Here is a 125,000-nt window from a genome sequence, read left to right on the forward strand (position 1 = left end):
ATAAAGGAATCTTAAAGGCAGCGTAGGGACAGACATTGTTTCTTGTTCTGTGGAAATATTTTTATGGAATGCAAACTTACCATGCATCCATTTTCAGGACAGCGTGTCCTCAAGGTCACGGGTGAGCTGGAGTCTATCCCAGCTGACTTTGGGAAAGAGGTGGGCTACGCCCAGCCAATCAACCGCAGGGCACACCAGACAAACAGCCTTTCGCATTCACATCGACGCCGGGGTGGACAATTTAGAGACCATGAATGTTTTTTGGAATGCGGGAGGAAGTTGGAGTATCCAGAGAAAACCCACGTAAACACAGAGAGAACATGCGGACTACACGTTGGAGAGCCTGGGCCAAGACTCGAACCCAGAGCCTCTTGATTGGGAGGGAGACATACGAACTAACCACACAGTGATGTTCACGAAATTTTACCTTTCATATGAAAACAATTCTGCCATTTTCCCCTCTGCAGTCAACCTCAAGTAAAGAGGCAAAAGGTTGCCCCCCATTGCAGTATCGATAATGTTCTGACCTCAGGTAAAATGAGGGAGGTGCAGATTGGCTGCTGAGAGGGAGAATGGCAGCACTCCAACACTGCTCCGTCCTTATCCCGGGAAAGGGAAACCCATTCTTGAATCACTCCTGTCTCTCTGGCAGACTTGCGGAAAGGCAAGCAAACATGAATGAACTTGTTCTTTTTTATTTTTCTCACTCGTGCCAGGTGACCTCAGTTTTTATTTGACTGAAACTCTGAAAAAAATCAATTGATGGCAAAATAAGGTACCCTTGTTAATTTTCTTTCTGTGAAATATTTAATTTACAAAGGAACAGAATACATGGCTAGATAGGGAAAATACCATTTTCCAGAGCCAATTGTCTCTCTCAAGTCAATATGAAAATTAGCCATGCAAATTAAGGCTGTTGAATCAGAAAACGCAAGTCTCAAGCTTCATGGCACAAAGTCATTGAATATTTGCATGCTTTGGGAATGTAACTGTTGGATAGTATAAATTAGTCGTACAAAACGATTTACTTTATATTGTCGGTTCGAACACAGACCACTGTGAGATATATAACAGGGAACATACCAGCAGCTTGATTGAAAGAACACTAATAATCCAAAAACACATTTGGGGTTCAAATATCTTGATATTTTTAACATCGCATTATTTCCATCCCAGAGGCCTTTGGTCCAGTCACATACACATGAGGGGAAGATCACACAGCAGCAGTTAGGCAGACCTCTGCTGTACTGGCTGTTGTCAGGTGACTCTCTTTTCAGTATGAGCAGCGACAGATCCCAGCGGGGAGTGTGGCTGATTGCTAACCCCGCACACAACAATGGTGCCTGTGAACCCACTGCTTTACGGCTGCCCTGGCTTTGGTGCAACATCTAATTGGCCAAGATGAACTGTTGCTGTGGCAGCTTGGAACTCAGCACCACTGTAAAGCAGTACACACAGTCACTGTTTGCCTTTAATTAGGATCCCTCTGCCTATTGTTAGTGTATGCGTGTGCACATATGCACCGCATTAATGTAAACATCTTATTTAAATGATAACCGTATCTGTGTATTTGCTTGCACGCATCTTACCACGTTATGTATGCGTGTCAAACAGTAAAACCATTAAACTACGTCAACTTTATTGCTCATAAGGCAATGATTGAGTCGATGGTCGAATTCAGATGGAGAGGTTTTCATTGCAAGGTGCTTTATGTTGACACTGTAGTTGACGGTATCCATGACTGGCTTGGACAATGACAATGGTCACGGTCAAGTGGAAGAAGGCGTGAAGGGTGCCGCAGCGGTTTGTTTTCACAGACTCTTCACTTCTCAGCATTTGGTGATGGGTCTGGAGCCTGCTGTCACCATGGAGGAGCTGCATGTGAGTGGTGCTTTGTTTAACTTCCCCTCAGTGTTGAGGGAAAAAAAACAGCAGAGCCTCATAATGGGCCTGGAAACAGGATTCACAAGGGAGACAACCATTTTCCGCATTGCTATGGCAATCTGCGGGCTCTAAGTTTGGAGAGGTACGGCATATAGCAAAATAGTGGAACATCTGAGATCTAAAAACATTCATTCTGACACACGACTAATTGCTGAGTTATTTCAGATTTCCAAATCATAGTTTTCCATGGGAAATATTGTCGATACAAACATTTGTTTGCTATCACGCATGTACAGATGGCTGAACAGCTGTTAATATAAACATACATCAAAGACATCAAAACATACATCCAAGACATTAAAACACAAGACTGTTTTGACTTTGAAAACTGATGAATGTGTTGCAATGCATGTCTCAAACTACATTTTTATTACTCAGATGTATTAAAAGCGCAGTGAACTGAACAGTAACTTAAATTAATACAACACTTATGGTTAAAATGGAGTCTTACTTCCATTTTGAATATGTATTCTACTCTACTTCCCACCCCTTGTTAAGGTTGGTACCTCTTTGCAATAAGGTTGTGGTTATCAAACTTTTTACACCAAATAGGCTACCACCTAAGAAAAAAAACGATTGTCGATACAAACATTTTTATATATATATAATTATCATTTAGCTCTCCAAGCATCGGCACCATGACCAACATTAAAATACAATTGCATGGTAGGCCAAAGTGCTCCAAAAAAATAAGCCATATTTTATTCTTATACCGCATATTTAATATTACTGAGACACTGCAATGTTATGCAGTTTGAACATTAACACACACCTCGAGGATAATCCTTTACCCAAATAACGATTCAGTTCAAATGTAGTGCACGTGACATTTGGATAAAAATACAATTGTACCCCAAAAAATATTTCAAAACGTTCTTAAAAGACAATGTAATGAACCTGAAAGTTAAATACAACTGAAAAGTACTTAGGCAGTGATTCTTTCTTGTGCAACTAGAGACATCTTGCATACCGCTAGAGGGAGCTTGAGTACCACTAGTGGTACCTGTACAACACTTTGAGAACCACTGCAATAAGGGTTACATAGAAACAGGGGTGTAAATAACAGTTTGGGTGTGGTTCTCAAATGAGAAACAGAGATTGCTGTTTGGTACTCATTTTTTTTCCCCCCGACCCACCGACCTCAAAGCAGCGACATTTCTTCAGTGTTGCCATCTTAAAGATATTGTTGCTATTTTTGACGAATATTCTGGCCGCAGACCCCCCCCCCCCCCCGATTATGCCCAACCACAAAATAAAACAATTGCTCCAATACCAGCTGTGGTCCTTAGAAACAATCTTGGGTCCACTGCGACTAGCTTTTATTTTTAAGTTGGCTCTCGGAAGCAATGAATTTTCAGTCAGTACTCAAATGTACCTGCATATTGTTTTGTACCATTGTAAAAAGCCTCAAAAAGCAAAGGAAAAGAACATTTAAAAACGAGTGCTCTTTGCTCAACTAACTGAGTTTTTGTGTGGTACAGCAATATGCTTTCTTCTTGTGTGGCATCACAGACGGGGGTTGAAACTCTAGAGTTTGGGGGGATTTAAGATTGCATTGGAAAAAAAAAATGTTTGTTTACAAATGAGTTTCAGGACATTCTACTCAGATTTTGGCTATATTATGAAATAAACTCAAATTAGGTTATAAAAGCACTATGACACATAAAAAATACACAGCTCAAATAATAGAACTATGACTTTACACCCACCACCCCCACCCAAAAAAAAGCGCCACAAGCGCATGCCAATACATATAGCCAGTCAGAAATGATGGGCAATTTTAGAAGATGTGCTACTTTGTTTATTTGCATAAAATTGAAGAAACACCGCAGCGTATCATGTGTCTCAGCGCGCGTTGAACTCACCAGTGCACACTGACTGATTATGGCAAATTACAATCTGTATGAGTTGCAGAGAATCCACTCTCCATGCAATATGCAGCCCTGAAGCAGGGGAAGAGAAATTGTTGCGCCAAGTACCATAAAAACAGATTGTGAATTAGCTGCACGGGACGCCCCCTAAACCCCCTGTTTTATTCATGAGCATGAAGGCTATCAAAGCCCAAGAAACCCCCGTGGTCTTGCCCGCTACATTGCATCAAGGTTGCATGCCGCATCAGTGGAAGGTTGCAGGTTTTTTGCCCATGCCAGATTAACTGCTGCTGTCATTTGCTGACAGTATACAAACATTGTGACAGCTCGGCCCAGCAGCCATTTTTCAAACTTGTAATGTTTTTTTTTTTTTTTTTTTTTTTGATGGATTCCTTTCTAAAATGTTACATTTTTTGAAAGGGTCAGGGTTGTTTGAGGGATGAGGAAAAAGTTTTGTTGTAGGAAGGTGGTAATTGCACATCAGTTGGGGAAATGCATTATTATTGATAATGCATTGGAAACTGAAAGTGTGTTCTTAAAGAAGAGTTGTACACTGCAGTATCGTCATCAATGGCATTGGAAAGTCTGGGGAAATTGTGGTAGCCACAGGGGGTGCATTGGGTTGCAGCCAAGTGAGAGGAAGGTGAAGAGGCCAAATTCAAATTTGCCATAATTGCATAGGAGTATGATTGAAAAGATGCACTTTGGAGTCACTAATGTCTTACAATACAATACAATACAATACAGTGCAAGTGAAGTCTCGTTATATTCTAGCTGTTTGTACACATGTACAATTTTATAATTGCACTAATTTGGAAGGAGGTAACAAATATTACAGTGCTGAGTTCGTATTAGAATTTACAAGGAAATCCTAGGGAAAGGTAAACATTAAATGCATTACATGAGGATCAAAGCACCTACCCAACAAATCGTGATGATTTGAAAAGCAAATGCAACATTCTTTCATATATAATTAGGATATTGCATAAGTTGCAAGAAGCTGTATAAAAGACACTGATTAATGGGACATCTAAAAATAATTGGGACTCACAAATTGTAATACAGGCTGCATAGCAGGCATGGTTGGCACAGGCAACTGTATTGTTTGTCCTTTTCTCACATGAAAGCTAATCGGTGTTTGTAAAACCAGAGCCACGCGTCTTCTTGTGTGGTTGCCAGAATATCCTAATTGCCGGCTCAGATTTGAGCAACTTAGTATCTTGTCATTACTGAAACACAGGAGTTCTAATGAGTGCAATTGTTATCTGAAAGATGGCCCTTTTTTCACTACTGCGAATGCACATTAGATCCAGACAGCTCATTTCCATTCCCCCTGTCATCTCTCTAGAAATGACGTGCAGTGCTTGAAACTGTTTATTTCCAAATTCAGACCTCCTCCGCGGCAGCCATCGGCTTCAATTACCAGTTTTTTTTTCCTGAGCGAAGCCATCAGGCAGCCTGACACTGAGGTCCAACCTAATTCCCACCTTCTCCAAAGTCAAGAGCATAATGTGCAGATAAAAAAGGTGGAAAATAGCTTCCCGCTCATTAGCATGCAGTGCCTGCGTGTTCATTTGCTTGCTGCGAATGAAAGTTCTGACACTCAGCGCCTTGTGCAATGCGAGAACAGTCCTCTTCAGACTGCCTCGTGTCCTTACTGCTGCGGAAAGGTCACCGGCAGAGGTGTGCGCTCACCAACTTGGCTCACTGCTCTTCTCTGTCCCACCTGGGAGAAGGGTTAGTTGAGGGTATTGATTCAGGGAGAACCTCATTACCTGCTGAATCAACATAGTATTGCCATGTTTCACCCAGCCGAATTGTTTACAAGTGTCTTTAGCACGGGCAAAAGCCTGCCCTCATGGACCGTGGCTGCATTCACGAGAGCCTGACCTGGGTGATTATATGTTATCCGATACGCCGCTTGCTGGCTTGGCCCAATGAGCAGGGCCAGTGGCCTGCATTGGCCTGGGCCCATTACAATCTCTCTCTCTTTTCCCTCGCCCTCGATCACTTCGTCTCCCTGCCCGTGCTCCCTATGAATGTCTCCATTAGCCTGCCGATGTGTAAATTGTTTTCACCTGCACTGCAGGCAGATGGGGAGCAGTGTCTCTGTCGTGATTTCCTATGCATGAGCTGTCTAATCAGTCCAAGAGTAACATGATTCCCTTGCTCCTTGCTGGAAAAAAAAAAAAAAAAAGGTGAGCTTGTGCGAGCATGCACACATACATAACCTCATCACTCACATTCTGCAATCAATATGCATGATGCGCTGTGGGGATATTGGTGCGGCGGTGGTGGTGACAGGGTTCATTATATGAGTTCGCCTTACAACACTGTGATGGCTTAATACAGAGGAGAGAGCCCGGACCTGAGCTGATCCTTGCCTCTACTGTTTCCATTTTCATTTCAAATTGAAGGATAATTTGACCTGGAAGACTAAACCCACAAGCGCAATGACATCCAGCAGCAGTGTCAACCGAGTGTGACCCTCGGAAGAGACGGGAGAGGATTCCCCTCACGTAAACAAACAAACAAAGCATCCCCTGATGCCTTAATATGGATGTGATGTGCACTATAGGCCTTTCTTTGAGGATGGGGTCAAATGGGCCATCTAGACCCTCTGGGTGCAGGGAAAGGTGCTCATATAATGAGGTGTTTATCCTTGGCTGCATGTACTCGACAAAATCAGAGCTATGGCGCACTTTTTCAAGAAGTGCTGTCTCCACGTGCTGTGTTTAAATGTCTTGTTTGCTTAAACAGACATATCAAAATCGTTTTTTTTTTTTTCTTTTTTACAGTATCACCCATACATTACAATTCAATACATCTTTCATCATTCTATTCCTGCTGTGGGACTTTTTAGCCATCCTGTAATGGTTCGGCAGTCAGCTGAGTTGTTGTTGTGGGCGTGTCTTTCGGCGCCGCACCTGTTCTGCATCGCCAATCAAGGTCTTGAGGAGACCTGTTGTCAGATTGTTTTCCCTTGTTCGCTCTTGTTGTTCTAAGTGAATTTTTTTTTTTTGACTAAGATAGCTTTTGCTTCTTTTTCCAAATTTAGTGATTTTTTTTTTTTTTTTTTTTTGTACGCCGTGCTTAGTTGTTTTCTTTTCAATTGGAGTTTTCCTGATCCCCCGGTGGCAGGTAATTTTGCCTTATTCATTCCCTTGCCTTGTTTTGCAAGCGTTTTCTGTTATCCCATTTTTCGTAGCATGTTGCCAGCGACTTTTGTTGTACTTTGGACAGTAGTCAAAATTTTTTAATAAATTTTTTTGACAACTTCTCTCTGTATATGTTTGTGGGATTCACCCTTTCCCGATTCCAACGGAACCTTAGCACATCCAAAAGAACATTTGTGAGGTCAAAGTAAGATACGGCCTGATTTTCAATAGCTGTTCTAGATAAAGGCAAATATATTTGATTGGGTTGAAAGTAGGACAAGGAATGTGCATATTAACAAATGGTTAAGAATTCTGGCAATTGGGTGGAATTCCCTTTTGATTACCGGTAATTAGATGATGAAATGGCAGTGGTGTGTAGTCAGGGCCTGTAAGACCGCTTCTGGTTTAAAACTATCAGAAGCACTAAACTACATTTACAAGTTGAATGAAATTTATCAATTCATTTCAACAGTCTGTTATCCTCATTCATAGCCATTCTCTTGGCTGCCCAGCTTCTAGCATTCAGCATTCTAGGCCTCTGAGCAGGCTTTGGCAATGTGCATGTCTTTGACTGGTTGAGCTGAATAGTTTTGCGACACACGCACTGTGACAGAGGAGGTTCAATGTCGGACATTATTTAAAAAACTATAGATTGTGAGGGTGGGTTGGTTGCTGGATTGAATTTCAACCCAGAAAAGGATTTGTTCAGCATTTCCAGCGCAGCACACATACTCACTGGAGCTATTTACATGAAGGAGCACAGAAAGGAGATGGATTTTATCGATAATCAGCATCTTGGAGTATAAAACATATAAAAACAGAATACAATGATTTGCAAATCATGTTCAACCTGTATTTAATTGAATACACTACAAAGACAAAGTATTTAATGTTCAAACTGATCAACGCAACGTGTTTTTAGAAAATAATCATTAATTTGGAATTTTATGGCTGCAACATGTTCCAAAAAAGCTGGGACAGTGTCATGTTTACCCTTCTAACATCACCTTTTCTTTTAACAACATTCAATAAACATTTGAGAACTGAGGACACTAATTGTTGAAGATTTGTTGGTTGAATTATTTCCCATTCTTGCTTTACAGCTTCAGCTGTTCAACATTGCTGGGCTCTTCATTGTCATATCTTACACTTCGTAATGTGACACATTTTCAATGGGACACAGGTCTGGACTGCAGGCAGGCCAGTCTAGGCCTGCACTCTTTTATTACGAAGCCACTCTGTCTTAACGCGTGCAGAATGTGATTTGGCATTGTCTTGCTGAAATAAGCAGGGGCATCCATGAAAAAGACGTTGCTTGGATGGCAGCACATGGTTTTCCAAAACCTGTATGTAATTTTCAGTATTAATGGTGCCATCACAGATTTATAAGTTACCCATGCCATTGGCACTAACACCGCCCCATACATCACAGATCCTGGCTATTGATCTTTGTGTCCATAACAGTCCAGCTGGTTCTTTTCATCTTTGGCCCGGAGGACACAACGTCCACAATTTCCAAAAACAAATTGAATTGTGACCACAGAGCACATTTTCACTTTTCATCTGTCCATCTTAGATGAGCTAATAAATGCTGTCATTTCCAAAAACAGAATATTGTGCTGGATTTTTTAATGTAAGTTTTACAGTATCGTGAGCTTTTTATATCGCCAACCTCCCCACATTATCGTGATGATTATCGTTCATGTTGTGATATTATTGTATCGTGACATTTGGATATTGTGACATCCCTTGTATCCAACCAACTCAACTCTACTCTACTCGACAAAAGCCCAATCTCCACCAACAAATCTCCCCGGCTCTACTCTATTCACTCCTGTGTGGCGAAATAGCCCAGTTCAAAAAAGTGACATCAATATTTTGGAGGCCAATGATTGGTCCGAGGCAATCGTCATCAATGTGCAGCTACGCAAACCACCACCCTGGGAAAATAGCCTCTATTAACGATGAACAGAGGAAAAAGAATGCTGCTTCCAAGCAGATAAATACTTGGACAGGAAATCAATAAAACTTATATATATATATATATATATATATATATATATATATACATACATACATACATACATACATACACACACACATACCTGACAAGTTGTACGGTTTCGGCGTAATTTGTACAGGTGCACCTGAAACACCTTTTAAAACATGTACGCTGTAAATTGCGAATCTGTACGACCAATGTCAATTTTTTTTCTGTGTTATCCGTTTTTGTTGCCTAACTGTAGTTGGGAGACACAGGGGGGAGCTTTCTCCAAACGGTGCAGCTGTTGCACGTCGTTGAAAAGGGGGAGCCCAGTAGCCCAACAACACACGTCAGATGGTGGCATTGACTAATTTTCTACCTCCCAATCATTTACATTGCATGTGCTTATATGTGGAATACCAGGAGCACTATGAGTAGAAAAAACATTATGATAAGCAGTGATATCGTAGTAAAACAAATACTTTTTTACTTGCGAAAAGAAAGAAAAAAGGACAACAAAAAAAAAAATTAGCCCTGGCACATATTGGAATTGGACTCTTGAATGCCCATGAGACCTTTTGAGAATAGTATCTGTATAGTAATCTTTTGAATCACTGTCTTTTCTTATGGATTTTTGTATGTATTTTGTGTTGAAAGAGTATATTTTCTTAAAGTTTTGTAAAAATCGCAAGGGTCTTTCGCGCTCTTCCTCATGCATGCACACAACAAACCCACACGTCAAGCGCAAGCTGTCACAAATATACGCAACATCAGTTTAATTTTTTTTTAAGCTGATTTCTGATCACAATGCGATCATGTGACATCAGTCATTCGAAAATAATGTGTAAGATTATATACAGATATGTACGGGCAAATTACAACTAAGATTCAGTACACCCCGGGGTTGACAGGTATGTAACTCTAATTAAATTGATAACCAGCCCTATTGTCTTCTTCTTAGCCAACAACCTAAAAAAAAAAAAACACTAATGAAACTACATCAGCTTCAACCCATTTAAATGTGAGCTTTCTTTTCCATGAAATTATGAAGGGGATTTGTTGCAGCTTTTCATCCACTTGATAGCACTTAACTAATTGCTTTCCTCTCATAGCCCAAAACGTCATTAAACATAGACACACGAATAAACTACAGTATATGGACAACGGACACTCATCAGTCACAAAAATAAAACACTATTGCATTAACTAGCCCTTTCCAAACTTGACCAAGCCTGTTTTTGAACAGATACCACTAATAGCATTTACTGTTTTAATCATTTTAATGTTTTTTTTTTTTGGGGGGGGGGGGGGGGAGGGAGAAATCGTACATGTGCCAACTACAAGTGCCTACTTTGTGAAGTAATTAAAATATGAAGTAAAAATCTCTTACTAATGCATCAAACTTGACTGTTCATTCTTTAATGTAGAATGCTTGCTGATAGAAATATACAATATGAACAGAAAGTCAAGCTGAAAGGGAACCCTGGCAAAAGGAATGCTCAAACCACTTCAAAATAAGTGTTATCAAATCACGTAAAATTGTACAGTTGATACAAATCCAGCATTTGCAATGTCTGAACGCAGACATGCTAGTGGTGAAGGCACCGCAATGAAAATGAGACATGGAAGAACAGCCATGCTGAAACCACAGAGATGTGAGCTAACTATTTCTTGCACAAGGGAGGCAGAGGAAGTGAGGGTTTGAAAATGAGACTTTCGCATTTTTGTAAGCTGTTTATCAAATTATTAATTGCACAGATGTTTCTCACTAGCTAGGGGCTGAACGCGGGCTCTGCCAGCCAAGCGAGAAAAGGTCTGGAGGATTCACTAGAGATGTGCACTGAATATCAATTTAATTTACTAGCTGTTAATTCTTATTCAAATTGCGACCTCTGTTAGGGCATATTGATGACCATACACATGCAACATTTGTCCTATGAGAAGATGGTGAGAAAATGTGTATCCAAAACTAAAAATAAGTGGTCCAATGTTGTTACAGATGATCATTATAAAAATAAACAAGAAACTATTACAACTAAAATGCATATGCGGGAGTGTGTGTACACATTAAAACACTATGTATTATATATTGAAATAGTTTTCACATCTTAGTGTAGTTGTGTTATTGGAGGGAAAACGAATTTGTTGCTTAATGGATATTTTCTATTTCTTAAAAAAAATCACCTTGCATTGGAGACTGAGACAGACATCAGTGCAAGGTGTTAATATGTCTGACAAAATAATAGGCACCTGTTCTAAATATTGTATGTAAATTAAATCATTAACAGTGCTAATAAATTATCATTTTAGTCATTGATAAAATGATTACTTCTGACCCTGACTGGTTTAATTTAGCCCATTTTATTAATACAATTTAATTTAGTCATAATTTCTAGTATCTACTTGGTACTAATGGATTTGTGCTGTGCTGCAAATAAAAACAAGACAACAATAATGAGGAGGTCTGAGCCTCACCAATGCATCCTGAGGGAGTTTCTGCCTGAAAGAAGGAAACAGCCTGTTAACGTGAACGTGGCATAGGAAGTATTTTATGGGTATATACAGTATACACTCAACAAAAACACAAACGCAGCACTTTTGTTTTTGCCCTCATTTTTTTATGAGATGAACTCAAAGGTCTTAAACTTTTTCCACATACACAATATCACCATTTCTCTCAAATATTGTTCACAAACCAGTCTGAATCTGTGACAGTGAGCAATTCTCCTTTGCTGCGATAATACATCCCAACTCTCAGATGTGCCATGTCAAAAGAATAAATAAATAAATTGGATAATTTGGATGTGGCCTTCTTTTGCTTCTTCATTGCATTGCATTGCAGAGGTATTGATCAGGACTCGGCTTCGGCACATATCGAGTGCCTCGGACTCAGGTGCAAAAAAAATCTGATCTGGACTTCCCAGCTATATACAGCACCAATACAAGCAATAACTGACTATGATTCGACCATCAGGCACAATGCAAGGCAAGATTCGAGTTAAAGTAAGCCATTTTACACAAAAAAGAAAAAAAAAATCATGGTGGTGAAATATGGGCAGACATCATTGTTTCAGTTTCATGCTGTTTCTACAAAAATGCAACCTGAAAAACAGGTCGATAAATCCCAGCTACATAATAGGGGCTACTGTGCGATTCTGAATGGTGTAAAATGGTTCTAAACATGTTTTACATTTTTAATTTAACATACACAGATGTTAATGAAATATAGGGCTACACATTGATTGAATGTATAATAAACTGACATACATAGAGAAAATGCTGCCTATAGTCTACTAATGGTCAAATGAACATCCAGCAAAAGTGGAGTTGTTAAACACCACTGAGCTCAGCTGGAACAGTAATGCTGCAAGACCAATTTTCTTCGTGGCCTCCAAAGCCTTCCACCTCTTAACAGCAACAAATAAAAAGCCCTGCAACAATATCAATTATACATGCAGGAGCTAAACAAGGGGTTTCATTTCACAACAAATAGCCTCTAAGGGGGACACTGAATCTGGCAGATTAGCATTAGAAAAGGACAACAAAACTCCCCAATTCAACAGCTAAAGAGCAATTTGTCTGAACCAAAATTGGTGAATTTGCTTGATTAGGGTTTGCACTTGGAAGAGCTGTCAGATTCTGAATCCTGGGAAAGAATGAGAAAATGACACACAGCTGCGTTTAAAATGCAACATTGGGACAGCTGTCAATGGTGAACTTTGATAATGTAAAATGAGATGACCTGATGATTCTGCAACCATGCAAGCTAATAGTCCATCTGTATCTGACAGAAAGTGGCGCTTATCAAATGAGTTGTGTACCTTGATGGTTGGTATTTAGACCAATCAGTCTGCTGAAGGAAGTTTATGTAATGTTGCACTTCACAACATAGCATTGAAATTTAGGAATTATGACAAAGGAAAAAGCAAGGATTCCTTTTACACAGTATATGCACGTGTTCTCCCCCAGTGCTCATGTAAAAACGTGTATATTCGTGATTTTCTGTGATGCTGCAAAAAAGTCAGATTTCCCTCCATTTTCTTTCAAAATACTTTCAAAAGTAAACCTGGTTAAGTTATTGAAACTGTGGACAGGGCACATCCGGCCGTTCACAGTGTCTGACCGCCACTCACAGTGTTAATGAAGTCAAAATAAAATATAAACGATGAGCACTTTTATTTTGAAAGCTGTGCTTTTATTTTGACGAGCATGTGTGTGCACTGTCAGTAATATTATAGTTTGCACTTATTTATCTTGGTGTGCAACAAGTGTGTCTGTATTGAATCGTTGAATGTGGTGGTCCATGGCAAAAGTGTTTTAACAGCCCCAGCCCACTGTGGCAGGGCTACCAAAAATTTGCCACTGCACTGTATCCCACTAGAATAGATCCAAACCTCCACTTAGCAGCAACAGAATCCCATCTCCACATTCAGAAGATCAGAACCAAAACAAGAGCAATCTGTAGTAAACTGACCATATCAAAACTGTGTTCACAAATCGGACCATGACACTCTGAGTGACTCAGCAGAAAATTAAGAAAATAATTTTTATTTCTGACTAACTAAAACATCTTTATTTGTTCCACGGTGTAGGTAATGACGAGAACTTCTGCTACTATATTTACTATATTTATTATTGTTTTTATTTATTTGAATCTTTACATTCTAGAAAGGTTTAGTAATAATAGTAGTGGTAGTCATCATCACTATACAGTATACTGTATAAACTTTTCGACAGCTACACTTCTAGCGCTGACCCAACCAAGCCCCCCCCCCCCAATTAAATACAAAATAATTTGTATTTTTAAAATAGCATTGCGGGCCAAGTTATTTTGAATAAAAAAAGATGACGGGACTGCTGTATGTTAAAACGGTGTGGATTACCTGACAGTAGAAAATTATGCAAATGATCTTTGAAAAACTCACACATTACCGCCTTTACTTTACTGACCCTGCTGTAGGGCAGGACACCGATTTAGAGGGTATAGGCATATAAACTGCCATGGGTGATATTAAGGTATACTGTATTTCCAAATGCCAAAATATGCAAATGCCGGCCAAAATAAATTTTAGTCGAAAATGTATTTATTTACTTTTTTTTTCATTCAAAATTTAAGATTTGATCCCACAGTGGGGAAATTTTCAAAAATTAATTGTGCACTAGAGTATGTGGCAGTGTTGTGTTGTGCTTATTGGTATAGTACATTGAAAAGGACTGTTCTTTTTTGTTAACCATAGTTGCCACACACATACATTATTCATTCCGCGCCTCCGGCTAGCCTCACGTGATCTGCATGTTATGGCGAAGGGCTTCTGGGAAGTGGTGCTCATGGCAACCATTGTAAATATTAGCGCCTCTCCCGCTCGTTGCGGCTCTGCCTCAGTGGCAAAGCAGTTGTAAATGGCCACCATGGCTCGCGTGGAGGATACATATTTAGAGAGGACAATGTCCATTCAACACAGCATCCATCAACGGTAAGGAAGCGTTCGCTTTTTACGACATCGCCGGTTTGCCTTCCACAAACCATCTATCTAGCTAACTAGCTAGCTAGCTATCTAGCTAGCTGCTAACATAGTTCCGGGCATTCACAAACTGTCGTGAAATTATCATATTTGTGCTTTTGAGTATTTACAGAATTGTTATCTCACGTAACGCTTTACATAGCAGAGGTGGTTAGGCGGCTTTATGTTGAGTATATTTATGTGTAATATTTCGCAAAGACTTCTGTCAGTTCAGATGGTACCAGTTCCGCCTTTAACGCCTGTGCGCGTACGTGCTTGTTTGCACGCGCGCGTGCACTTGTGTGTGTGTGTGTTTGCAGAGAGAAACAGAGGCTGCAGTTGGAAAAGGAGCTGTTTGGTTGCGCCAGACCTCATAAGCGAACGATGTAAGCAAAAATGTGGTTTGAAATCATATGATATTGAAATATACAATATTGATTTTCAACAATATTTCTAAACAGTGGAATCATATTTCACAATATTTCTATGTGTGAAAATGTATATTCATCCGCATTACACTGTAGTTAGTGCATTTACTGTTAAGAATAAACTGTTATCATAGTTAAGTGATTTCCATGAATGATAAGTCACAACTATAAAGGTTGGTTGAAAATAACATTTGAATTTAGAACATCTTGTGCTTAACCTTTTTTATTTTTATTATAAGCCTTGCTCTTATTTTTTACAAGAATCCTTGATAATAATTTCTTTGGAATAACAGCTCACCCGTGCCTTCAGCTCTCAGATAAAAGGTTCCAAGCTGCACGGTTATCTCAAGCAAATCTGTGTCAGGGAGGCACAAGCGAAAATGAGAAACCTTGAGCTTTTGAGAGATGTGGAGTGCCTTCAAATTAGCATGCAACAATACAATCCTAACCTTTTCGCTTTGCATCAACAAAAGGTAATCACACACACACAGCCACCCACACACGTAACACACTATTTTTTGTCAATATGGACTAAAAAAGTTGATCTTGCTTTAGAGTATGCTGTTTTTTAGTTTTACTTTTTTAAATAAATATTCTTCAACATTTGCTGTTTTCAATTATTTACATTAAGGCATGTGTGCTTTCAAATAATGCTTATCATCATGAATATAGAACAACTCCTACTTGATTACTTGCATTTCTAAAGGTGCCATTTTTTTCTCTTGCCGTATTATCAACATAAAAGCAATTTCACACACAATAGCCTTCATGTCATTTTAACAGGGAGTTGTAATATTTGCCATTATTTGCAACAGCAGTGTGATGGTAAACACTCAAAATGTGCAATTTATCACAACAAGCAAATGAACGAGCGGGTGGAAACAATGAGCCAGTCAGATTATCGCTTAAAACTCAACAACAGTGCTTGACAATTTAATATCAAATTAACAAAATTGGCTAATTATGACTCACAGAGTTAATTGGCCAATGTAGAGACTGTGAAGTGCTCCAGAGGTTTAGTCCTTCTCTCCCCTCAAGCAGTTGGTTTATTTCCTCTTGATGTTTTATAAGCACCACATTGGTTATTCGGTATGCACTTTGTTGTATTTTAGCACATTCTTTCCTCAAATACAACTTTTATTGTTTGACTGAAATCCACTTAAATCTGACAATCAGAGATGTTATTTTGAAGTTGGTCCTATCTGTCTGTAAGTCTGTCTAAATCTCCCTTACAGGAAGAATTTTCAGATAAAATTTGCAGATTTATGGAAGAAATGAAGACAACAGGGAATTCAAAGGTATAATTAATTTTGCAGCGTATTATTCTTACTAATTTCATGAATCATAAAATATCATCATAAAGAAAGAACATAACATGCCACTTTGCCACTCAGATATTGTTCTTTATGCACAAATATTCCGTTCTAATGTTTCCAAGGTCCTCTAATTCTCCCTTCTATCCAGCCGTTTTGTGTGTGTGGGTGTGTGTGTGTGTGTGTGTGTGTGTGTGTGTGTGTGTGTGTGTGTGTTTAGGTTTATAACGTTACACTATTTAAGGCAGGGTAAATCTGCCATATTTAAACTGTGTGTATGTCGTATCACAGGTACCTAATCCTAGCCATTGCATCTGTACAAGCAGTGTAGTTCAAGCCCATAGCTGCTTTCTCCTTTCACTTAAAGCAGTTAAAGCTCTTTTAGATGAAATGTCTAAGTCATCTCATAATAAGTTGGAGCATGCTGTCTAGAGCAGTCACTTGTAACTGTGTACCCCACCCCCCTCCACTCCTCCCTCAGTCTGTCGATATTGTAATGAGCAAAATGGTACCATTCCTCCATTATGCATACAAGCCATTGGCTGGCAGTGTGCATGTCCCTCAGGCTGCAGCATTCATTAAGGGAAGCTTACCGGGCTGAAAGCTGGAGACAGATGATAACGGGATATGATTTTCATATTTAATACTTTCCTTGGAAGAGCACACGCGTGCTGCAGATTGATAGAAGAATCAATTGCTACTTTAGTGAGTCACTTTCTACTTTGCCCCGCAGCTACCGATGGAATCACTCAGCCAAGAAATTAACTTTCCCTCTTTTTTTATACTTACTTTGTGGATCTGCTGGGTGGGCTGCATGGTTTACAGTGAATGTTATTAAGCAGCTAACTGTTTGGTATTTAAGACGCTTATCAGAAAAGAAACAGAAGCTATGTTTTTTTGTTATTGTATTTGGAGGGAGGGTTTTGCCCCCCCCCCTCTTTAGTGACATTGACATGAATCAAAACTTGTGTAAAGGATTTCTTATACGATTAAAAGTTAAAACATTGATCCTGAGACATTCTTTTGAGAAATGTAGTCGAGAGAATTCTGACCTTGGCCCAAACACGCTACACTCGTTCAAATTATAAAGTGGATATTTAGCCTACTTGAGATGAAAAACTCTGGAAATAGACTTCATTAACATGAGTTGAAAGTGAAGTTATTTTGCAACTGTTCTGTGTTTTTGCTTGAAAAATATACATTTAATACGAGAAGCGTGGGTTAATACTATTTATACGTTCATATTTGCAGCTGAAACCTGTACAAGGCGATTGCAAGGATAGCTCCCTCTGTCACGTAGCAGAGGATTTTACAAATGCACCTGCGGTCATCTCAATTGGCCGCCAAACCTCCAGAGGGGCCTACCATGAAACTGGGATCACAAGTGTACTCTCACACCAAGCATTGGACTGTTCGCCCAATCGTAGCATGTACTCCTGCAAACGACGACCAAGTGGCCCTTTGAAGGACTTCACAGTTGTCAGAGAGGACACCGCCGCCAACCGTGCACAGTTATCAGATGACATTTCAGCTCCAGACATTTCTCCCGCCGGCCGTAGTTTGACTGACAAACACGGGAAAAGGGTGCCGGCGCTCCACTTTGCTCCAACTTTACCCGCGCCTTTTGCAAATGATGATGAAGAACCTGAACCTCAGGTGACATTGAAGAGTCCCAAGAGGAATCCATCTTTAGGCAGCAGCAATAACCCAATAGGGCTGCAGAATCCCTCTGCTGAACACGTTAAATCCACAGAGATTGCTCCTCAGACACCCTTAATGGAAAATACAGGGGGAGGTTTTAGCCATTTGATGCCTGAAACATCATCTGCAAGAAAATCTGAAGATATCTCAGGTTTGAAAATGTGCTTTTCCTTTGTCATATGTACTTTGGGGTATTTCCTGCTCCAGCTTGCATTTATTTTTGTGTTGTGAAGATTTGAACTAGAACTTGTTGTAACTTTTCTCTTTGCTTCCTTTCAGACAGAGCTGGAAGTTTCAACTCTTGCTCTGATGTGCAGTTCTCGGAGAGCAGCGTGAGTGACCTGACCATTTCACTGACGCAATCAGAGGAGTCAGAGGATGATGAGCCTGAGGCTGAAGCAACTGCAAGGAATATTGGCTCTGGTGAAAGTCTGCACAGTCCCGTCTCAACCCTCAAGGACACACCTCGCTTGTATGTAACATTTGGTCTTGCGGCGCTTTAAAAAATTAAACAAATATTTTGATTGTACTTATTCTGGCAGAGTTCAGTACATTGTTATTTACAGTTCAGCAGCTAAAAAACAAAGGGGCTGGGATATTGTTCTCCATGCATATTACAGTGGGCTGTTGATGATAGGAGCACGCCATTTCATCCAAGGCTGTCAAAGAGGATTGTGGGAGTCATGGTAGATAGGCAGCCATGCAGTGTGTAGCTCAGCAACGGTGGTGGCAGTGACGCATCTTACAGAGAGAGCTCAGGACCTGCCGCCAACCATATTGGCGTAATCCATGATAATGCCCTAACAGAGCAATTTTCTGCTTGAGAGACCTCAGGAACTCCCCAGTGGAGGAGGAAATTTGTGGCACCACAGAGTGTTCTGGAGGGTTGGTGTGTGGCCAGCACTTACAGCCACAAATCCTTAGTGTGATGATGGCCTCTAGTTGAAGGATCATTTTGGATGGGTTTAAAACCACGTAGTCCAGTGTGAATAAAGCCACATTTCCACCAACCGGTACGGTTCACTTTAACTCACCAATGTACGGTTTGGAAGAATAAACCTTCTAACTTGCACTCGGACAGATAGCGATAGCAGTAGCAGTGACCTAAATAGTGTGACATCATTCCAGTACAAAACTGTATAAACCCCGCAAATTAATTCTATGAGAAAAACAGGTTTGTTTTTCACATGAAGACAAACTTGACTTAAAAAAAAGAGTGCTTTGTATTCTTCCAATTCATGTACAATCCATTGTCACATGGAAGTGGCTATTCGTTAGCAACCAATCGTCACTCTGCAGTGTCTAGCCCCTGCCTTTAGGTGCATGCAATTGGTACCCGAAAGACACAATCCAGAGCAGTTAGTACCACCACTCCTTCACTCAATAAAAATTGAATACAAACGTGAGCCCAAGCATGATGCTTACCAAGCCGATGTTCGCTTCCAAAGCATGAACATTTTTCTCATGATTACAGAAAATGTATTTATACGGTGCACCTTGCGCCCTTCAAAAAGTAAGATGAAACCAAAAAGTTTTTCTTACCCTTACCCACATCCCTAACCCTTTTCATGCTGCCAGGGAGCTTTGTTGTGTTTCTTCCCCTCCTTAGTTGTGTGTCTTTACTATTCCTACAATGTTTGCAAGAATGCACAGTTATTTTCCTTTTGGAAAGTGTAGAATATTATTTGTGCCCGGTGGTTTCTGTGTAGTCTGCTGTACTGTTTATAGCACAACCTCAATAGGCGCCACGGTCGCCTGTGCAGGGGCGACAACGGTGGGGGCAGCAGCTTTCATTGTTAACACTGAGGGCTTGTGTGTATGAGGAGAAAACCGGAGGCTTTGATGTAAAGCTCGGAGAGCATCCAGTCTCCATCCTCTCCCTCTTTTCTTTCTTGTTCTCCGAGGTTAGAGTTTATATCGCTCCCTCCATTCAACCGGCAGTCAGGGAAAAACAAGCCAGGGCAATTCATTACATTATCCCATTATATTTTTTCCCCTGTATGGTCAGGGTGAGTGAGGGTGTATGCCTGAAATATCCTCCAGGTTTCTTCAAGGAACATAATGGTCAATCTGTTCATCTACTTTCTGCCCATGAACTGCACAATGATTTTGCTCCACTGCTGAAAGCATGCGAAACAATTTTTTTTCTGGTGTCCGCATATTTTATTTGAAACTGTTGAATCGTTTAGTTTCTGAGTTTTACACAGCCCTAGAAAATGCATTCTGACATCATGGTGGAACTATTACTTGTGGTGTATTTTTATACGCTGCCAGATTCCTCCCTGACACCAATCACTCTAGTGGTTAGGCCTATCTCACTTCAAAATGTGCACTGTACACTGTAGAGCAATATTGTAACAGGGAACCTGACCCCTTCCTCCAAGCTAACAATATGCTGCTGATAATGTCACGGCGGTAGTAAACAGCAGCATGAAAGCAAGGTTGAAGACCTTGACATTAAAGTTGTTAACAATACAATAAGAGCGAGAGGTTTGCAGGGAAAAAAAAATCATTCACTTTCAAACTCTCTGAAGGACTTGTTCTGAAGAACACCAACAAAGTGGAGTAGAGATAGATGACTATTTTAAGGCTCATGCTGATGATAAGCTCAACAGGATTGATAACACAGGCAGATCGCGCACAAGAGAATGTCATATACAGTATATAATTGAAGATGCCAAATTAATCAGAATGTTACGGGACGCAACCTGCAAAAAGTAGGGCACATTTATTTGCTGACCCGCTAACCCAGTGCACATTACAGATTGTCATAAATTCTTTTTGGCCCATTTTATGCTGGGGGCCCCGAGTTTCTCTCAGCTTGGGGTTCCTGGGAGAATTCAATGAGGGCCACCCAGAGCTCAATTCTCAAAAAAGAAATGGATTCCCAATATCCACATGCATTACACATCCATTTCTCAATTTGCAGTTTGACACAAAACCAGATTAAGTGTAAAATCTCTCACACCACTCCCCCCACAAAAAAAAATAAAAACTGCACCAAGATTTGCCACTACCAAACTTTCACTTGTCATAATCCCACATTTGTGTGATATAATGATATATATATATATATATATATATCTATATATATATATATAGATATATATATATATGTATAGATATATATATATAGATATATATATACATATAGATATATATATTGTTATATATTGATATATATATATATATATTGATATATATATATATATATATATATATTGATATATATATGATATAACAGGTCTATCATATGATACAATGGTATATCACATGTAATGGCATTTTTATTTGAGTTTATGGACAATTCGTACTTCCATTAATCAGCATCAAAATATATGAATATGCTTGCACCAGATTTAGCAGAAAGATAATTTCCATCTTTAGTCCATCTATCATTACATTTCCCTCATCGCTACTGAGGGAATGCTGTAATTTCCCCCCCCTCTGCTAAGTAATATGCTCGCGTCGATCAGGATTTCTGTTTTCATTCGCTTCATTTACAGCTCAGCATAGAGAGCCAACATGGCCTCCATCTATACGTGTATGATAGTATAGAGTAGTATCCACCCTCATGGCGATAGTCGCCTCATCTCTTAGCTACGTACGTACTTCTCTTACATGTTGCCCCAAAAGGTCAGACTGAGCCATCACAGCCAGGCATTCAGAACAAGCTGAAAATCTTGTGTTCCTAAAATTCACCTCGGAAACAGATCATTTATTAGTGATTTTACTGGAAAAATGGTACGCATAGTTGAATGCTATTTGAAGGACTGTATTGTGTTTTTTTATTTTTTTTAAGACTTGTGATTTTCTGCCTTCCTTTTAAAAGTGATTATTGTACCTGATAATTTTAGTGGTAATCATTTCAGTGGAGTGTGCACGTTCTCCCCGTGCCTGCGGGGCTTTTCTCCGGGTGCTCCGGTTTCCTCCCACATTCCAAAAACATGCATGGTAGGTTGATTGGACACTCTAAATTGCTTCTAGATATGATTGTGAGTGTGAATGTTTGTTTGTCTCTGTGTGCCCTGTGATTGGCTGGCAACCAATTCGAAGTGTCCCCCGCCTACTGCCCGTTGCCAGCTGGGATAGGCTCCAACACTCACGCGACCCTTGTGAGGATAAGCGGTATAGACGATGGATGGATGGATGATATTGCCATTAATCTCATGTAATTTTAAGGAAAATTAATATATTGGGATATATATCGTTATCTGCATATAAAATACAATACCTACATTGTTTTTTACAGACTCTCTCTTGAAGGACTCTTTAAACTTCTAGACTCCATTGAAAGACGACTCCGTGGTGAACAGACAAGAGTGTATGGGACTTTTTCAATTGATGAAAAACAACTAATTCGAATTATCAGGTAAATGTCTTTTATGTAAATCTAATGTTATATTACAGTATTTGCAAATATTGAGAAAAACATTATTTTGCTGGTCAAGAGTGATTATGATGAAGTGCCATCACCAACATCCTTGCGTCTTTATCTCTGCGGTACATAACAGTCTTAAAGAGGAAATCAACCCAAACATATTTTTTTCTAGAATATGTTCCCAGCAAGCCCACTAGTTGACATTCTGATTAATATTGCGTTTGTGGAATATTAGTGAAGCGACAGAAGTGACAAAATGACCGCCCCCTGAGATGGCTAAAAGGGGTGGATTTTACTGCTTAACTCATATTCCAGTCAGTCTGTCAGAAGTCCGTTGGTCTGTTAGTCCGTCAGTCTGACCGGTCCGTCAGTCTGATGGAATACCCGCCTCTGCAAATGTCACACACTGCGCATGTTTTTCGGTATCGACAAGAGAGTTTGCAGTTGACTTTAGTATGTTCGCCTGACTATGGTGCAGGCAGCATCTGTTCACTTCCTCTCAAAGACAGTTTAAATGTAAGAGTGAACGGTCTTTATATCTGCTCTGCGACTGACTGGCGACCAGTCCAGGATTTGTCTCCTGCGGCACATGAGGTTTGTTGGGGAGAAGAGAGTTATGCAGGGTCCGACATTTAAGACTTTTTGGGTGGTGGCCCTTTCAGAAGCGGTACTGGTCCTTTATATTCATAATATAATGCTTTTAGTGAATATTTAGCATCTTTACACGATACAGTTGCATACATGCCTTTGACTGTGTACTAACCTCACTAATATGAAGGCATTGCATTTACACATATTAACATTATGTTTCAAAGGATAACTCAATGACAAAAGTATTAAAATATTGACTTTGCACTGACATTCCAACATTGCACAAGCACAACTTCGATTTAAAAAAAAACAACATTTTGATTGCTTAATAAAGCGTCACAATTGCTAACATGTCTGTCGCTCTCAACTCTTAGCTGTTCAGTGAGGTGGCTTTACATCAGGCAAGGCAGACTTAGGCTATTTTAGAAGTATCTTTTGACCTACCCTGAGTGTTTGCACATCGTTTGACTCTCCTTGTTGATCCGAACAGTTTATGTTGTGCTGCAGCGTGGAGGGACAGCACTGCGCACAGACAGACGTGCCTCTGTGCATCTGTGTGTGACTCCTCCTGCCGCTCTGACCGCTGCCCGCCCCAAAAACAAAACGTCTAATATAAAATTAACTATTCCTTTTCCATTTGACAAAATGTTTCTAGTGTGGGATTATTTGGTCACTTTGTGATCTTAAAATGTCAGAAAATGAAGAAAAACAACCTTTTGCCTCAATCCACCATCAGCTGAAAACCATCTGATCAGCCCCAATTTCTGATCATGTGATCAGATTCAGACATCCCTAGTTACAACACTCAGAACTTTATTGATTTCTGAATAAATTATATATTAATACACTTTTATTTTCTTGATAGCAAACATTTAATAACATTTTATTGTTGAAAGATCCAAGCCTACATACATGTGCACAAGCAAAAAAAGGATAAAAGATAAAACTTTGACAAAATGGCACTTTGGGCATCAAGTGAGATGGACAAGAACGGGTGGATGTTGCTGCTTAATTCATATTCCATAAACACAATATTATTATAATGCAATTTTTAAACTTAGTAGGGGCACATAGACTGTAAAGAAAACTTTTAACTTGACTTCTCCTTTAATGCATTGTTCTGGAGATAAATGATGTAACTTGGACATGGGTTGAAAAAAAAGGCAGCGATAAATTCCTTGGATGTACTAGGGTGGTTGAAAGTGATAGAAATGTATTAGCCCAAAGTAAAATACTATATTGCCAGACATGCTTCACTTGTATCATGTCTCATCCTCCTCCTTATAATAAGCTTGGGTTTTCCGTATATCAAACAAATATATATCGTCAACCTACACCTTCCAACAACCAGCTGCAATTAGGAATAAGAATAAGAAGGCCTTTATTGATCCTACAGTGGGGAGATTTTCATCGTTACAGCAGCAAAGATATAGGTCACACAGAGACGGCGGCATAATGTAACCGTTAATGTATAATATTAACAGCAAATATTCAGAATCAAAAACCAATGTAAATATACGCATTAACCCTGTGTATATACACACCAACATACGTCTACATATAAAGTATGAAGAAACACTTATTTAGCCTGTACAGAGGAAACAATTGTTTAAGTGACAGTGCTGCTGTGAAATATAAGGAACATCATTGGATAAGGCGGCACGGTGGTCGACTGGTTAGCACGTCCGCCTCACAGTTCAGAGGTCGTGGGTTCGATCCCGGCTCCGGCCTCCCTGTGTGGAGTTTGCATGTTCTCCCTGTGCCTGCGTGGGTTTTCTCCGGGCACTCCGGTTTCCTCCCACATTCCAAAAACATGCATGGTAAGTTGATTGGATACTCTAAATTGCCCCTAGGTGTGATTGTGAGTGCGGATGTTTGTCTCTGTGTGCCCTGCGATTGGCTGGCAACCAGTTCAGGGTGTCCCCCGCCTACTGCCCAAAGACAGCTGGGATAGGCTCCAGCACGCCCCGCGACCCTTGTGAGGAGAAGCGGTACAGATAATGGATGGATGGATCATTGGATAAGAGTAAAAATACAGTAGTGGGGAATGTTGAGTATTGCACAATATAAGGTCAGGTGTAGGACTACACAATTGCACTAATGTCTGCCAGATTATAGAAACTACCCAATGTTCTTGTTAAACAGTCCGACAGCAGCAGGCAAGAAGGAGCGGCGGAATCTCTCCTTTGCACAGCAAGGGTGTAACAGTCTGTCACTGAAGGAGCTGTGGAGTGCTGTTAGAGTGCCCTGGAGGGGGTGGGCCGGGTTGTCCAGCATTGGTGACAGTTTAGCCATCATCCTTCTGTCCCTCACTGAGTCCACCGAGTCCAGGTTAGCAGCCCAGGACAGAGCCGGCCCTCTTGACCAGTTTGTCCAGCCTCTTCTTGTCCTGGGCCGAGACACCACCTGCCCAGGAGACCACTCCCTGGAAAATGACCGATGCAACCACCGAGTCATAAAAGTTCCTGAGGAGTGTCCCCTGAACCCCAAAGGACCTCAGTCTCCTGAGTAGGAAGAGTCTGCTCTGACCCTTCCTATAGAGAGCATCTGTGTTGTCGCTCCAGTCCAGTTTATTGTTCAGATGAACACCCAGGTACTTGTAAGTTGAAACTCTCTCAACATCTGTTCCACGGATATTCACCGGTGCAGGTGCAGAGTGTTAGCGCCTACAGAAATCCACCACCATCTCTTTGGATTTACCCGCATTGATCAGGAGGCGGTTCTGCTGGCAGTAGTCCACAAAACCCTGCGCAAGTTCTCTGTACTACCGATCGTCTCCGTCTGCAATGAGGCCGACAATCGCAGATTCGTCAGAGAACTTCTTACGGTTGACAGGTAGGGGTGTTGTAGTTGAAGTGTAGAGGGTAAACAGGAAGGGATCCAAGACAGTTCCCTGCGGCGCCCCCGTGCTGCAGAGGAGCACGTCAGACACACAGTACTGTGTCCTCACATACTGTGGCCGGTTTGTGAGGTAGTCCTGGATCCACATAGTGAGGTGGTGGGCCACTCCCGCCCACTCCAGCTTGTTTCCCAATAGGGTGGGCTGGATGGTGTTGAAAGCACTGGAGAAATCAAAGAACATGATCCTCACAGTGCTCCCCGCCTTCTCCAGGTGGGAGAGTGAAGTTTGGAGGGGGTAGATGATGGCATCATCCACGCTGATGCCAGGCTGGTATGCGAACTGGAGTGGGTCGATGGAGGAGCTCACCAGGGGCCGCAGGTGGACGAGGACCATTCTCTCCAGGGTCTTCATCAGGTGAGACGTCAGTGCCACTGGTCTGAAGCTGTTGAGCTCCTTCGGGTGGGGGGTCTTTGGCACCTGGACCAGGCAGGATGTTTTCCACAGCCAGGGGACTCTGCCCAGCTTCAGGCTCAGGTTGAACATGTGCTGGACAATTCCACACAGCTGGTCTGCGCAGGATTTGAGGAGCTGGGGGCTGATTCCATCTGGACCCGCTGCCTTCCTCGCCTTCAAATTCTTCAGCTGGTTCTTCACCTGAGATGTTGTGAAGGCCAAGGCTGGGCAGGAGGGAGTGGTGGCTGTCTGGTGTAGCTGGGAGCTGGAGACTGGGGGGAAAAGAGGGGAGGGGGTGACGCACACAGCAGGGGGAGTAGGTGGGGGCTGCCGCAGGAGAGACTGAGCAGGGGCAGGCATTTGATCGAACCTATTGAAAAAGAGGTTCAGCTCATTTGCCCACTGCAGGTCCCCCCCAGCCCGGGTCTTGGGTTGGCCGTGGCCTGAGATGGTCTTCAGGCCCCTCCAGACTCCCCTGGCATTATTCAGCTGCAGCTGCTCCTCCATTTTCTTCCTGTAGGACCTTTTCCCCTTTCTGATCCTCCTCCTCAGTTGGAACTGCACAATCTTCCGCTCCTCCTTGTTCCCCGACGCAAAAGCCCTCTTCTTCTCCTTCAGGAGATCTTTAATGTCAGGTGTGATCCAGGGTTTGTTGCTGGAGAAACATCTTACTGTCCTAGTGGGTATGGTGTTCTCCATGCAGAAATTTATATAGTCTGTAACAGTGTCCGTTAGACTATTAATGTCTTCCCCATGAGCGTCATGAGCGCTCGGACAAGCCTATGCCGTGCCACCGTCTTTACTGTTCTGCCCTGCGCCCTTCCCCACTGTGTGCGCCATGAAAACCAAGCGTATGTTTGAACACACCGATGACTTGCTTATTAGGGGTGTGAAAGATCGACAGATTATGCCTTTGATAGTTTTTATATTTATTCATTTTCCACAGATATAATTGTGGGGCATATCAAAGTCATGTGTTAACGCCAGTACAGATGATTACTTCTCCCCCTTTGTGCTGATATCCACATTTCCAGTCATCAAGTGGACATCTTATGTTACAGCCTTCAGTCATGCCTCACTGTAATATGTGTGAAAACCTGCATGGATGTTTACGATGCATAGTGTGACGTGTGTGTGTGAGGTGTTAGCAGGTGTCGGATTTACTCCATGTACACCTGACCCACGGTCCCCGGCAATGGTTGTCTGCTCTCTATTGGACAGCCTTTGTGACAGTGAAGCAGACTTGAATGATGAGGACCTTGAAGCATGCGGCGCAGTGGTGCTTCATGAGCTCCAGAGGTTGTCATTGAGTACACAGAAGGGCTGCCTGCTACCACAGGAGCTAGTGAGTGCACATCAGTCCAGCACTGAGCATATGACAGTCAGGTAAGGGTCCTGCATCCACGGCAAATATTTTTTCCAATGTTCACTGGATTTATATTTTGTATTGTAGATTTATCACAACCGCAATATGTTTAGTTTAGGACAGGACAGGAAGGTTAAAAGACAGGAAAGAATATTATATGTTATGATTAAACTTAATTTTAGAGTGTTTTAAAATACATATCTTAATTTTATTCTCAAAGTAGAAAACAATACAGTTGAGGCGATGAAATTTTTTTTTTTTTTTTTTTTTTATAAGACTATGGGGGAGGAGATACACAATTTCAGCAGACACAGCCATTCAATATAGTCTACCTCCACAAATGTAAAGGTCATTTTTGGTGACACTTCCCGCATTAACACAGCACGGGTGAATGTCATGAGTAAATTAAAATGTCCTATCTACGACTTGCAGTCCTTTGGATAATGAGTAGTTATACACTGAGCCAAATCCATGCTCTGCTTCTCTACCCTATTGATTTTGCTTAGACCTTTCCTGCTATATTTCCAATGTAAAGAAAGCCATCTATCGTTGTCCTCTACAGTTGAAGATGGCTTTTAGATTTTTTTATTTATTTTTTATTATACTAATATAATTTCCTATTCAAACCATGGACCTTACTGTCATGTGTGGTGGGTCATCATTTACCAGAAATAGTTAAAGATTTGTACATTTAAAGTGTTTAAATGGAATATAACTTGAAAAATATGATAGCACTTATTTATATCTGTCAAATGTCTGACCAACCCCCCACACTCACCACAGCCTCGCTCCTGATGCTGCTCGGCTGTGGGATCGCTGGTTCAAGCACGCCCTTCTGCTCAAGGAGAGCCGTGTCCTTAGCACTGAGCGCTTGGTCGAGCTGTTCACGCCATTGCTGATAGAGCGTCATGCAGCATACCACCACCAGGTAGCGTTGGAGTCACATACAGTGCACTCAATTGGGATGTGACACTCTTCAGTTGTGTGTGTTTTTGTGTGCATGCATATGGGTGTGGGTGTGCTTTTTCTCTTTTTGTGCCTGTGTTGACCAAACCCTGACAAACAACTTTTGCTCTGAGGAGGTTTTTACTTGTGAGGACATTTTGGCCGGTCCTGACTAAGAAAATACTCAAGATGAGCCCGATTAGGCTGGTGGAATGTCCTCCTTGATTGCCAGTGCCAGTGTGGACACTTTTGTGCACTGCTGGTGAAATTTGATGAATGCAATCCAATTTTCTGATTGGCTAAAAGTCAGGGAAATTTTCTGATTGGCAGTTTCAGTCATATGAATGAATAGCGATGGACTTGAATAGGAATGAACGAAATGAGACAGTCAGTAGGTATGAATGCTATAGGTGAAATCTACAAAGTGAATTATTTTAAAGCCGTATGAACATCTTTGTAAACTTTTACATACCGTATAATGCACAATTGTTGTTGTTGTTTTTTAATACAATCAACATTTTTTATTTCTTTACATTTTGTATCACTGCAAATTTTACTTTATTCTCCAGGAGCAAAGCTGAATTGATTTAAAAAACAAAAACAAAAAAACCCCAAAAAAGTAATTGTAAAGTAATTTTGATAACATTTATTGTAGAGAGTTGGGGGGATAATGGGCATATCAATTTGTAGATTCAAAAGAGATGTTCCAGGTGCAGTTAATTATTTACAGATTGCACTAAAATGGATTGATGATATCACAAATGAAAGCCAATGTTATTTTCCTGAGCAAAACAAGACATTGTTAGAAAAAAAACCAAAAAAAAAACGAGTCCCTTCAAGTTTAGCTTAATGCCTATAATGTCAAGACAAGAGTGGATGTGGAAGACAAATTTAAGAGTTTATTCAGGACTGTCACCATATGAATCTGTTGTTTTACTGTATTATAAAATATTGAGCCAGGGCAATTTGGGCCATTTTATCTTGGCAGCCTTTACACATACAGTATTTGATGGGGATAGATCCAAATAAATACTAAGAGTTTTCATTATTTCCAGCTCTATTATTTCATTTGTTATTTATTTTTTTTTAATCGGGGTGTTCCTATGATCTTCTTTTGTTTCGCCACATAAGCAAAAATAATAAGATATTTGTCATTAATAACTTAATTTTCATAAATGTACTGTTATTCAATATACTTGGGGGATAAAACTGCCCTAAAGCACCAGTAGATGCAGGACTTCAGACTGCCCCTAAATCAGGGGTGTCAAACAAATTTTTGTCGCAGGCCTCATCAAATATCACTACCGTAGTTTCCGGGCTACAAGTGATTATATAAACCTCTTTAAAAAAAAAAAAAAAAACTGAAATAAGCCGCACCTTTATATAAGCCGACCTATGCATGTTGAAAACGTTTATATTTACTGCATTTACAGAACGATTATGAACTGTATATGTACATGTATGTACCTGAGCAGATTCTTTCCTAACAGTGCCTTTTAACACTGCAGCAACGTTGCTGATTAAAACAGAAGAGAACCAAGAGAAAATAAATAGTACTTATCTTCATTTCACTGCCGACTGCCGCTCCAGATTGTCAGCTAATGTCCACCAGACTCCACCATCTATTGTTCTACTACATTCTACATATGCACCTTTCTTGTTTTATAATAATAAAGTCACCCAATCTAACACACGACATGCTAAATCAACAATAGCATTTCACATCGAAACAACAGAACAGACGTAACATCAGCAAATCGCATTCATGTGCACTTCACGGACCTCTAGAAAAACATAAAATCAAAGCATTACAGCCCCTAATGCAGGGGTGTCAAAGTCAAATGGACGAAGGGCCAGATACAAAATTTGGCGACAAGACGAGGGCTGAACTGATAGAATGTTCATTGAAATTTTTAAAAATGTCCAGATTGGATCGGGTCCTTCACGCCTGCTGATGATGTCACGCTTTATATATCTGTAATATATTTCTTTGCGTGTATTTTTGTCACCCCCCTGGCTGTTGTGTTTTTATCTTCGGAGTTACTAAATAAAAAAATAAAATAAAGTACATTACTGCTACTTCCCGCGACCCTTGTGAGGATAAGCGGTATGGATAATGAATGAATGCTACTTTTGCGAGGCAGCTCGTACGTCACTTCTGTTTGCGTTTCTCCTGCCAAACTGGAAACAATTTTCTGGTTGACTCGGGCTGCAAGATTGTATGAACTGTATATAATGTGAAGTAAAACGGAGAAGATCATATGATTGGTATGATGTCTCCAGCTGATCCTATTTTAGAGTGGCAAGGTATGAATGTGGGTCAGAAAACACAGGCCCGTATTCCACTTGACACGTCTATTTATTGTGGTCTGCAACAACACAGACAAAGAATAACCTAGCAACATCATCCAATGCATATTCATTTGTTAACAATATGCTTAAACATTACAATTCATTGTATTAAGAAATTAATCAGCCAAACAATACATAAAATACACATTCACACGTTTCATCACTAGAATAGTTAGCATATGAGCCAAAATAACTAACCAGTGTTCATCAACGTGACATCACTCACAAGAACATATCCAGGCTATTATGTACAGCAGTTACCTGACACGAACTTAAATTATTAAACTCACCTTTTAACATTTACACACAACAACAAACGTGGTGAAACACGGGAAATCTGCAACTACTGAGTTTGCTGGCACGAACAAACTACGAGCTGAGTCGAAGGAGGAAAGAGAAAAAAAAGTCACTCACTATCAACACTTAGCGCTCGAATAGCGTTCAATGCCTGCTCACAGTGTGGGACATCTCAGCACGATGTCGAAACTCAATGAATTTATCAAATGCCAACAATTACTAATAATAAAACAACGTGAGATTTCTAACATGAAGTATTTCTAATAAAGTGTGTTTTACCCCAAATAACTTTTCACCACAGTCTGATTCTGAAAGCCACGAAAAGTGACGTGAAGTCTTCAGTCAGCATGTAGAACAGCCATGGGGTGGCAAACATTGATGCAAAGAAATATATTACAGAAATAGTGTAACGAATTGGATTATCTGTGTTGTGGTCTAATTTGTGTCTTGCCACGTTGTTTTGTTTCAGAGGTTAATGAATGCATCGCGCGGCTTGCTGGATGGGAGGGCATGCGAGTGAGAGTAGCGGAGGACGAACAGGAGAGCTGTTGCTCTTTTTTGACTGAACGGTTGTCGTACTGTATTGGCGTCGGCTGCGGCCCTTACTAGCCGGTTGGACTAATAAAAACATGATAATTAAACTACGTCTGATGACGTGTTCTTTGAAGTCGCTACAATATATTTTAAAGCGTGACGTCTTCAGCAGGTGCGAAGGACCCGATCAGATCTGCTACCCACACCGGCTTGTTGCGGGCCGGATCTAATAAAAAAGCAATATCATCCCACGGGCCGTAGAAAACCTTCTCGCGGGCCGGATGTGGCCCGCGGGCCTTGACTTAGACATATGTGGCCTAATGCAATAACCTACTGCATGGCGCCCTCTCTTGTTGAACTCCTCCACCTGCAGTCACATCCAGTCAATGGGAAATGTATTGTATTGAATTGTACTGTCATTATGGTTAGAGCGCCCCGAGCGGTGGAAGAAAAATCCACAGAATAGCCGCACCGGACTATAAGCCGCAGGGCTCAAAATCTAGGAAAAAAGTTGCGGTTTACAGTCCGGAAAATACGGTATTTACTTTGCAAGTCAATTTGTGATTCATTCGTGATTTATTGATTAATTAATTAATCAATTAATTTATGAACATTACCGATATGTTTTCTCTCCTGTTTTAAGTTCTGAGTTGTAATAATATGTTTCACAACTAGATGGCAGGGGTCACATTGTTGCACTCCTAGCACGCAATCTCTATTCAAGAAGGAGGCTTTGACTAGGAAGATCACTTTGATGTATCATGGTAAAATACTATGTAATGTTTGCTTTAACCAAGTCTAACTGCACAAGTTCGGGGATTTTATTGTGTTAGAAACTAGGGTTGTAACGATATCCATACATAACGATGCGATATTATGACAATATGAACCACACGGTACGATAATTATCACAATATTGTGAGGAGGTTGTCAATATAAATAAGATCACGATACTGTATAAAAATCCACAATGTTGTAAAAAACAAAAACAAAAAAAACAACTCATGATAGTGGAAACAAAGCACTATATTGTGTTTTTATTCACACTAAAAACAGTTGAGCCAAAAATAACCCAAATTGGTTTATTTTCAACCCAGCCGCAGTGTTATTATAGCACCATCCCAACAGTAGTTAATTTGACCCAGAAGAATGGGTTCGGTTGATTTTAACCCAACAGGTGAGTTAAATATTTTACCCAAATGTTTGATCAAATCAACTCCATTGCTGGGTTGTTTCAACTAAATGTGCTTCTCATATATTATCCCCAAATGCTGGGTCAAATGAACTACAATGCTGGATTGTTTTAAGTGTATAGGACACAAAAAAGGTTACCGTAATTTTATTTTTAAAGCGTACAAGTACAAATAGTAAGATTCCAATGATTACTTTGGTAAAAACACAATTAAATTGCCTCGAAAAAGATGCAGAAAACTAATTATTTGTGTGAGCTGGGTCGGCCCTCTGCCCGGCCCAGCTAGTTTGACCCAGTGCGTGCCCAACGGCCACACAGTATCGTCTTCAGACTCTGAAGATGGCAATGACAACCTGTCGGTAAGTATTGATCACTCAGTTTTTATTGTTAAAAGAGTCTCACAGCACAAAAAGCCAAGGACATAGTAGTGTTTAATGCAGAAAACACATGCAAAACATGCCTCGTAATTTGTAATTTTTACATGTACTCATCGTCAAGTCTCATGCAGGCTGTCATCATTGCATGTTCGTCTCCATATCCGACTCTTCGGCCACTACTGAAAATAGTGGAAATATGAAAATACGAAAAATATTTATCATGCCAAGTATATTGTTTGAGATGATGGTAACTTATATAACATGTAAACATGTAATTGAATTATTAAAATAATCAAATGATAACATTGATAAATGTGTCTCTGAATAAAAACAATTCTTAATTATTGTTGACTGTATATACGTTGAGAAAAGAACATGATGTAGTGTTACCCTTACTATGTCCTTTTGATCGAATCAACACTGCCACTGTTCTTGAGTCTTAACACAAAGCATCTTGTCGCTTTATAATAGAAAAAACAACATCTCAAAAACCAAAGATGTTGAAATGCAGAAATAGTTGAAGATAAAGTTCAGGCCCATATATAGGTGCCTTCTGCAATTTCATTCTTAAATCATTCACTGCCAGACATTTTCATTTTCATTTTTTACCTTATTATTTATTGTACCTCATACTTTTTCACATAGTGGAAATTCTTAAACTTACGCAGCAATGGACATCCAACTTGCGTTTTTTTGCTGTTGCTGGTGGCTATTTACTGCGCGATCGTGTCCGGAGACATGACTCGGAGCCACGGCTCCGTTGTTTACAGCTGGGATCAGCTGTTAGCACTCCCGCGCCGGCTCCCGGAGCGAGACCCGATATCGCCCGTGAGCTGAGGGGGAAGAGACGGGGATCTCGTGCGGGGGTTAAACGCCGGGCAAGGGGGAGACGATTCCACCCAGTCCTCCCGTCTGTTATCATGGGGAATGTTAGATCTCTCCCCAATAAGATGGACGTGCTAACAGCGCTAACCCGGCATGAGAGGGATTTCCAGGAGGATAGCCTGATGCTATTCACGTAGTCGTGGCTAACAGCGCTAACGCCGGACGCGGTCTCAGAATTGAACGGCTTCCAAATCCTATGTGCGGACAGGACGCTGGAGAGTGGGAAGAGGAAAGGAGGAGGGCTGGCTGTGTTTGTGAACGATAGATGGTGTAATCCTGGGCACATCATGATTACGGAGCAGCTCTGCAGTAAGCACATTGAGCTGTTAGCTGTTGGCATGAGACCGTACTACATCCCACGTGAGTTTAGTCATGTGATCGCGGTGACCGTGTACGTCGCCCCCCGCGGCCAACAGTGTTACAGCCTGTGATGTCATGACTGCAGCTGTGAGCAGGCTACAAACACAACACCCAAACGCCCTGCTCCTCATCTCTGGTGACTTCATCCATGCCTCTTCTTCCTCCTCTCTGCCTTCATTCACACAGTATGTCACCTGCCACACCAGAGACAATAAAATACTGGACCTCTTCTATGCCAACACCAAGGAGGCGTACACATCACTGCCCCTCGCCCTGCTGGGCAAAGCTGATCACAATGTGGTGGCTTTCCAGCCTGTGTACAAACCCCTGGTCCGCAGGTAGCCAGCTGTGAACCGCAAGGTTCATAGATGGTCTGGAGAAGCCGAGGAGGCCTTAAAGGACTATTTCAGCACAACTGTGTGGGAAGTATTCAGCGATGCCCATGGGGAAGACATTAATAGTCTAACGGACACTGTTACAGACTATATACATTTCTGCATGGAGAACACCATACCCACTAGGACAGTAAGATGTTTCTCCAACAACAAACCCTGGATCACACCAGACATTAAAGCCCTCCTGAAGGAGAGGAAGAGGGCTTTTGCATCAGGTAACAAGGAGGAGCGTAAGATTGTGCAGCGCCAACTGAGGAGGAGGATCAGAGAAGGGAAAAGGTCCTACAAGAAGAGGATGGAAGAGCAGCTGCAGCTGAATAATGCCAGGAGAGTCTGTAGGGGCCTGAAGACCATCTCAAGCCATGGACAACCCAAGACCCTAGGCTGGGGGGGACCTGCAGTGGGTGAATGAGCTGAATCTCTTTTTCAATAGGTTCGATCAGATGCCTGCCCCCGCTCAGTCTCTCCTGCTGCAGCCCCCACCTACTCCCCCTGCTGTGTGCGTCACCCCCTCCCCTCTTTTCCCCACAGTCTCCAGCTCCCAGCTACACCAGACAGCCACCACTCCCTCCTGCCCAGCCTTGGCCTTCACAACATCTCAGGTTAAGAACCAGCTGAAGAAGATGAAGGCGAGGAAGGCAGTGGGTCCAGATGGCATCAGCTCCCAGCTCCTCAAATCCTGCGCAGACCAGCTGTGTGGAATTGTCCAGCACATGTTCAACCTGAGCCTGAAGATGGGCAGAGTCCCCCAACTGTGGAAAACATCCTGCCTGGTCCCGGTGCCAAAGACCCCCCCACCCGAAAGAGCTCAACAGCTTCAGACCAGTGGCACTGAAGTCTCACCTGATGAAGACCCTGGAGAGACTGGTCCTCGTCCACCTGCGTCCCCTAGTGAGCTCCTCAATGGACCCACTACAGTTTGCATACCAGCCTGGTGTCAGCGTGGATGATGCCATCATCTACCTCCTCCAAACTTCACTCTTCACATCAATCAATCAATCAATCACATTTTATTTATATAGCACTTTTCATACATAAAAATGCAACTCAAAGTGCTTTAAAACATTCAAAGCAAAACATAGAATTATCTTCAATCAAAAGAAAAGATAAATTATTTAAAAGTTGTTGAAAGCCAAACTAAAAAGGTGTGTCTTGAGCTTCCTCTTAAAAATATCAACAGTCTCTGCAGACCTGACATCCTCTGGCAGGCTATTCCAAAGGTGAGGACCAAAATGGCTGAATGCAGCCTCGCCATGCATTTTGGTCCTCACCCTTGGAATAAATAAAAGGCCGGCGCCAGAGGACCTCAGGATCCGCGAGGGCTGGTATGATAAAAGCAAATCAGATAAATAAGATGGCCCAAGACCATTAACACATTTATAAACTAATAAAAGTACTTTAAAATCCATCCTGAAACACACAGGGAGCCAATGCAGCAATTTCAAAACTGGCGTAATGTGCTCCCGCCCTCTGGTTCTCGTCAGCACCCGAGCGGCTGAATTCTGCAGTAGTTGCAGTGGTGAAATGCTCTTTTTCGGGAGGCCAGAGAGCAGGGCATTACAGTAATCTAAACGACAGGAAATAAAGGCATGCATCAGCACTTCCGTGTTAGCCTGAGAGAGAAACGGGCGGACTCTGGCGATATTCTTAAGGTGATAAAAACCAATCTTGGTTACATTTTTAATATGAGGAATAAAACTGAGCTCAGAGTCAAAAATGACGCCAAGGTTCTTCACACAGTGTGAGGGATTAAAAATGTGTAGTTTTGGTAAAAGCTTCTCTCTCTGACCTTCGGGACCGATAACTAAAACCTCAGTCTTCCACCTGGAGAAGGCGGGGAGCACTGTGAGGATCATGTTCTTTGATTTCCCCAGTGCTGTCAAAACCGTCCAGCCCACCCTATTGGGAGACAAGCCGGAGCGGGCGGGAGTGGCCCACCACCTCACCACATGGATCCAGGACTACCTCACAAACCGGCCACAGTATGTGAGGGCACAGGACTGTATGTCTGATGTGCTCCTCTGCAGCACGGGGGCGCTGCAGGGAACTGTCTTGGCTCCCTTCCTGTTTACCCTCTACACTTCAGACTTCAACTACAACACCCCTACCTGTCAACCAGAAGAAGTTCTCTGACGACTCTGCGATTGTCGGCCTCATCGCAGACGGAGACGATCGGGAGTACAGAGACCTTGAGCAGGGATTTGTGGACTGGTGCCAGCAGAACCGCCTCCTGATCAATGCGGGGAAATCCAAAGAGATGGTGGGGGATTTCTGTAGGCGCCAACACTCTGCACCTGCACCAGTGAATATTCGGGGAACAGATGTTGAGAGAGTCTCAACTTACAAGTACCTTGGTGTTCATCTGAACAATAAACTGGACTGGATCGACAACACAGACGCTCTCTATAGGAAGGGTCAGAGCAGACTCTTCCTACTCAGGAGACTGAGGTCCTTTAGGGTTCAGGGGACACTCCTTAGGAACTTTTATGACTCTGTGGTTGCATCGGTCATTTTCCAGGGAGTGGTCTCCTGGGCAGGCGGTGTCTCGGCCCAGGACAAGAAGAGGCTGCACAACCTGGTCAAGAGGGCCGGCGCTGTCCTGGGCTGCTAACCTGGACTCGGTGGACTCAGTGAGGGACAGAAGGATGATGGCTAAACTGTCATCAATGCTGGACAACCCGGCCCACCCCCTCCAGGGCACTCTAACAGCACTCTATAGCTCCTTCAGCGACAGACTGTTATACCCTCACTGTGCAAAGGAGAGATTCCGCCGCTCCTTCTTGCCTGCTGCTGTCAGACTGTTTAACAAGAACATTGTGTAGTCTCTACAAACTGGTGGACATTAGTGCAATTGTGCAGTCCTGCACCTGAGCTTATATCGTGCAATACTCAACTTTGCCCACTACTGTTAGTCTAGTTTTATTTTTATCCAATGTTGTTCCTTATATTTCACTGCAGCACTGTCACTTACATACTTACTAGTATTTTTCCTCTGTACTATGTACAGGCTAAAATGAGTGTTTCTTCATACTTTATATGTAGATGTATGTTGGTGTGTATATACATGTGTATATACACATGGTTACTGCATATATTTACATTATATTTACATAGGTTTGATTCTGAATGTTTGCCAATAATGTTATACATTAATGGCTACATTATGCCGCCGTCTCTGTGTGACCTTTATCTTTGCTGCTGTAACACTGAACATTTCCCCACTGTGGGATCAATAAAGGCCTTCTTATCTTATCTTATCAACATTCCCCTCTACTGTATTTTTATTTTTATCCAATACTGTTCCTTATATTTCACTACAGCACTGTCACTTACAGTATTTTTCCTCTGTACTATGTACAGGCTAAAATGAGTGTTTCTTCATACTTTATATGTTATATCAACAAGTTTTGAAGCTGTAACTGACATCAATATTTGGACGCATCACAATTTTCACCTGAGTGTTGTAAAATTTGAATTTTATAAATATTTTGCACCATTTTACTCTATGGTGGATGAAGATGGAAAAGGAGGAAACGAGGAGCTGGTATGTATGTGTTTTGGCTTGTTTTTTTATTTTGTCTAGTCTTGCATAGCGAAATACTCTGCTGGTATAGTTAAGTGATCACCGATTATATTGCACACACATTAGCCATGTTTTAACGTTTATTCACACATTTCCTCTGTCTTTGGCAATTGAATAATAGGGATGTGACAGTATTGTAAATATTATGGTATGTAGGTGTCAAGTGTGCAGCCAAAATGCCGAGCCGGTCGTGTGACACGCTTCAGTGAAATGGAGCAAGCTGAATGGGAAGCCGTCTTAAAAAGTCCTTCATAAGGCAAATAGTGGTAATTAAATTAGATGGCGGTTAACATGCCAAAGTACACGTCCAGATTTAGGTATGTGTTTGAAAGTAAGTCTTCCAGTTGAATTCATATTTGTAATTTGATTTGGGCCTGAACAACTAATTGCATTTTCAAAATAATTGCGATTTTATAAAACATTTTGTAATCGCAAAGACTGCGATTTAATGGGTCATTGCTGTATTGAGAAGTGGAGGGGCAAAGAGGGGGAGAAGAGCAGGCAGACGGCCACACTAGCTTTCAGTGAGGTTTCCGTCTCCCGAGACATTGAGGCGAGTATATGACTCCTATCGGAGGATGAACAGCTTTTAACGTCTGTATTTTCTTGCAGAAGAACAAGATTCTGACTCAGAAGACCTCAACTCCAATACCTCAACAGCTTCAGAAAACAGGCGAGCTGTGATTGGTCGTCACCTGAACCCTTAGTGACTGTGATGTCATTTTCAGTGGACAGAAGTGAAAAAATGGCCGCCCCCTGAGATGGCACTAAAAACGGTTGGAATTTGCTGCTTAACTCATATTCCACAAACGCAATATTAATCAGAATGCCTTGTTTCAAGTAATGGGCCTGCATAGAACATATTCTATAAAAAAAAGAACACATTGTTGAAAAAAAAATGTTTGGGTTGACTTCCCATGAAGGATTTACCTTGCACAACGTCTTCATTTACCGCTGCACAAACGAAAGTGGGGAACAATCTTGTTAAAATAGTTAGCACATCATGGTCTTGGCTGTCCATCAGCTGTGCGTTTAGCTGCGCGTTTGGTTATTGACTGTGTATATATTCAGCCAATAAACCTTTTAAAACCTGAATATTGTCAGTATTCAGGTTTTTAAAAGCCATGTAAACACGTGCAATAAACCGAATATGCCCTTATTCTGGTTTTTAAAATTCCAAATATCATGCCTGGGTTACTCTCTTTCCAACCCGAATATGTGTGCAGGTATACGGCAATCGGAATATGCCGAATGCATGGGACAGTCTGCGCATGCTCAACCACAAGGAATCTTGGTCTTTGTAGTACAGGAAGTGCTTGATTGCGGGCCATTTGGTGCGCAACTCACCGTAAATATACATTTAGTGAGAAACAAAAATGGTAAAAGCTAGAATAAGTACGACACCACACTTGTAAAGCGTGGAGGAATCCGTCTGCTTAATTCGTGCAGTGAGTGACATGAATATAATGTGTTTTATTGACGGAAGCAAGTAACAAGTGGAGATGATGTAAATTGTGTCATGCCATCCGTGCGTCACCGTTTTATTCAGGTTATTTAAATGTGGGGGGTAACCCTCCACTCAAGCCATGTAAATGGGTTTTTCCGAATTACTCAGAAATTTTAATTAACCCGAAATTTGACTGCATGTAAACGTAGTCATTGTTTACCTCTTGTTTCTCAGACTTTGTTTACGTCTTGAACTTGCAAACCCAAGTAGGAAGCAAAAGCTGGACTCTGATTAGCTACTGTCACCCATATTTCTACCGCATCTGATCGCTCGCCGATGCTCCCAGCTTACAGCTTGTCACCACAATATCGCAATTCTTGATCAAGTAATCACTGAGCCTTCTTTATGTTGCCCTTTGGAATGTAATCGACAAAGTGGGGAGTATTTGGGGGCTGATGTATATGCTCTCTCTGCGGCCCGTTACCAAGTATGAGAAAATGGAGCCAATTTATTTATTTTTTAATTCCACCAAGATGACGGCAACTTGTTAATTAATTTCACTAGTTTGTCAGCAGTTCCCTCATAGTCTGTTTTCAGAACCTGAACATAAATTCGGAGTAGCAAACCATGAGTCCCATTTATAGGACTGCGCTGTTTTCAATAATGTGGATGCAAGAACCTCTCTTCATTTCTTATGTCACTTTCAGGAACGAATCGACAATTTCTCTCCAGAAAGAAAATCCATCCATGGAGTTGCCTTGGAGTTCTGATGAAAAGGCGACAGGTCATGTGACAGCAAATCACTCAGTAAAAAAAGTTCCTGGCAAACAACTTTTGTCTCAAGGCTCTTGATGCAGAAGCGATACTCTGCCTTTGTGATTGGAGGGATGTTGAGTATACAAAGGTTACAATTTCATCACCTCACAAAAAGGGCATAGTTGTTGTGCATGTTAATAAACAACGGAGTGTGTATCAACACTGTTAAATTATATTCCAGTAGAATAAAGCAATTCTATTAAGTCTGATGTCTCACATGGATTTTAACATTAACCCTTTTGATGCCATGACGTATAAATACGTCTGCAGAATCGTGGTTCGTGGATGCCATGACATATTCATACGTTTTAAGTGTTTTGTTTAAAAATAAAACTATAATGAAGGGCTGTGTGCAGGTCCCCAGCAAGTATCAAGGCTTTGGGAATACTTGCGAGTGAAAGTTTAGTCGGAATTGCCGACGAAAGCCCGTTTAAAATTAGAGGCGGACCAGCTTATAGACGGGTACTATTTTTTCCCCCCGGAAAAAAAGGTAAATGACAGACGACGGAAAGGTACCCACGCTGCAGACGGATGACGAATAACGTACGCGCAATTTTTAGTAAAATGCCGAGCTCTGGCTTTCAGTATGAAAAATCACCACTAGATGGCAGGAGTGGCCAGATTTTCACAACGGCCAGGTCCACCAACACACCACCGGGGCAGTCCAATTCCTTATATGGAGCGTGTGTGTGTGCGTGGGTGTGTGTGTGTGTGCTCAACGGCGAAGCTGTTTGACGAGGTCACACTCTCGCTCTACAACAAGAGTTTTTCCAATCAAAGAAAGGTGACATAGTCCCATCGTTATCTTTGTTTGAAAGGAAAGGGTTGATGTAACGTGCACGCAATCGTGGTGTCCGCCATATGTAAAAAATTGAATATAATTCCCCAGAAAAATGATCGAGTGTCAGTGTACAGTCAGACAGGAGAGAAGCAACCAAACCTTTTAGAGGCATCAACGTGAACACGCACAGTGCAGTGTTAATCTTGCAATAAACTTATTTTGCGATCAAAGTGCCATTTTTTTGTGTTCTTTATGATGTAATAAAGCATTGTTTAGATATTTGAGGTGAAGTGAAAGTTTTGCTTGAAATGCTTCCTTTCACAAAAGCTCTTTTTCTCAGAATCTTTCTTGGAAACGACTACTTTCAAGAAACTAACCAATGTTCAACTGCAGTTTACTAAAGAATGGTAAAGATTAGAAAAGGTTAGACTTTTTTTTCCAGATGAAAAAGATGATCAAAACTTTCATTTGTTATGTTCCATGTTTATATAGCTACTGAACTCAATTTTCTGTAGGCCTTCAAAAATGAATCAAAATGGCCGGCACTGGTAAGTGCAATTTTTTGACATAGTCTAGCATTGAATGAGTTATGTGCGGGCTATCAAATCTACCTAGCACCAGGTTCTGGTCCTCACAAATTTAGAAGTAAAATATTTGATTTTACTTTTATGCGATCTGAAGTGACATTCTAACTCTCTAAAGCCCCCTCGTCATAGCTTTGTGATTTGCTTCATTCTAGCGACTGTGGAAGTGGTGTCCCACACAAAGAACGTGGTCCACACAATGTAGCAAAGGCAGGCATGTGTGTATGCTATTTATTTTGTGTGGTTCGTGCTGTTGTAAGGGAGCCCTCTTTGTGTCTGCTGTTTGATGCCAAAGCCTGGCTGCCTTCTCATCAGATTGCTCCACACATTGACCCAGACGAAAGGGAAAACCCTGACCCATGTGCTAATGGCAAATTACCCCCTCTGCTTGTCTTCTTTCATCTAATGCGGCACATTCAACTGACAAGCAGTCATTTATTTATTTATTTATTTTTCTTAATTTGGTATCTTTCCCAAAAGTGAAACAGTCAGATGGTCCACATTCATGGGAGAACCAGTTTTTCATTTTAATGTCATTGGCTGTTCTCATCATGCATACTCGATTACCACTTCCTTGGGCATTCATTTATAACAGTCGAAATGGAGAATTTCAACGGAATTGGACTGGATTTAAATTAGGTTTCATTATACACCTTTTGTCATCATCATAATGATACATTGTCATGGTCCGTGCGTCCAGGTCTGAAACGCCATTGAAGTTAGCAAATATGGTTCCTTGCCTGAAAGATAAACAACAATAGTATTCATATTAGAACAGTTGGTTTGATAGAATTCCAATCCTACATTTTGCACTAAATGCACCTCTTTTTTCCTGTGGAAGTGCTTCATACACTGTATACATGTCTGCCTTTTGTTATTGAGTTTTGTGCACAATATTAATGCGGTCCTTGTGGCATGAAGATGTCTCTTCAATGTCTTGGACACAATGAGAAGAGGCAAAGAGAGAACCTGTAGAGCCACTTGAAAATATGAACCAACAAACGTAAGAGACACTGCCATCTTTATTGTATTCCAGTGCATCAGTGAAAGGCTGAGTGAAAATGTTCCTCCTGCTTTATCTCTCACTTCATGTACTCCCTCCATCTTTATGCCTTCTTTTTTTTGGCTCTCGCTCGCTCCTCTGTAGTCTCTCACAACTGCTTACTTTTCCCACAAATGAGAGCAAATACAATTTTCCATTCTCTTCTTAGCACACAGCGCAGCCACTCTGAAAAATGGGAGCCTGCAGCTCGCATGCACACACTCAAAGACGCTCTTTGAATATTCAAGTGCTAACCGTTGAAATCATTGATGTTTAAAAGGCTGTGGGTCTACAGCAGCTCTCAGCCCACAGTACATTTAACAAAATCCGAGTAAAAAAAGAACAAAGTGCGATATCAGGGACATGGATCAAGTTTTATTGTGCAGTAGCATCAATTACCAAGTGGCAAGCTGGCATGTGGAAATTGTCTCTTCACCTCAGAGAAAATGAGAGAATGCACATTTGTCAATCTCCTCAATGATAAAAATTTACAATGTGCTTTTGGTTCGTCATGGTTGGAATCATCTCGATTGTTATCAATGTCTTATCCTTGCTCCACATTCCTGCTCATTAAAAAAGTAGCAAATGGCGATGTCTTTGATGACAAAAGAGAGATGGTTGTGATGGCTGGAGTTGGGCAAAAGGAGACGAAGGAAGTCAATCTGTGGCATCTGAAGAAACAGCTCCTCTTAATTGTATGTGTTCATATCCCCAGAGATTATAAAAATCTGATCTGGAGGGGGAGGTCTCAATGCTCTCAGCCAAGAGGGGAGATATGCGGAACGTGTTTCACATTAACACCAGGAAGATTGCATTCTTTGGGCATTTGACTAATCTCATTGATGAGAAGAGAGGGTGTGAATAAAAAAAAAAGTGATAGAGAGGGAGAGTGGAAACAAAAGTGTGCAAAATAATCTTTCAGTTTAAACGAGTGAGAGATTTGGGCATTATTTTCTCTTGGTGTTAATTATAAACGAACTGCAGCTGCACCTCTGTACGAGCAGCCATGGCCCAAGTAAATGAAATGCCTAATCGGTCTGAGTTTAATTGAACACTTCCTTCACTGAATGGGAACAATTAATGGTTTGGTTTTAATTTGTGCTGCTCGCAGGCCCAAGAGCTACTGAGGACACAGCTTTCCCAGTCCGGTGAGGAGTGGCCCTCAGCAGATGAGGAGAGTGACTCTACTTGTTCTTCTAGCCCTCCTTCATCCCCAGCTCATGATGAAGATGTGAAGCCTGCCAGTGGGATCCAAAAGCAACAAGGTCAGGGAAAGTGATTCAAGTTAGTTTAGTTGTGTATGTGACTAAAGATTTCACAAAAAGACGAGATTTTTAAAAAAAATCTTCCCCACTTAAAGAAAATTACTTTAGGTTTCATATGATGAAGTAATCTCCCATTCACTCTTCAACAAACTTGTCATTTTACTGCAATGTAGAATATTAGTAGACATTTTGTGGCCTCAGTATATCGAAAATTACCACTGCAGAGCACTAAAAGTTTCTATTATTTGTGAAAGAAATCAATTTCACCATTGAGCCTTTTTTTTGTATGAATACCTCACTGCCTGGTTTTCATACAGCTCTTTATTCTATTCAGAGCTAAATAAAGACCTTACATTCCCATTTCCATCTCCACTCTCTTTTTCCCCCCCTGCCAATGCATCTCTCTATGGACTTCCATTCCTTACAGAACCACAAAGTGCTGAAGAGGAGAGCCACGACGAAAGCCCTGTGGAAAGTGTTCCTATTAGAGGTAAAAAGGCATCGCCTGTGTCCCAGCATTCACACTTTCCTTATGTGGTGGTTTGTTTGCTTCCTACTGCAGTGAATAATAGGCCCTTTTACGCAGTGGCGGTGGCAGCATGATCAAGGTGAAACCAGGGTCAAAGTCCCACCTGAAGAGCAGTGCTAGTTCTCTCTAATTAGCTCATAGTGAATACTAGCTGTGTTTTCGCCCCAGGCTGATGCATGCTGGAAAAATCGATCATTTATTATTCTAAAATAATGAACTCTGCTTTAATTGTCCAGCTGCCAGAGCGGTTAGTGCAAGAGATCTGTCATAGGTTCTCATTATCTATCTAACAATGGTGCGGCAAGGTGGCTCCACTTAAAGAATGCTAGCTGTGAGGGCATCCTGCAGCAGTTGGTTTGCTCATCCCTTTGCTGCTCTGAAATGTGAAGTGAGCTTTGACTACACTCGGTTACCAGATTTCCCACTGAGTGTATTCATGTGTGAGAATCCCTACGGTGCATAGCCAACAAAATGAGTCAATTTATTTTACCTGATCAAAAGGGATAAAAAAAAAACAGGGGAAAATATATTAAGTGAAAATTTTATTCGCAATATGTTATTTTTTCCCCCTATGACTCCTGTAATTTGTTATACGGGTGTTTTTTTTTTTTAAAGATCTGTGGGATGATTTTACCACTCAGATCTATTTGTTTTTTTTCAATATCATACCTACTATAGATATAAAAAGGCTGCAAACCCATTTTAAATGCCATCGGCATATGATATGAAAAGTGAGACCAAGATCAATTATTTTGTAATCAAGCTTTGCTCTGATTGGGTCACTAGCACAAAACATATTTCCTCTGATTGGTAGCTGCTGATTTGTGGGTGTCTTGTGTCATTGTAGTATTACAGTAACCAGGCATTTGTACACGGGTGTGTAGAATTCTTATATCTGCTGTATTTTGTGCACAAAAAATATAATTAATGAATTTTACAAAATGGGAAATTAGTCATCACCCTCCTGTAGGGGTTGCTAAAAACAAACAAAAAAACATGCCTACTGATGTCCACCTTGTGGAGACACTGAGATTGCTACTTTTTCCTTGAATCAACAGTTAAGACGGTGTATTCGCCCACGCTTTTTAGTGAGATTTTAAGACTCAACAACTGAAGCATGTTGGCTCATCAAACACAGAAACCTGAAAGTAGGAAACCTGGGCTTTTAAGCAAATATTTGACCGGCTGTGTGCGTGTGTGTGTCTGCGCGCTTGTGTTGTGTGCATGTCTGAACAGAGACAAAAGCCTATCAGTTACTTAAGCGATCAGCCATGCAAGAAGACCTGCAGAGTTCTGAAGAGGTGGAGGAAGAAGAGGAAGAGGAGAATGAACCCCCAGGTAGGGAATGTGATCCGCAGTACCAAAGAACTGGTACACCCTGTTCTCATGAGAAATAGTGTGATATTGGACCAAAACTAAGTCACTGTAACTCATTAAATACATATTTGGCGCGATTTTTAATTTCTTAAAAAAATCTTTTTTTTTTTCTTTTTTAATTCAATTTTTGAAAAATGACCCAGAGTAACCTCTAACCACTTTTCGTAGAAATTGGAAAAACCTAAGCAATTAATTTGCAAATGTATGTGATGCAACAGTACTTTGTGCTATTTGGATTGCATTTCTGCTCCGGTGATGCTCAATCGTCCAGTTAAAAATGTTTTTTGTAGTGTTTTTGTACCATTCCCTATAAAGTTTCTGTGAAAAAGACTGGAACCTGAGCATCGGTGAGCCACCACTCCAAAAACTATTGTCACTGGTTTCTGGTGGATTTATTTCAAAGTTTCTAAAGTAATATTGTAAGTATGAAGTACATGCAAATGAAATTGTTTTACCTGGTCTTGTTTGCTCTTTTAAGGAAAAAATGATGGCCCTGAAGTGGACCCTCGGAGTGCCAAATGCTCCTCACCTCAAGACACTTATCCACGGTAAGAACAATAACAATAATAATAATAGATTATATTTTAACACACTTTCCATTTATTTTAACACACTTTCCAGTTGAATAACAAATCTCAATGTGCACAGTATATGGGTGTCTTACAGACCAAAAAGCAAAGGAGCTTTGAGTTCCTGGTACCGGGAGTTCCTGGTTATAAGAAGTTGTGTTTGGCCCATCTAGTCACACACAGCGACTCTTTGACTCATAGTTCAGGGTAGTGCATTCAAATTAGCAGAGGTTGGCATTTTACTAAAGTTTGCCGGTCTGACGGACTGGTCCGTCCGTCCGTCAATGACAGTCGCCCGTTTTGCTGACATTAGATGATAGACGGGGAACTTAAATTTTTTTTAAAAAAGACAGACTAAGCATATAGATGGAAGTGGATTTTGTCCGTCTGTCTAATTATAACTAACCTGGTCAAGTCCGGACGGACCTCACAGTCCATTATTGACGGTCCATTTTGCTGAAGAGAGATGGAGAAGCGACCCAGACTTCATTGACTGTATATGTATAGCAGGTGATGGTATGCACCAAAGAGGGAATCATTAGTTCCACAGGTTCTGCGTCATTTCCGGCCTTCAGTGGCTGTCTATGTTATTCTGCATTATTTTCTCCCCAGTACCAGCCAGACCAATGTGACAAGTGCACTGTGTCTCACAACTTTAAATCAGGTGTGTTGGAACAGTTTTACATAGAAAACAAGAATCATCTTGCTAATTGTCAATTAGCATCCTTTTCTACTCATTTTATCAGAGTAAAATATGCTACAATGTAATGTAAAAATGTGCAACACTTCTAGGACTCTTCTAGGACTTTACCAAGACAAAATCAGCTAATTATAGCACATTAGCATTGAGGCCTAGCCCCTTAGCAAATGGTGACCTTAGGGCAAATTCATACCTTATGTTGAATATATTGTTGATACCACGTACCCCTAGTAACAGTAAATAATTTACACGTTTTCTTCACGTTATTGCAAAATTAAATTTATCAGGCCTGGGGAGGAGTGCAGGAGATGCTGCACGACGGACGGTTCTATGCATAGAAGATGACGGTCTGCTTACACTTGTTTGAAACTGTCTCAAAATGTCCATCCAGAACAGCTTAAAGTCAAAAATACATGCTGAAAACAGGTCAGAGTTCACTATTAGGGCATGTCATGTAAGCATTGCATTTGCATTTTGTCTTTAACAAATTGTCTTTTTGAAATTTATTTAGGTGCAGTTTTTTTAATTAAAATACAATGCTTCGTGGTACACTTTTTTTCTCAGTATCTAAGCACAATGTAATGGTCAAACTATATTTTCTGTAAAAGGTACCATGTTTTATGAATAGTTAAGTGGTGAGACTTTAAGCAGGTAAAGGTGGGCGATATATATCGACATCGATATTATTATCAATCTTGCTTTCACGATGTGCAATTTTACATTATCAAGTATTAACCCATTAAGGACGGGAGCGCATAACCGCGTGTCTACCACTAAAGCCGGGAGCGGTGTTGGGTGTTTCTCCCTTTAAAGCTGGGAGAGCGTCTATGTCTTTTTCTTTTTTTAATCCAATTCTCGGTCTCTTAGCCAATGAAATGCATCAGAATATGCATGTGACAGTGTTGTGAGGAGCATATCCGGAATTTTTTCGAGAAGTAATGGCGGACGCCGTCGTCGCAAGAGCTCTGCTATAAGTCACGGCAGTGATATAGACGACACGCTCGCTTTAAAGCCGTGAAACCATCCAAACGTGATGTATGGTTAAGATATATGTTGGTAGACAATGACGATTTCAACGTCTTTGTAAGAGATTACAGCATGGTAATTACCAATCACCAATAGTGATTCACTTGCATCTTCGATTGAAACAGTAAAGATTAATAAACTCATAGTAATCATAGCAAGGTGCGAGTCCACGTCCGTAGCCTGTAAATGGTTAGTTCTTCATTGTTAAATATTGCCGTAGAATATTGTTACGTTTTGCAGAAGCAATTTAAAACATAAGCGGATTGGATAAGGGATGGACGAATAAGAGCTATTGTTCACAAACGCTGTCTATCCATAATTGTTCTGTGAAGCAAGTGCAGATTTAAAATATTTTTATAGAATATCATCAAATTATCATTATTGAGTTTTTAAAAAAATATAGAGAGAGATTTTCTTAAGACCATATCGTCCACCCCTACAGTGTTGTCATTAAAACATACATTCAAGCAAATAGGCTACTAGCAATTGCAACAACAGGTAATGAACTAAATTAGAATATTCCAAGTATTTCTCCGAGTATGTCATCTACTTTGTCTTTGCTCCGGTGGTCGTTGAGTTGGTCTAACCATTTGTTCACTTGACGGTCATTTCCACTCAGTCTTTGACTTTGCAGCTTCCACAGACTTGTTTTGCCATATATGCTCATTAATAAGCTGGTAAAACATGGTCGGTCATCGTCGCTGATTCAAAATAGCACTGGATGTCTTCGCCCACCAAAAATGCTCAGTAGAGCCAGCTTCTCTTCATCTGCCCACCTTTCCATTCACTTTTCCTCCATTCTTTAAAAAAATGGGACTAGTGAGGACAGAACAACTGGTAAATACTGTCCATTAGCAGTTAGTAGTTAACTTATGGTGGCTGCCGATTCGAAAACGGCATACCCCCAAGTTCAAATAACCAATCAGCGTTGATCAGCACAGCTCACCTCCTCAAAGCGTTCCGGGTAAGTATGTAAAGACCCTAGTGTCTTGTGGGTACTAAGGAAGACCCTGGGGGAACGTCTCAAACCAGGATTTTTTTTTTTTTTTTTTTTTTTTTTTTTTTTTTTTGAGCAACGGGATAACACAAAGTCACTGGGTACATAGTGAAGTTCTGGAAATGGTTCCTGCAGTCTGAAAGCCACTATTGTTGTTATTCAACAGACCACAGGAAATGGGCTGCCAGATACCAAAGTGGTTGTTGTACATTTGCTTGGCCACTCTAATAATTCCCTGTTCATTTCCATAAGATCAAGGGGCGCCACCCATTAACTTGCTCACAAAGACAAAAGGCCCGTAAAGCCCCCCTCACTCTGGTGACCCGTTTTCAAAATCAAAATCAGAACAGCAACCCCAAAGCTAAATTGGTACCACAATATCACTGCCTTCAGACTCATTGCAAAAACGCAAGCATATCATGTCAAGAAAAAGAATGAAGACTACTACTTTCAAAGATGTGTTGACAAAGACAAGCGTCCTTTCATTTGTCACCATCAAATGCATTGAAGCCGCTCAAATCAGAGCCCTAAGTGGACCGGTTCAAGAACATTTAATGATAAACAGCCTCGTGGAAGATAACGGCATTGTGCTTACATTTGAATATCAACACAACTTCATCAAATCTGCAATTGACTACCAGGTCCTCCGAGCACCTCTTCGCCACAAAACCCATTTGGGCTCCTGTAATGGCTGCATAAACGTTATGAGGAATAATCTTCTCTGATTTCATGTGATTACTGGGCAGCACGTTGATCCGAGGGCTGAAGGCTGTATGTCCCTGGCCAGGCAAGCAGGCGCTGCAGTCTGCCTATTAGCCCAGGGAAGGGCTAATGGGCTGTCTCTATTGTGGTCCTCATAGCTGCTGATGCCTGCCTCTGCCAGCCACAGTGCAAGGACCCCCCTCTTTAATAAACATGAGCCAATTTCAGACCCAGACCCTCTCAGATGTTGCCTGTCCCCATGTTATTAATTTGCATTGGAAGCCCAAAATATGTGATTAGACAAAACTCGCAGAACAAAAAAAAAGAATTCTAAAAAAACTGTAGTGATGCGGATTGTGTACAGAAGTTGATCACACTGATCAAATGGAGATATATAATGCATGTTTATATTGTTGACGCTCTCATCGTTCTACACTTATAGAAACGGTGCTAAAGTGCTATAGTTACCCTAACTTCACTTTCTGGTCACAAGTTTTCTTTCCTCATCTTCTCCTGGAAGTTGGATGTAAGCGGCCCACTTATTACAGTAACTTCTTGCACTTAAATGCACCCACAAGTGGTCTAGAAGCCCTGCACTCAAGCAGAAGCATAACACCGCAGGAAACTCTGCCAGCTTCTCTCTGTTTCACTTTGTCGCACTTTACCCCTTTCTTCATCTCTTTGCCCCTCCCCCTCCTTCCTTGAGTATATATTTTTTGCCAACTCGCTCCCTCTTCTTCATTATTTGCTTTATTATTTTTTTTTTTGTCAGCGAGCTGATGAGCCGCATCAAAAAGAGGATGAAGCCGGACTCCAAATACAAAAATGTCCTTCCATGTGTTGTCTTAGACAATAATTATGATTTGTCTGTTAAGCTTAGACTACAGCAGAGGGGATTGTAGTTTAAAGCACAGGCTTTGGCGCAAAAAAAAAAAATCATTTATAACTCTTTGTGAGGCTCCTCATTATGTGTGGGCCTGATTCATTAAGTAATTGGTTTGCAGTTGTTTACATGAGTATTAAGGCCTTCTATTCAGGGCCTTTGAGAGATACATTGTGCAAATGTTGCATGTTATGAATGCAGAATGAGAGGCGGGGGGCCAGTCCTATTGGCCAAACACTGCACTTGGATGAAAAGCGAGAGAAAAGCACTGGGGTGCTGCTTTGCATAGCAATGACCGAAGCCTTAATAAGCTTTACAGATTAAATACATGCAGTCTATACAAGATGCAAAGAGATACTCTTAACACATTTATGTGTGCTCATTTCACTATTATGGGGTTTGAGAGAATAGTCTTTTTATTTCAAATGTGTGTATTGTATTATAACTGCTAGGGAAGCAACTGATCTGCAACATTTATGAAGAATTTGTCCATTACAAATCTTTTGCTGTCTTTTTGAATGCTGAAGTAAAATCACTTTGTGGTTGAGTGGGGATGAAAGGAATAATGCACGAAGGAGTGAGTCTTAATAAGCAGCTGCACTCCATGTAAAGACCACTTGTTCCCCTTTGTATGCAAGTGCATGCCACTGCTTCCTCTAGTGCAAAGAAACATTGTGCTTCTTTCTCCCATGGACATTTCAGAGACCACACCTTCCTTATTTTTAGTTAGCAATTTCAAATACCTTTTTCTTTTCCTCCCTGTTTTTAATCGTCAGCGCACGACCACACACACTCGCACGTAAGGAAAAGATCCTCTCACCATCAGCCGGTGTTATTGTTGTGCCTAGTGCCTGCTTGACAAAAACCTTGACACAACAATTAGTGGTTTACAGCTTTGCCATGGACAACAGGATGTGCTCAAGCATTCGACCTCAAATCACTCAGTGTCAAAATCAGAAGCGCTCTCTTTCTCTTGTGGGTAGGCGATGTGTGTGGATCTGTGACGGCTCGCTGGGAGGAGGGAAGGACGGGAGAGCCAAGAGAAAGGAACTGAGGGAAGGGGAGGGCCACAGATAGAGAGGGAGGAAGAACAGAATTCCGGTCAGATAAAGAGGGCAGCATTCTGTTACGATATATACCTGTTTGTTTTGCTGTGAGGAAAAAAATCCACTAATTTAAAAATGGTTTTTATTGTGTTTTATTTGACTAGAATATGCTATTCGATCCCTGGTCAGCTCAGTTCAATATAAAGGATTTTTTTTCAACAATATAAAACATGAAAAACAGTGAGGGATGATAGAAGTCTTTAGATTTTAAATGTATTGTTTTTGATGTTACATTTATTCATACTAGTACTCAAAAGGGTGATAGGAAGGCTCTCACAATATTATCACCAGTCACATATTTCGATACACTTGCACAATATAATGAGAACCAATGCAGGGGCTCTGTAGAAAAATTCAGCCTTTAAAAAAAAAAAAACAATACCTTTATTGTACTGTAATAAATCATTGACAGTCTCATAAATATAGCATATTTTTAAAATATAATCATTGTATTCTGTTTGTATGTACATTTTACATAACTTTCTAACTTAACTGGAAGTTGCGTTTGAAATGTTTAACTTTTTGGGTGTTTTAACTCAATAGATTGTGCAAGTGAATGTGAGTGTAATGAGTGGAGCTACGTATGGCATCGTTTTAAACTGTGGTACGTGGTGGCTTTGTACATTGATGAGAATTTTCCTTGAGTTATTTATTATTATATTTTACCATTGGTCACACTAGCAGTCAAGCCTTGTCACAAGCTGTCCCCGTTGGACCGCCACTATCCAAAAGACTTTTGTGATCACGGCTGCTTCCACTCAGTTGTAGTACAAACTCATTGCCAGCAGAGAGCACTCACATGTTAGAGTGTGCCCACTCATGGTGCACTCACAGTTGCCTCTTGTTGTTTGCCCCCACTAAGGGTGACATCCTCTGCCATTCAGGCCCGTTAGAGTACATCCAAGCTTAGCCTAAACATTGTTTGTGCGGGGGTCATAGCTGGGATGGGAGTAGGAGTTGATGGGAATGATGAGGTGATGGGTCTACCTTTACCTTTAGACAAGCTTCGCTGTGCAAAAGTGCTGTTGAGCTATTAACATTTGTGTGTGGGTGGCAAGAGCTTCACAAAAAAAAAAGGAACTAGGGTAAACAAAAGCATTTTTCTGTCACTCAGTCTGTATTTGCAAGCCAGTGTTAAATGATTTATAAGAATTCTTTTTTGCCAAACTGTATGTTTTCTAATGCATTACAGTATAATCAACCGATCATAGCCTAGCTCTTACTTAGACTTTTTTTCAAATGATGTATTAGTTGCACACCTGGAATAAATTGTTGGTACCTTTCTGTTACTGAAATAAAATCCTAGAGTGATCACAGGAATAACTTGAATCGGACAACAATAATGATAAATGAAAATGAAATGAAAATTCATTAATAAAAATCAGACATTGCTTTTGAGTTGTGGTTCATTAGGATCAGACATGGACGAAAAGGATGGTACCCCTTGAAATGATTGAAAATAATTTGACCATAGTGACATGTTCAACCAATGTCTGTCCTCAATTAGCATCAAAGGTGTCTTGAAACTTGTAATCAGTCAGTCAGCCTATATAATGGGTGACCGGTAGCCACTGTGCTGTTTGGCCAAGGTTCACCAGGCAGTCTTCTGAGAAATGACAATCACAGGCAAACAGCTGCTCAGGTTGCCGCCATGGCCGAGGAAGCCGCTCATAGTGCATCTTTCCCAGATATGCTTGTCAGGCGTCCCATCTAAAGGTGGACTCTTAGAAAAAATTCCAAAGAGGGGAGCACCTGCCTGGGAGGCCGGCGCCTCGGCCAAGGTGGCTTCTCACAGCACCTTTTTCCTGGATACACTTGTCAGGTGTCCCGCTGGCTGCTTGGAGGAATGGGCATGTGTTTATTCTGCAGGGGTGGTACAGGGGTGGTCCATTCAATCTTATACGTATAAGATTGAGGACTCAATAGTTTTCTTTGATTGGGTGAAGCTGATGATTGGGTGAAGCTACTACGAAGCGAAGTCCCTACCCTCTCCGCTGTGCGCAGATGAGCGGCTGCGGCATTCAGGTTTCAAATTTCCCGCGGTGAAACGCTCATCCGCGATTGGTGTGAACGTAGCATTAGAGTGGAGCTGCCTGTCATCTACAAAGAGACCTGCTGGTTCAAAACACCTTCCATTTACGAATGATTGAGTACATGCACTGTGCTCCCTGGAAACTTCAAAGCAAGAAATACTTTACTACAGATTTGTGCCACAGGTGAGCAATGTTACTGAGGTCTACAGACAATTCCTTTGACTTCATGCTTGGTTTGTGTTCTGACATGCACTGTCACATGTGGGATCCCATACAGACAGGTGTGTGCTTTTCCAAATTATTTCCAATCAACTAAATTTACCACAGGTGGACTCAACTTAAGAAGTAAGAGAACCTACAGGTATCAAGGACGATCAGTTGAAACATGAACCTGAGTTCATTTTTTACGTGATACCTGAGCTCATTTTTTAGCTCAGTGGCAAAGGTTGTGAATACTTATGTACATTTGATTTCTTAGTTTTTCTATTTTGAATGAATTTACAAAAATAATCATTTCCATTATGAGGTGTTGCGTGTAGAATTTTGAGGGCAAAAAAATTATGGGTCGTGGTACCAAGATCAGCACTTCCTTGCTGTCTTTCAGTCCAGCCACTGGTCTTCAGTTTGTTGGTGGTACATGCCATGCAGGGGCTTGCTGTTTCCTACATGACGCTCACTAATCCAACCTCCCCCCCTTTCCGCTTTGTCAAGTCATTTTTTTTAAATATAGCCCTTAATCACAGAAACGTCTCAAAGGGGGTCATATACCCACAATTGACAAATATTAACGACATCCCCTAATTGTCACCCCAAGGAGGGCAGGGAAAAATAAGAAAAACACGTGGGGAAAAACCTTGAGAAGGGACCGCAGATGGGGGAATCCCACTTCCCGGATGACCAGGCTGCAAAGGGTGCCGAATTGGTAGCATTGAACACATATTATGATTGTATGTGCGATGAAATATACAATAATGTGAAAGTCCGTTCAATCAGTTGAAGCGCTGCAGGAAAATGCCTTTGAAAAAACATAGTTCTAGTAATATTTTTAATTTGCATTTGAAAAGAAAGTTGAGTCAAATATAACACCAAGATTTTTTGCTGAATCACTTTGAGTAATAGTACATTTATCAAGATAGTATAAAAGCGAAGTATATCAGTATATTTCAGTGTATTTTTCAGCTCGTATGTGTTTTTCCAAGATAAGAAATTAAGTACTAGCCATCCACTCTAAAAACAGTTGGGAAAAAAAAGACAAATTTGGGGCAAAAATGGACCAATCCACTGCTTGAGTCAATTTGACCCAACTTTCTGGGTTGTTTATGCAGAAAACAACCCAAAGAATAGATAGTTTGGTCCAAAACAACCCCTAAAATTGGACTGTTTGGTACAAAACAACGCAAGAAAGTGGGTCAAATTAACCCAATTAGTGGATCGGTCCATTTTTGACCCAGCATTGTGTTATTTTTAACCCAACTGTTTTTAGAGTGTAGAACTTAGCCACACATGTAGAATTAAAAGAAGCCTTCCTATAGTCTTTTTGCATCTACTCCACACAGTATATTGCACGGTCAGGTACCAACGCATAAAATGAACTGCATCAAAACTTAGCCCATTTGGCAGGCACAGTCCTTGGTATGCTCGGTTAGCAGATAAGCTTCCACATCTTTTTGTGTCTCCAATATTTTTTGCGCCCCTTTTTGTGCATGCAAATCTGAAAGAATCGGGCACTATTTGTACACAAACCATTAAAGTAATTTTTTTATAAAGTCTCCTTTCAGCAAACTATTCAGTAAAGTGTGTACTAGTTTTAACTTTGTAAATAGATGATAACCTCAGGTACTATACACCATAGAAACCCTGTGAAACTCAGTTAAAATGTGAATGTAAACAATTTGTTGTGAGTACACTGCCTGTGTCTTGTGTTGCAAAGCAGCAATATACTGTTTACTGTAGTTTGGAAGACAAGAAATTGAATGCAAGCAATGTAATTTGCTCCTAATTCTCAATGTCCAGCCGACTGTGCCAAAATTAACCGAGGCACAGATGAGAAGATGAGAGTGAGTGAGAGGATGTCAGTTAAAGAGATCATTGGTTTGAATTGAGACATATTAGTCCCACAATGGGGAAATTTGCACTCTGCAATGAAGGAACACATGACATTCACTTCCCTCTCCCTTTTCCCCTTTACCTGAGCAAAGCAACAACACAGCATAGAACAACAAGCATAGTCATATGGATATATACCTGTATGTACACTAATTTGGGAGATAATGCGGGTAGATTGAGGGTATGAATGGGATCTATGATGATGTAAATTTAAAGAGGAGGCCTTTTAAAGTGGAACCGGGGGCCTTATTGCATATGCATTGAGTTAGATCAAAGCTGTTTCAGAGGTCACACATTTACATAGCGATATCAGCAGATCTATGGGAACATGGCAACCATGGCTTTAGACTGTTTTTCAATGAAGAGCCTTGTAGAAGTCATTTTGGTGTCATTCCATTTTGCAGGAGTCAGGGAAGTTCTCCTTGCTTTACTGTTCAAGTTTAGCCAGCAATCTAATCTCTGTCATACATACAGTAGCTGCCACCCTATAGAAATTCACTGCTGGAACATTATCTGAATTTTCATATTTTTCAAATTCTGATGTGTTGCAGCCTTAAAATTCTAAGTTAATGATTATTTGCTAAAAACAAAGTTTATAAGTTTGAACATCAAATCTCTTGTCTTTGAAGTATATTCATTAAATATAGGTTGAACATGATTTGCAAATCATTGTATTCTGTTTTTATCTATGTTTAACACAACATCCAAAATTTACTGGAATTGGGTTTGTTTGTCAGACCCCTTCTAGTTACAATCATGTAGAGGGGCCGTAACAGCAACAGATGTGCTAATTCATTAACGTCCGCTAGCATGCCGGTGGAAGATGTAAATAATGTGTCATTGGTTTGACGCAAGGTTGTTATTATTGAGATATTATTGTTGTGATACTGTAACCAATCACGTGCGTCACTGGCCGCATGGGGTTTGTGAAATTACTGGACGCAATTTCCAGAAGGACTTTTCTTAGTTGTTCTCATATGCACATCTATGCTCGGTAGCCAGGCTCCCCGAGTGCAATTTGGACAAATTGGACGCCTGCCCATGTACCAAACGTGGGAAATACTTACTTTGCCACTCTCATTGGTGAGGTGGTGAACGGGAAGTGTGCACCGTTAACCTCATTTAAAACAAGGCATTGCACAAATTAATATTAATATTAATGTTTCAATGAATAAATCAGTCACAAAAGTGTTTGTGATTTACTTACTAGTGACATTCCAAAAATGCACACATATATCCACGTATTCCAGCCATCCATTACCCGAGCCGCTTATCCTCGCGGGGGTTGCAGGTTTGCTGGAGCCTATCCCAGCTGACTTGGGCAGTAGGCGGGGTACACCCTGAACTGGTTGCCAGCCAATCGTAGGGCACACATAGATGAACAAACATTCACACTCACAATCACACCTAGAGACAATTTTAGACTGTTCCAACGAACCTACGATGCATGTTTTGGGAATAGGGGGGGGAAACCGGAGAAAACCCACCCAGCACGTGGAGAACATACAAATACCACACAGGAAGGAACTTGTATTCGGACCCTCAACCACTGTAACGCTGAATTCTTGCGGTATTTGTCAGGCCACAAAAGTCAGAAAATCCATCTTGTCCCGCTGATTTTCTCCCAAGCGGCATCACTGGAGATGTGGACCAGCCACAAAGCATCAGTGTGTTTGGGGGCTGGATTTGGGGATGTGATGAAAACTTTTCTCCATTGACAATCGGTTTGATTGAAAAAATGTTGTTTTATTTAAGACACCCTTTATCCGCTTATTTACATTGCAAAGACGACAACTACCACTCAACGCCATGATGCCAATATAACAGGACTCCAACATGTTCATACGTTGCCGAGATTGGACATAACAAAAGTTTAGTAGGTGTGCACAAGTTGCCTCATCACTCAATCAGCGTGGAGTATTGTACTGAATGCATCGCCTTTCCCAAGAAGATCACATTGGATTGTTGCAGATTTATACTGTGGAAAATCTCCTTTTAGTGATTCATGCATCAATCTGGCTTTTGCCAGGTTACGACCTCTGCACTGAGAGGCAGATGTGCTAATCAGTCGGCCACCGTGACACCCTTGGTGTATTCCATCAAGTATTATGATGCTGACAGTAACGACACAGTGGAGTATTATGACGTTTGTTATTTTAGGATGAATGAAGTTTTTGTTGGCACTCACGAATCTATTAAGTCAAGCGATGATTGCGGTTAGCCTTAAGTCGTTAGCAGACTCGTCTGCTAGCTTCCACTCTCCATGAGTGTGAGCCCATGAGTGAGCCACCAGCAGTACTGTGGCGTGTTGTCAAACATAGATCATAATTATCTACCATGTTTTTTGCTCATTTACAACCTGTTTGAGGAATGTGACCTACATTTTTTTGTTTTATTTTTTTTAAATATCTAACAATCCGTGTTACGGGTGTTACGAGGTAGCATTCAGTGAATTACATGTCAAAATATGGACAATCTGTAACAGTTGGCAGCGCTGATCATACAGTTAGGTCTAGAAATATCAGGATTGAGAGGTGTGTTTTTTTGTTTTTTTTTAGGGTTTTCCGTCTACCAATCATTGCGATGGGTTTGGAATTCAAGATGTGATTCAAGTGTGGGCTTTCAGCTTTAATTTAAGAGGTTCACAAAAACATGGCATATTTACAATTCATGAATTATAACCATTTTATGTAGAATATACTTTGTTCCAAATGATGATGCATTATTATGAAATATTATGATGTAAGTTGAACATGACATTTTGCACTTTTGGTAAAGTGTTGGCGTGATTCCTGTTTAAATTACTGCTATCAATCTCAAACAGGTTTGATGCGTTGTGTACCTTGCCCTTAAATACTATATACACTTTAGCACCCCAAAAAGTTATTGTAGTCTGTATAGCGTATTCATAAAAAACTCACTATATTTTAAAGATAAGTGTGCATTGGTTACGGTTTAGGAATCCATTGTGAGCAAAAGTCACAATTCCCACTATAAAATCTGCTATTTCAAAGCAATTTACCCGAACTATAAGAAGATACAAACTGATAATTGCCATTGTGTTTATAGGAAAGATGAGGTGAACCCAAAGATTTATTCTGCTTTGCAGTCAAAAGGTAAGTAGCATATACAAAACCACATAGTAGGTGGAAGTAGATAACTACCATTACTGTGGTTTTGGCTCACTTGAAAACTTTTGTATAATACATAATGCATGTAAAATGGATCACACTTGCTAAAGTGCTCTTGCCAAGTGCTCAACTCAGAGGTCAAAGCATTTTTTTAACAAAACACAAACTTACATATTTTATTTATTTATTTATTTATTTACAAAACACCAACTAGAATGGATATATATCCTGGATCAGGGATGTGACACAGTGAACTACAACAGCTCCAAGCACAGGTCTTATTGTAAAAATTTTCCCTCAAATGTCAATTATGTTCATCATAGCTTCCATTAACACCTCTTTTAGGCACAAAAATAACTGGTAAACTGTCCTCAAATTGTGATCATCATAATACTCTATGCATTATATTGAAATGCATCATAATATGTCCTTTTCATTTTAAATTTGATGGACGTTTTTCATTATGTCTATATTTCTCTCTTCAGCCAGATTAATTAGGAGCAAAGTACAGCACAGAGTTCTCACGGTCACAAAGGAAGGAACCAAATATGGGATTGTGTACATGCGTGTGTTCTACTTGGCCAGTGCCTGCACTTGAGTGTGACACATCCGTCAGAGACATTTGAATTGTCTGTAAAGACTTTGGCAAAGAGGTTAATTGTATCTGACAGACATATAAAGACAAATAGGTTTAATATATTTCTGTGAATTTAAGATTCCCGTGAACACCAGCCTTTAAATTGAATTTTTTTCTCAAAGCAGCTATGCTTTTTGAGGACTTGTAAGCCAGAAATCAACCTTGAAACTAAATCCCTTTTAGAAAACTTGGAAACCAGAATTAGACCTTAAAGGTAAATCCCTTTAACTGAAAAGTAACATGTACATAATATTTTTCCACAATCACTAAGCAGAAACATTGTTGGTTTGATTTTAGGTAATCTCTTACAATTCTGATTAAATGATATAAACTTTAAATAGTCAATCCCCGCTCCTGAAGCTTCACTGGTTTTTGAATGGCGCAAGATTGCCATCATTACGATGTTAGTTGTTGCTCTCGTTACTGTTAACTCTAAATACACCCACACAATTTCATGAGATGTAATATAAGAGCTGTATCAAATAGCAGTCGTAGTGTAAATCTGCACTGCATCCTTGGCCTACTGTAGGAGGAGCCGTCAGGGACATTCAGGATTACCTGGCATGCACACCTTTCGTACACATGACATGGGTTTGAGTCTCTGTGAGTGGCTCAACACCCATCCACTGCAGGCCCCAACCCCGGATAATGGGTGGGTGTCGTAAAAACTGTGCCAAACAACCCGTGTTAACTCTGTTGGGGAATTTGAAGTTAAGTTACAATCTTATTGAAATGCTTTCAGAGACTCAAGTGAAACACTTTATTATTTGCTTGCACATGTGAAACGCTGTCACACACACTACCGAAATGCGTATTTCCAGCCAACCCGCGGCTCACTAGCATAATTTTGGGGTGCTATTTGCTTGCACATGTGAAACGCTGTCACACACACTACCGAAATGCGTATTTCCAGCCAACCCGCGGCTCACTAGCATAATTTTGGGGTGCTATTGTGTTGACGTTATGACTAACGTTACATGATAGCAAAGCTCCAAGTAGTACAAAGCAGTGTTCAGAAATTCAAACAAGATGACTTTTTGTTTTTTTCCTCAAAAGTTGTCATTTTGCAGGTTAGGGTATTCCGCCCAACACGAATATATATAAAATATGAGTAAATAATGCCACATAATAGTATATAGTACATGCCTTGGTCCACACTAGCTACACAGAGAATTCGGTGTCTAATTCTGTTGCTGACATGTACACTAAGACATGGAGGTATTGATTTTGGTGATGAAAACGGGGCGTTCCAGGGGCAATTATTTATTTACAGATTTGTCCAAAACTGATTAAGAGCGGGAAAAATACCTGTACAAGAATTTGTTTTAATTATTTTGACACAAATGCTATATTGAATTCTTCAGGTAGAGCAAATGTGGCTTGTGATTATAATCCATCCATCCATTATCTGTACCAAGGGTCGCGGGGCGTGCTGGAGCCTATCCCAGCTGTCTTTGGGCAGTAGGCGGGGGACACCCTGAACTGGTTGCCAGCCAATCGCAGGGCACACAGAGACAAACAGCCGCACTCACAATCACACCTAGGGGCAATTTAGAGTATCCAATCAACTTACCATGCATGTTTTTGGAATGTGGGAGGAAACCGGAGTACCCGGAGAAAACCCACACAGGCACGGGGAGAACATGCAAACTCCACACAGGGAGGCCGGAGCCGGGATCGAACCCACGACCTCTGAACTGTGAGGCGGACGTGCTAACCAGTCGACCACCGTGCCGCCTGTGATTATAATATTTTACTTAATCCAGTAGAATGCATGGCCAACTGGTGTCATGATTTCATCCTGTTTCTTCTTGAGTAGAAACTCACTCACCTTCAGCCTTCAACATGAAGCAGATTTAGAGCTCATTTTAAAGCTGCTACTGTATAACATATTCATAACAGTGTCAATTAAGATAAATTTTACTGAAATAAATATACAAGACTAGATGAAAGGGAGCGCAATCAAATTTTCATTGTGGTATTTCAAGGTTCGTTTTAGTGTCAGCGCATTCAATTCCAGAATGCTTGTGAAGTGTCGATTTAACAGGTTAACAAATGTATGCAGATGATTTTAAGCGTCATACAATTATAAACATTCGGCTGTCGTGTAATATTTCTTTGTTTCTGCTGTCTGTTGTAGAGCTCTGGGGGGAGTCAGATGACGGAAACTCAGAGATCGAAGCAGCCTTGCGTCCACAACCTTTCAACACAGACGACAACGACACAGATGAGTTCTATGACTGATGCTTCCATGGTGATGTGTCATTAAAAGTTCTACTTTTATACAACTGTTTATATATCCTGTCCACACGACTTGGTTAATGTTATATACCTGGACTGCAAATATAGTGTTCTGCATTGTAAATTTGCTACAGTTGCCGTAAAAACATAATAAAGTTGGCATCCCTCACGCAGTATCTGAAGAGTTGCCCAACACTTTGTTGTTAACCCTGCTTCAGTCTCTTTATGTGAACAACTCTCTCAGCTCATAATAGCAGCTCGAAATAGATTAAACTGATCTTTTAAAGCGATTTGTTTGCACTGGGCTGAAAATCATGCATTTTGAATGCCGCAAGCATCTCCGAGTGCTCTGCCTCCGGCATGCTCGAGTGTAGTGATGTGAGTCACCTGTTAAATGACAAAGCACAATGGCTTCCCGGCACGCTGCCACACGACCTGTGAACCATCTGAAGAGCACCGTCCCTCCGCCCCAAACCCCCCACCAGAGTACAAAGTGCTAGTATGGTCCAAATGTGCTCGTATAGTTCTACAGCTGCCTTTAATTGTCCAAATGTTTAAGGATTACCATATCATCGCTGTCCTGTGAAAAACACTGACCAGTATGTCATTTTTTTCCTTTTTTTCCCCCTTTTTTAAATTTTTACATTAATGTGGTTTCCGTGTTACAGACATCCCATTAACATGAACATTTTAAAAAATGCCAAAATCAGACATACATGTTTTTCACAGGACAGCGGCGATATAGTCATCTTGATTCAGGCATTTTAAAAACACACATAATTCGAGTTAAAGTTGTTGTTTTTCCATTTGATTACACTTCTCTCCTGAGTCTGAGCATTGATTGTAATTCTGTATTTTTTAGTCAAACATAATATGCTCAAGGACACTGGAATTTGCAATTTGTAAAAAATAACAATAATAAAATTGTGAAAAGGTTCATAGGAAATTATGTAAATTTAAGTCATCAATCGAACTACTACCATCATTAAATCTTTATTAACTGCACAGTGACACAAGCACATGTTAACCGCAGTGGCATTCCGTCAGGGCCTTCAAAGCCTTCTCTGCAGGCCCAACACTATCAGAAGCAGAGACCTACATTTACAACTTAGATGAAGTGGTAATAACTTATTTCCAACAATCTTTTGTCTTCATTTCATAGCATGTGTCTTGGCCGCGCGGCTTCTAGTCGTTTGTGGGTGATTATTATTATTATTATTATTATTATTATTATTATTATTATTATTATTATTATTTTACCATCAGATTTCAGCTTCAGTGTGTTGCCATGCACATATTATTTATTCCAGCGCCTACAGAACTTCGAGTGCAGGCGTCGACCACATACACACCATTGAAATCGCTGGTTCTTCTTTTAGCTAATCAGATTGTAGATTCACCTCCGGAACGCCTTCTTACGGGCCTTGTGATGAGTGAGTTTCTCCGTCCTCTCATTGGTTCAGCTTACATCGCTTCTGATTGGTTCAGCTCTATGTACACCGAAGCTTGATGTATGATGGAGGACGATATCAGACCATCATTAAAAATTAACTTTCAAGGTGTGTTTTTCAAGGAAAAAAAAAGACTTTATGAGTCTAGGTTAGTCAACACAGCTTTGCTGTGTGGCTTGTTTCAATTCTGAATTTTTTAGGGGGCACATTCAGAGTAGTTATGTGTGAGTGGACAAGTTAGCATCCACAGACAGGCAGGAGCCACTACATTAGCATCTGTGGTGAGTTTTTATATTGATAAAAAGTGGCTGAAGTACTATATTGTAGTGTAGAAGTTTGGAGTTGTTGAGGTAATATATTGGAAGATAAAGGTAACCGTGTGTTTTGCTTTTGTAATATCTTCAAATCTGTCTGTGAAATGCTCACTTTAATGACAGAAATTGGCGTCTTTCATATGTGGATATAAATTGGATATCGATGCGTACGGGCGAGGGTGCTTGGAATGGAGATTACAGACAATCGTCCGTGAATCTACAAAGTTGTGTTTAGCAACAGTAAAACGCTCTGTAGGCATAGTTTTGTACAGAGGTGGGCATTTTACTAAATTTTGCTGGTCCGTCATTTGGCAGTGGCCAGTGTACCCGTCCGTCATTCGTTAGTCCGTCATTGTTCGTGACGAAATGAAATGTAATCTTCAACCCGTTAATCCGTCATTCAGTCTGTCAGAAGTCCGTTGGTCCGTCATTTGGTCCCCCCAAAAAACGTCAGAAAAACGGGCGTCTGCCAGTGATGGTCTTACGTCAGTGACAGACGGAAGGACGCAGTTAGTGACAATTACATTGACGGATGAAACCCCACTTTGGTCATTTGTCACTCCATCTATTTTAAAAGTTGTCTCTTCATTCATCAGTCATCAGCAAATATGGTGTCTTTCAGTGACAGACTGACATACTGGTCTGTCAGTCTGACACAATGCCCACCTCTGGTTGTATAATTTTTTTTTTTTTGTACATTTTCTGATGCGATTAAGAGATGGTCACTAATCACCCACTGAAGGCCCAGGTCCGAAACTCACCACCCACCACTGCTATTGAAAAATATGAAACCCGATTTTTTTAATTACATAATTCACGTGTGCACTTTGTTTCTTGTTAATGTAACAGTCGTATTATGTGCCTAAGTAATTAGTACAGTTTATTGCATGTTGTACCATATTTTCATGTGGTTTTAAGTCTGAATTGCTCAGATAAAGTCAGGTATTTAGCGGCATTCTTTTCAGTATTTAGCATCAAGCTTATGGATAGATGTTCAAGCAGAAGAGGTTGGTGCTGGTGGCTCAATTTCGCAATGGATCCAATCTATGGAGATGGTATCCTGGTCATCTGCCACACGGAAGTAGTTAGACTGTCCGGCCTGCCTCAAGAAGTTGAACCTCCGGGCATCAGCATCAGCTGGTTCTTGCGTTTGTCTAATTGACCAATTGATGCTGTTTGGTTTGCAGCAGGCATAGCATTTAGGGACAGATTTCACTTTCATAGGCTATTGATGACACTGTATCTTAACTTTACTTCCAGTTGACTGCTACTCAGCGTCTTGGATGCACACATTTCACTCTAATATATTTACATGATAATGGGTCCAAAACACAAAAATTGTTAGAAGTGCCCAAAAAATATTTTTATTTCACCTTCCTTTGCAAAGGTTTGAAGATTTTAACTGGATTTTAAGTATTTCAAAAAAGTTTGTAGCATCTCAGGTGGACGACAGTTTTTTCTAAAAATTTCTATATTCAAGTTGCACAAAAGCACAAACATATTTATCTTAAAGCAAATTTCAAATATTACGTTTTAACTTCCTAAAAAATATATTTGTAAAGACAATTGTATTAATTTATAACCCAGTTCTGAGCATTATTATATAAAAGAAAACAGACAAAAACTTGGTGCTCTTCAAAAAGAGCTCCTTACTTAATTAAACTATCATAATTTTTTTCTCAACAATATATATATATATATTTTTGGATTTATTTTATCTAAAAATATAAGTTTAGGATAGATTCGCCCATTTTAAAATTTCACCCCTGATGCTAACAAGTTCTTGGCCATCCCCATGTACTTTTGTATTGTGAGCATTATAATATTTGCATAGTTTTATATTTCTGAACAGATTCAAAGTCAAGTTAAGTTTATTTGTATAGCCCTTAATCACAAAAGAGTCTCAAGGGCTTCACAAGCCCACACTTCACAAATATTAACAACGCAAACACATAGAACAACATGAAAACTGGATATGGATATGGATACTGAAAATGGATGGATGGATTTTCAAAGAAATTCATCAGATTCCTCCATTACATTTGCATAGTGTAAGAGGATTGCGATACTGTACTGGTTTACCGGCCCGGGTACCTGTGCGTCATTCGCCAGTCTGTCATTTTTCGTAATGAACCAAATTGTAATCGTCAATCAGTCGGTTAAATACGTCAGTTAGTCCATCGGTCCTTTTGTCCGTCCCCGGACCCAAAAATAATTTTTTTTTAAATGTCAGCATAACGGGCATCAGTGACGGATTGATGAACCGGTCTTTCAGTCTCACGGATTGCCCACCTCTGCTGGTTTGTACTCACAGTCCTCAATAACTTCAATAAATGTCATTGGTGTAGCGTATGAGCAGGTTTGCAGGATTACATTTAGCAGCACACCACTGTGTGTTAATAATCAAATGCCATATTGGAAGCATTCTTTCCAAGTTTACATTTATACAAAATGTGCCAATCTGTCATCCTGAGATGTGGAAAAAGCCTGTGGCATTTAATATCAGCAGAATTCCATTAGCCTAAATATCAAAACGGCATATTCATTATCCGTAATGGCATCAGACAGCCCTGACCCACCACAGAAAAAGGGACTGGCACAATAATTTGGAGTTTGATAAAAGGCTACCTCACATACTGAAATGTTCATGTTAAGGAGCATGTCAACAGATACTTCAGAGCAACAGATAGCTCATGTTGGAAGTGAAATTAGATTGCTCCAATGTGAAGTATTATTTTTTTTTTTTAAATAATAAGCTTTTTAGTTCCTTGGCACACTGATGACAATAATGATATTCTACCTATTGCCTTAATGTGTGTAAGTCTGTTGTCATTGAGGTAGCCTGTTTTATTACTGTTAAGGGGTCACATCAACACACTGATGGACTATTGTATGACACTGGATGTAAAAATACTCTTTTAGAAGGTGAAAACGGGGTTTAGATTATGGTGATTGGAGTACTTTCCATAAATATAAACCAATTCATTACCATGCAGGAATTGATGCTTTATAGGAGGGTCAGTCAAAAATGAGCCCAATTGAATTTAACCTACTAATAATTGAAGTATTTTTCTGACATTTTTTTCTAAAATTTTCATCAGGTGGAACCGGGACCTTAATTCCGGTTCTCCTGGAACCGTTCGGATTTTAGAATGTCGGTGCTAAGTTTTGATTCCTAGTTAGCCATGAAGAAGAAGCACAAAAGAGCAATGGAAAAGAGCAAAGTATAAATATGCATTTATGTGCAATTGTTTGCATAATAATCAATTTTTAACCCCAAAATGTTTTACATTTTGTGCTAATGTACATGTTCTTTGTGCATAAATCAATATTTTCCCCATATTTTTGTTAGAAACTTAACTGCTTCAAATAGAGACTGAGGGAATGGCTTAAAATACATATCATGGTATTATTTGAAAATTTTGGCCCTAAAAGTAATGGTGAGTAATGGTCAGAATGAGAATATTTGTGATTGGGTTATTTAAGCCGGTGGTGAGTTCTGGCCGGTGTTAGAGTGTGTGCTAAATTGCTAATGTAGCCCTCGCCTTATTTTTTGTCTAGAATCTAGGTACTTTTAAATAATTTATCTTTTCTTTTGATTGAAGATAATTCTATGTTTTGCTTTGAATGTTTTAAAGCACTTTGAGTTGCATTTTTATGTATGAAAAGTGCTATATAAATAAAATGTGATTGATTGATTGATAGTACGACCGATTTTTTTTACAAAAAAAGTGCACACGGCGTGCAGCTCCTGGCACCGAAGCTACGTCGCATTAGCATGGTAGCTTGCCCCACTCGAGCTGCCGTGCTCCTCTCGGTCAGCCCCTTCGCTAGCTTCGTACCGGCCGGGAAGCGCGGGCCGCGGCGGCAGCGACTCTAGGCGTGCGCCCGGCCCTTCCCACGGATCTCAACAGCTGCAGTGGCCGCTGGGACACCGCGTGGCGGCAGTCGCCCTTCACGGGGTGGGTGATCCGGTCTGGCTGGCCCATTCAGCCGACGCTTAGCCATAGAACTGACGCGATGCGACTCATGACCCAAAGTCAGAATCGGCTAAGTACGTCTAATGGCAACATTGAGCCAACAAGTTCAACACACAAATGCACATATCCAGCTAATATTTAGATTATAGCATACGCAGCTGCAGCATATACATAATTACCGTACATACAGATGCATCACATGGTTACATAGACTGCTAAGATTAGATAGACTTTACTTGCTTGCCCTTAAAATGCAGCGTTTTTTTTGTCATATAGATTTTCTTTCTAATTAAAGACAAGGTTAGCCAATCAAACAGCGTTCAGTAGCATGCTTTCAGTAACAGTTGCATTATTGTATTGACTTGAACTCCTCAAAAATAAAGCTCTTGTGAAAAATAATACAAAATAATGATACAAAAAATGGTATTAAAATATACTGGTTAAAAACAGCCCTTTGAGTAATTCACAAAAAGTTCATGATATTAAAGAACAGAGAAGTTCATGTGATTTGTCCAAAAATAACTCCTTTTTGGTTGTTGGAAATCGAATCAAAGAACCGGAATCAGAACCGGAATCGTCCCAATTCAAACGATGCCCAACCCTAATTCTGACATAAGTGATCAAATGATTCTAATTAATCAAATAAGTAAAATAGCAAAGCGCTTTGCCCCATCATTCTTCTTGATATATGTCAGCTTTTATAGATGAACCCCACAGTTTGAGTATATAATTTCAAACTATAAGACAAATATTCGAGTACAAGCATCTACAAGTTACATGGCACGACTGATCCAAGAGTGATCCACCCACTTTCACACTCACAACAAATACATTTCCGGGTTTTAAGCTAGCGATCGCTTCATAGTATGACACCCAACCGACAGTAAAAATACAGTATTAACAGTATTTAACATTCCAAATGTACCTGTGGATGTAATAGAGCACAATCTCTGTAGCCAAAATTCATTGAGCAGGAACGGAGTGAGGGGGTGATTGAGGAAGTCAGCTCAAACTGTCCTTTAGAAAAAGCACACAGTACTAGTTAAGTAAGATGGATGTGATTTGTGTGCAAAGTGCTCTTCCGGACTCGGATATTTAGTTATCGTGTTCAAGCCATTCCTTACAAGAAGGACTTAACTTGACGCGCAAAGAATACGTGATGCGGTAAATTGGCTTGATGGATTTAAGTGGATAAATTCATGCCAGCAGCATCGGGGATGTGTCGGTAACAAGGAACATGGTGGCCCAACACAGTCCATAGTGGCCCCACCACTTCTGCTCTCTTTGTATTTTTGTGCGACTCGTAAACCGACACGCTGGACGCCAGCCCCTTTTGACAGGGAGCTGACACGCTTTTTCTGCATCCCCCCCAATTATGGTGACTTAAAAACCATGGTATTGAGTCATTGTTGCCGACTAAATATCACAATACAGTAGGGCTGAACGATTTATCGTTTTGGTATCGAAATTGCGATCTCAGACAATGCGATTTCGAGGTCGCCAAAGACGCGGTTCTTTAAAGGGCACTTATTCCCCCACGCTCACCATTAGTGGCATGCTACTGTGAGCAGGTCCAGCGCCAAACTGGTTAAAAAAAACAGCGCTGTCCTACGGCTACCGTGATATGTATTTCAAGCCATACAGCTAAGCCCTCAGTCTCTGTTTGAAGCGGTTAAGTCTCTAGCAGAAATATGGGAAAAATATTGACTTATGTACAAAGAACATATACAAAATGTAGAACATTTTGGGGTTAAAATTTGATTTTTAAATTTAAAAACTTGAAAAATTTTCAAAACTTGAAAAAAAAAAAAAGGGGAAGAAAATTGCTAATTAAATCGAAATCGCAATATCAGTCAAAAAAATTGCAATACATTTTTGCCCAAAATCGTTCAGCCCTACAATACAGTACTGGCACCGGTACTTGATGCAACACTAACAAATTGATACAGCACAGTCAAAAAGGCTGTGTCCAGGATCAAACGCAAAGAAGTCATCCATGATGACATTGCTGAAGTTCTGGGAAGTAGCCATGGAAATGTTGCAAAAATGGTGAATGAGCTCGGCTTGGAAAGGCCTGTGACAGTTGTGCACAAGGAGACCCGTTTTGAAGCTTGTTTGAGCTTGAGTGTCACAAAGGTGATGAAGCTTTTCTCAAGTGAATAGCGACTGGGGATGAGACACGGGTTCATCACTTTGAACCTTTGTCCAAAAGAACATCCATGGAAGAAAGCAAGAAATTTAATCGCAGCTCACTGCTTTTGACGGGCATCCAATATGATGTGATTTCAAAAATGAGTGAGAGGCATGAGGACAGGCTTATCCAAGTGTTTTTTTTTTCTTCATTTATTTATTTTATAAACCTTCTAACAAGTATTTAAACTACCAGCCATTAACGTTTCTGAAAATACAATTAGTAGTACCGCTAGCTTAAATTAACTTGGCTCATTATTTTTTGACTGCCCCTAGTATATAGGTGTTAATTAAACCGACAAAAAATGTTCAACATGCATTCAAGGAAAGAAACAAAAAGGCTAATGACTTAGACCAAAAGCAAGAAATGAATCGATGGAAGTGTGAAATTACCAATAATATGTACAGCGCTGTTAAAATCAGTGCTGGGGGTAACGTGCATTACAGTAATACAGTATATTACGTTTATATGGTAACGTAGTAATACAACACGTTACTCATTTTATTTATGTGATTTTATTGCAGGAGTTACAGAGTCCTGGAACGTGCTACAATCCCAGCTGTCACCAGTGACGCTGAGATACTCAAAAATCAATATTTAACAGTAACATCAACTACATCGTAGTGGGCGGATCAATCCAAATATCAACAATATCAATAGCAACTCTGTATTAATATCGGATCGAAACTAGCATGATGACATCGAAACCATAGTTTCAGTTTACCTCCTACTTGCCGCTTTTTTCTCGCCCCATGCCCTTCTCGTCTTGTGTTGTTTGAGTGTTTACACTTAATGCGGTTTTTTTCCACCACTTGTTTTTATGTCCAGAAAGAAAAGTGTAATAAAGGGGATAAATATTTTGTTTTTGTATTAGATTCCCTGAACACACATTATACTTTCAAACTAATTGGTTTTCTTATCCTACATGTTTTATATTTGTTGTGAAGTGATAATTTTGAACAACTTGTTCTATTTAAGCAGAAATAAAATGCAGAAAAGTTCAATAAAAGGATACATGTTAATAAATGTTTGTATAGCAGCTTCTGAACAATAAATGATAAAAAAAAAAAAAAGAAAAGTTTTCCGCCTATCACTTTGTACACCTTGTTTATTTGAGGAAAAAATCCAGCCATTCAGAATGTGTGGGGAAACAGTAGAATTTTTTATTTACCACAAAATTTGTCCTATTTACGTCCTGGCTTTTAGTGGTTTAATAATTAAAAGGCAAGCATCGCAAAAACACCTAAAGCTTATGAAAATTAATTGAGGGTTGGCAATTCCATGATACTGGCCCTTTTTTACTCGGTATCGAATTGATACCAAAATAGGCAGTAATGCACATCACTATCAAATTGTTTCTTTCTTTTGTTTTGTTTTTTATCCTAGTGCAATGATCCTATTTTAACATCTTCAAAACTGTATTGCATAACGTTTACAATAAGCTCTCTGACAAATTGGTGTAACTTACCATTTGACAACAAAGTGCAAAATCATTGACAGCCTCTTGAGAGCAGTAATGAATAACATTCGAAAATTCAACATTTGAATAGGACTGACATATTTCTCGCTCACTGTGTTCTAATCATGTGTGTATGTGAAACAAAACTAATATAAACAGATAACAAAATACAGGAGGATACGCCATTCCTAGATAGACACACAGCAAGCAACTACATAGAAGACATTAAAAAAAAAAAAAGAAAAGGGCGGGCTCTACGGTGTTAATAGCTTGAAGCAAAGAATTCTGGGATTTCCCAATTTCCGTCTGGGGAATTTGTATGTGCTACCTGAAACTTAATCTGAATAATTCAGTTTCAATTTAAACATGTGATCCAAAGGGTCCCGGTAACATTTAAAATTAATATTTTAGCCTGAAAGTCTATGCTATATGCTTTGAGGAAAGCTACTTTTGTGCAATTAATTTGATGGTAGACTTAAGTGGAGAGGCGACTCAGATGAAAGCAAATAGTACAACTAAACACATTGTGAAGCAATGCCATGGTTTTGCTCTCGTGTGAGATGTTGCCGTGGTCTAGACAAACTGGGGTTCTGAAGTGTGTGCACCTTCCATTCTACCTGTACTTTTCTTTTATTTTTATTCTTTTTATTCTTTTTTTTCTATCACTAAGTAATCATTTACAGCAAGGTCATTTGTATCTCCTACCTCAATTAAAAATTCATTCATTCGGATGTGGCCTCCTCTGCAGATTCTTCGGTATGTGTGCTTAAGAGACAAAAGGCTGTGCTTTTAATTATACAAGCTTGTTTTTTTTTGTTTTTTTTTCTCAGATAAGTCATCATTATATACTGATGTTTTGGTTATCTTAGACTTAAACAATCTTTTCCACTGATGAGCACAGTTGCTGTTAAAAAAAAAAAATAGCCAGCAAATATTAGTAATTTTATCCTTGAGGGTTGAAACAACAACAACAATTAAATTATTCAGTGCAGTTTAACTGTTTACAGCTGTCCTATTGAATGATACACTTTCATTTTAAGAAATCTGTATGGCTACCTCCTATTTGCTTCTCTCCTATTTGTCTAGCTTCTCGCATTTTCCAATATCTGTACAATGACGATGCGTCAGTGAGACATGTTGGTAATAGTGTACAGTATTTCCTTTCAGGAAGGTAAATAAGATAGCAAAACCAAAGAAATATCCTTTTGTTTGATGCGGCGCAGATCTCCAAGACTTCAAAACTACAACCATAAAAAATCCACATATGGTACAATTATTACACCTCTGACAGCATTGCAAATTAGAATGGGTAAATATTGGCAGGTTTATTTTAGAAGTTTACTACAAGCATCTCTCATACTCAAAATAATGTTTTGAATGAATGTGCTTTGTTCATCTAACCATTAAGACAATAATGGTTTTTGATTTTTATCAGGGAAAACAGAAGTTGTCAGGTGTTTTGGCTGATTACTTTGAAGTTTATTTCCTATTTGGTTCATTTTTTACGCGGTGTTCCAAATGATTATGCATCTCGCTCCTGGCCTGTGAAAAAAGGTTTGCCCATGTTTGTCTTTTTTGGGTTTATTTTTACATTAGTGGGGTTTCCCCCGTTCAGAACATCCCATTAATGTGAACATTTAGAAAATGACAAGAATGGACATATGTGCTTTTCACAGGACAGCAACTATATGCTGTTTTTGTTCATTTTTGTAAATCAATGTGATTTACATGTGATCATGTCTCTCGGCTAGCCTGGGAACGCCTTGGGATCTCCCTGGAGGAGTTGGAAGAAGTGGCTGGGGAGAGGAAGCCTGGGCTTCTCTGCTAAAGCTGTTGCCCCCGCAACCTGATGCCGGATAAGCGGTGGAAATTGGATGGATGGAATGTGATTTACACATTTTAGGAAAACAAAAAGAGTGAACTCGATATTTAAAGGTAACAATTTTGGATTGGTTTTTTTGTTTTTTTTTTCAATTCGCTTTTGTGTTGCTTAAACCGGCACTTTAATTGGCTGAACATTGGCACTTATTTGATAGTTAACCACAGTACAGTCCTGATCTATCAGCTCAGAATGCGCATTCACCAGTCGTGCCATCAAACAACATGAGGTGAATTTGTGCAGAAAATTTCAATCCATGAAAAAAGGGTTTATTCATTTTTTGTCTTTATAGTATCGCTTGTGGCTGTGAAAAACAGTTTGGGAAGAGGACATAACACGGGTGTTTGCTTACGTTGCACGGTTGTTGGCATCGAGTCACTGCAGTTGTCAACCCCAGTGATCAGCAGCCAGCAGCCAGCACGGCACTGATATATATATATATATATATATATATATATATATATATATATATATATATATATATGATTGGAACAAGTTAGGAATCACCCGATTCATCTTGTGAAAAAGTAGCATCATAAAGCAGACTCAGAAATATTTTTGCCATCTTTCCGCCCAGCCGTGCAATACTTTCACACTGAGCAAGTGCCCTGTGACTTTTTGCCTAAAAACTGACTTGTTTAACAGTATCGAACAGCCTCCTTAAACAATTTACGCTTAATTAGTCTCGTCTGGGAAACTAATTATGTAACTAATTATGTCAGCGATTGATATCAGTGTTTAAACAGAGAGGAAATAAGGTGGAAACATTTCCCCAGAAATACAAGAACTATGTTTAACTAACTTAATCCCATTTCCATGATAACTTTTTGAACATGAACATTTTGTATATTATTCATTACATGGAAAACATCTCCTATGGTGCCACTGCATTTGTCACTTGATTCAGCAAGTATCTCAAAGTGCAGCGGGTGAACAATAGGTCCAAGGGTGATTTCCATATGAATGATGTCTATGAACAAGAGTGGGTTATAGACAACGGCTGTGTCTCCTTAGTCGGTCGGGCCAGCAAGGTTGGCTCCTCTCTGCCCCCACTCTAAAAAACAGGTGAGATTCTGGCATACAAAAGGCCAGGAGAAAATGTGTTCAGCATGAGCCTTATTATGGAGACGCTATAGGAAGGATGTGTGTGGACAAAGGTTCTCTGTCTAAAGATGGAAAGCTTCTTTTGTATAAATCTTGGTATAAAATGTTTTTTTTGTTGTTTTTTTTTATTACGCCACTATGGTATTATTAAAATTGTAAGGTATATATCAAATTCCTGATGGTATACCGTAGATCTGTAGGTCTACTTCAGCAGACAAACTTTTAAATGGCCCCAAAATGGGCATCATTATAACTTGCAGAATAATTCATGAGAACTTCCACAATGATATTATAGCCTGTCGTTTAAGATAGGGGGCTACATCAAAACTCTTGATTAATAGTAGTCCTAGTAACGTGGTGCCCATGGTGACCCCTGATTTAAATTTTTTAAATACAGATTATTTTTCTGTTGCTGCTGTTTCATTGTGTTTGGAGAATGTAAAAGTGCCAATCCAGGTTATTTACCAGGTTATTTTTCATTGTAGTAATAACTGTACAAAAAAGAAATAAATCAGTGAAATAGTGGGACCACATTCCCGGAATGGAGGGGGATTTACTGTATTGGGAGAGGAACAACTCATGCGAGGGACCTGAGTGCATCACCGGGACCAGTTTCGGCCAAGGCCAAAAACTGAAATGGGTGAAAAATGTTTTAATGCTACACCTCAACAGAATTTAGTACTACTACAAGGTTCTCAGTGTTTGCATCTTTGCAGCAATAATGTTAAAATATGTATATGTGTATTTAGAAACGCATTCACTTTGCAATGTTGTTAAAGGGAAGAGAATTGTGTAGAATGACAGTGTGTAGAATGTTTCGATTTTTCAAAGTTCATTCTTTTTCAAAACCTACTATTAATAATTACAGTAATATTAAAAAAAAAGTTCTGTCACATCAATGTAAATATTTTTTGTATAATCGTTGGTTCAGTAATCTCTAATTATATTACATAGGGCGCGCCTCCCCAACACGAAGCTGCCATGTCTCGCTGCCATCTTTCTGCTACGGGTACCCAAAGGAGACAAACTTAGCAAACATACTTCCTCCACATCATGACTACAGCATCTGTAACAAATGTAATGCACTTACTTTGTCACTTTGGAAATACTAGAAGTCGTTTGTGATAACATTTTACTTGTACCTCTGCTGAAGAAATTGGTGGTAGGATTACGACGTGTGGTCTCTCTGAGACACCGTAGTGCACGCGCTTCGAGCTTAGGTTGTTGCATTCTATTAGTTCACCACTACATGGCACTACATTCTACACATTTGACCTTTAAAGACAATTGTTTTAATTGGTTTTAACTTGCGCTTGCTGTGGTCTTTTACTTATTTTTCATGTGATGACATGAATTTAATGTACTATTGAGAAAAGCTATGTGTGCATCCCTCAGCCCATGCTGTTTTACATTTGAGCATGCGCATAACTTTTTTACAAAACAAGCCACGTGGGTATATTTAGTTGGACATTTCATCTAGGACATCCAAAACAGATCACTTTAATTTGTAAACATTGTAATGCTTCAAAATCAGTTATTCAAAGTCTTCATTCTCTCTAGCATCGCAATTGCTAATAGGGTGTAAAAAAGGAATCCAGATGCATCCAGGGCTAGGGGACGTCTGTTTGTTTTACTTATTTGCTAGCTTGTGCATTTAATATTAGCATTACGTGATGGAGATGCTAGCTTGCGCATTTAATATTAGCGTTACGCGACGGAGACAACTTGGCTTCTGGGGGTGTTGTGTAATGTAACGTAAGCATACTGTTCAGCCTGTTGTTGTCTCTATTCTATTTTTATTTTAAATTGTTCGTCACTTCAATTTTAAATGACATGTCACTTCTTGGTGTTGGACTTTATCAAATAAATTTTCCCCAAAAATGCGACTTATACACCAGTGCGACTTATATATGTTTTTTCCTTCTTTATTATGCATGTTATGGCTGATGCGACTTGTACTCCGGAGCGACTTATAGTCCGGAAAATACGGTACTAATGACAGCCACCATTATTAAATTATTAATTTCAGAATGTGTGACAATTGTTTGTTCAAAACGGTGTCTGTGACATGTTCATCCTTTGTTTTTAACCCCTTGTCCTCATTAGGGTCATGGCCGAACGAGACCCTATCGCAGCTGACTTTGGGAACACCCTGGACTGGTTGCCAGGCAATCGGTGGGCTAAAAAAAAAAAAAAAAATAACCATTAATATTCACACTTATGGACAATTAATTCTTCAATGAATTCAACATGTATGTTTTGGGGGAATGTGATAATGTAATGAAGGGCTCGGAGACTGAAAACAAGTTTTTCCAAGGAAACTAAGTTAAACTTACTGTACATTGTTGTCTCACATCCAAATGATTTACACAAAAAGGCTGAATCCAGTGGTAGTGTGCGTCAGAAACATATCTGTATTATTGCCAAATCTGGTCTTTTTCCATGACCGTGCAGGCTGATACGATGTGAGGGGGGCCAAAAGGCTAAGCCATAATGAAGAGAGTGAAACTGAAGCTGTGGCCAGAGAGCTCCAAAATGTAGATTGCCACATTCCTGCTTGAGATGCTTCAAATCACATTTTCATTAACCACATTTAGGAGGGAGAGCCAAGAGTTCCTGTTTAGAGCTATTCCCATGATTCTCTCACTCTCTTTTACGTGCACTCACATACGCACGCACACATACACGCACACTCACACACTCATCTTTTGATGTCCCAGTTTTCATTTGGGATAATTAATATGAAAAGATGGAAAGACATCGTGTTCTACATATTCCTATGAGACAGGCATGCAAAAGCTGTTAAAGCCAAGTAGGCAAATTAGTATTCATGCAGGTTTTCCTGTTGCAAGTCATTTTTCCCCACTGGGACATGGTTGTAGATTAGGTAGACAGGCAAAGGCTCATTCCTGATTATACGAGCAGAATACCACCACAGCAGAGCTTAAAAAATAAAAATAAATAAAAAAAAAAACCTGAGCCAAAGTAAATCAATTTCTGTGACCTGCTAAATGCACTAGGCTACATTATAATTCTTTAACCCTGCCTATGAGCGAGAAAACACAGCCTGTAATGGAAGGATCATCTGCTCCCGTACAAGCTCATGTTTTCGGAATTTATGTATACAACATTATACATCATTTGTACCATGATTCACTAGCAATAAACAATATAATGCACTTGCATTTTTTTGGTCAATCAACCGGGCCTCACAAAAAAACACCTATTATTGCAAATGAACAGATGACCTTTTTGCTTTTAGTTGCATTGGAAAATGAATGTAAATTGACATGTTCATATTTCAGCAACGGCTGAATTGAATACTACATATAGACTGGTTCACACCACACATTAATAAGGTTGTCATATTGCATATTGCAGCTCCGGCGTTTCACAAAACATTATAAAGTTTGTAGGTATTTAATTGAATCGAGAACATGGTCCACTATTTGTTTGAGGATCCATTGCTGCTCAGTTTAGTTGTTTGTTGCGAAAGTGTCCGGGTAAATGTTGTCTTCTCTTCATCCAACTCATCATCATGTAGAAACCACGCCTGTATGTAAAAAATATATTTGGAAATAAAAGGGCAAATAAACAGCAGCAGTGATAATGGGAGTCTCCTGAATTTAAAACGTGGCTGATAAATTCTGTCTGTGACAAGACTGAAGGCAGCAAGAATGCAAACTGCCACAGCAAAGTGGGGACAACGATCTCAACTACTGCAGCATCAAAGCAGGTGAACAGAACAGGGTACATTAATATTAGTGTGACTTCATTTTTTTTTTTGTCAATTCTAGCCATATATGCTCAAGAGGTGTAATAACATGGCAAGGACGAATCTGCTCAAACAACGAGTTCAATAGTGGTTTACGTCATTACATTGGAACGTGTCGATTGTGAATAGAATGTTGCTAGCCCGAGTGAATACTGTGCACTGGGGAAGGCGCATTAGAGCAAAAAGTAAACGAAGCCCTGGCTGGTCAGCAGTCAGTGGGTGATTGAGTGGGAATTGATCCGACACCAGTCATAGATGAAAATCAACTATGTGAACCACTACTCTGCAAATTGGCCAAATTCAGAACTGTAGACATTGTAATTAGAAGGCAATCATCACTCTTACTATTTACTGAGCCCATTTGGACCCTCATTTAGCTTGGACAGTTCTCAGCTGGACTAGGACCGCACTTCTGACTTTGTCCATTTTTATTAGCACTCCTTTCACTTCAGTCTGACCCCCAATCTTAGCAGCCCCACGTCAGCAATGTTGCGGAGGATAATTCCATGTTCCATGCACACAGGATGCAGCATTGACACCTTATGCATTGTGATTGAATGCAATCTCCAGGGACACCGCCACAATTTATTCATGGCACACTATCCCACAGCCACTAGAGATGTGTCTGTGCCCCTCCGCAACACATCCACATATTTCCTGCTCTGCATCATTCCCCGAGTGCACAAGTAATGCTAAATGATATGAAGGAGTGCTTGCAGTATCACTGAAGGGATGCTGTGATGTTCTGCTCAATGCACGTGACAAAACCCGTTGTATTGCTTTTAGACATTTCTCCTTCTTCCTTTTCCCTCTCGGGAGAAAACACATCCATGGTGTGTGCAGCTGAGTCACGGGAAGGGACATTAATGTAATGCACTGTTGATGGACGCAATCTGTTGATGATAGAGATGTTAACAAAAGGTGATCAAAGCATATTAGCCCAAGACACAGCTGGGGGAAGGGTTGGACCCCCTGTCATTAACATTGCCTGTTATCTGGGATGTCGCATGCTCACTAGTCCTCACATGGGAATACAGGGTCAGCCATTAGCATTGATTCAAGGGATCAATGTGTATCTACTACCTGCCTGCTATGATTTGTTTATTGCCGGGGTTCTTTGGAATAACACAATCTAAAATGTGCTAATCTTTGTGTTTTTTTGTGCCACCACATGAAGGGTATATATGTACCATATACGGTAGTAACCAGTCCAAAGCAAGTTACCAGTTACAACATTAGACGCACCTGCATCAATCCATTTTCAGTTATAACCACATCAAAAGATATAATTACGACGATCCCTCGTTATACCGCGTTACATCGTCCAACACCCACCCTTGCAATATTGCGGATTTTTGTAGCAATCTTTTTTGGTTTATTTGTGTTTTTACAATATACAGACAAATTGTCTGTATACTGCATTTTCACCAGACGCCTATTTAACCATTCGTGCTATGTGGTCCCATAAAGAGTCAAGCCGATAGCACACGGTGGTGCAAACTACCAGGAGGCGACGGGCAAGACTCGTCTGACTCTACTTGAATAGAAGAACGAGAGAAACACCTAACATTGAAGTATTTGCACGATGTGATTATAAAATAGTCACTCTATCTCTCTCTCTACATAAATATATATATATTTATGTATATATATTTATATATACATAAATATATATATATTTATGTATATATATTTATATATATATATACATATATATATACATATATATATATTTATACATATATACATATATATATATATTTATATATATATATATATATGTATATATGTATATATATGTATATATGTATATATATATATATGTATATGTATATATATATGTATATGTATATATATATATGTGTATATATGTATATATATATATATATATATGTATATATATATATATATGTATATATATATATATATATATATATATGTATATATATAAACTTGTGCATCGATTTGCTCTTCAGCTGCTCATCCGTCCTTCGCTGCCCAAGCCGCGTTATTTTTTATTTTTTAAATTGTATTCATTTATTTTTACAATGTATTTTCATAGTCACTATACTGCCGCATTATTACTTCCAATTCCAAGGGGGAATTAAATAATTTAAAAAGTTTCTCTCTGTTGCCATGGTGAATCAACATATTGGTACTCCATTGATGATGTCTTTTTGTTGTGCACGTGCTTAGCTCAAGGTGAGCATACTCAGACTTGATGGAACTAATTCAGATCAACTGTTGGAACCAAATTGAATGTTCACAGTTTTCATTTTTTCAGTAGTAGTCAACCCAAAATTCAGTTTTCAACTAAGTGATTGGTGAACATTCTACCTGAAATGAAAGCTGCAGCCACAAGAATAAACATTTGATTTGATTTGAACATGTGATTTTTATCTCTCTGACAGTCTCAATCAAATGTAAAATGATTATTACTTTTTATTTGCAAATTTGTTGATACAGCTCATGTATTGAATAAAATATCTTAAGCCACATGCACACATATCAATTTTCACATATCAAAAATTGTAGCCGTGCTTAAAATGTGACAAAAATTACCCGGGTGTTCTTTTTGTTCATAGCGTACTCAAGATGGAAAACATGCTTTTTCAATGACAACGAATTGAGGAGACTAATTCTTATAATATTATATAAGTTGAAGAAATAGATGGCGGCAGGTTTGTGCTGATTCCCATTTAACATGCCTACTGTTGATAGGTAGGTAGGTTACAGTGTTGCCACAGATTACTTTACTGATTACTTGATTTCAAAAGTAAATGAATTACTTTGCTGATTACTTGATTTAAAAAGTAACGATTACAAATTACTTTTTAGTTACATTCAGCAGCTGGCCACAACACTGTCACAACATATAAATAAGAACTGGTTTTATGTATGTGTTTTTTAATTGAAGTGCATTTTTAAAAGAAATGTTTGATAATGAAGGTTTTATGTAAAATAATGGTAGTCTTTCTTGACTTAAATACTTATTTTAAAATAACTAATAATGGCAGTCTTGTTTTAAGATAAAAATGCAGGTTGCTTTTATGAAAAATAAAGTATTTCTAAACTTCATTTAAAATAAATAATAACCATTTCATAAAATATAAAACAAAGACATGTTCAACTGTCAACACCATATTGCAAAACTAATATTTATAACATCCTCGGTTTATACATAAAAAAAATCAAATTTTTTAAACATGGTTTTTGCACATTGCAAAACTAATATTTATAACATCCTCGGTTTATACATAAAAAAAATCAAATTTTTTAAACATGGTTTTTGCACACTGAACTGGTTAACATTAGCACAGCAAGGGATAGATGGATAGATGGATGGATAGATAGATAGATAGATAGATAGATAGATAGATAGATAGATAGATAGATAGATAGATAGATAGATAGATAGATAGGTTCTATCTATCTATCTATCTAATTAAAGCACCAGATCCATCTAACATTTTGCCATTGGCCACAACAGATGCCAAATACGCATTGTAATTGGCAGGGCTGGCAGTAAATGAGCCATGACATACAGTATACAGTATTAGAAAGTTCACATTAGATCGCAGCGTTATGGCTGAGAGGTTCGCACGTTGGCTCTCAGTGATAAAAGGAAGAGTGAAATCACACAATGAGAGCCATCACGCCGAGGTTGTAAACTTGTTTGGTGTTATTGCATCATCCAAGCACAAGAGGCTAACAAGTGCCCTCAAGTCTTGCGGTGCTTGTGTGAGAAGAGGTATTTTGACAATTAGCGCAATAAAAAATTGGGTTCCCTCTACAGCAGCGCATGGAGGGCTATTCATATTTGTTACACACAAGCTGAAAATAGGACTGGCACATTTTTTCATCCTGATAAATGACATGTTGCAGTGTCAGAGACTAAAAAAAAAAACACAACATATAGCTTTGGGCTAGCATAATACAGATCAATTAAGATGGCCAAACACTGCACTGTAACTAAATTCTAAACTTGAAGTAATGAACAACAAATTGTGAATTGATGTGCATTACTCATTTTCAATTAAATATATTTTTTTCTGTCATCCTCTTCACACAACTACAGTATACTCAGTACAGTAGTAGAGCTGTGCAATGTGGACACAGTTGTATACCCTGATATTGATATATGTACTGTATATCCAGTATTTTTCCTTAAAATTACAAGAAATTACCTGACAATTGTCTAAAAACATGTTCCATGTATTCATAAAATACATGTTTTGTTGCACAATCAATTAATAAGAGAATAATAATAATAAAGTAAAATAAAACACAAATTATCCATTGGCCAAACGAATACAATTCAAAATATCTTGTAGTACAACCAGTTTTCAAGGAACGCAGTAGCCTACAGCGCAACGATTTAAAATACATATAACACTGTGCTTCAAGTGACATTGAAGTGGCCTCTACCAACCATTTAACCATGTATTTATTTATATATATATATATATATATATATATATATATAGTATTTTTTTACTATACAAAAGACTGAGGGTTAGATCGCATGATTGATGTTTTTGACATACTATGATCTGCTAAGCTTTATACATCCAACATAAAAATAGAACAGTCCATCTTCATTCTGCATTCTATCAACTGTTTAATCTCACATTCATAAAAGTGGATTTATGTCTATAGCTATCAGGTATTGTTTCAGTATTTCCATCAGTATCGAATTAACACAGAGGAAAGTGAGCACTAGGCAGGTCTGCTTTGACTTTACCAAACTGAGCTTCTCATAATATCATTATAAGGAAGACATTTTAAAAAGTCCCGCAGCTGTGATGGAAACATTAGATTGAGCATTAGTACAAGAAAATTGGAACGTCAATTGTTGTTTTCTAACTGTTGGAAAAGTTCATCAAATGTTAGCAGACAAACAGTCAAAATACAGATGCACCTGAATCCATTCTGTAATGCTGGACCAACTTAAACCAACTTGGATTTGTGAATTTCTTCAATCATTGAATGGTTAGTTTCAAAGTTTGATTTTATGATTTCCTCGTGAATTTACCTTACTCTGACTCTTGTTATGACTGGTTGCTACGTGATGTATCAGTTGCTACGGAGTTGCTATGGTCCTTTTATGCTTTGTCCTTAATATGTCATATAGGCCCGATGTCTTAACAGTTTATAAGCTTGAGTTACTCAGATCTTGCCTACACGTACCTGTGGGTTTTGCAAAAGGCGGCTATTAGCCATTTTCATTGAAAACATAAAACTCCGGCCACAGTGGAGGTTTGCGGATATCTCTGGACCCGTGTTTGGCTGTGGACGGTTAGGCCCGGAGATTTACGCCGTCATTATGCGACAAAAATGCACTGGCATCACTTGCGCGACTTGTGTTTTCAAGAGTGTCAACATGGATGCCCGCGGAGCTGCGTTGGTTATAGCCATTCTCCAGGCGCTTTTAGCTTAATTATTTGTCCGCAACCAACTACTGCTTATCGTCGAAACGTTTAAAAGCAGTTCTCAGCCTGGCGCCATGTCTTTGGTTTCGTGGAAGTGACGTCAAAGGACGGAAGTTCGTTGCGAATGGACAGTATTTGGCTAACTACTGCCGCCTGGAGACTTGGCATGCTTGTAAATGCGTTTGAAAATGCACTTCCGCGGTGTAGTGTAACTTTGTTTTTAACAATCGAGGACGTGTATTCCAACATGGAGTGCGGGGGAAATATTAAGTTGTTTATAAAAAGCCCGGCTACGTTTAGACAAGGCCTCAGTGACACGTTGTGCGTACGTCCAGCCTTTTCGAGTGAGGATGCAAACCCTCTTCCAGTTGAGCTCTCTGTAGTTACTTTGTATTTTCATTGATAAAGACTTTTTAATCTACAACCTCCGTGTCATGTCTGCATATGGGTACAACTCCCGAGCCACCCGTGACAGAACGTCCTAACCATCCGTGGACCCCAGCCGACTCAGACACAATCCATCAAGCTGAAGACGTCAACACCTGCTCCTAACCATCCCTCCACCTCCAATCAGGGAGTGATTGTCTCACCGGCTGCTTTGCCTTTTCACTGGGAACCTCTCGTGTCGCTCCGCACGTACCGCAGTGCATGAAAACATTACACATAAAAGAAGAAATTCACTCGTTAAAGAAAGAGATAACTATAGGTAAACCTATCCATTGTTGTCGTTCGGCAGCCCTTCATGCACATGAGCTTTTTTCGTGCCTTCGTACGGACCTGAAGCATATAGAGCCTGCACACTTAATATGTCTCTCAGACTTTATTTGGTATGCATTATGAATCGAAATACAGATTTTGAAAAAAAAAATTCTATTACACTGTCACCCACCACTCTACTTAAAGCCCTTCTCTAAATTGCTGCTAGGAGATCTGGAGGAGGTTTTACAAAGACAACTAATGTGCATTTGTTGTGAAAGGTGTGTGGCGTTTGCCTTGCAATTAGGGATGTAGATAACCGATAACTGATATTTTTTACTACACACTATTATGTATATATGTATCTATATGTACACGCCTTTTGTTTCCATACTTACTTGAGTTACATGAACGTGTCATGTCATGTCATCTTCCAAACCGCTTATCCTATATAGGGTCGCGGGGAGTTGCTGGAGCCTATCCCAGCCGTCAATGGGCGAAGGCAGACTACACCCCGAACTGGTCGCCAGCCAGTCGCAGGGCACACATAGACACTGTCACTGAGCGGGAATCGATCCCACGCTGCCCGCACACAACTCAGGCGTGTGTACCACTACACTATCAGCGGACTTACATGAACATGTCTAGAAACAACATTGGAGTTCTGGTAAATACGTGTCCATAACTTAGCATTTGCTTGGAATAAAATAGAAATTAAATTAAATTAAAAAGCCCACTGATGGCCATACAATGTTTACCTGCTATGCCAAGCAGCAGATGATTGGCACGTGGCGCTCTTAAAGTGTCAGTGATCCGACACCAATGTTGGTGTATTTGAGTTATCTCTTGTCGTCAGTCTATTTTTATTTCTATTTTTTTATATCGGACAGATGATTGTAACCTTTTTGTTTTCCCAATATCGGTCTGATAGTTCTCGGTCCGATAGTTATCGTACATCCCAAGTCGCAATGATGTGTTTTGTCCAATTTGCATTGCCAGAGTGGGATCTACTGGTTGAGTTTTGACAGGAACAATTGTCATTATATATTTCTGCCATATAAGGGGCCTTCGAACATAAAAATAAAAAAGTTCATTTTTCATGGTTTATATGTGACATTGTCTTCTTATCTTTTTTCCCCCTCGTGCTAATTGTGTGTGTGGTACTGTACTGTGTAGAACTTTTGAAGGAGTTGAGAGCTTGCGAAGGCGTGAAGGGCAGCACGGTCAATCAAAGGCTGCCCGTCTTCTCTCCGCCTTTGCTTTAGGGTCTTCCTGATGGTAATTCTCTGATTTGACTTTGATGTGCCAATTTGTGACTGATGAATAATTGTCTGGTTTGCTGATAACTTGTGGGAGTCAAGTGTATTCCTGTGGCACTCAATGCAAATGGGAGATATTTGGGTCCTTCAAATCACAACAGTAGCCCCTCAGCATTTGCCTCGCTGCACAGTGAGCAAACTGACCAATTAGCTGTGTTTGAAGAAGCCATTTTTGATTGGAGCAATCAGTAAACAGCAAGGCCTCTTTATGATTGTGCCCCTGATTAGATAAATTGTCACTTAAGAAGTTGTTGAAGATTTTAATTCATTGCCGTACATTGCTGGAAAGTATGGTAATTACCTAATCCATTCTCCACTGTGTAGCACTTAGATTCAAATTTGTTCAGGCTGTCAATGTTGACAGCCATTTTATGGATTTATTTATTTGTTTTTTTAAAGCAACATCTCAAATTAATCTCAAAATGAATGGAATCAAAAGGACGAGCTGACCAGAGGGCACAGATGGAATACACAGATGTGATTTCACATGAGACGTCGCAGAAACGCCTTAATACAAATATCCTTAACATACTTTAAAGTAGCACTCGCTAGGTTTATTAAACTCAGAGTGCGCCTGTAGGCTCAAACAGGCTCATTACTCATTGCTGGCCACAGAATAATCTGCATGAATAAGAACACCTTAATATTCATACCCATCTTTGAGTGTCTCTGCATTAAAACCTAATTAACATTAAAAACCAATTAACAGACAAAAGACTGATCTAATTTATATGTCAGACTACTTAGTAGCAAAAGTTATTATTTGGGAGCTCATTAGTAAACAAGTGCAGTGAAATATTAATCTTGAAACTGAGAATGCTGATACCTAATAATGAAGCAAGAAAGTGCGTTCCCTTTGTATCGCAAGGGATATGTTACAGACTAACAATAGGTGAAAATCTGTAAGATTGAGAAACAATTGAAAAAAAAGTGTGTTTTCTTCCATTGTTTTACCCCTCCCATAACAATTAATCCTGAGATGCATACATGGGGTCAAAAATAACCCCAGGGCTAATTTTATTGCATTTTGCTTATAATCTTAAAGTTTTAATGTTTATTCTTCCATGTATTCCTCAAGTAGATTGTCTTTGCTTTTTTGTATTAGTTTTTCCATACAGGGGGTCAAAAGTGACCCCAAGTACGTTCTATGGAGTTTGAAATGTAAACCCGACGAACCTTTGACTTTTATCAGCTGTGACTGTCAGGTATACATTTACTGTTGATCCACACATCTAATACCAACAGCCTGAACACCAGTGTTGGTAATAACACCGTTTAAACCAGCGGTTTTGGGTAGCTCAGTTTGTTTTTTTTCATTGACGGAGTAATCTACCGGTAACTAATTATTTTTCCCGTAAATGAAACACCGTTATGGTTTTGTACGTTAAATGTGATGTTTACAATATATTAGTTTACGATTACTGCATTATCCTAACACAATTTTGGCTCCACAAAAAGGCTGCTGGTTGGGGAGAGCTGACGGAACAAACTCTCTCTCTCTCTCTCTCTCGCTCTCTCTCTCTCTCCTCTCTCTTTTATATATCCAGAGCGTGACCCTTTTTTTGCCCGTCCAGCCGCGACCCTCCACCCTTGACCTGGGTACCCTTCCGGCCCGCTGTGGACACGCTTCGAACTCGCCACTTACTCACGTACTTATCCAGCTGCGTGTACTTACTTCCATTGCGAGCCGTGGGGTTGGTTGTGTCGTATTGTATAATTATTTGGGTCCAACAGACGGCAAGTCTGCAAGCATTCAACAAGTTACTTATTTTCCACACTTCCCCCCACTTCACACTTCCCGGCCTTCAAAATAAAAGCATGCCAGCAAACCACTACACAGCAGTTTTGCTACGGCGTATTTCCGGGAGTAGGAAAGTGCATGATGTGCCATACTTGAGTGCTGCGCGCAGCTTGAATATACTCCCGGACACAAGTTGTTTTGAAAGAAGCCTGAAAAGAAGCCTTTCACCGAGTAGGCTGGGAGGAAATTTGGCCGCCTTGCTAGCACGTCACACGCATGAGGGCCGATTAGTGGGCCAGAATAAAATTCACTTATGGCTAATGGCTTAATCCAGCCATTTTTTTATATGTGTCACCCCCCCACCCCTCCGCCACCTAAAATGGGCATCCGGACGGGTCGGCCCAGGGACAGACTGCCCACCTCTGTATATATCCATCCATCCATTATCCATACCGCTTGTCCTCACATCCATTATCCATACCGCTTGTCCTCACAATATATATATATATATATATATATATATATATATATATATATATATATATATATATATATATATATATATATATATATATATACATATATATATATATATACATATATGTATATATATACATATATATATATATATATATATACATATATATATATATATATACATATATATATATATACATATATATATATATATATACATATATGTATATATATACATATATATATATATATATATATACATATATATATATATATATACATATATATATATATACATATATATATATATATATATATATATATATATATATATATATATATATATATATATATATATATATACATATATACACACACACATATATATATATACATATATACACACACACATATATATATATATATATATATATATATATATATATATACACACACACACACACATATATATATATATATATATATATATATATATATATATATATATATTGTGCAGCACACTATGCACAGCACATCTATGGCCCACCACACACTTTTAGTGTATTGACCACCAAACCTCCAAGTGATGCCTTAGTCAATACAGCTGAGTAAGTAGAGCAGTGATGGTGGTGTGTGTGAGTATATCAGGATTAGGCCTGATTAGGGCAGTTTTAACATGTCATGCTGATTAGGGCCCAGTGGATCTGACCACTAATTAGCTCTGAAGTGTGGCGGTCGCACAGACAGAGCAGTGGCAGTAGGAGGAGATGGAATGGAGGAGAGAGAGTGTTGGGGGAATCCAGCCTAAACTCACTCCCACCCTCCTCCTCTCTTGTCCACTCACTACCACCCCCACAAAAGGATCTGCAGCTTTGATTGGGTCTGCTGCATTGTGGAAAGGCGAGCTGAAAAAGAATCCAATTTCTCTTTGGCTGTGCCACTACCCCCTATGGGGTGGAGTCAATGTACCCTTTTTGTGCCTTCGTATGACCAGCTGGCTACAGAGGGCCAAATAAACACTCCAGATCTACTGGCTGCTATATGATTCCCAACTGAAACAGAGCTTTTGTCCCATGTGGATTGGACTCTAATTGGTGTGCCCGAGACAAATTGTTGTTTGTACTGATGAGGTTTTAATGGACAGAAAATACAAATTACACGTAAATACAACACCAGTGTTGTCTTGTGAAACTCCAGAACTTGTATTTAGCTTTCTGTGACAAACTGTCTTCTCAAGAAACCAATTCTTTGTCCACTGTCCTATCAAAGCATCTAATCATACAACAGATATCAAATCAGTTAACATTTAGTTTTGAATATTGACATTGAATTGTGTTGATAAGACTTCTTAATTCCTCAAATGAGCCTTTCTAATGTAATAGAAAAATGAATTGTGTTATTTTGTGCTTGTCTAACCAGTATGATGCCAAAGTGCTTTAAAGTTAGAATAATGAAATGACTATCACGGCAATACTGAAAAGAAACGCCAAATAATTACACTCACAGTGTAATGAGAATGAAGTAGTATTTGGAGAAAAAAAATACTTTTTTTTTTGTAAAGTCATCATTTAACAATAATAATAATGAAATAGTATTAATAAAATAATAATATTATTAAAACTATTTCTTGTTAATTTTGGACTTATATAGTATATTTCGAGAGACCCAATGATGCTTAACAGTATTTCATGCTGTATGAGAATTGTACTCGTGTTATCTTGAGGCTTGATTTACAAACTTTAAAGTTCTAATTTTTGTTTATTTTTAAGTGTAAGTTTTTAGTTAATATGATGAAATTCCAATATTACAAAAATACAATTGTACATGCTGAGGATAAAGTTACAATATTATGACCGTGAACATATACTGTATCTGCCCTTTTATACAGTAGTTCATAAGTATCTAAATATATGAATCGAATTTTATATTTAACATATTTCAAATGTTGAAAAATAATATTCTATCCTAGATCCCTTATAAAAGTCTTCCCTTTTGTAGGAACTGTTCTCTGTATTTTTTTTTTTTTTTTTTTTTTTCGAAAAATCTGCAAAGTGAAAGCTATGCAACTCAGAAGCAGCACACACTTGTGATCTCGTCTACTTCAAGTCATTTATATATTTGCAGATTTCAATGGGCCTTCTGCATTTCTCACCTCACTGCCTCTGACCGGGGCGACCCCTGACTGCAGCTTCTCAAGAGGAAGAGAGGAAGGAGTAAAGAAACGTGGGATTTGGATGTAATCCTGTTTGTGTTCGGGGTCACATGCTTTGCTACAGTCTGGAAGTTTATTCGAGGGAAGCAGTCTAATTGTAATTCCCTCTGGAGAGCAGTCAGTGTCTCCTGCTGAATGCTGGAGTGGAGACAGGTTGCTGCAAGATGATAATTGAAAAGAAAGTGGGTGGTCCTCTTTGGCCCGCTAGCCCTCCGGGACAGTTCGATTGAGACACCAGCTTGTTTTGAATGAGCCAAATGTTATATTTGAAGAAATGATTATGTCCTTCTGGGCTTAATTTGTCAGGCGTAGCTATTGAAAGGTTGCTCTCACTGTTGTCTGTTGACATTCATGTTAATATCTTTGTTTGTGTGTCTCTATGTCTGACTGTTTGCCGTTAAATCCCCCGGGGCACTAGTTGGGAAAATGCTTCATTTTTTATTATTATGCTTCATTAGTTCATCGTTTATATTTGAATGCAGTGCCGTTTCCATTGCACTCTACACATTCAAGTGTGTTGATAAATGACTGCAACTCTCAATTGATTTAAGCAAATGGTCATATACCTGCACAAGTTTTTCCCAACCCAAACACATGGATTGTATCCATTGCACTGCTCTCCAGGCCTGGCCCTATTAACCAGTAATCTGCAGACTGGCAGCTGGCCATTACCGTGGCAACCGTAAGTGGGGGGAAAACTGCATTCTAGTTCGAAGTAAAAATGAGTGTTGTGAAGGATAGTGTTAAACTCTTTTTTCCCCCCCTGTAAATGTTCATATTTCTGATGGAAAAACTTTGGTAATCGGAATCGGTATTTAAAAGTCTTTAATTTCACGTTTTCAATGTGTTGTATAGGAAAGCTTGGCGCCCATTCCAAGGATGGAGTGTAATTATATCATGCGCAGTGCACCAGAGAGCGACGTTCTTGAATGGATTACAAATCTCTCGCAGAAACACTTGTCCTTCACGCAATAAAAGTGATGGTCACAGTCAATAACCATTTCACTCTGTCACACTATTTATCCACACGACTAAAGAGAGATTCAAAACGGCCGTAGATATTTGAGAAATTGTCAGGCCAATGTGCTTTCATTTGTAAACTTGCCATGTTAATATTCCTGTTTAAAATTAGTTTGACTTCAAACAGCGTGAGGTTAAACATGTGTGAAGTTTCTTTGCACAGGCTTTGAATCTTTACCGAAAACCTAATGGCAAACTTTAATGTAGCAACACCTGCGTTGGCACTACAGGTGTTCCAATGTCAAAAATTTGCCACCATTGAGTTAATTGTTCATTTAATGTGATGCGACGGACTAAGCAAGGGCGGAGGTGGATTTTAGTCCGTACCCCTAATTGTGTGATCATCTCACCTACTCGGCGAAATGGCCAAACGACAAAATTTGCCTCCAAATGCTTCAAACGCACCACTAGTTACCCAACTGCTCGTACTTACTTGCATTGTGAACGCCCTGGCGGTAACGCTGTTTTTTGCTGTTTTGTGTACCGGCCCTTTAACTGAGAGTTCAGCTCGGCTCACTGTGTGAGGTAGCTAGCCTATGCATGGAACAAGTGCGCACACATGTAGCAACACAAAACTGTTCCTGCGCGATTTGTTTCTCCACACGCGGACTGATGCTTGTACGTCAATTTCCACACACGGGCTGATATTCCAATCGGCGCTCCGGAAGCTGAGGGGAAACCAGCGAGCCAATCAGCAACCGAAAGGGCTGACCAATGGAAGCGCTCCCTGGACCGGGCGTCTCCGCTCATCCGTTCGGAGACTGACCTCTCTCACATCCGCCGCATTGACATATAAACAATGACCACTGTTAAATAAAGCAGTTAAATTACAAAAAAAAGTGTCAGTGATTGACGCCGCCGCAGGAGGGATGCTAACGGCAGAAGCTTTTTAAGGATCATTAGCTGGCCAAATTACTATTTGAACCCGCTGTGGACACGCTTCAAAATGCGCCACTAGTATTTTACTACTTAATCAACTGCGTGTTCTTACTTCCATTGCGAGCCCCTGGGTCGGTTTTGTCGTATTTTATAATTATTTGGGTCCAACAGACGGCCAGAAGTCGCATTAAACAAGTTATTTATTTTCCACACTTCCCTTTGTTCACGGCCTTCAAAATAAAAGCACACCAGCAAACCACTATACACAGCAGGTTTGCTACGGCGTAGTATATATATATATATATATATATATATATATATATATATATATAAATATAGTATAGTATATTATATAACGTTGACAACATTAAGGATATCTTCTTTCTTGCTATGCCACGAAGTGCTGTCCGCACAGAACATACATTACATCTATGTTGCATTCAGTTGTGATTTTTGTTTTTGTTGTTGTTGTTTTTTTATATCTGAAGTAATAAAAATGGTAATGTAACAATGTAAATTGCCGTAACAGTTCTCTAAAAATAATTTTCATACAATTAAAGCAACAATAAGGAACAATTGTGTTTTTGTTTTGTTTGTTTTGTGAATAAAATGATTATTAACCAGCTATTGTACTGACACTATTTGCAATACAAATTGACTGTTGATTTTATATTATAAGTATTAATGTGTTCTGTGTCTTTAACATCATGTCTTTTCAGTAATGTTTTTATTCTTTTTTTTTTCGTGTGGGGAAACGGTGCACAGATGAGGCTAATGCTAACCTGGCAAGCCCACCAATATCTTGAATCAATACTATACTTTTCGTAAAATAACCATTTTGAAAAGGTTGTAAAAAAATTAAGTCAAATAAAAATAAATCTGAGCACATACACAATGAGACTCACTAATAGTAATATTATCATCAATGATTAGCTGTGCCCGGGCTGGCCCATCAATATTCGGTGTGAGTCGCCATGAAAATAAAATGAATACACTCTCCACCTAATTCTAAGTCTCTCAATGAAACATCAGCGTCATTTTAGAGCTGCCATTCTAATGCAAAGTTTCTGCATATTATTGCTTTCAGTCTCAGCACACGTGCTTCTCAGCAGGAGCCGCTGCTGCACAGCCCCAATAGATTTTTTTGTAGGATTGGCTGAACTAATTTTCTTAAAGAAGAGTTTGTGCGACTTAATGAAGCAGAACTAATGGAGGTCCCACAATCATCCGCGCCATGCTGGAAGCGCCACGGCAGGACAGAGCGGCCATTGATTCTTGCTTCAAACCACTTGAGTTCCTAATCAGCTTCTTTGGTTGTGCGTTTGAGGCCTGACAAACCCATTGTTGGCCTGTGTCACTGGAGGTCAGTAGTTATTAGTGACAACTGAAAACAGTTTCTTTAAATACTTATGGCCAAGTGAAAAACATGCATATGGGGACTTCGAGGGGGGATTATGAGCATTACAGCGAGTCAGGAGAGAATGTGACATGGTTTTCTAATAAGGGATGCTTCCTTATCCCACACACACACTAAACAGAGTTCTTCCATCCTTCATCCAATGCCCCCCCTCTAGTACAGATAGCAGTCAACAGTGTTCAGGGGTGAGTGCTCACAGAGAAAAATCCTTGCAAATCAACTTAGTGTCCAAATGTGTCTGTGATGATGTTTTTACTTTCATTAAAATCTTTTTCAAGGAGCAATGTTGATCTGTTTTCATTATGTGCACCGCATTTCCTTTTCGTTTTAAGACATTCATGAATTAAAAAAAAAAAAAAAAAAAACATCCATCTGAAACATTTTTTAATACCTGAAAGATTGTCTCTCACTGACAGAACGCACACACCACTCTTAAATCAGAACTTTCCAATTTGTAACTTCATTGTATGCTAATAGTTTTGGCTGCCACTCATAAAATCCATTCCCCGGTGCACACTCTGCATTAATGAGGTCAATATACAATCACCCGTCACAACATAAGGCACAACCACACAATCTAATGAGCTCTATCAAGTTCAATCAAAACATACGTTTTGCACGAAATCCTGATAAAATCATCAGTTGCATTGTCAACAAAGCTTACACATCGGCGCTTATCGTTAAAAATGAATGATCAATTAATTGTTGTCAATAAGTTGCTTTTATTAACTTTAGGTGTCAGAAAATAAAGTGAAAGGGAAAAGTTTTTGCAACTATGAAATTCCTTATACAACAACAACAACAGACAGAGCAATGGAAAGAAAGACGGTCGAGTGAGGCTCAATTCAACCGCTTCACATTCAAGATACACCTCACATCAAACAAAATCAAGTAGCTCCAGCTTACTGCTTCATTCATGTCAACATGAATCAGCAAACAACGCTGAAGTCATGCAGAAATATTGACGCTAACTTCACCTTCGTAAACCGGCTCTATTCAGCGGTTGCTTCAATCCACGGTTGGATGGAAGAATCTCTCTCGGCGTGTTTTGAACTCTTGTACTTGACAGAATAAACTGACTTAGTGGGGGTGTGTGTGGATCTAGGGCTGAGCTGGCGTCATGGTATTTTCCTTCAAAGCACAAACTTGTCAGACTAGACCAAGTCGTGCACTCCACTGGCCTCAGTAGCATCAATTATACACAATGGTCAGAATTCTCGACAACAAATTATTATACCTTTCCCGAATTGCATTTTGGTATTAAGAATAATCCATCAATTAGTTTGTCCTGAAATAGGGGGTCCGTTTACCAAGGCTTGAGATAACATCCTTCTAATAATTTCCCGACAGTCACATAGTTAAAAGAAAAATTGAAAATACACACCAATTTTTCACCATTGAATGTTTCCTTAAACCAGCGTGATTATCATTTTTTAAAATAAATAATTAGCAGCTACTTCAGCAGTTAATGCAGCACGTTTCTTTTCATAGAACATGATAATAAAAAAATTGAATTGGCTGAAAGAAATCATTAGGGGGAAAGATGGCCTCAATATTCGCAAGACCAATACCACAAAACAATTCTCTTCATGTATCAAACACATGGTACGACAAAAAAAAAGAATATGAACAAGGATGTATGTTGGTAGGTAAACTATAGAGCCAATAATGATAAGCCTTTGCCAATTAGCGCTCACTAGGTTGCTAGGTCGCCACGGTCAATTGAGGAACACATCAATAGGACTTGAAAAGGTTCCTCTGTGATCAGACCTTCTGACATATTAAGTAGAATAAAAGGAGGGAAGGGAGTTGGGAGGGGTTCTTGGGGGGAAGTAGGGGCTCGCAGGGCTGCAGAAACGACATGCACATTATGGAGTGCAACCTGCAATTACCTGACAAGAATAGATGGAAAAATCCTTCGCATGCGTGAAAAAAAAAGGCTATCCTTGTCTTATCAAACTCTATAATAACCTAAATGTGGCATTTAAGGCATGTAGGTATAGAGCCCATCTGGCCTTTATGGAAATATCTGCTTTGTATAATAGTGGCAATTTTATGAAATGTATCATTCAGGTGTGAATGTGCGTGTGAGGAATGAATTTTCATCAAGATATATGCATGTGGACGGTGTGTGTGCGCGCGCGCACGTTAGTGTGGAAAGTGACACTGTCACCCCCAAACTTTCCAGACCGAAATGATGCTTCCAACAGCAATTACGGTACCCGGTCAGACTCATATTTCCTTACAAAGAGAGGTCCACCCCACAATAATGTGAAAGAAGCAACAGACACAATAGGCAGTGATTACCAAGCATAGCCTATTAGAGCGCCATAACTATGGCTATTGAAAAGAGAAAAGAATGGCTTCACCTCCACTTTCATTTCATGTGGTCCACCATCAAAAGCTTTGTTGACAGCTCATTCATGCCCTCAATTTCGGGACAAAATCTATCCGGAACATCTTGCAGCATCAAAGTGCATCCAGGAATGTATTTGTCGTTTTTTAATGCTCTTATCCAACTCCCTCCAGACAGACTTGTTGCGGCCAATTTCAAATGTCAGGTGCATATTGGCTCTGATCGCCCTTGGAGTGTCGGGATGATAGCACATATACATACAGCTGCCAGGTATGTGGAGGGCTTGGAAAATGGAGGCTCTCCGAGCTATCCATTGAGACACACTGATAGCCATCATCATCATGGCGGGGTGTCATCACCGAAAGGGCTCCACAAGTCATTTTCAAACATGTTTAAATGACCACAGGAAATGAAACGTCAGATGCTACCATCAGCCGTTGCTTTTGGAGGACACACCAACACGAGTGATGAGCTTAAACACTTTGGAGTTGGTTTGCACAAATCATTTATCTTTTCAAGAGATTGATCGCAATGATACTTGTGTGTGCGTGTGTGTGTGTGTGTGCGTGGGCCTAATGAATCTGACATTTCCCTGTATTATCAAGCTTAATATAAGAAAAGTGATTGTAATAAGTGCACATAATACAGGAATTCTGTGTTATTGATTGGAATGAAATATTCAGATATAGTGGCATTTTTTGGTGGATTTTGTTCAGATACTAAATACATTATTATTATTATTATTGTTATTATTATTATTATCAACTGATATAATCTATACAACAGTGTATATGTAACCTCATTTATGAACAAACTCAGCTGCTCAGATACAATAATTTATATTCATTTCTTTATTTTACATATTAATTTACATATTGGACTTTTAATGTAATTTCTATTATTTAGCAATCGCTACTTTTTTTAGTTGCATTTAATATATGTTTGATATATTACTTTAAACAAATCAATATATGTAAATGTTGTTATACTAAATGTAGAAAAATAATAATTGTGCACGGGAGGTCGCATTCACCATCAAACTGTCCAATTAGATAGCGGGCCTGTTAAAACAACGTCAAAGAGTTGGATCAAATAAAAAACAAAAAACAAGATGTATAAATTACATTTTTTTTTCCCCGGTTAATGATTGTTAATGTCTTTTTAAGGGGGTATATTCCGGTCTTGAATTTTTGGAGACATCCAATATAAAAGACAACCCTCCAAAATGTCACCTGAACAATAGTGGCTCCCTCATCGACCTTGCTTTCCTTCTCAATTCGGTCACAGTCTCAACATAATGAAAATGCACTTCAAAACAGATTTCTAGAAAAAAAAAAAAAAACTTCCTCAGAAATGCTCTCACACTTCAAGTTATTTATTCTTATTGTTCACTTGGGTTTGAAACATATACAGCAGCTCAATTTGATCGTTAACTTACAAAAGAATAAAGGAAAACATAAAAGTGGACGTAAATGACGATTATTATACAATTAAACGTATTCTTGTGTTAGCCAAATATACAAGTCCCTAATTCCTTGAAGAATTCTAATTGAATACATTAGTTTACAATATCCGTATGACAAAATTCCAGTTGGTGACTTCAGCTCCCTATCGATTTTTTCCCCAAACATACTAACATTAAAACATCACGGGGGAGGTCCAAAAGATTACAAAAGGGGTCCAAAGCGTCTTGATTGCTTTTCAAGGGCCAGCCATGTGTGTAATGTTCAAAAATAGACTCCCTTCTTTAGAGATGTCAAGAAAATGTGCCCTGATCAGCTGGTACTCTCGTGTGCGCTGCCCGGGGCGGCGGGGCCCTCACTTTTGTCTTACTCTATCCCGACCATATATTGTATTTTGCGTCTATATGCGCGTGTGAAATTGGGCTCATCATCCGCAGGTTGATAGAAAAAGTATACTGCACAGGGTCCTACCACGTTCTGCCGTAGAGGAGGTTCGAGTTGACCATATTACTGGTGTAATCTACAGCAGAAGTGTCTATTTGGGCCATGCTGAGCTGGCTGTGCAGCGAGGGGGGGCTGGGCGACATCTCCTCCAGGTCCAAATCGTTTACCTGCTGCTGGTTCTGGTGCTGGCCGAGCACCACTCCGGCCCCATTCTGCTGTTGGCTCTGTTGGTTCTGCTGCACGGCTTGTTGATTTGGCGCCGGCGTGTTGGAGGCGTTCTGACACGGTTTGCCGTCCTTGACCAGCACCGGGACGGCTACGCGCCTCGGGGACTGGGCCTGCTGTTGGCACATGGTCCCGTCCTGTTGTTGTTGTTGTTGTTGCTGCTGCTGCTGCTGCTGCTGCTGTTGTTGTTGTTGTTGTTGCATCTGCTGCGCCGCCTTGTCCTTGGCCTGGCGCTTCATCTTGTACCGGTGGTTCTGGAACCAGATCTTCACCTGGGTCGGCGTCAGGTGGATCATGCTGGCCAGGTGCTCCCTCTCCGGCGCCGACAGGTATTTCTGCTGCTTGAATCGCCTCTCCAGCTCGTAGACCTGAGCCTGCGAGAAGAGGACCCGGCGCTTCCTCCTGGGCGCAGCGTGCAGGGCCGGCATGGACTTGGAGGCGTCCGCCATCCCCGTCAGACCCCCCATGGCCGCCATGTTCATACCTGTGGAAGGTCCCATGAATCTAGAAACTTAAACATATACATACATATATGTGCGTTCAATCAGCACAAGAGCACATCACTAGTCTGCCTCACGCTTGTGTTGAAATTGCGCATAATAATGGAAAACTATCTGTTCAAAAATACAAAAGACTGTAAAGCTGTATTTCTGGGACTGCTATTACTGATCATGATATTAATAAAAGTTACATTGTTTGTATCAGAAATAGACTAAATATGGAATTGAGAATTTTGTTTACAGTAAAGTTGGAATTGAGAATTTTTGTTTGAGGTCGGTTCGAAATTAAATACTAATACAGGACGTATACTCCTTTTCCATTTCAAAAAAGTTCAAAGTAATTATCTTGTAAAATAACAAACAGAATTGACACCTGCGCTGCTCTTGCATTTAATATAATGCGTATATAAACACGTTAAATATTAAAAAGTAAGAACGGGTCATAAATGTTAATTAATACTATAGTTACGATGTGAAGAATAACGCTGGATTTTCTATAATTTGTATATTACTTAAAACGAAATTAGACTAATTCGATCACTGCAAAAATTATAGATTTCTGAAACGTGTGCGTAATAACAATAATAATAATAATAATAATAATAATAATAATAATAATAATAATATCGAGTCATTCCTAAACGATAGCGTTCCAGATCAAATAAAATACTGTAGCTCCACGTGTGTGTTTAATTCTATAAAGTAAGCGTGCTTCAGTATTTCGATTACAGGAGAGCAGAAGAGGGCGAAAAAAAAATAAAATAACCACCCCAAAAAGATGTGGTGAGCAAGTCCCGCAGCAGCGCACTTACTGGTGGAGTATCTGGGATCAGCGTTGGTGCTGTACCAGCCTGTTGCTGCAGCAGCACTATTCCTCATGCTCTCCTGGTAGGACGGCAGCTCGCCCATGTTGCCAATGCTCCCATTGCAGTAGCCCCCCATGGCGCTGTGGGAGAACTGGGACACCGAGTGCGGCATGTGGTAGGCGGCCGCCACGCCGCCGTTGTGGCCCATGGAGTGCTGCTGCATGGCGCCCTGAGACACCTGCGGCTGCCGGTAGGCTCCCAGCGGAGAGCTGAGGTTCCCCGCGCCGTCCATGCCACTAAACTTCTTGTAGGTCTCCTCGATTGGACTCAAAATATCTGTCACTGAAAACGGCGTTGTGTGCTTTGGGCTCAACGACATGATTCAGAAAGCAGGTCGATTTTTTTGTGTTGCAGCAGATCAAGCGTGTTGTTGTATCGGCTCTCTCCTTGTTGGGTGTCTACGTAAGAGAGGGCTTGGAGTGCGCCTGAGATCCTATTGATCGCCTTGGAGAAGGAGGCGAGCCCAGGGCGCTCTTAGCCCGGGTTTATTGGAGCCAGGAGCCAGGTTTATGACAAACACCGGGGGGCGGAGCCACGCGCCTTAAGCAGCAAACAATGCTCATTGACATTTTACTCACATAATTCATGAAAACAAACTTTCATTTACACCAGCAAGCACGCGGAAATCATCACAAAAAAAGGTTTGTCGCGCAAAATGTTTGATTTACTGTATTTGGTCGTAGAGGGGCGAAGGACCCATTCATCATCAGCTGTTTTTTTTTTTGGGGGGGGGGGGGGCAAACTTTGAGAGCACTTTGAAGAAATACTGGACGAGCGAGTATCATCGAAGTGGCACATGAAGTAGAGTAACATGGTTCTCCATGCTTCTCAAAATGCGTGAACACAAACTGCAATGTGGATTTATACTTAACCGGCAAACACTGTACACTCACTGGCCACAACATTAGGTATAGCTGCACAAAAGCTCAAGTAGAAATGCTGCCTTTGCAACGATGGTAATCCTAAATAGAATTTTTCTGTAAACACGTTTGTTGTGTGTTGTAGTTTGCAATGGCGTGTATCAATTACGGTGTTTAGTTTTTTGTTTGGAATTTATGACTGCGCATTTCAACGGTCTTTCTTCCTTTGTTTAAACTGCATTTAAAATGCCATTGTATAGAATGCAACTTTACTGTTATTGTTCCGTAAACAACGAAATTAAGTATGTAAAGGGGATGTTCTTTATAAAGCACCTTTCAGAGATGACTCAAACATGGTTCACATGGTTAAAATACAGAATCTGTCAATTACAATCAACAAAAGAAAAATATAAGTGGACAATGGGCAGCTAAGTTGCACATCATTTTCTATACAATTTAAATCTACAGTATACAAGCTTTTTACTCCCCCCCCCCCTGTTGTTAGCTCCAGTCGAGTAGCAGAAGGCTAACCAAAATATTAGGAACACCTCACAGCCTTTACAGTAGAGGTGAATATAATATCGCTAATGTAACCTGCCTAACTCAATTTTTTTGCCCAAGTCACATTTTTGCAGGAATTTACTGTCCATCTCCATCTAATGCAGATGTTGCAAAAAAAAAAGTCTCTCCCAAAGACAAAAAAAGATGGGCTAGGCAGATAGCTTGACGATATTGTGGTCTATGAGCGTAATTCATAATTTCAACAGACTTTGCCCCTCACATGTAGCTAAATAGGAACACCAAAATATTAAGGACACGCCTATGAGTTTACACAAAATAACAAACATGCTGTTCATGTTACACATCTTTGACGGCATCAGTCAAAACTGCTCATTATTCCCTTTGTAAAGGCATTTTTATACACAACTCTTCAATTAAATCTCATTCGATTAATTTTGCAGGTGCATCTTGAGCAAAACGTTGCATTATTACGATTTTACGAAACTCCACTGAGATTTTAAGACTCAAAGCGATTTGGCGACATTATAATCCTCTAAACCTCAAGCTTGGCTAGCATACACTGATGACACTTTGTTGTAGTCTTGACCTGACATTGTAATCTCTCAGCAAACTGGCAGGCGCCAGGGGAGGAATCAGAGCAAGGGGACAAACAACATGCAGGAAATGGAATGGGGGTGGGGGGGACCATAGCACAGAAGTTATCCTGAACGGTGCTAATTAAAATCAGTTAATGCATCTTATACGTGTCTCGTCGGCTTCACTTTCAAATTACCTCATATCATAATTTGCTATAACGCTCAATGCAGGCGACTAAGGGAGCAGGTGCTTTGTGGTGCTTCTCGCACTTAGGTTATTTTACTGACGTACGGGCCTCTTTCTTCATTTGAGTCAGTCTGCATCGAGGCATTAATGCAATTTAGCGTGTCAGGGCAGCTAAAGGAGCTACCTAGCCTAATTGAGCAAATGAAGACGTGTCATGGTCGGCCATCAATTAAGGCGACAAGTGAAGAAACACTAAACAATCTCCGGTTAGCCTGATTGGAGCACATCCTGCTTGCAGGCGAATTTCCTCCTCAGATATATCATGAAGTGTTTGGATTTTACTGTTGCGGGGAGAGGGGCAAAACACGCACGCACATATACACACACACACACACACACTCACTTCTTAATCTACAACAGCTGGAGTTGTCAGAAACGCAATAAAGAGGAACAAATGACCAAAAAGGTTGAGAGAAGTATCTAATCCTGAAAAATGAACATTCGTAAAAAAAATATATATATATATATATATATATATATATATATATATAAACAAAAATCTTACATGCTTTGCAGAGAGGCCTGGGCTCAGAAGTTGAACATTATGCAAATGAGGGCAAACCTCTCAACCTTGTGGCTTACAAAGTCAGAGAGCAGGGCCCGGTAGCACAGAGCCTCCACATTAGGATCCCATCAAAATCTGGAGCTGGTTGGCTACGTGCAATGCGCTTGCGAGCAATTGTTCCTCTAAATCTAGATAAGTTACCATTATTTGGGGTGCATCCGGTGTCTCAGGAGGCTACAGCATTATGAACGGAACCACCAGAAGGCCCATTGAAGGTTGGTTGAGAACTCTAACACACATCTTACACGTCTGAGAAATTTAAGGCGACATTTATTCCATACAATGCAAACGATGGAGATTGGGTTGTTAAAAAAAAACATATTTAGAGTAGGCCTTTTTATTTTCAATAACACATTCTACTGCCTCCATTGAGAAATATTTCGTCTCACTTATGCACGATACGGCTGGCTGTAATAATGCTGTCGCTATAACGCCTTGGAAAATCTCATCTTTCGACTGATTTCAATTAAATAAAAAAAAATACACTCGTTGCTTTTTAACAAAATAAAGCAAACAGGGGCCAATATGAGACGTGATGATTTCCATCTTATTTTGGCATAAAGGAATTAACCATGATCATCATCAGTGATATATAATTTTTTTTAAACATTTAATTTATGACACAAAAGACTCAAATGAATACGTTAATACGCGTCTAGCGCACGGACACTTTCCTGTCATAATCACCAAGGACTCCGCCGGGCCGTTTTGGTGCAACTAAATAACAATAGATGAATGTAATTTGTATCAGATCCTGGACGTCGACCCCCAGTTGATCGTCTCGACGTAGCAGATGGACGAAATGCGCCCGAAGTACTTTCCTCCATCACTTGGATGCTGGTTCAATACCGTGAGAGATGTTAAGAGACGACTGAAGAGCTGAGGTCCCGACCTGACACCACAAACCACAAACCAGCCGGGCATGCAAAATCTGCCACAAAACGCTTTTTTTTTTTTTTGTCGTGTGGACATCAAAACCTCAACTTAACCCTTGACTACTTTTTTTCCTTCCATCAAATGCGAATGGAACTCATTTTTACATCAAAACTGGTAAGATAACGAATTATTTCCCCCAGGTGGAAACAAGATCTTAAATAAAGCCATGTTAATATTCGCTTGTGCCCAGCGACTATTACGTTTTTTTTTTTTTAAATTACACATCGCCCGTACAATATTTGGCATTAATATACGTCAGATTTGAGCCATAAAGTCACAAATGAATCAAACCAGCAATGTTTAATATTTGATAAACGTGCACATTGTCAAAACATAATCTTTTGCGGTAGGCTACATTTAATAATAATAATAATAATATTAATAATCATCATAATAATCATAATAATAATAATGGCAGTTTGGGGCTATAATTCTGGCTAAGAGATTAAACCGTTTGTTTCAGGAGATGTGTATTGATTAACAAAGATTGCCGACCCTAACATTTGAAAGATGTAACTGGATGAGTATTTATTACCCGTAGAAGCAGATATACACAATATGAAACATTCAACTTTTATTCTGAAGGCTAAACAAATGATTGACTCTTTCCTCAAACCAAGATTTCAAACGCCACATTTGGAAGGAATAAGGAAATACAGAAATGGTGGGGAAATTCCACATGCACACCGAGCCCCATTTAGCTCAAATGCTTTCTCTCCTCTCAAACGGCCTAGCAATGTGGGAGTAAAAAGCGGGCAGGTGCATATCATTCATGCTGGCCTACTTGAAACAGTTCTGTCCTTCTGCTAAGTAGGTTAAAGGTCCTCCCAAGTGGAGAAAGTATATGGCAAGCCTCTTGAAGACCTTATTCTTCTCCAGGAGTTTTCATTCATTCACAATTAATGTGGCTTGATGGAAGAAATGATGCTAATAGGGTGCCCCAAAAACAGAATATGTGGATGCTGATCATGCATTTTGGGAAAAGTGTGAGTCGGTGAATGCAAAATGGGGTAATAGGATTAGTGAGCTCATTGTTACTGGCTGCCACTCCATTTATGTGATGAAGTTACTGTTAAATTTATCGTCAGGTCCTCGTGAATGCGCATGATGAAAACAATGGCTCGTATTTAGTTGATCATCTTTAAATTGGAGTGGAATGTAAAAAGGAAGTTCACAGATAGCATAGATGGCATATTACTCATCTTGAGGGTAGATTCAACTCCTCCATTCTGATCCTTTATTGAAATAATACAATGAGGCCTCAAAAGTTAAGAGTCCAATATTTGGGGGGCTTAAATTGTAGGCCAGGGTTGTGTTGTATGGTTTTAAGTACCAACATTTTAAATGGCCATGCACTTTCTTTTGCAAATCCAGTAATGATAATTAAAAAAAAAAAAAAAAAAAAAGGTAAAAAAAATCAATGTAAAACGGCAAATGCATACAGGACAAAGCACACGCGCGCATACTGGGTTTTGTGTCTGTAGGGTATGTTGGACTGCGGTTGCATGAATGGTGCACGGCAGCAGCGAGGGCAGGTAAATAAAAGTTGTTAGGGTGTGTGTCATGTGACACAGCCTCAGTTCAGTCAACTCAAATTGCAAAATGTCTGCATCCAGCTCCACAATGGTAGTGGCAACGTAATGTATTGTTCGGGTGTGATCGGTGCATTGAAGGGAAAAATGACATGAAATGTTAAACATGTTAAGCTTGCAGAATTTCCTTCCATCTTGGAATTCTCAATGTGTCTTGTTGATTTTGGAAAACTTGGAATTATCAAATGTCACATATTTTTTTGTTGGCCCATGTGCCGTTTCTCTCTATCTCATTTTCGCTCTCTCTCTTTGTTTTTGTCCAGAAACAGCTGAACCTGAGATTCTGCAATGTTTCCCCAAATTCTGTGTTACTGGGAAAAAAAAAAAGCCTGATAATAAAATGTGTTGGCCCAACCACCAGAAATACATGCAAATAGCTGCAATCTGTCTCAAGTGTTTCCTTGTGTCCAGGTGTGCCTGGATACTAATTTGTGTTTTTATTTCAGCAGTCAAGAGATGGGCCCCCATCTTTTCGTCCAAACTTTCCGAGTACTTTGGATGTCAGTTTTGAATTGAAAGTTGAAATGATTTGACAATCAGACAATGTCTATAGACACTGCATATTTCACTTGTGTTTGTCCCCACTTTTGAGTGCTTTTATGCAGGAAGCCGCATTGACAGCCCGCCATTATAATTCACATAAACACAGCACAAAATGACTTCTCTCTGAATGTATTGATCCTGACTGATGCAGGTACAATCTGTCATATCATTTGGAATAGAAAGTTTGACTGTAAATGGAGGAAAATAAATGGACAAAATAATTGGGCTTCTTCCCGATGACTAAATCTCCAGCCGAGCAGTAAAGGTTCCCAAAGCAGCATGAAACATAAAACGCCAGTCATTTTCTACCGGTAAACATTAAGCTTATGTTTTATTGTATATTTGGCAAAAAAAAAACCAACAACAACAAAAAAAAGACAACATGTTTTTTAATGAAACCAAAATTATTTACTATCCACATTCTTTTTGTCATATCCATGTAACAGGAATTGCATACCCTCTTTAAGGTACATGTAAATGTTTATTGTTTCCCAATATATCTCAAATAAACACATTTAAAGTTGCATGCCAGATTTAGAATTGTATTTTTTTTCTTGAATAATAAATATGTGCAATCTAAAAAGTCACAATGAATCATGTATTGCGGGTTGCCAGCTGTGTTAAGTTCATGAATGTGTCATTTTCTGTCGGTTGTTTTGAATATCTCTAAATCTGAGCTCTCATCATATTTAGGCCTGCAATCACACACACACACACCCATGCACACACTCAACCCCCCCTACCCACCCACCCACACACACGCACACACAAGTATTTGGAAAATGCAGTAAACACACAAACTGTTACCAACAATAAGTCAAAATTTCACAATATTAGTTATGTGCTTATACCTTACAACTTTTCACTGACTGTCATTGACAATTGATTACGAATAAAATGCATAAAGTGTGTATCTACTCCCAGCAGTGTTGACTAAGTTCTTTGAATTGGTTTTAACAGTGTTATATTGGAGAATGATTTGTTTGTATGTACTGTACAAAATGTTGATCTATAATCACACGTTTGTCAAAACTCATTTTTGCAGTAAAAAAAAAAAAGAACATACATTATAACATTGCTGAAGATAATCAATTGAAAGTAAAACTGATATTAAGATGCATTTGTTGTGAATTTATTTCAGTCAATGTCCTTGGTTGATTTTAATTATGTTGTTATTACATATCGTCGCTGTCCTGTGAGAAACTCGTATGTCCAATGTGAGATTTATTTTAATGTTCACGTTAATGCCATGTCTGCAATGCGGAAACCCCATTCATGTAAAAATAAGAAAAATGAATAAATTGGGCACCAGTGTTTTTCACAGGTCAGCAACGATATAGCGGATAATGCTGAATAATGTAACACATATTTTCCATATTGTTTATACACTCATATTCCACAGCATTAAGTACACTTGCACAATCTGTGAGCCATATCAATGAAAGTAAAAAAGGGAAGTTTTTAATGCAGCCCTTTTATGTGCTCACATTAAATTTGGCATTTTACGTGATATTCTGGTTAGGTAGTGCACATGAAAGTATTAAAGTAGTATTAAAAACATCTGGTAAAGATTTCAACATTTTACGCATTGGGAACTACAGCATATAGCATTTTTTTTCTTTCAATAATTCCAATTTACAGGATTTGGAGTGACAAGCAAAGCCAATAAAATGTTTATTTGCTCAAAAGACTATTTGTCCTCTAAAAGTAAATTCAAGAACTGCCCATTATGACACTTGCTCTTTCTATATCACCGAATCATTTTGATCTCAGATTGTGTCTGAGTTCATCCGTCAAGTCTGTCTGAGACTCTCTTTTTTGTTGTTTTTGTCATGCATGTTTTTTGTCACTTGCACTTTTCATGTTTGTAGGAGGACAGCCGGATGTCCCATCCCTGAGGAGGCTTGATTCCATCTTGTCTGGCTGATCATTACACTACCTGCTTGGCCACTTGAAATGCTTTTCTGGCCTCTTCTTTTCAACCATCAGAAAATAGTAGGGGAAAACCCGTTCTTGCTGTCTTGCTGCTCTCTCTCTCTCTCTCTCTCTCTTGACCACATCTCCACTCAGACCATGAATGCTGCTCAGGTGACAAAGTAAGCATGAGTTTAGCTAAGTCTGTCGAAGAAAAAAGGAAAAAGTTTGTATTCGCAATCGTTTTTGGTCAAAATGGTCAATGAATGACAGTTAAGTGCCAATCACCGTTTTTCATGGAAAAAGTCATTGGTAAATAATAAACATTTTCTCAAGAATTTGATGATAAAATAAAATAAATATTACCCCGCCGCCAACAACCACCCACCCCCACCCAATGCATTTACAGTGGGCATCACTTAAACTGGGATTTTCGCTATTTGTACGTCGGCCCAGTCCCTATCCCCCATAAGTAGCAGGGGTGCAATGTAATTTTCATTTGCGTTGGTATACTTCACAACTATGTACAACATATTGTTTTGTCTAATATTTTTGTTTGCTTTAATTCATTACAAGAAAATTGTAAATTTTCATGAATTAATGCAATTTTTCATTGATCAGATATGGCATTCCCATGGCCGGTCAACCTCATGGATGTGTTTGTGGCCCATTCTTAGTCAGTCGATGTTTAACTCGGCCTTTGGAGGATTTCTACTTTAAATAGACTGAAAAAAAACCATAATGGATATTATTCGCAGTACTGTCCAGTTGGTACCAAGATTACTGTAGTTGTTGAAAACTAGCTAATAATAACTAAATATAAAATGGAAAAAAACATTTTATTTAACAAAATAAATGTTTAAAAAAAAAACTAAAACTAACTGAAACTGCATCTTATGTTTATAAAACGAATTAAAACTCACTACAATTACAGTTAAAATATCCTTTGTTTTCATCTTTTTCAATTAATATCATTAATGAACTTTAGCTCATTTGATTTCATTTTATTTAATTCAATATTGCTGTCCATTAACAGCTACAGACAAAGGAAAGTCCGTTGTTTGAGAATTGCTGTTTAATTTAGTACACAATAGTAGTGAATTTTCCGTCACATCATAATGCCCAAACTTCATCACTTCAATCCATCATTTCTGCTCACTTCACGACGTTAATATTAATAATTATGACAATTACCTTTGCAAGCACAAAGTGCACATGTTGAAATTTAACACAGAGTACAATAGTTCTGTGTTTGCGTCACCTGGGGTGAGACTAATTTTTCACACAATAAAGCCAGTATGATTAAAACGTGGCTCAATGTGATCAATATTTGAATGGGTTACTTCGAGTGGCCAAAACTGGAGCTAAGCCAAATCTAAAAATCACTGCAGAAAACATTACTGAGTGTCCAACTATAGAAGAGCCTAATTAAATACCCCACTGCTATTATTGTACACACACATACAGTGTATAGAAACAGCTAGATTGTGTAGTTATAACTAATATTGCGGCTGTGCATTGTAATTTACTCTTACCATTGTGGTGTTGGCATACTTTTGTTGTGCGGCCATTCTTTTGCTCTTTACAATCTAAAAACAGTTGGCTCAAAAATAACCTTTTTTGGGTTAAATTTCACCCAATTGTTGTGTTAAAAAAGGACCGACCCAGATTTGGGTCAATTTGAACCAAAAAATATTACCTACTTGGTGATATGCTTATGTTAACATGGCAGGGAGGTCATTGTTTGTTGTGCGGTCCTCAGTCATGGTTTCATTAAGTAGAATGCATACGTGTCTAGAATTTTGTTCAGCACATTCATGGTGGAAGTGAGAACAAATCTAAATTAAAAAGTAGTGTTTAGAATAGTATCAAATTCGAATATTTTGTGCCATGGTGCTTTTAGATATGAATTGAATTAATAAGACTGTCCAACACACACGCTCAGTTACAAGCAACTCATTTTCAAAAGATTACAATGTGTGAAGTACTTATCAAAACAGTGTGATAAATGAAGACATTCAAATGTCAAAAGTGTCATTGACTCGACCACGATGCTGCGTGTGTAGACTAGTGTGTAGTGTGTAGAATGCTGTGTTTCAACTAGTGGGCTTGCATAGAACATATTCTTGTAAAAAATATGTTTGGGTTGATTTCTCCTTTAAGCCTCTACACAATGGGGGAATATTGTAGGTCATTTGGAACATCATTCTTCAGGAGAATGATGTGTCAGACAACCCACACCACAGGATAAACAGTCAGGATAATCTTTAAGAGGCATCCGATAGTTGAACTCTTGCTGACCAACTGGAAGGGGGGAATCAGGTTCAAATTAGGCCGAATTACAGCATGTGTGTCCTCTACTGAGGTTAACGCCAATATATCGGCATGGTTTGGTGAGCTGATGCATGTGCTCCTTGAGACAAATAAACAGGCTCGGACTGAAGAAAAACATCCATCCATCCATTATCGATACCGCTTCTCCTCACAAGTGTCACGGGGCGTGCTGGAGCCTATCCCAGCTGTCTTCGGGCAGTAGGCGGGGGACACCCTGAATTAGTTGCCAGACAATCCGGGCACAGGGTACACAGAGACACACATTCGCACTCACAATCACACCTTGGGGCAATTTAGAGTGTGCAATCAAGTTACCATGCATGTTTTTTGGAATGTGGGAGAAAACCGGAGTACCCAGAGAAAACCCACGCAGGCACGGGGGGAACATGCAAACTCCACACAGGGAGGCCGGAGATCGAACTCATGACCTCTGAGCTGTGAGGCAGACATGCTAACCAGTCGCCCACTGTGCCACCTGAAGAATAACAGAAAAATAAAAAATATTTTTTTTTTAAAAAAAGGCTTTTTCAGACGATTGACTGAAGGGAGATACCAGATACAATTTAACTACCGCTAACTTGATGTAACTTGTTTTATTATTCTATTGCTACCCTGCCTGTGTCAAGCAACTCGCTCACCTTGGCCTGTTAGCTAGCGAGCAGCAAAATTAGCTGACAGCTGACAATTGTCAGTGTTATGTTTTGTACCAAGAGCAGAGTTTAATATTTGGCGAAACTGATCATACAAAAATGACTGACATTAACATAGGATACTGCTTTTGGCATTAGCATGTCAGCCGATGCAATAACAGTTTAGCATGCTACAAATGAACAGTATTGACATGGTCAGGAATATACGATTTAATCTCACACTATTTATTGTAGTGTATGTAACGTTTAACAGCCACCTCTGGGCACTTTAGGGCCACCGCAGGGCATCAACATTGGCATATGAGCAGCAAAGGATAGAGTTTCTGAACCCTTTCTGAAGGGTTTGGCGGAATAACAAGAAGTTTTGGAGTTGAAAGGAATATCGCGAGTTAATTATGTCAACAAATTGTCCATGACCTACAAAGGTAAATGCCAATGCTTGACTGCCGACTTTCCGTGTAAAATCTCAGCCAGCATATTTTCCATTGTCATACTATCTTCAGCATTCCATCACAGTTTTTGAAGTGCTTTCTGCAAGTCAAAGTTATGCTCCCAAAGGAAAATGAAAAAGTTCAAGTTTCAATGAATAAGAGACACTATTGTTGAGCATGGTGTGTGCTTTTGTGTCAGGCTTCTAGTACAGCATTCAACATTTTTTTTTTGTGTTGAACATTTCTCATATATGAGGAAATTCAACATGAATGGTTTGTCACTATCTACAAAGATTCGCTGATGTTAACGGAAGATTACAATTCAAGACAATCAAGAATCAGGTGTCTTGCAGGGGGGAAATATTTAAAACATGCAGGATAGGGGCCCTCAAAGACCAGAATTGGTGACCCCTGCACTAGAGGAAATGCCTCGGCTGGTTGACGACATACAGGCTTAGGCGCCATCTTGAGAAGAAGTCTACAATTTTCCAATTTTCCAATGTTCCATGCAACTCCACCAGTCTAAACACGGCATTTTGATTAATATTGCATTTGTGGAATATGAGTTAAACAGCAAAAAACACGCGTTTTTATCCATCTCGGGGGCAGCCATTTTGCCACTTTTGCTTAGAGCAAAAATAAAGTAGATAGCCTCCCTGTTCAAATGTTTGTCCTTTACATTTCTCTTACAATGGATCTTAATTTTAAAGCTTCTTTCATTGCCATTCCCAGTGACACCATTTATCCAGAATAGAGCATTTTCCTTTTGAATGGACCTTATGCACGGCAACGTATGAAACATTTTCTGTTTATTTTCCGTTGTCAATATTTTATATGCTACTGGGACATTATCTGAGTGAAAAATAACCGCTGTCTTTAAAAACGTGATAACCTGGGGTTGTTTAATAGAAGGGCTGGCAAAAAAGTATAGTACCGCAATGTCTCATGTCTCAATGTCTCACTTTTTATGCCGATACCAAGTATCGATACATTGATGAAGTAGCGATATCGTCACGGAAGTGACAAAGCTGCTCTTAAAAAAAAAAGATGGCACAGACGGAGGTGGATTTTTGTCCGTCCCTGTAATCATCACTAACCTGATAAAGTCCGAATTGACCTCATAGTCCATCATAGTGGTATGCACCAAAGAGAGAATTATGAGTTACTCAGGTTGACTAAGAAGTAATAAAGTAGCTTTGAATACAGAGACAGTTTTACAGAGAAGTTCTTGTGAGTTTTACATTTATATTTTATATTAGAAAGAGTGGGGTTAGGAGGTTGTGAAACGGTATTTTGCAGAAAAATAGACAGATTGACAGATCACAGACGGGTACCCAGGCTGCTAACGGATGATGAATGAAGGACCAGCAAACTTTAGTAAAATGCTCACCTATGTTTAAATGTCATATTAATGTTGGGAAAAGTTTTTAAATGATTTATTGTGGTCTCATTTTTTTTTTATTACAAAAACCCAGCATTTGAACAGGGGTGTGTAGACTTTTCACATTAACTATACAGACTATATTTACATTGAATTAATATCCCATTTGGTGACAGGTGAAAAAATATCAACATCCTTTCACCTGTCATAACATGGGTTTCAAGTCCGCTTTTTCTTTGTCGTCATCTTCCACAGTTCGGGTCGAGTCTTCTTTATTTGATTGCTGTTCAACATTCACCGAATGGGAGTACCCCAAAGATTCTTACTACTGTCAGAGATCCAAAATGCAGTAGAAATTATGGCCATTTGAAAGTTCATTACTGTTTTCGATAAACCGTAAACCCTTTTAGCCCAATTTGTAATATATAATGTTTTATGCTGATTCATGTTTGCAGTAACCATCAGTGTCTCAACTCTGTGATGATCAATTGAGCCCTACTGCTGCAATATAGTATCTTTCTTTAAGTATCAATGCGAGTTGATTTTGAAGCATGGATTCCCAAATGAAATGTTCATTTTTCTTGGTGATAGATGAATTCCATTTCGTGGCCTCAGTTGTACTGTGTTGCTGAATTCCAGTCCCTGAGACACTTCTGATTAGGGATTTACTAAACACAGTTAGCGATTTTTCACATGTGTGATACCCCACACAAAAGGCATGTGTGTGCTTGCTACTCTAACAGTATGTGGTGTAGATGACACCACACACGTGACCATATGTCCACCAAAAATCATGAGTCTCCTCATCCAAAACTGTTGTCAATGTGATGACATGAATTTGATCGAGGTGCAGGCAGACAGATAAGTGAACGGACATGTTCATTCATAAATGTGACAAGAGCAGGTATCAAACCATCTGAATCATTGTAGAAAAACAATTCCTTGAACGCATTACTATTATTAGAATCATAATTATGAATTTTTAAACCGAGAGATGTGTGGGCGCAGCACACCACTGATCAATATGGGGGACAGGTGGGATACATGAGGTCCACAGAAATATTTATTTCACCAGCAGCTCATTCTGTACTTACATTTTCGGTTGCCACACCAGCAAGAAGCAGTAACAATGCTCCGGTCACGAACGGATCACTACTTCCTTTTCCGCATAGAGATGTCTCCATGTGAGATTTGAAATCACCACGTTTGACGAGAATGAGAGGAACCGCTTTGATTGGCGATGAATTGAGTTGGCTGCGTCCACACCCACAACATAGCATACTGCCCTTTTTAAAATGTGCGAGTTTGTCCATGTCTGTGAAACTACAAACACCCAGTCTAATTCCCCTGCATGCAAGTTTTCGACACGCCGTGCAGCAGAATTGCATTGGTCAAGAAAACAGAGGTCCAAGTCGTTTTGTGGAACCAACCTTCATGATGGTAAGTGAAACCACCTTTTGGGGCTGGATTTTCAAAACATTGAAAGGAACCCTGGACAAAGCCAAAAAGACTATAAAATGATTGTTTCAAAGCAAATGACATACTTTCAATGTTTTTAGGCAGGGTTTCTTGAGGCTTTTGGAGTGTCTGTTCGTGATAGGACATGTCTACCAAATTTCATGTTGATAAGTGGAACCAGGTTTGGGGGCTGAAATTTTAAAATATTCAATGAAACCCTGAAAATGTCAAAAATGAAATTTCCAACCAAAATGGCAGACTTATTTTACAGGGATGGCTTCTTGGGACTTTTTTTTGTGTTTCTACTCATGATAGATATGCTCACCAAATTACATGTTCTATGAACTTTATCTTTAAACAATTCCTTTTTGGTGCAGATAAAATGTTTACAAAGATGAACACACCTGCAAAATGTGAATTTTAGGGTAGCGATTTATTTGCCCTAAGACTCACAATGATGACAAAATGAAGCAACAGTAATAAGATACAGATATTGCGTTAAACGTTAGTTGGTGGCGGAAATACTGGTTCGGCTCTTGGTATTTGAATGCTTTCTTCCTGAAGAACACATTCATGTCAAAAGAATCCAAGAGGGGCTTAAACAACAAATCAGAGCTCAAGGAAAATTCAAAGCCTGGCTTTATCCACACATGGGGCACAGAATCAAACCCCTTAAAAATGTCAGTCACACATGCTATGATTGAGCAACCGTCAGGGAAAGCCCTTGGAAAGGTAAGCCATCCATTGACTATGATGGTCAACAAAGCGTTGGTAGATTGGGAACCCTCAAGGGTTGTATGCATTCAAATTTAGAGAGAGAGACCAAATCGTCATTTGCTTGTCAGTCATGGAAGTTTGCATTTTAATAAACTACAAATGAGCATCATTTGGCTCGTTGAGGATACATTTGCAAAATGTTTCATCCAAAATATATTGTAGAGCTGGAGAACATCCATCGTAAGCCTGAGATGAGCACCCGTTTTTGTAGCTATATAATTGTTGACAAGGGTTGGGAAAAAATATGGTATCGCAAAGTATCGCGATACTTTTTATGCCAATACAAATATCAATCCGTTGATGAAATATTGCGATACTCACAATACCTTATGTTATGTTTTGCACGTTCTATAACATTCTTTTGGAACATTTGAGGTCATTAAAGTTGAGCTTTGTGAATTTATTTACTGCACTCCTGTGTATCAGGAACAGTTACTGGAAGGGTTTATGTCCTTATAAATGTCAAATATGGCACTAAAGGTAAAGGAAACACATGCCTCAGTTTATATATATATATATATATATATATATATATATATATATATATATATATATATATATATATATACATATATATATATATATATATATATATATATATATATATATATATATATATATATATATTTTTTTTTTTTTTTTTTTTTTTTTTTTTCTTTGTTGTTGTTGGTTTTTTTTTTTTTTTTTTTTTTAATATTTAAGTATCGCAATTTGTATCTGATCGCCACCCAATTATCGGGATCTGTATCGGATCGGGATACAAGTGAATCGTCCCAGCCCAAATTGTTGCCTATCATTTATACTTCTTTTTTTTTCTAGATTACAAAGCAAACCTTTTGGGGAAGCCAGTTTGATGATAGATCACATTTCCAATCCAAGAGAGGCTGAATTCACTTCAGATTTTATTCAGTAAAAAAAGTGCAAGAATAATACAAACAATGCAACAAATACACAATGTAGTAGAAGAAAACCAGTCTGCATTTAAAGGTTTGCTTTTCAACAGGCTAAAAACAGTACCGCTAGTGATAACTAAAGCAGGGTCTACTCGTGGAAACTGGAGACAACTGGAAAAAGCTTGACCAGCTGAATGGATTTTAAATGGGCTAAGAAATGGAGAGGTCACTGGAGGTTGAATGGAGAACGAGTAGTATGGATCACCGAGTTGCAAGGTAGCCATTGAAATGTTGTGCTGTGTGAAACAAAGATGACTGAGCCTCTTGTTCACTTAAAGCTGGGTACACACATATCGATAATCGGGCCTCATTTGAGCCTAATTATCCCTAAATCAGTAAAGGTCCAATCATCAGATCATCAGATTCTAATGTCTCTAAAGGATTATCCTGACCGATTACCATTTAATGTGAGGTCTGCTAAGAAGAGGGACGGGTGACCATCGGGAATTTTGGGAAAATATTTTCCCGAACAGCCGTTAATTTCCGGGCCGGTCCTGAAGATCACAGCCGCCATAGGCTGCCTGTGTGTTTCTTTAAAAAAAAAAACAAAAAAAAAAAAAAAAGGAACGAGAGATTTTGAATTCATCCTCAAAACGCCAGACAGGCCCAGCAAGCTGGCCCTCGATGACATCTGCATTTTTTGTCCTATGATTGGTTGGTCAGAGCAAAAACTTCTTACAGCCGACTGCGACTAGCAAAACACATCAGAAGCGAACTGCACATTTATACATTTAATAATAGAAATTTCTGGTGAAGACAATATATTTGATTGAGATCTTCCTTTATTTGTGTGTTAATTGTTATCAATAAATCTGAACAGCTCCAGATGATGTACATGAGGGCACAGTTGTGTGCTCTTGTGTTGTATTTTTTTCTATAGTAACAATGTTTTCTATCATTACGACCTGACATAGAGTTATTGAAAGGTTGATGGAGTGCAGTGAAGGCCCAGGTAACATATGCACAGCCCACACAGAGGACTAGACAGTCCCATTCAAGCGATTGTCTTTCAGTCTGACTGATATTCTGTTCATTCTGGAATACATACAGTATTATGTTTTTCTTTTTTTTTTTTCACAGTTCCCAACTTTACTCGGTTTTAAAGAACTCTCATCCATCACAGTGACCCCGATGGGGATATTTTGTGAAGAAGAGGTTGATTTAGCATTCACACTTGAATCCACATAAACATAAGATATGTTGGCAGTGGCACTGATTGCTCACTGACTGGAATGTGTCAAAAACATATGACGGCTACTTGTTATCACGCTGAAGTCACCGTGTTTGCAATGCTGACATGCCAAGCATCACATGTTCCACCACTGAAAAAAGGTTGAGCCAATCCATTGAATGACAAATGTAAACACTCAAATCTGGGAACCTGAGTCCCGGTTTCGGATGCCTGATTGCAAAAGAGTTTGCAGCAAGGCAACAGAAGCACTTAAATCAGCACAAAGAGAAAGAGAAAATAATGCTATAATTTTAAAGCAGCCCCATGTGACAGCATGCAGACTGAGTTTCCAAAATACAATGAATCTCAGATGAGCTTTCATTTTGGACCCATTTCAAATTGTCCAGTATCAATACAGCTGTTTTGACATCAACCATCTGTTATTTATGTCTGTAACACACTATACGGAGCAGGGGTAGAGTGGAAGCTGAAATAAACCTTTTAAATTAAACTTGGACCAATACATCCATTGCTCATTTTTGTCAAACTTTTCCCCCCATGAAATAGGGAAATAGATAATGTTTCATTGTGGGTTAGATATTTGGAACGTAAATATATCTTAAATATATTTGCACACTGGTTACTGTTTGCACATGTTGTTTGTGATACATTTTCAAATCTTTATATGGCATACATCACATGTATGAAATTAATAACCACGGAATTAGTAATCACGGAGTACAAATGAGGGAGTAAAGAAGAAAACTCATGCGTCTCTTAGTTTTCAACCTGACCATATCCGTGCACTTTGCAGACTCTGCTGTTTCTCTAATCTCAACATTTAGCAAAGTCAAGAACCTTGACATGCACTCTGTTTGCACAGAACTGTCTCTAAGCTGGCTGCTAGTCATGTGCAGCACTTAAACCTCCTGCCTACGTAATGCTGTCATGTAGGAACTGCACCATCAGCGTCTGTATGTAATATTTTTGCTTTGTGCAAGAAGGTGAAAGCAAAGCAGAAAATACTACTTTTGGTATTTGTGGAAATTGTGCGATTTCTACCTAGTTATGTAGAATGTCTGCTATGCTCCTAGCCGAAATGCATCATCTATCAAATGTGCTTGATATGTGCTGATGTAGGTCCCCAAGATACGAACACAATGGGTTCCGAGATGCTGCTCGCAAGCTGAACTGTTCATGAATCGAGACACATTGCATTTCAATCTATAATTGTCATTTGAAGTCATTTTAAAAAAAATACTGTAGTGTAGTGCTGAAGAAGAGGAGATGGAGGAGGTGTGCCGCAAATTACTTTTCACTTGCCAAAAACAGGAAGTCAACCAGAAGTCCACAACACATGAACCACTCAGTCCCAAACACACCCCTCAACTATTAGTACCATGGGGGAATTATGTCAATAAGCACTAGAGTATGTCGTACGGTAACTTACTTTTAGAGTGAAGTTGATGTGCATACGTAGACAGAGGAGGAGGAAGGTGAAGTTATTCTTGGTGGTAGGCAGAGTTGTCATCTGAGAGATCATCGCCGGAGATTTCTTATCTTCTGTGGATTCCTCTAAGGGTGTCGAGTTCAGGTGAGGATGCTGAGATAGCATTTTTGGAAAGGCATTGCAGAGGATTCAGTGGCCTGAGTTGTCTTCAGTCTTTTTTCTCTTCTATTTCTTTGTGGTGTTTAACGGTCCACCAGACTTTAACCCAATAGAGCATGCGTTTCACCTCTTGAAGAGGAGACTGAAGGGAGAAACGCCCAGAAACAAAAACTGAAAGAGGCTGCCGTGAAGGCCTGGAAAAGCATTTCAAATTAAAAAAAAAATGCAACAGTTTGGTGAAGTCAGTGGGCCACGGGCTTGTTGCAGTTACTGCAAGGAAGGATGACGCCACTAAATATTAAATGTATACAAATATATAAATAATGTCAGTTCCATTACTTTTGTTCACTTGAAGAGTGGGTGGCTTCTAACAAAAGGGGCTCTGTCTTGAGTTGGTTAACACATCTAGATGTAAATACCATGAAATAAAAGCTGGAATTCTGAAAGTTTGTCTCATATCCACCTTTTGATCTGATACCCAAATGTAGTATACAAAGTATACAAAACTATATATATATATATATATATATATATATATATATATATTAATATATAATATATATATATAATATTATGTATATATATACTGTATATCACAGTAAATATCTATCTATCTACCTATCTATCTATCTATCTATCTATCTATCTATCTATCTATCTATCTATCTATCTATCTATATATATATATATATATATATATATATATATATATATATACATCTACAATAAATGGGTTTGTGTTTGCTAAAACTGTCACTGTTGAATAGGTTATTCCATTGATTATTCTTGAGCAAAAATATATTTTGTCTTAAAATTACTTGCAAAATCATTTTTTATGGTATTGTTTACCAACCTATTGTTGTTGTTCATTCGTTATTGTCTAATGATTCAACCAATCTAAATAAGCAACAATGAAGCAATATCACACCAGAGGGAGTGATGTGCTCACCAAAGATTTGGAAACTGAGTGCTACTTCTTGGGTACTGATTAATGCCAAGGGCTACTAGTTTGATAGCTCCACACTTCTGAGGCTGCTTCATGTTCAACAGCATGTGAACTACAGGTTCATTATATTATGGCTACAAATGATTATTTTGGTAATAGATGACTACTATTATTTTTTCCATGAACTAATTCATTTACTGTTTCAGTCCATAGCGTGTCATAAAATAGGAAGAAATATACGTCATTGTTATCTAAAGTAAAATCGGACGTTTGCAAATGTCTCATTTTGATGAAACACAAAAGACAATAAGTCTGCTTTCATGAAGGACTACAGAAAGAACAAATATTTACTGTTGAGAGGCTGAAATCAGACAACATCTGGACAAATTCGATTACACTTTGGCTGATCAACACTTAACTGTCATGACAATAAAGTTGTACCTGATCAATCAGAAAAATACATATGTTGTAAATTTTACATACATGAACAATATCTACTCTATGTGTTAGCATTATTATTTTTTTTATTTTAAATAATAATAATTGACTTAACTTTATGTTATTTTTTAATATGGGCAAATGCTGTCTTTTAAATGAAAGCCATTTGTAAAAACAATGCTATTCTCCGATGGCGATAACAGTTGCCAAGGGCGCGGCATTGGCTTCTGGTTTTGGTTTGTTCTTGTTTGACGTATCGGAAGTGACACTGCATGTTCATTTTATAGCGGCCAATCCGAAGACACTGTTGACGTTCTCGCCCACATTCTGCTTTGTGTGGAGATGTGATGTGTTTATGCCGAAGACACTCGTGCACTTTCTTCTCCAATACTTTCAAAGGTCAGTCATTGACTTTTTCCATATTTATTCATCATTCAAACAAGGGGAACCCTGGTCCGGATTGTGAAATGTTACATGCCGTTGCTCCTGAGTTTTGTTGAGTCTGAATATTTATTCAGTCTTGATTGACCTTAGCGAAAGCTTTGAACTCTTGAGATAAAGACTTCCCAGCTTCTTTTCATCATGTTGGAGTCTCTCCATGCACCCTCCCTGCTATTACATCTTTCAACTCAATGAGGCCCCCTGTTGGCACCTGCTCACACAAACATCACAGCAACAAAATGGAACAGTTTGAATTTGACGTCATCTTACCAATGTGCCGCAATGCCTTTGTCTCATTTTATTTGATTTTCTAACCCGTGTTTTATGACTATTTAGATTGTTTAGAAATGTTCTTACATTAAATTTCAAATTAAAACGTTCCCTTCTTGGTGTCCCTATATATATATATATATATATATATATATATATATATATATATATATATATATATATATATATATATATATATATATGTGTGTGTGTGTGGGGGGGGGGGGGGTGTACATTTGACTGAAATTCCTCTTTGTTGGAATGGGTTACGGCTGAGTGAAGACTTCCCATGGAGGACCACACTTCAACGCTATTGTTCACTTTCACTTGAGTGAAATAAGCGGCGGCATTTTTTGTCCCCTTATCCTATTGCGCCACACTGTGGAAGAGTGCAAGTCTGCTCACTGTTCCGATTGTCTCTTCTTTTTAAGCAATTTCAACTGTGATCATTTCTTGCAATTTGCACCCAATAATTCAACGCAAGATTGAAGCTAGTTGTTTTTAAAATTTTATGAAAATAATAATAACATAGATATAAATATGTATGTAACAAGAGTACGGCCAATAAATCTAAATTGTTACATTTAGATACATTTGCATTGTAAGACATTCAAAGGTAACTGACCTAAAGACCTCTGCTGCCATCTTGTGGCATTTACGCGCAACAACTCCTTCCCCCTCGTGTGGTGCCTTCGCCCTCCATCACTCCCTCTCTTTTTAATATCAGCACCGTGGCGAATCTAATCTGGATCTCCTTTAAGGCAATAAAACCTAGATAGCTTCCTTTGAACGAGGAAAAAAAACGCCGTTTCATATAGCTTTGAATTCCTCGTTTATTTGGCGATGTGCGTGACGCGGGGTGGGGGGTGGGGGGGGGTGTGTAATTCATGTCGCGGTTCAAATGGGCAGGATGACGGAGATCCACTGTGCTCCAAGTGCGCATTTCCTCAAGTATTGTATTCCCGGGTTATATGTACAATAGTGTTATCCACGCAGTTTAAACTGCGCTTAGAAAGATGCTCGTTGAACATCTCAAGAAATCTGAAGTCTATAAATTTCAATCTATTGAGCGAGTATAACGAAATAAAAAGATATTAAAACTGTGATAACGACCACAGAATGAATTATGTTTGTTTTTAAGAGTCCAATTTAGGTAGCAGAAAAATGTGGGGATGAATACAGACATACTGACCTTTAAATCCTCAGCACATTCAGAGACGAGTTAATGTTTTTGGGTGGGGGGAATAACATCACATTTTTGGGGGATTATATTCGTCGTATTTCTTTTTTCTATTTTGTGAATTCACATTTATTAAATAATACGTTACAAACTATACGTTCGCCCCAAGGGGGCCAGTACACTAAGTAATTAATAACCACTAAGTAATTAATAACCCATGGGTTATATGCCGGAGGACAGAAAATAATATCACATTTAAGTTAATTTCTTTTCACAGACCCACGACAAGTGAAGACGATAAGCGCTACAAAATGAATGACTGAAATGATGTTTTGAGGGGAGAAAACAATACACGCAGCGAAGAGTGAGGGCAAACAAGGAAGAACTGTGTCCGGTTTTAAAAATAGTTTTCGTGCTGTGTTAAACGCTTTTGAGCAGAGACAATAATCAGCCTTTCACTTTTGGAAAACAGGAGGATGGAGGCAGAGCAGAAATGAGAGGGCTCTTGTTGGCTTAGCTCTATCAAGGAAGAAGGACTCCCTGTTATCTGTGAATAGAGCTTCTTCTTTTGGCGGACCAGAATAGATATAACACGAATTTTTAATTCGTTTTTCTTGGAGAGACAACAATGGTTTATTTGAAAGCTTGACACAATTTGGGTTTTGTGAAAGATCCTTCTCTCCCCCCCCCCCCCCCCCCAGCTCTTCTTGTCCGAGCCCAGCTGCCCATATGGGATGCGGCGTGTGTAGTAAAAGATCACAATGACACCGAGTGACAGGCGACACAAAAAGCCCAAAGATGCATCTCCCTGACTCTGAAAACCGCATACAACTCTGACACGCTTGCTTTTTTTTTTTTTTTTCCTTCCACTCTCTGCATCCCTTCGCCGCTGCTTGGTAACATGCACGCCTCCAACATGCAACAGAACCGAGCCTGGCCTTTTGTCTCTGGGCTCGGTCTTGTACTGTATTGTGCAATGATAGAGTCCAACAAAATGCCTCTTCTTTTTCTATAGTCATTTGATTATAAATAACCTCAAATATCTCTCTAAAAATGCATGTGAGTAAATGCACGGCCAGTCAAGTATATATATAAAAAAAACGCCCTCGAGTTCTTTAACCTTGCAAGTGTAGCCGGTGCTGTGCGAACACATGCTCCAAAAGCAGTAGCCCCCTTGAGACCCCGTTTTGTAAATAATTAGCAAATCTGTCCAATTTAGCTGTTTGTTCAGTGATGATATGGGCGGCTTTAACATCTGTTGGGATATTTTGTGCGCCTGCGTGGGCGCGTATTTGTGTGTGTTCCTGGGCCAAACTAAATGCAGAGATCTTTTCCCTCGGTAAGGTATTCATATTTACTTAAGATATTGACGGGAGTCAGATAAATCCACCGCAGCAGCCATTTGTGCGCTTTCTGTACGCACTTTGTGAGCAACATGATATGAGTCAAATTGTGTCTGACAGCCACGGGAAATATTGTCAAATTAGTTGATATTTAAACTGAATGTATAAGTGTGAGGGTCCTCCTGATGACAGCAGAGCTGTCCATTATTTTCTTCCTCGTGTTTGCAATTTACGTGTCTAACATGATAACACAGCGTTTATTGCATTAAACGACTCTTTGCTCCAGGCCGGGGACCGGTTGCAGATGCAACAAAAAGGAGAGCTTTTGACATAAAAGCTTCTTGAGTTGAGAAGCCCTCTTCTATTAAGTGAGTGGATTTTGCTCCCATTTCACAAGTGACTTCGAGCTTTATTAGTGAGGGCGCTCGGATTTAGAAGAAATATTCTCATCTCTTAAATTTGCCTAAACGGAAAAGACTGAAGGGCTCAAGAGCTATTCCGCGATACAATAATGTTTGTCTGCCAGTTTGGGTGGGTGTTTTTTTTTTTTTTTTTCTTAGTGGTGTGGTTTTAAATGTTCTAGGTGCACGTGGGAGCAGCCTGTAAAGAAAAACCTAACGGAAGCTAACCGCACTTGGTGTGATATTCGATTTAAATGCGTGTATCTCAAATGTGCGCACAGGATAACATTTTGGCACCAAATAAATACAATGAATAAAAACAAAATGATGAGGAAATCTGAAAAGTTGCCACTGTTTATTCATGGCCATAAATATTTTTCGGTCCATAAAAGAAGCAAGAAATTAACATTTCTATAATTATAAAGTGGTTCGTACGTGCTGGTAATAACACGAGGGTAAGGCGGGGGAGAGAAAATATATATCTACAACCAACACACAACATATTTTTACAAAAAAAAAAATGTTCACAAGAAGAGCATTGACATTCTCGATAAAATCTATTTGGGACAGGGGGATTGGAGCCAGTTCTCTTAACGAAAACATGTAAACACGGTGCACACATGAGCCCCGAATAAAAATGGTACTATGTAGTGCGTGGACTGCGAAAAAAAAAAAAAAGAAGTCTTCCGTGTGTGGGTTTGCGTGGGGGTTGTCCCCTCTCTTTGCGCGTGTAGTGAACCTGCCTAGTGTGCCTTCCCAAAGACGAGTCTCTGCCTATCGCGTCCCTTACCAAGTCCACTGTTGCGTTTGCACCAAGTGGTGCGCCGTGGGGAAGTGCGGCGTGGCCGTGGCGCCGTACTGCGCGTTGTACTGCATGTGTTGGAGCGACTGCGCGCCGTACGCCGTGAAGGGGATCCCGGCCTGAAAAGTGGCCGCCAAGTCCTGAGCTTTAAGGGTGTGACAAGGCTTCCCGTCCCTGACTAAGACAGGCACGGCCACTCGCCTGGGAGAAGGGAGGTGGCTCACTTCCATACCTTTCTCAGCCCGGGCTCGCTTCATCTTGTATCGGTGGTTCTGGAACCAGATCTTCACTTGGGTTGGGGTGAGGCGGATCAGGCTGGCCAGGTGCTCCCTCTCCGGGGCGGACAGGTACCTCTGCTGTCGGAAGCGGCGCTCCAGCTCGTAGGTCTGCGCCTTGGAGAACAGCACCCGCCTTTTGCGCTTCTTGCCCGAGTCGCTGCCCCCGCTGCTGGACGTCTCCTTGTCGTTGTCCGGCGACTCGTCGTCTGCGGACGGCTCCGGGGACTTGGCCGAGTCCTGCGAGCCGGCGGAGAGGCCGTGCACTGCGGCGGCGGCGAGAAACGGGAGGAACACTGTCAAAATGTTATGCCCAGCTCCAAAAAAAGACTCTTCACACTTGCATGCGTCATCAGAAAAAAAGTAGACATTTCAACATGCATGCGGGGACAGCAACCCAAAATAACTGGGGGAGTCAGTGAAGCATTCAAATGTGCATTGTGTGCCTGGAAGTCTCCCAGTACACCGCATCAAATGGAATTCCAAACAAGCTTCGTAATATAAAGCACCGTTTGTTGAGCTACAACGCCTCGGTGCATCCAAATAAATCTTTAATGGCTTCTTGCAAGCATGACAATTCTTAATTCTTAAAGATGACGAGCCTCTTACTTACATGAATACTGAATACTGTCCGTGGTGGCGAGCCATCGCGTGTACGGATTGTCACTAGTGTCATAAAAGGGGTTCTTTAAAGGCAGGTTCTGCACGTTTTCCAGGGGACTTTTCACCAAAACTCCAGTGCTTTTCGTCGTGGACGTGCT

The 125,000-nt window shown here is 39.7% G+C and overlaps 3 protein-coding genes and 1 long non-coding RNA gene across 10 annotated transcripts in view; 2 read left to right on the forward strand and 2 right to left on the reverse strand.

The window, feature by feature from the left end:
* The first annotated feature begins 14,236 nt into the window (after positions 1-14,236).
* Positions 14,237-62,601, forward strand: kiz (kizuna centrosomal protein). Of its 3 annotated transcripts, none has more exons than XM_086050556.1 (15): positions 14,238-14,431; positions 14,779-14,844; positions 15,197-15,359; positions 16,122-16,184; positions 17,451-18,051; positions 18,180-18,372; positions 22,153-22,272; positions 27,389-27,553; positions 28,317-28,461; positions 44,235-44,388; positions 44,816-44,878; positions 46,154-46,255; positions 46,773-46,842; positions 59,486-59,532; positions 62,325-62,601. In XM_086050556.1, the coding sequence occupies exons 1-15, from the start codon at positions 14,358-14,360 to the stop codon at positions 62,426-62,428; spliced, it is 2,130 nt and encodes a 709-aa protein (XP_085906682.1). In that variant the 5' UTR covers positions 14,238-14,357; the 3' UTR covers positions 62,429-62,601. The 3 variants fall into 3 exon arrangements, with proteins under 3 accessions (XP_085906683.1, XP_085906682.1, XP_085906684.1); XM_086050558.1 differs by having other exon boundaries at positions 14,347-14,431; positions 15,180-15,359; XM_086050557.1 differs by lacking the exon at positions 59,486-59,532 and having other exon boundaries at positions 14,237-14,431.
* Positions 62,602-97,453: 34,852 nt separating this feature from the next.
* Positions 97,454-100,084, reverse strand: nkx2.4a (NK2 homeobox 4a). Of its 2 annotated transcripts, none has more exons than XM_086049495.1 (2): positions 99,572-100,084; positions 97,454-98,743 (listed from the first exon to the last, which is right to left on the reverse strand). In XM_086049495.1, exons 1-2 carry the CDS (start codon positions 99,942-99,944, stop codon positions 98,058-98,060), a joined length of 1,059 nt encoding a protein of 352 aa, XP_085905621.1. In that variant the 5' UTR covers positions 99,945-100,084; the 3' UTR covers positions 97,454-98,057. The 2 variants fall into 2 exon arrangements, with proteins under 2 accessions (XP_085905621.1, XP_085905620.1); XM_086049494.1 differs by having other exon boundaries at positions 97,454-98,770.
* Positions 100,085-102,460: 2,376 nt separating this feature from the next.
* LOC147137755 (uncharacterized) lies at positions 102,461-106,320 on the forward strand. The gene is made up of 3 exons (XR_015089399.1): positions 102,461-102,609; positions 103,146-103,444; positions 105,186-106,320. It is a non-coding gene; the product is annotated as an uncharacterized LOC147137755 (long non-coding RNA).
* A 17,217-nt stretch (positions 106,321-123,537) lies between these two features.
* Positions 123,538-125,000, reverse strand: part of nkx2.2a (NK2 homeobox 2a) — a 1,812-nt gene continuing 349 nt past the window's right edge. The window contains exons 1-3 of one of the 4 annotated variants that reach the window (XM_086049699.1): positions 124,853-125,000; positions 124,197-124,535; positions 123,538-124,083 (exon numbers count right to left, since the gene is read on the reverse strand). The exon at positions 124,853-125,000 is cut by the window's right edge and continues 187 nt beyond it. In XM_086049699.1, the coding sequence (XP_085905825.1) occupies positions 123,806-124,083; positions 124,197-124,535; positions 124,853-125,000 (765 nt within the window). In that variant the 3' untranslated portion in view covers positions 123,538-123,805. Of the gene's footprint in view, positions 124,536-124,852 lie in introns of all 4 variants that reach the window. The other 3 variants (XM_086049700.1, XM_086049702.1, XM_086049701.1) reach the window with 3 other exon arrangements.

This window comes from Filicampus tigris, chromosome 13, assembly GCF_054856515.1.
Source record: "Filicampus tigris isolate MCC_2025a chromosome 13, RoL_Ftig_1.0, whole genome shotgun sequence".
NCBI lineage: Eukaryota > Metazoa > Chordata > Actinopteri > Syngnathiformes > Syngnathidae > Filicampus > Filicampus tigris.

Excerpts from the sequence above, each read along its gene's own strand:
- kiz (XM_086050556.1), top strand. The coding sequence starts at position 14,358 with ATGGCCACCATGGCTCGCGTGGAGGATACATATTTAGAGAGGACAATG. Across the intron at positions 46,256-46,772 it reads AGAGGAGAATGAACCCCCAG|GAAAAAATGATGGCCCTGAA; the intron begins GTAGGGAATGTG and ends TGCTCTTTTAAG. Across the intron at positions 46,843-59,485 it reads CCTCAAGACACTTATCCACG|GAAAGATGAGGTGAACCCAA; the intron begins GTAAGAACAATA and ends TTGTGTTTATAG.
- nkx2.4a (XM_086049494.1), bottom strand. The coding sequence starts at position 99,944 with ATGTCGTTGAGCCCAAAGCACACAACGCCGTTTTCAGTGACAGATATT. Across the intron at positions 98,771-99,571 it reads TGATCCCAGATACTCCACCA|TTTCTAGATTCATGGGACCT; the intron begins GTAAGTGCGCTG and ends TATATGTTTAAG.